Genomic DNA, 121,896 nt, shown 5'->3' with positions numbered 1-121,896 from the left:
CTCCACATGTCCACGCTGCCATGAACCTTGGAAGAAACCGATAAGCTCAAGGACTGGCCCACCTTCTGTTCTACATAGTTGTGAAGGGCTGGTACTGCCGTTTTAGAAAATAAATTTCGGCTTGGAACTCTCCACCTCAGTTCAGCACAAGCCACTCTGAAGGGTGCAGAGTCCACGACTTGGAAAGTGAGGGACTGCAGTACCAACAACTTGGACAGGAGCATGGTCAGCTTCTGCACCTTAGGATGGCTGGATGTATACAGTTGTCTCTTTGTAATGCCTCTTTCAACCCCATCTGAGACAAGTTTCTCCCAGGCCACTGGATGGTGACTCTGCATGTGTTGACGCAGGGCCGTAGTGACAACTTTAGCTCACTGGCCACGCTTCATTTCTGCCTGCAGATTCTACATATACACACGCTAGGCTCCTCTGGTGTCAACACTCTGCACTGAGTGACTACTAACGCTGCTGCTCCTGTGCCACTGCTTACTTGGACATGCGAAGCGGGTTTTGTACCCCACGGCCTTTTGGCTCCCATCCTCGCACTGCTGCTACCCTGCTGACTCACGGCCACAGTAGCGACTTGCTGCCTGCTTCTTTGCCTGACGTGCAAGCTGAAACCCCTGCTTCACCCAGCTCCCAAGTGCAATCGGCTACATCATCAACTCAACAATTTGTGCTTCGCTGTCACTGCTATTCTCCTCAACGGTCTCAGTATGCACAGCCTGACTACTTGCAAGTGCAACATAACCTCCCATGCCACTCTCCACATCTCTACTTTCCCGCCTACTGCACGAAGCTGCGGATGTCTGCCCCACCTCTTCACTGCCAAACAGCTACTGACTGTCCTCAAAGAACTTGTCCTCGCTGTATAGTGGCTCTGAGCCAAGACCACCTAGTAGATCTCTGCCTGAGGGAAATTAACAGGACAGAGGCTGGTTGAGAACAGGTGAGGGCGCTGACCTGCTCCTGGGCCATGCCAACTAAGGGTTGTATCTGACAAACCCACAGACTCTTGGCTGGGGTTGTCAGATGTCATTTGGGAGGAAGTGGATGACCTAGTCAACCAATCGAGAACCTTAGGGTTGTTGATCAACACAGTGACGCTAGATGACACCGGCAGTTCTGGCCTCTCATAGTCACCCCTTCTGCGACGTCCCCTTACAGTGGTGCGACCTGTGCCTGCTCCACCTGCCACCTCTCTGTCTGACATAGTGGTTAATCAACTATGTTGATTTGACACAGATTTCTTGATCTCTACTTTAGCAACAAAAAAGAATTGAAATTTGGGGAATACAGAACCCCAAAAACTGACACCCACGACTTTAAGAAAATATCACTCCAGCAACTATGTGGATTTGACACGGATTTCTTGATATCAACTTTAGCAACAAAAAAGAATTGAAATTCGGGAAATACAGAACCCCAAAAACTCACACCCACGAACTTTGAGAAAATATCACTCCAGCAACTATGTGGATTTGACACAGATTTCTTGATATCAACTTTAGCAACAAAAAATAATTGAAATTTGGGGTATACAGATCCCCCAAAACAAACACCCTGGACTTTGAGCAAAAATTACTCAACACCCTGGACATTGCAAATGGCCTTTTGTTTTTATAGGCTGTGACATCACATAAGCCTGCCGGTCGCTGATTGGCTTACATGTCAGCACATGTGATCAAGGGTGTTCCGTTCTCCTTCCCAGAGTTCTCTGCCCCATGTAAAACGTTGTGCTCGTGGCCATTTTGCTAATAAAGGGAAAGAAAATGTGTTCCCACAAATCACCGTAAACTTCGGCAGAACCAAAGTTTTCCTGAAATTGTAAACAAATTCCACTTTGTTAGAATCAATTCGCCCATCTCTAAATGTAATATAACAGTTAGTTCGGTTAGGTGTATTGAAGTGGAGGTGTATTTAAGGACGGAGCCTTTTTTGTTTATTTTTCGCTCCCCACCTTCAAAAATCTATAACTTTTTCATTTCTTCGTGTACAGAGTTGTATGAGGGCTTCTTGATGCTTAACAAATGCAGTGAATTACCTGGGATTGCCGCTCCCCGTGACGTCATCGAGGGGTGGCGATCCGTCTCCATGGTAGCCTCGGGTCTTCCGAAGACCCGAGACTATTTCGTTTTAACCCCTTCATTACATTACATTGAAATGAATGAGGAGGAAAATCCCCATATACTGCCATACTGTAGTATATGATAGGATCGAACAGACAACCTAGGGTTAAAGTACCCTAGTACCCTAGGGAGTCTGAAAAATAGTAAAAATTAAAATTAAAAAAAAAAATTGTAATAAAAAAACCTAAAATTTCAAATCACCCCCGTTTCCCTAGAACTGACATAAATATAAATAAACAGTAAAAATCATAAACACATTAGGTATCAACGCGTCCAAAAATGCCCAATCTATCAAAATATGATAAGGGTTTTTCAATGCGTTTAACCCCGTAACGGAAAATAGCGCCCAAAGTCAAAAATGCCACTTTTTTGCCAAGTGATCAAAAGGTTGTACAGTCCTAAAAATGATATCATTGAAAATATTATCAAATTTCGCAAAAAATGACACCACTCACAGCTCCGTACACCAAAGTATAAAAAAGTTATTAGCGCCAGAAGTTGGCAAAATCAAAAAAATAATTTTTGTACAGGAGGTTTTAATTTTTGTAAATGTATGAAAACATTATAAAACCTATACAAATTTGGTATCCCCTTAATCGTACCGACCCAAAGAATAAAGTATTTTCTCAAAAAGAATACTTGGCACTCCTTGTTCGTTTTCATTTGAACATGATAAATTTTTTTATTTATTACAAGTGGAGGTTTAGAATGGCAATCCAATTCAAAAATGCAACGTTTCGGTCTACGCAGAGACCTTCATCAGGCACGGATTGCATGGTATATTGAGAAAGAGACAGGTGGATAGATGTGTGGTGCTATGACCGCTACAGCGCTGGGGAGTGTAGCAGCGGACACATCCGCTCAGGATGCAATCCGTGCCTGATGAAGGTCTCTGCGTAGACCGAAACGTTGCATTTTTGAATTGGATTGCCATTCTAAACCTCCACTTGTAATAAATAAAAAAATTTATCATGTTCAAATGAAAACGAACAAGGAGTGCCAAGTATTCTTTTTGAGAAAATTGTCGATGGTTTAGTAGCCTACTCGAGCACCTGAAAAACTACTCTCCTAGAGTGTATTATCTCTACACAAAGAATAAAGTAGACATGTCATTTGGGGCGCTCAGTGAAAGACGTAATATCCAAGCCCACAAGAAAATGGCGCGAATGCGTTTTTTCAACATTTTCACTGCATTTGGAATTTTTTTCACGCTTCCGAGTACATGGCATGGAATATTTAATACCATCACTATGAAGTGCAATTTGTTACGCAGAAAACAAGCCATCACACAGCTCTTTACGTGTAAAAATAAAAAAGTTATAGATTTTTGAAGGTGGGGAGTGAAAAATGGACATTAACCGGTTAAATAGATTCAAAAAACATTTTTAAACATTTAGTTTTTCTAATGCTAATAACTTTTTCATACTTCGGTGCAAGGAGCTGTGTGAGGTATCATTTTGTTGTGAGATGAACTGATGTTTCTATCGCTGACATTTTGAGGACTGTACAATCTTTGATTACATTTTGTTAATTTTCTTATATATTGCAAAATGGCGAAAAAAAGGTGAATTTCATTATTTCTTTTTTTTTAGTTACGGAGTTCAACGTCGGGAATAACTGTTTTTATACTAGATCAGACATTTTGGGAAACAGTGATACCTAACATGTTTCTGATTTTAATTGTTTATTTATTTTTATACAAGTTATAGGAAAAAGGAGATGATTTTATTTTTTTAGGTTTTATTAATTTTTGAAAAAAAATTTTGGTTTACCATTTTCAAATTCCTTGGTCTGATTGATCCTAATATATAATGCCATACACGCTAACAGCATGCAACTTTAACTCTTTATTAACCAATTCTATGTACCCCAGCTTTCTGTTACTTTATCTGGAAAATGCTTCTCTGCAGTCCCACTGACTTTAGGCTTTCTATGTAAAATGCGGCTGATGGCTGGTTCAAGCAGCATTATTTTTATTTATTAAATTATTTTTATTCCATTCCCTTATAAAAATGGCTGGACCATTATACATGTTTCATATGACTCTGTAATGTCTTATTTTATTTGCATATGTTCCCCAGAATCTGTAAAGTGCTATGTAATTTGATGGTGCTATATAAATAAAGATTATTATTATTATTAATATATTATTATACTATAGTTTGGCTGTATGTGTGTATTTTTTACATAACTACACATTACATATAGTAACAGATTTGCATAAACGAGACAGCCTCAGGCCTTTTAAGGACCCAAGGCTGTCATGGCTACAGATAGTCGGTCCCCAATGGCGTCATGGGGAGCAAGGATCAAAGCAATCGCAAGCTGCCATCGAAATGTGGCAGCAATCTAACGTTTAACATCCTTATGCAGCAAACCCCTTGTTTTTTATGAAGAGGGCTCACTCTTCATATTTTTTAATGCTCCATGATGTATATATATATATGCTACTGTTAAATCCCTTTATTAAAATAACAAACTATTTTCTGTTATTGCTGCTTCAAGTATTTCTGCTGAAACTCTGAAGGTTGTCATTTTTAAATATTTTGGGGGCACAAGATGACAACAGTCAATCTCCATCTAAGCAGTCACATGTTTTTAATGCCATATTGGCTGCACCGGAGCATTACAGGCACAGTGATTAATACAAGCAGTTAAGCGTGAAATGGTTCATCTGTATTTATTTATTCATTCATTCATCCATCCGTGTATCATGATTTAAAGCTCAATGAATATGATATAATACTTTTTTTTTCTAAAGAGCAAATACATCTAATATGATTCAATCTTAACCTGGGAATATAGTTACAGTATACCAATAGTTGTTTTTAGTGAGGGTTTAATTCCTCCCCTCCTCCAGCTTTGTCATGTAGGCTTCATGTTCAGGGAAGTATTTTGCAATTTCCAGTGGGTTGGAGAGATGGTAACGGCATCATTACACTGGAAACAGCTGCTAGTACAAAAGCTTCATTAGAGCATCAGGAAAACCAATATGCTGTCTGATAAGTCACATGTACATAGAAGTACAGTGTGAGTACATAGATAAGCAGGTGAAGAGACTTTTGGTAAGTAGAATGATTTTTCAGCTTTTCCGTAAAGATAAAATTGATGAATACATTAATTAAACTATGGGAAAGTATTTGTAATTATACGCACCCTTATGGCATGAAGTTAAATAGATCCCATTCTAAAGACCACATACATGCATTAGTTTAGTGTGAATCTTATAGAGGGTAACTGTAGGTTTCTACATAAATGTGATGTACCAAGTGTGACAACTACCAGTTGGTTATAAGGTACTCCAAATTATTGAAGATAACATCGTCTCATCATTAAATCTGTGAAAAAAAAATGTAAACTCTTGCACAGACGTACACATAACAGTCATTTCTATATTGAAAATTACTAGTAGATTCTACAAATAGGAAGCAGGGAATCGGTCTAGTACTGTCTAGAATTAGAAGTTTGCTGATTAGAAGTATGCTTAGTTGGAAACGTGTTCCCTTTGTCATACGTATTGTGGTTTCACACTTTTTCATTCTGCTTTTTAATATGTATTTGGTTAAAAATCCTCTGTGTCTAGTTGTTATATAGGAATTTATATATATTTGTTTGTCTGGTTTTACAATGTTTTTTTTGCAACTGCTGGATTTGAGCAAAATGCTCTCAGTATATGTGTCTTGATTTGTCTCAATTTGTCAATGAAATCGCAGGGTTTTTTTTACCTCAATTGTTGCCAATTTTTTTGGCACTTCAAAGGCATCTTTTTTCTTGGCTGATGTATGGGGTGTCAGGCCAGTTTTATTCATTTTTTTAAATCTTCAACTTTTCTGTCTTATTCCTTTTTGCAGAAACCATCATTCATTAACTTCCAGTACAAAAAAAGCTTGTACTAGCAATGCACATGTGCAAAGTGCTCATAACTGTACTGTAGCATAGCAATAAATTATGTTAATGAACCAGAAGGGCTATGGGCTTGTTATAGTAACCCTCTGTGCTCTGGCTTCACAAGCTGTTGTTTCACTGTACAACAGCATGTTTCAGTCTCCCCTGCACTTCTGTAATCTAGGCAGCAGTAATCCGTGAGTTCACAGTGGGAGGGGTGAGTGCTCCTTCACAATGCAACAGCATGGAGGGGCTCTGGTAACATGCCCATAGCCTTTCTGGTTTATTATTTTATAATTTAAAAAATTGATGTTAAAATGAAGGAGGCTATGGATAACAAATAAAAGAAGATTACCGCAATCACAGCCCCTGGTTTATCATTCTTTATTTTGATGGTAAATTTTCTTATATTATTGGAAAAAAAGGGGGTCATTTACCCTATTTTTCGCAGTATAAGACACTTCTTACTATAGGACGCACCCCAGATTTAGGCTTCCAAACAAGAAAAAATATATTTTCTAACAATTAAAATATCCTCGTTGGTCACACTAAAGCACAGCACACATAGATCTGCTCCTTCCATACAGTTACACACACAGCGCTGCATCATCCATACAGTTACACACACAGCTCTGCATCATCCATACAGTTACACACACGGCATTGCATCAGCCATACATTTACACACTGTCATGGGTGACCCGTGTCCCGCTGTGCTGCCAGGTCCATACTCACCTCACCTGGCTCCGGGCTCCACGTCGATCCCGTCCGGGTCCCACGCCGGCTAACTCCGAGGACACGCTCCTGCTTCCTGCTGAGGCCGCATGCTCCCGATGCTAGGGCGGGAAACTGGCTCTTCAGGAATTTAAAGGGCCAGCCATCCGAGGTCCTGCCAGACATCCAAGCTCCTGTCAGCCATCCGAGGTCCTGCCAGCCATCCGAAGTCCTGCCTGCCATCCGAGATCCTGCCTGCCATCCGAGGTCCTGCCTTCCCGTGGTTCTGCCTACCCGTGGTCCTGCCTTCCCGTGGTCCCCGTGTCCCTACCTTGGCTGCCATCGCGGGCCTAGTCGCACCCGCGGAGCGACCTGGTGACTCCCCGCAGCAAGACCATCCTGCTTTGCGGCAGGCTCTGGCGAAGACCAGGAGTTCACTTAGACTCCGCTCCCGGGTTGCGGCTAGTATTGTTATCCCTCGTGGTGGTCCAGGGAGTCCACTGACTATTCCCCTGAGATTGTGACACACACACAGGTCTGCATCATCCATACATTTATACACACAGCTCTGCATCATCCATACAGTTACAGAGACAGCCCTGCATCATCCATACAGTTACACACACAGCTCTGCATCATCCATACAGTTTCACACACAGCTCTGCATCATCCATACAGTAACACACACAGCTCTGCATCATCCGTACAGTTACACACACAGCACTGCATCATCCATACAGTTAAACACACAGCCCTGCATCATCCATACAGTTACACACACAGCTCTGCATCATCCATACAGTAACACACACAGCTCTGCATCATCCGTACAGTTACACACACAGCACTGCATCATCCATACAGTTACACACACAGCTCTGCATCATCCATACATTAATACACACAGCTCTGCATCATCCATACAGTTACACGGACAGCTCTGCATCATCCATACAGTTACACACACAGCTCTGCATCATCCATACAGTAACACACACAGCTCTGATTCATCCATACAGTTACACACACAGCTCAGCTATACACACAGACCCCCACCACACACACTTCCCCCCTTCCCCTATTTCCCATGTCCCCATTCTCCGCAGTATGTGGTGATGTGAGAAGCATGTGATCAGTCACACAGGTCCTGTAGGACACCCGGGAGAGAGTAGAGCATTGTGGAGACTCTCCTCTCTGGGAGATCGGGTGCAGCTCTATAACAGGGCATCCCCCGATCTCCATTACAGCGGTCAGGAGGGTCTGGCAGTGCTGGATCCTCCTGACCTTCGGTCTATAAGACGCAGGCACTTTTTAGCAAGATTTTTAGCAGGCACTTTTTAGCAAGATTTTTAGCAAGGGCGTCTTATAGTCCAAAAAATACGGTATCTTATATCTGATTGTTTTGGCTGTCTTTTTTCCATTAGTTTCTGTGGTCATTTATCATTCTCATTGTTTCCTTGTTTTAAATGTTTAAAACTCTCTTCCATTTTCTAAGTTTTCCTTAAAGAGCATCTACCACCAGGATGAAAGACTATATGCAAATGAGTCTGAGGGGCTCCAGGCTCCATTAACACCTGAAACCTAGAGCCCCTGAGGCTCATTTGCATACAGTGCTTCATCCTGGTGGTAGATACCCTTTAAGTATGGTTTCGTCTGGAGATTTTATGCAATTTTCAAATTGCAAATTTTATACAATTTGAAAAGATAAATATCATTTGTGACATTTAGAACATCTGAAATAGAAGATAAATGTGTCTTACTAATGATAAACAAATGTCCGTTAGACTTCAGTGTACATTTTTAAAAAGTCCCCAAAAAGTCACAAAAGTTGTAATGCACCAAAAAAGAAAGATAAAAAGGAAGCAAAATAAAGATAAATCACCCCCAAAGTGTATCATATCTCATGACAAATAAAATGACTGTTGAAACTGGAATACTCCTAAAAGTGTACACAAAAATATCTGGCAATGATGAGTAATAACAAACCATGTGGTTATATTAATCCTCCGATACTTTTTTCTTTTTGTATACAGATCAGTACACAAATTTATAGGAAAAAACTGATTTAAAACAATAGATACCACGTAGGAACAGTTAGTTTGCTGAACTGCTTTTCTCACTATGACTATTTGTGCCATCTCAGTTCTTTTAATGGTCCTACGTTTACAGGTCCTCAATCTGCGACATGTTTAATGAACTTTGTAACAAAATTAATTTATAGGTTTATATTTCGGATGGTGTTGATTGTTTTTATGATAAATTCTTAGATTATTGTTGATGTCAATAATTCTGATTATATTTTGTCTAGATTTAACCTGTATTCTCTGTTTTCAGTTGAACAGACCACTTATTATTATTTTTAGTATTATTAGTTGTACATTAGTTGGTCTCTAAATGTGTGACCTACTGTATCATTGAGATACTTTCTCCAATTCAAAATGACAACTCATATAGTAGAATGGCACAACTATAAAGGTAAAATTTTACAGCACTAACATGTCTTTCTAAGCTATTTAGGGACTTTAATATTTATACCAATATAACTCAAGATATAGAACCAAAAAAAAACCAAAAAAAATCTAAGATATAGGAGTCTGAAGCATCACTCCACCTCCATCCTGACTCATCTTTGCCTGAGACGAGTCAGGCAATGGCAACGGATGACACACAGTAATTTCAGATACCCATATACTGTGCTTTATAGAACGGAGAACAAAGTTCTTAGTTTCAGATTAAAGATGAAAGATCATGACCTTTCAAATCATATTTCACAATCAGGCTTGTGTTTCTGTGAGCTTCTGTAAACCTGAGATAAAGGGAGTTAAAGACATATAAGGTTGGTGGATCTTTATCGGCAAGTTGTATTCCTAACTATAACCCAATCTCTCCATACCTCCAGCACATTTATTTTGCTGAAAAACTAATATACAAATATATCCGGTAAGCGGAAAATTGTATAAAACTTCACAAAAATATGTTATAAATATGCACAGTGTAAACCAGGGCCTGACCTAACAGCTTTGGGGCAGCTGGATTCCCCAGGTACCTGAGTGGCTGACTTTTGCAAGACCTAGTGCTGACTCGGTCACAGTTGCTTGGTCCAGGGGGACCAGGCCTTGTCCACACCAGGCAGGTGCCAACAGGCAGATAGCAAAAAGAGGGAGAAGCTGCGGTATGGTGGAAGTAGTTTTCCCTGAGGCACTCCCGGTGTATGCATGTGTAAGGGATCCCCGGATAGATGGTAGAGGGGAGGCATCCAGGTATCACACAGTGTTTGCGCGTGTAAGGGATTCCTGGATAGACAGTAAAGGGGCGGTAGCCAGGTATCACACATAGACAAGATAATGAGATCAACTCACAGTTCCTTTATTCTAGAACAGAAACACAGCAAAGGCAACAGGCCAAGGTAACAGTCCAATCTGTCCAAGTCCAAGGTAATTGATTGGACAATATCTGGCAAATGATCAGTTTAGGGAATTTTGAAGTCTGAAGCTGCTTTAATAGCAATCCTAGGCAGGCTCTGTTAGGTATCAGACCTGAAGGAGGCATGATTTCTGCGGGCTGTGTGTCTGGAGAGCATTCACAGACACTGCTCTAATCAATGGATCTCCAAACTGCTATCGAACTTTCGAGCCACAGGGAGTTTAATATAAACTTCTCCTGGAATGGGAGTCAAGGGGCCCACCAGGAACCTTGTGACAGGATTGGATTTACAACAATCAAACACTTGGCAGAAATCATACAGCTGCATTACCAGTTATAGACAGTAGATGGCGCACAGTAGAGGTGATGAGGCTGTATGGGACACATGCAATCTAATAGGAGCAAATAATAATAATTCTTTATTTATATAGCGCCTACAGATTACGCAGCGCTGCACAAAGCAAACCAAATCAGTCCCTATCCCCATGGGGCTCACATTCTAAACAACCTACCAGTATGTTTTGGAATGTGGGAGGAAACTGGAGTACCCAGAGGAAACCCACACAGACACGGAGAGAACATACAAACTCTTTGCAGATGATGACCTGGGTGGGACTCGAACCCAGGACTCCAGAGCTGCAAGGCAGAAGTGCCACCGTGCTGCCCTACTCAGCCACGGTGCTGCCCTACAATATTTCGTATTGGCAGGGCCATTACAATTGTGCTTATGCCCAATCTGTAGTCTCACCACTGGCTTCTTTGCAGCTTTGCACATGCGCACTAGCACCTTCTGCAGTGCCGGCTGCGATGCGCAGCTCTGAATAGGTATGAGTGTATGCAGAGCCGCATATTTGCAGACCTCCGAAGAAGCCGGGGGCGAAACTACAGCTTGCGCACAAGCAAGGCCAGGAGTGCAAAAAGCGAGGGACAGCACAGGCTACTGCAAAGTGGAGTAGTGTTTACTCCCACAGCCAGGACAAGCTACTCCATGCCCCAATAGCCTCTCCCAATAATTTGCATAAAGTTGATTTTAGCTTTGACGATATAAAAGGATTAGAGAAGAGTACTTTAGGGCTGATGACGGAACTACCTTAAAGTAGATTCCTGATGGTAGGTTTCCTTTAATCCAAATCGGATAGACAGTTTTATGAAGTGAGAAATGAAATGGCCTGGCTCACTCCAAAAATGAACATTGGATTTTGAGATATTATAAAGACAGTAAACTGATGTTACTGCAGTGATTAGTGCCCCATCACTGTCTAGTTCAGTCTGCCTTTTTCTCATTTAAAGAGAATCTGTCACCAGGAACCTCCTTTTCACTAAAGACAGGTTACAGAAGCCCATTATAGCTGCATTGCAAATATGCCTTTCTGCCATTTCTAAGCATTTGCATTACAATATAATTGTGTGTTATAACTTCCTTTTCACCCTACCAGAATCCTCTGTGTAGTCCCAAGGGTTGGGCTTTGGTCTGGATGCATTTAAAAAAACAACATGTTACAACATGGACAGCCCTTGACCCCCACCTTTTTGCTCCTGTACAGTTCCTCCCTCTCCCACTGACTTCAGCTCACCAGGCTATGACAGAAGAGAGGAGCTACACAGGACCAGGAGGTGGGGGCTAAGAGCTGAGCAGTCTGCAGCACTCGTGTTGTTTTTGAAATGTATCCAAACCAAAGCCAAACCCCTGGGACTACAAAGAAGATTCTGTCAGGGTGCAAGGTAAGTTATCACGCACAATTATATTGTAATGCAAATGCTTAAAGAAGGCAGAATAGCATATTTGCAGCTGCAGTTTTAATGGGCTTCTTTAACCTGTCTTTAGTGAAAATTAGGACCCTAGTGACAGGTTCCCTTTAACTCAGCTCCTGTTCATTCTTCACTTTGGGCTCTTTCATATTGGCGTTGATGTTCAGCTTCAGTTGCGCATCTGTTGCATTTTGTCTCCATTGCGTCTCTGTTTTTCATCCATTTTGTCTCTGTGATGCATCCGTTTTGTCTCTGTGTCGGCAAAAAAACAGAAGATTTAACATTGCTTTGAAAACATCACAACTGGTATTTCAGCCTTCAGTGAAAATAAAAACAGATTTTTTTGTGTACCCATGGACTTCTATAGCCTTGAGTGATCCATATCGGTAAAATATCGGTAAAAAAGTTATGTTTCATAACTTTTTTCACAGACAACGGATCTGTGAAAATCAAAAATACACAACATAAAAAACAAGGCCAATGTGAATGAGCCTTTCTGTTGTGTGATGTAATGTGAGTTGCAGTCCCATTTTGCCCTATTAAGAGGAGTTCAGGAGAGATAAGTGAAAATACATTTTAGCAATACAGAATGAAACAGGAAAAAGATGCTGAATATAGATATATACAGATATATGCTGTAACTAAGTTTCTTCCATTAATCAAGAAAATAATTTCTTTTCAACTCTTTATCATAGTATGTGACCTTTTGGTTATAGACACGTGATGTAGATTTAGTGTGCTGCAGAATACAGTGCTTCCCCATATCAAATTCTCTTTCTAATTATCATTGTCCTTTTCAACAACAAATGTGCCTCAATGTGTTTACATTGCATGAACATCAAAATTAGTCTGTGTCAGCTCTGTGTATACCCAATGTATGCGTACAATTGCATGAACATTGCATGAAATTTGCGCTGATTTAAACCATGTTTATGTAAATGCTATGTGAAAGCCCTATCTGAACGCAAAGTTAACCTGCATTCACACACTTTTCATTTACATACAAGATAGGGTCTGTAGGTTTGTTCTTAAGTTGAATTTGTATGTAAGTTGGAACTGTATATTTCAGTGATGGCGAACCTTTTAGAGATTGAGTGCCCAAACTAAAGCAATGACCCGCTTATTTATCGCAAAGTGCCAACGCAGAAATGTAATTTGTGATTTATACTCCCTTCTCTGTCACAGTTTTCATTGATACCAGCACCTGAGGACACCAATAAAGCCAAAAATAGTCCCAGGTAGAGCTGTCACTTTAAAATACCTCTGTGCACAGCAAGTCCTGGGCTGTCTGGGACTGCAGGAAGATACCTGGAGTCCTCTCTGAGAATTGCCTGAGTGCCCACAGAAAGGGCTCTGAGTGCCACCTCTGGCACCAGTGCCATAGGTTCGCCATCACTGGTATATTTTATCATTGTAATCCCAGACAGAAATTTTTTTGGTCTCTGTGACTTTAAAAATGTTAGGTTGTCATAAGAATCAAGATTAACAATAAAGCTTCAATACAGACACCTGTGATAACTGTTATAGCTGTTTATTGTAGTCTAGGGCTAAAGTACAATAAATTATCAATATCCAGTGGTCTGCTTGTAACTAGGGGTCGTATGTAAGTCGAGTGTTCTTAAGTAGGGGACCGCCTGTACTTTGCTTTAACATGAGATTGATTTAAACAATGTTTATATAAATGTTTATATAATGTTTATATATAGTAACATGTACTTGAGCTTCATACCACATTCACGAAATATGCATACGCAATATCCAGACGCAATATTAGCCTGCATTCACACTCTTTTCAACTACATCACATTTATGCTGTGTAAACATCACATTAATGTAAATGATGTTTATGTAAATTCTTTTTTATCAAGCTGTTTATACCGTTTTTACATAAAGGCTTGTATGAACCCAACATAAGCCTGCATTCAAACATTTTTCATTTATAATGTAATAACATCAAATTACTCCTTGGCATACAATGACGTTCCCCAACCTCATGGTGTGGCAGAGAGTATATGAAGAGAGTTCATGGTAGAGCATAATGCAGTGAACACCCACCTCTAACACCTGCAATCGGTGCTAGCAATGATCGACAGTGTAAACCATTTCAATTTTAACCATATCAATTCAAACCATTTACAGACTTACAAGATAGGTCGTTTAGGTTTGTTTGTAAGTTGAATTTGTAAGTGAGAACTGGTATATTATATTATAATTTTTGCACCAGACAAAATTTCTTTTTGTCCCAGTGACAATTGGATTAAAATTTTTTTCTACTCTCATGGGAACAGGGATTAACAATAAAACTTAATTGCAGAAACCCTACAGCTGATCATTGCAACCTGAGAGATTTATGGGAAATTATTTTCACATAGGGAAATTTTTAGTATAAAATGTAATTGTAGAAATATCTATAAGTGGCAGATTAATTTCATTAAATGTGAATGCTGAGATAAGAATTGGGTTTTGGAAAGAAAGGACTTTTTGATGTCCATACCATTTTATGTTCTCATTAGAGATGAGCGAGCACTAAAATGCTCGAGTGCTTGTTATTCGAGTTGCACTTTTTCCGACGCTCGAATGCTCGTTTTGAATAACGAACCCAATTGAAGTCAATGGGAGACTCGAGCATTTTTCAAGGGGACCAAGGCTCTGCACAGGGAAGCTTGGCCAAAAACTTGGAAACCTCAGAAAATGATGGAAACACCACAGAAATGGACAGGAAACAGCAGGGGCAGCATGCATGGATGCCTCTGAGGCTGCCTAATCGCACCATTATGCCAAAATTATGGGCAACAACACGGCGATGACAGAGTGACCGAGTGAGGCGAGATAGCATCTAAAACACCCAATAATTGACCCTGACACTATAAGGGACATGCGGAAGCAGTGGCAGCAGCGGCAGGCTAGAGAGTGGCATGGCGACGTACCCCAAATGTACTCAGGCTTCAAACCAATTTTAAAAATTCCTTTTGGTGAGGATAATGTGTAGCACTGTACGTATCAGTATTTGGCCTGGTTATGGCGGCAGAGAGGAACCAAAGGAGGTGAGCAAGAAGCGCTGAAATGATTTCCTATGTGAACAAAAGGTTGACGGTATATTTAGTTGATAACACAGGATGGCGGCGACAGAGTGACCAAGTTCCATAACGTAACTGGTGAAACACCCGAAAAATGAGCCTGACACAGCTCGTTTGCTAAGGGGACAACATGTGGAGGCAGCTATGGAGACAACTTTTGGAGGCAGCTGTGGAGACGACATGTGGAGGCTGCTATGGAGACAACGTGTTGGTGGTGGCAGCTATGGAGACAACTTTTGGAGGCAGCTATGGAGACGACATGTGGAGGCTGCTATGGAGACAATGTGTTGGTGGTGGCAGCTATGGAGACAACGTGTGGAGGCAGCTATGGTGACGGCATGTGGAGACTGCTATGGAGACAACGTGTGGAGGCAACTATGGAGACGGCGTGTGGAGACTGCTATGGAGACGGCGTCTGGAGGCTGCTATGGAGACAACGTGTGGAGGCAACTATCGAGACGACGTGTGGAGGCATGTGGGGGGGGGGGACGCGCACTCAGTCATACAGCTTTGCATCCATTGTCAAAATGAGTGACCCATATAAAACATCATAAAATCACAGCCGGTAAAACACCCGAAAATGTAGCCTGACACAGCTCATTGCTAAGGGGACGACGCGTGATTCAACATTTCACAAATGTTCAACATTTTCCAAATAAAAGTCTATTTTATAGACAAAAGAGAAATATAAACTGTAAATTTTTTTTGGTTATTTTAGTTTTTTTTTGGATTTATAGAAGAACAAACGTGCAGAAGAAATCAGACAGCAACCTCAGAAGATGATTGCTATGGCTAGTTTCTAACCAACACAGACAATTTTTTTAAAATGTCCCGGTATTGATGTGAACAAAAGATTGTATTTGATTATGCCACACGTGACTTACAGTACGCTTCACCGGCAGAGAGAATGTGGATTGGGATTTCTGGAGACTAGCTTGCTAAACAGTAGCAGTCACAACCGTTCAACTACAGTAGACAAAATTTGATTGCTATAACGGAGATTTCCCACCCCAAAAAAAATTAAACGAGAAAATGTATTTGACAAATGTTTTTTGTGTATGTGGGCACGCTCAAAAGTCGGTTTCGGAAGTGAATCACAATTTTAATAACACTTTCTAGCAAACATAGATAAAATAGATAAAACAATAACAATAATCCTTAATATGATAGCAGATGCTCAATCTTATTAGGTAAAAACACTGTAGAATCCTTACAGATGGGTATCTATCACACCATGTATACAAGGGCGATCTAATTACTAAATGTGTAATAAAGGTGGAATATGTCCACACTTCTATAGTGTAAAAGTATATATCAGATTGTGTATTTTTACCTGCTTCTATTAGGCATATAACAAAGTTACATACAGAAGACAAATAGAAATTGCATGCATAAAATGTAAGTAAAAAAATAATAAAATAAAAATAAACAGTAAAAAGTCCAAAATTGTATTCCTAAAAAACAAAAAAGTCCAAAATTGAAAGTCCTAAAAGTCAAAAATCCAAAATCAGTGTCGAAGTTTAACTTTCTATAGTAGATTGATATCCAGGAGGTTTTATTGTTTAGTCAGGATGCAGGGCCCTACACCTGTGAAGACTCATATACGCTTTTGCCTTTGTATAAAATTAAACAGAAATGTATGCACTCACGGTTGGTTGGCAACAGTAGTTCTAGGCGTCCCTAGAGTTATGTTGCTATTCTCGATATATTGGAGTAGTGGAAGTCCAAATGTCCGCGTATGTTGTAGTCCGCGGCTATCCACATGTGATGGAGTTTGTGGACGCCGTTCTGAAGCGTGGTCACAAAGCGTTGCGGGATGTCAGTTCACACACATCCGTTGTGCCGCATAGCTTCTCGTCCTCCTAGTTCAGACCGGGCGACTATAATGTGTCGCAGATAATGCGACTGAGATGTATCGCAGGTGGTGCCGTACTCATCAAATGAATGTAATCGTGCTCGTCACTGAATGCGAACATGCAAGTCAAGGCTCCAGGTGGTATGTTTGGGTTTGCAAGCTTCTTCAAATTTTTTCAAACTTTTTCAGGTGAGTGTCTCTTCTTTCCTTTTGTGGGAAGGAATGTGCAATTCCGTATGAGTCTTGTAACTGGTAGCTAGACGCGTTTCGAAGCGTGATGCTTCTTCCTCAGTAGCTTTATAATGGTGTAGTACTACCTGAAAAAGAATTGAAACAGACTTCAAGTCTATTGATCCAGGTCAGGTCTTCTTAATTTAACCCGATCCGTAAAAATCCAAACCAGACAACTTCAAGCCCGGAAGGGGTATTTAACAAAATGTACCAACAAGGAGGTTTCATTATAAAGCTACTGAGGAAGAAGCATCACGCTTCGAAACGCGTCTAGCTACCAGTTACAAGACTCATACGGAATTGCACATTCCTTCCCACAAAAGGAAAGAAGAGACACTCACCTGAAAAAGTTTGAAAAAATTTGAAGAAGCTTGCAAACCCAAACATACCACCTGGAGCCTTGACTTGCATGTTCGCATTCAGTGACGAGCACGATTACATTCATTTGATGAGTACGGCACCACCTGCGATACATCTCAGTCGCATTATCTGCGACACATTATAGTCGCCCGGTCTGAACTAGGAGGACGAGAAGCTATGCGGCACAACGGATGTGTGTGAACTGACATCCCGCAACGCTTTGTGACCACGCTTCAGAACGGCGTCCACAAACTCCATCACATGTGGATAGCCGCGGACTACAACATACGCGGACATTTGGACTTCCACTACTCCAATATATCGAGAATAGCAACATAACTCTAGGGACGCCTAGAACTACTGTTGCCAACCAACCGTGAGTGCATACATTTCTGTTTAATTTTATACAAAGGCAAAAGCGTATATGAGTCTTCACAGGTGTAGGGCCCTGCATCCTGACTAAACAATAAAACCTCCTGGATATCAATCTACTATAGAAAGTTAAACTTCGACACTGATTTTGGATTTTTGACTTTTAGGACTTTCAATTTTGGACTTTTTTGTTTTTTAGGACTACAATTTTGGACTTTTTACTGTTTATTTTTATTTTATTATTTTTTTACTTACATTTTATGCATGCAATTTCTATTTGTCTTCTGTATGTAACTTTGTTATATGCCTAATAGAAGCAGGTAAAAATACACAATCTGATATATACTTTTACACTATAGAAGTGTGGACATATTCCACCTTTATTACACATTTAGTAATTAGATCGCCCTTGTATACATGGTGTGATAGATACCCATCTGTAAGGATTCTACAGTGTTTTTACCTAATAAGATTGAGCATCTGCTATCATATTAAGGATTATTGTTATTGTTTTATCTATTTTATCTATGTTTGCTAGAAAGTGTTATTAAAATTGTGATTCACTTCCGAAACCGACTTTTGAGCGTGCCCACATACACAAAAAACATTTGTCAAACTTTTTCATTGGGCCTTTTTGGTGTTAAGACCCATTGTGGCTGCACCCAAAACCGGTTAAACAGAGACCAATAAGTGCCACTAAACCCACTGTATAGAGAAAATGTATTTATTTATTTTTTTTTCCGTTTTTATAACTTTTTTTTTTTTTTTTTTTAAATTTCTTTATGAACAAAACACGCAGAAAAAAATCAGAAAGCAAACTAAAATGCGGATTGCTGTATGTCCTGGTACTAATGTGAACAAAAAATCGTATTATATTATGCCACATGTGGCGTACAGTACGCTTCACCGGCAGAGAGAATGTGGATTGGGATTTCTGGAGACTAGCTTGCTAAACAGTAGCAGGCAGACTAAGCTAGATGAAATTGCATTTGCACCACTGACAGCAAACAAAATGATTTTGTGCTATGACTTTCACTTTCACTTTTGAAAAAAAAAAAATTCGTCAGATTGTGCCTAATTCAATTAAACCCCCAATAAATTGTCCCACTTAGCTGTTTGAAATGGATATGTGTCACTAAGAGCCAAAAATAATGTTCGCAAGTCTCCCTGCAAATTCGTCACAATGTGGCAGTAGCTGCACTACTAGTGCCAGCAATCCCAGCCACAAGCAAATAAAAAATAAATTAAATTGTAGCCCTTACAAGGGCTGTTGGGTTCTTGCAGAGAATGAACCGAGCACCGCGGGCTGTATATTCCAGGGTCACCTGATCAGGCCAGCCAACCACTGCCATCGACATGTAAGTGCACCACGTGATGCTGGGTGTACTGCAGAGTCTCCTGGCTTGTGATTGTCTCTGTTTCTGGCCGCCAAAAATAAAAACGTCAGGAGATGCCATTTTCTCGAGCTGGTGAAATATTCGTCCGAGCACCCAGCATCAAACTCGGACGAGTATGTTCGCTCATCTCTAGTTCTCATCCATTAGGATCCACACCTGAATATAAAACTGCTTCAGAAAACCTCAATGTGGGAACACAGCCTGACAGTGATGGTTCCGTGTTTAGAGCCAGTTAGGTTTCTCACTTTACTTATCAGAGCTAAATAAAATGTAGAAAACTTAAGTAATTATTGGATATACCACACTGATGGGGATATAAAATGGCCTAGGACAGTGGTGGCGAACCTATGGCACGGGTGCCAGAGGTGGCACTCAGAGCCCATTCTATGGGCACCCAGGCCTTCACCCCAACATAGAGTTTGCCAGCTAGGACTCAAGGCTTTCTCCTGTGATCCAATACAGCCCAGGACGTGCCAAGCTCAGCGCTATTTTAAAGCAACATCCTTGGCTGCCAGGACTACAGGAGGAGCGAGAAGGTATGGATAGAGATGGATTGTCATTGGAGCTCCTGCTCTGGGGACCCTGATTCTTCCTCTTCAGGGGTCCCTGGAGGGAAGCTACAATCCTCCATCATCTTTCTATTGTATTGGTGAACTCAGGACCCCAATACGATTAAAACCTGTGATGCAGCAGGAATCAATAAATTACTGCTTAAATTGTCACGCTGGCACTTTGCGACATACAAGTAGATTTTGGTTGTAGCTTGGGCTCTCTGTCTCCAAAAGGTTTGCCATCACTGGCCTAGGACAAAGTATACCTTGGGTACAATCAGGGCACCCTTACACATAATACTATCTGTACCCCTATCCCCACCCTCCTCACATGGTGTGGTCCCTGTTCTCTATCCTCCTCATTCTGTGCCCTTCTGTCCTCCATCCTACTCCTCCTGTAGCCACCTACCCTATATCCTCCTACTGTATCTCCCGTCCTCCATCCTCCTCCTGTAGTCTCCTGTCCTCCATCCTCCTCCTGTATCTCCTGTCCTCTATCCTCCTCCTGTAGCCTCCTGTCCTCCATCCTCCTCCTGTAGCCTCCTGTCCTCCAGCCTCCTCCTGTACCCTCTTGTCCTTCAGTAGTCTCCTGTTCTCTATCCTCCTCCTGTATCCCCCTGTCCTCCAGCCCCCTCCTGTAGTCTCCTGTCCTCCAGCCTCCTCCTGTAGCCTCCTGTCCTCCATCCTCCTCCTGTAGTCTCCTGTCCTCCAGCCTCCTCCTGTATTTCCTGTCCTCCATCCTTCTCCTGTCCTCCATCCTCCTCCTATAGCCTCCTGTCCTCTATCCTCCTCCGTAGCCTCCTGTCCTCTATCCTCCTCCTGTAGTCTCCTGTCCTCCAGCCTCCTCCTGTAGCTCCTGTCCTCCATCCTTCTCCTGTCTTCCATCCTCCTCCTGTAGCCTCCTGTCCTCTATCCTCCTCCGTAGCCTCCTGTCCTCTATCCTCCTCCTGTAGTCTCCTGTCCTCCAGCCTCCTCCTGTAGTCTCCTGTCCTCTATCCTCCTCCTGTGGCCTCCTGTCCGCCAGCCTCCTGTCCTTGTTCTTTTTAGTGGTCTTGTTTTAGAGTGCATAACATTTTTTTATCACTTTTTTGAGCATTTTTTTAAAAAGGTATTAAAAATTATCTTTTTTTTTTGGAAAGTTTTTTGCGCTTTTTTCTCCGGCGTTTACCGTGCAGGTCCAGTAACGATTCTTTTTTTACAGATTGTTACATACCAAATATGTGTATGTGTGTTGGGGGGGGTTGTGTTTTTGTGTGTTTTATACTTTATTAAGTGTTTTTATGGGAAAGTGACATTTTAGGGGCTTATATTTTCATGTATTTATTTTTTATTTATTCTAATGTGTAAACTTTAGTGTTTTTACTTTTTCATACTTGAACTTGAACCAGTGATGTTCTGATCGCTGGTTCAAGTCCAATACACTGCTCTACAATACTTCTTCATTGTAGAGCAGTGTAAACTGTCTTCCAGGGAGATTGTGTAGCCCCAGGGCACTTGGCAGTCCTCGGGGCTGCCCAGAAGAGGAACACCCTTACACGCCGTGATCATGCATGACCGCAGCGTGTAAGGGGTTACAGCGCGGTGTCAGCTGTGATAGACAGCTGCCAGCCCGTCTATCTCCTGTTCTCTATCCTCCTCCTGTATCCCCCTGTCCTCCAGCCCCCTCCTGTAGTCTCCTGTCCTCCAGCCTCCTCCTGTAGCCTCCTGTCCTCCATCCTCCTCCTGTAGTCTCCTGTCCTCCAGCCTCCTCCTGTAGCTCCTGTCCTCCATCCTTCTCCTGTCCTCCATCCTCCTCCTATAGCCTCCTGTCCTCTATCCTCCTCCGTAGCCTCCTGTCCTCTATCCTCCTCCTGTAGTCTCCTGTCCTCCAGCCTCCTCCTGTAGCTCCTGTCCTCCATCCTTCTCCTGTCTTCCATCCTCCTCCTGTAGCCTCCTGTCCTCTATCCTCCTCCGTAGCCTCCTGTCCTCTATCCTCCTCCTGTAGTCTCCTGTCCTCCAGCCTCCTCCTGTAGTCTCCTGTCCTCTATCCTCCTCCTGTGGCCTCCTGTCCGCCAGCCTCCTGTCCTCCAGCCTCCTCCTGTAGCTTATTTTTTGCGAGAAGAGTTGTTCTTTTTAGTGGTCTTGTTTTAGAGTGCATAACATTTTTTTATCACTTTTTTGAGCATTTTTTTAAAAAGGTATTAAAAATTATCTTTTTTTTGGAAAGTTTTTTGCGCTTTTTTCTCCGGCGTTTACCGTGCAGGTCCAGTAACGATTCTTTTTTTACAGATTGTTACATACCAAATATGTGTATGTGTGTTGGGGGGGGGTTGTGTTTTTGTGTCTTTTATACTTTATTAAGTGTTTTTATGGGAAAGTGACATTTTAGGGGCTTATATTTTCATGTATTTATTTTTTATTTATTCTAATGTGTAAACTTTAGTGTTTTTACTTTTTCATACTTGAACTTGAACCAGTGATGTTCTGATCGCTGGTTCAAGTCCAATACACTGCTCTACAATACTTCTTCATTGTAGAGCAGTGTAAACTGTCTTCCAGGGAGATTGTGTAGCCCCAGGGCACTTGGCAGTCCTCGGGGCTGCCCAGAAGAGGAACACCCTTACACGCCGTGATCATGCATGACCGCAGCGTGTAAGGGGTTACAGCGCGGTGTCAGCTGTGATAGACAGCTGCCAGCCGCAGCTTCTGGTGCCGGCTCTGTTCGTGAGCCGGTGCCAGAAGCGGGACGCTATACTACATCCCAGTGCGCTAGGTATCTAGCCACAGGGACGTGGTATAACGTCCAGGTGCCCCTAGCGGTTAATAGCTCACTGATGGCTATATCCCCCTTGGTGTGGAGAAGGGAAAAATAATCGCAATGTCTGGCGGTTCACAAGATTTCAGGGCTTGTACGTCACAAAGCTGCCATACAAGCCCTGATAGATGTGTCCTGTCACACAGCACACACAGCTACAGGTTAGTGTGGGGGTCAGGCTGTGTCCTACCTCATCCCTGCTGTGCAGATTCTCCTAATGGACATCTGTAGCCTCTGGAGGGGGGACACATCACACAGGCTGCCCCCCTCCACCTCCACAGCTTCAGGAGCAGAGGGTCTCCGGGTCACACAGCAGCCGCTCTCCAGGAGACCCTCCTGAAGATTCCTCCTCAGACATTGTGGCAGCTCACACAGGAGGGGCCGTGCTGTGCTCTGCGGTGCTGGGAGCTCACGATCTCCAGGTGACACTTCCCCCCCTGTTGATTCCTCCCCACACATCCCGCGGCAGCTCACACAGGGGGAGGGGCGGCCCGGGGGAGGAGAGGGGGCCGTGCTGTGCTGTGAGCTCAGACTTCACAGCCTCCGCGCTGCCCCTGTGTCTCTGCAGCCGATGTGTCCCGGGACCAGGAGACGGGACTCAGTCTCTTGGCCAGGGACAATGCAGAGAAAACCGTGACAACCTCTTAACCTCCCGGGGCGGCGGGACACAGCTAAAAAAACGTAAAAGTCCCGCCGAAACCGGGACGGTTGGGAGGTATGTACATATAGAATAACAGTGGACTCAAGAACTACAACTCCCAGCAGTTGAATTTGATGCTGAAAGTTGTAGTACTTTGACTGTATTAAGTGTTGCTGTAGAATAAGGAGTGATGTCACGCGTAACGCGCGGACTCTGTTTAGAAATGGAATCAAAGCGCACGGGGGCAGAATGCGCTTCTATGCAAACACATGTGATGGATAACCCGCACGCGGTGTCTTGTATTGTCCAAATGCAGGGGCTAGAGGAAGTGTTACATGTGACCGCAGCCTCAGTATTACCAGCATACCCCGCGTTACGTGTGACCACAGCCTCAGTATTACCAGCATATCCCTTGTTGCGTGTGACTGCAGCCTCAATATTACCAGCATACCCCGCGTTACGTGTGACCGCAGCCTCAGTATTACCAGTATACCCCGCGTTACGTGTGACCGCAGCCTCAGTATTACCAGCATAACCCACGTTACATGTGACCGCAGCCTCAGTATTACCAGCATACCCCGTGTTACGTGTGACCACAGCCTCAGTATTACGGACATACCCCACGTTACGCGTGACCGCAGCCTCAGTATTATGGGCATACCCCGCGTTACGTGTGACCGCAGCCATAGTATTACGGGCATACCCTACGTTACGTGTGACCGCAGCCTCATTATTATGGGCATATCCCGCGTTACGTGTGACCGCAGCCTCAGTATTACCAGCATAGCCCGCGTTATGTGTGACCCCAGCATCAGTATTACCAGCATAGCCCACGTTACGTGTGACCCCAGCCTCAGTATTACCAGCAGACCCCGCGTTACGTGTGACCGCAGCCTCAGTATTACCAGCATACCCCGTGTTACATGTGACTGCAGCCTCAGTATTACCGGCAGACCCCGTGTTACATGTGACCGCAGCCTCAGTATTACCAGCATACCCTGTGTTACGTGTGACCGCAGCCTCAGTATTACCAGTATACCCTGCGTTACGTGTGACCCCAGCCTCAGTATTACCAGCAGACCCCGCGTTACGTGTGACCCCAGCCTCAGTATTACCAGCAGACCCCGCGTTACGTGTGACCGCAGCCTCAGTATTACCAGCATACCCCACGTTACATGTGACTGCAGCCTCAGTATTACCAGCAGACCCCGTGTTACATGTGACCGCAGCCTCAGTATTACCAGCATACCCTGTGTTACGTGTGACCGCAGCCTTAGTATTACCAGCAGACCCCACGTTACGTGTGACCGCAGCCTCAGTATTACCAGCATACCCCGCGTTACGTGTGACCGCAGCCTCAGTATTACCAGCATACCCCGTGTTACGTGTGACTGCAGCCTCAGTATTACCAGCATACCCCGCGTTACATGTGACCTCAGCCTCAGTATTACCAGCATACCCCGCGTTACGTGTGACCGCAGCCTCAGTATTACCAGCATAGCCCACGTTACGTGTGACCGCAGCCTCAGTATTACCAACATAGCCCACGTTACGTGTGACCGCAGCCTCAGTATTGCCAGCATACACCGCGTTAGGTGTGACCGCAGCCTCAGTATTACCAGCATACCCCGCGTTACGTGTGACCGCAGCCTCAGTATTACCAGAATACCCCGCGTTACGTGTGACCGCAGCCTCAGTATTACCAGCATAGCCCACGTTCTGTGTGACCCCAGCCTCAGTATTACTAGCATAGCCCGTGTTATGTGTGACTGCAGCCTCATTATTACCCCCCACCCCCACCCGTCATGGTGTCCAAATTGCAGTTTCATCACCATTTCAATGCACTGAAATCGCTGAAAACGTCAGCTTCTCCAGCTTCAAACATCAAAGTTTCAAAAAGTAAGAGGTGTGTGAAAGTTGTAAAACAGAGCCTGTAATAAAAATAATGCAACTTTCTTTGTCATTTATACCACATTTGGATTTTTTCTCCAGCATCCTAGTGCACTGCACAGAATATTAACCCTTAAAGGGTTAAAGGCCAGACCATTTTCATTTTTGATTTTCCACTTTTACCTCCCCGTCTTTATAAATCCATAACTGTGTTATTTCCATGTACAGAGCTGTATGAGGCTTGTTTTCTGCATAACAAATTGTCCTTCCTAGTGATGGTATTTAATATTCTATTCCACGGACTGGAAAGCGGGAAAAAATCCCAATGCGGTAAAATTGACCAAAAAAACGTACTTGTGCCATTTTCTTGTGGGCTACGTATGTACGGCTTTCACTGTATGCTCCAAATCATACCTCCCCTTAATTCCTTAGGTAAGTGTGATCACGAGGACATCAAATTCATTAAGATTTTATTCAGTTTTTATATAAAAAATGAAAACCTTTGGTACAAAGAAAAAATGTCTTAAAGGGGTTTTCCCACAAAGACAAGTTAGGCCCTATCCACAGGCAGATAACAAACGTCAGGCCCCATTCACACGTTGCAGTTCTTGATCTGTTTTAAATAAAATCGCAACAAGGAGGGGCTCATTTCAGAACAAAAGTGTTTCAGTAGAACCTCACATGTGTTCTGGCAAAGCCCCTCCCTTTTGCGGTTTCCATTGCAGTTAAAACTCATCAAAAAACAAAAAGTGTGCATGGGGCCTGAGGCTGCGGTCACACGTACCACTAGGCGTCCGTTCATAACGCGACGCTAGCACACAGGGGGAGGTCCTCGGCCTGAACGCAAATGCGTTTCCAGTGAAACGCATGCGATTGATAAGCTGATCGCATGCGTTTCTCTGGAAACGCATGTGCGTTCGGGCCGAGGAACATTCCCTGTGCGCTAGCGTCGCGTTATGAACGGACGCCTAGTGGTACGTGTGACCACGGCCTGAGGCTTGTTTTCTGCAGCATTGTTGTACACGTCCTAATTCACTTCTATGGGCTCATGCAAATGGATGTGAATTTCACAACCCTGTTTATGAGCCGACTGCCTGAGCTGCAAATGACAGAGCAGGTCCTAACCATGTTTGCGGTTCAGGCTATTATTATGTACTTACATCCCGATGACAAGCAACCCTCAAACAACATGCCATGTGACCATTGTTTGCATCCCAAGAACTGCACAAGTATAGTGTGCAGAAAGCCTGAGGCTGCGTTCACACATTATGTTTTTTTTTTTGTTGTAGAAACTTAAAGTTTGTGTGCTGAATGGCAAAAAGACATGCATTCAAATGGAAGAGGAACAGATCGTCTTTCCAAAGCGTTGAATATGCAACAAAAAACGCAATGTGTGAACATGGCCACAGGCTGCATTCACACCTTGCATTTCCAGCACGTTCAGAAACGCAATGAAAATATACATGGGGGCAGCTCACACGTAGCCATGAAGCAGCAGCTGGTGGGCCCCCAGAATTAATTTCACTGGTGGGCCCTTGGCACCCCAGTCCGACCCTGTATATATATACAGGGTCGGACTGGGGTGCCAAGGGCTCTTCAATATATATTGCTCTTATATTGCAATATATATTGCTCTTCAATAATAAAGTGAGTTGCCACATTATTTAGTACACATGCACCTCCATTATCCTTGTATTGTCAATGGTACTAGTCTGTAAAGAACGTTGGTACAATTGATTTATATTTTAGTCACCAGTGGATTAGTGCTCAAGCTTTTCTTGGTGCTGTGGCTGGGGCTTTCAAGCTCTGATGGAGGCCCTTACACTGTTTGGTAAATCTGGCACAAATTGTGGCAGTGCAGACTTTATCGGAACTGACTTTAAAAATTCCCTTCATGATAAGACTACTAAGACACTTCCTACTTTAAATTTTTATTTGATGCATTGTCTTTGGCAAGGTGTGGAATGCTGGATCTCAGTGGAGATTTTCCTGTTTTGTATTAACTGGAAATGTATGTGAAATGCGCAATTAACTAATCTGATTTGTATTTATCAAGGCTGTAGTGACTGGATCATACTGAAAACGTGTAAAGGGACTGGAGCTCAGTGACCATAATAATTTGATTATTGTTACTGAAACTTTAATACACACATAGAGGTGAGTATTTTATCTGAAAGTCCTATCTTATCTTGGTCCGTGTGTTTCTTTTTTCTTCAGTCATTTGGCAATCTGCATTGCTTTTTATTCTACTTCTTACATGCTCTCTTCCATCCATGTAATCAAATAAAAATAGCTTCTAGTCTTTTTCCGTCAGTAGGTTTACACTCAGTGCTTCTTACAAGAATATGTAAAAATACAATATTCTTGTTACGTGTCTACAGTGTGTAGTAATTAGATGGCCATGTAATAAGATTATATGTAAAGGCTTTTACATTTACATTTTCTTTATTTTTTGACATACAATCATATCTGCCATTGCTACATCTTGGAGAAAAGAATAATGTTGTTTAACTACTCTAATTGTAAAGAACCCTTTCTTATTTAAATTTAATATACTTCAGTACTACTGTCCACTTTACAATGTTTTTTTTTACCTACCAGGGAAAATTTGATGAAGATCACAGGTTTCTTACATAATTAATGGTGTCAACAAATTAAAGAGATGAAAAAGAAGCAAGGATTGCTGTGGATGCTGCTGATTCTCTTTGTAGTAGAAGGTAAGCCAGTGTATGGTGTGTGGTAGTGGCGTAACTAGATTCCTCTGGGGCCCAGGGCAAAATTCCTAGCGGGGCCCCCACCCAATGGTTACCATCATTATTTCAACAAAGAGACAACAAATAATGTCATTGTAATAATAACCAACTTACAGTGCCTGATATTTGCAGTGATTTATATTAGGGGTATTGAAAAGTACCATGCAAAGGACAATATCACCAAAATAATACTGCTACACGATTACTACAGAAAGACTGAAAAATACCATCACCAAATATATCTGCAGTATATCCAAAGATCAGTACACCACAGTACAGTGACATTATCTCATGGTTAATGCCCCCTTTTTAGTAAGTGCTCCCTTATAAATGCCCTATCATCACCATTTTTTTTTTAGCAGTTGACGTTGTTCCCACAGATTTGGATCCTGGAAACCTCTAAGTAAATCTCACTGTTTAACCTTGGAAAGTTCTATTTCTAGTTCTAAGATGTTATATTTTCTCTTGTAAAGCCTGTCTCAGCAATGTGTTTTCTTTCTGAAAATGTGATCATCTGTACAGTTGCTGCAAAGGCGTACCATTTCATCATATGGAATATTTTTGATTACATGGGTGGGATGGCCAGCAGAATCTTTCCTATATGGATTAACCTTAATTCTGAATAATTATCTATATTGCCCTATTCTTAATGCTCCCAATTTATAATGCTCCCTTTATATTGCCCCATTCATAATGCCCCTAATATATTGCCCCATTCATAATGCCCACTCTATATTACCCCCAATATATTCCCCCATTCAGAATGTAATGATGTATACAAATTGTCTAACTCATTAACACAATTTCATCAGCCATCCACAAAATGGGAGGAATAAGAGCCCGACATTTATCGCCTGTAAAAAGGCTTCATCAGGGGTAGTAATATAGGAAAAGATATCTACCTTTTATACTCATGGCAGCCCTGGCATGCAATGGCAAAAGAGGAGGGAGCGTGCACCACAACCCACACGTCAGCTGTATAAACATAATTCCCACAAGACAATTCATGCCCGAAAAAATTGCGGAGGACATCCAGCAAAGCTTTCCTATAAAGGTAGAATGTTACCAAGTGAATGTGAAAATGTTGTATCCAAGTGAAAAATAATAAAGTGAAACATAAATAAAGATGAACCAGTTGCCCTTGTGAAGGAACGCTATTAATTCAATTAATAAATAAATATTATTATAAATAAATTGATATATTAATTATCCCCAGTAATGTCATGTACATGATACGCTTGACGCAATTCTGCTCGATGTTGTAGCTGTACAAGTGTGTTCCAGCCTGCATATCCCGAATTTCACAATGGAGGAATGGCCTGTGATATCATTGCACAAAAAGAGTGAATATATGTGATTATATTGCCTTTAAAAACACCTGTTTTGTCTGGAAATTTATTTATATAAAGAAAGAATTTTGCAACTTACCAACATATAAATAGCGCTTCATTTATTTATGAAGATATTGTCAGGGTTTGGAGACCCAAAGTTGATAGGGCTTTGGGACTGGCGAAGTATAATATTGTGGTAATGTCATATGACCAGGGTGACATCATTGCAGTTCCTTTAGCCTTGTGACATTAGTTAACTGTACACCAAGCATATATCTCATGAAATGGCAGAATATTATCCCACATAATACAGTAGCCTGCATAGAGAAGAGTAGAAGTCCATGCAAGCTGCTGTGATTTTATTATGTGTTCAGATATGTGTATGGGGTAATGTTAAGAACCTTTGATGATGTCAACCTGGTCAAATGACATTAGGCCATGCCCCTCGATGCACTCTATAGATTCCTAGATACCGAAAAAGTTTATAACCCTGATTTCATGGGGATGTGAGGGAAACAAATTTTAGCTTTAAGAAGGCGGTCATATCGTTACTAGTGTTCTACAGAAACCTGCCACTGGCTGTATTTGTGATAAGTGTGTTGACAGGTTCCCTTTAAAAAGAGTGACTGGTTCATCTTCATTTATCTACTTTTCGCTTGGATACAACAGTATGAACTTTTCACATTCACTTGTTAAATTTCAACTTACTTGGAAAGCATTGCAGGCTGTCTTCCGCAATTTTGATATGCATGAATTGTCTCATGGGAATTATGTTTACACAGCTGACATGTGGGTTGTGACATACTTACGGTCTTATGGCCGGAGTGTGCTCACTCCCATCTCTTTTGTCATTGCACCCCAGGGCTGCCACAAGTATAAAAGGTAGATATCTTTTGCTATATTATTACCCCTGATGAAGCCTATTTTATAGGTGATACTCGTCGGCCTCTCATTCCCCCCAATATGTGGACGCAGGGTGACAAACTTGTGGTAATGAGTTTGAGACAACATCATTTTCCCTTGCTATTTTTTCTGCCTCAATCTTACTGCAATCACTTACCTCATCTTATTATTGTATCAGTATTTATATATGTAGTAGCCAGTTCTGTTATTGTACTATTGTATATTTATGCAATATTTTTTGTCTATCACATTTTGCCACCAGTCTGTTTTCCACAGAATGGTCAGTTATTCATATCCCTAGGAGGTTGTTATGTTGTTATGTCCTGGAAGCCTTTCTTGAGAATAATATTATCACGGGATATGGGAATAAAACATTTGTTTAATTCTTTTAGGTTGGACCTAAAAGAACCTGTGTCTCTTTCCAACCTTACTATGATAGTCTTAAGTAAGCTATTATCATCTCTTTTCACAGGTGTCCATTCCTGTCGCATTACTGTAGCTTCTTCAGTCATTCAATTTGGTTCCCCTCTATCCGCATCTTGTGACTGCCCTCACTTAAGGAGTAGCAAATCTGTAGTGGTTTGGAAACTAGATAAAGATTTTGTCCCATGTAATCAAACCTCTGATGTTCAGATGAGTACATGTCCACTCTATTTTCCAAACTTCAACAAAACCACAGGAGTGCTCCAGTGCTATGTAAGAAGAAATGATGTACTTCAGCTCGTGGACCAAACAAACATTAAAGCTGGTTGTAAGTTTAATTCTCTTTTGTGTGTAAAGAGCAGAGGGCCACTATAAGGAGTGCAGAAATAGTGCATTAAATAAAGGTCACCATTGATGGTGTCTATAATCAATGCACAGTATTGCAGAATTAAACTCAATTTGACAAATGTCTCCCTTTTTATAATGTTTTCAAGGAAAATTAAAGTTGAAAAAAGCTAAACATTTCAATAGAAAACCTTTAGATGGATAAACCAGGGTCGAGGTGCTGGCAGCACGTGCAAACAGGAAAATTTGGAATGAATGAACCAGCAAATCCACTGGAGTTAAAATGTATGAATCCTTTATTAATTCCATCTTCCTAAAACCAGCATGTTTTAAGAAGATGGAATTAATAACGGATTCATACATTTTAACTTCAGTGGATTTAGTGGTTCATTTTTTCTAAACATTTAAATGGTTATGCTATGCTCACATCGTTGGTGTCATTTAATGAACACCAATGTTACCTGGTGGATGACAATATTGAACTCCACTGTTTTAGACAATGTGACACAACTTGCTGACCTAGTAGCATAACATAGAAAGTGGCATTCACAACATAAGTCATAAAAATTGACCATGAAGTATGTACCTTCATAATGACTTAAGAGTTTACTTACTGATTAGAATAAGTAGCAATTTATAAAGCCTCAGATATCTATCGCATTGTAGTAGTTTTCTGGACTTTAGCTTCAACCTCCATTAGATGTTCAATATAAATAGTATGTCCCCAATAAAAAGGCTTCAGTAGCAAATTATCCACTGGATCCACAAACAGAGCAAATTCCCAGTGTTAGCCACTGTATGGGTTTCAATCTGCAACAACAAAGGAATATATAGTTCAGTTGCAACAAAAAACACACAACTTCTTGTGGTTTTGGCCACAGTAATATCATAGTGTTAAACACAACATTTGATCTTTTTTTATAGATCCTCCATCTCCAGCAACCAACATCAGCTGTTTAATGTTCATTTCACAGAACATTGTCAACTGCACATGGCAGCTACAAAGAGATTCACTCTTGGAGGAAAATGTCACACTGTCAGCTTTCAGGTAAGAAATCATATGTAAAGAAGAAGTGAAGCTCTCTATTTGTAAGTGTCCACAATTATAAGTTACTGTAACTTTCTATTGCAGGTCCAAGGATGAATGTGAAACTCCTTCAAGTGCTGAATACATATGTAATCCCCCAAAGGGCATACATTTTTGTATTATTCAGCGTAAATATTTTAATAATTTTGATGACTTGGCAGTTCGAGTGACAGTGCAAAACAAGATTGGATCTGCTCCCTCATCCCTACTTTGTCTGAAACCGTTATTTGAAGGTACACTTTTCTGTTTTTCGACACTGTCTTAGTATTTTATTAGAGGTTAAAGTAGTTGTCAACCTAATGCAAAAATTTCCTTTAATGCAATAATGTGTAAGCTAAATTTTAAATATACATATTCTAGTCCTGTGTTTAAGCACCATCAGTCCCAGTTCAATCTCAGGCCTCAGTGGCAACCTCTTCACAAAGTAACCTCAATAGCACTCTTCCGTGCACAGCTCACCAATCTGGCTTTTCCCTGAGTTGAGTTTCCCTTGAGCAGCTTCAGAGTCATTGAGAAACATTTGGCCAAAGCAATTTGGAGGGAACCTATCAGGTGGTTTGTTCTAACTAAAAAGGACTGGAATCTGCAGCATGAACTAAGCATTCTCTAACTGAAAAGTTAATTTATGAATTTTTAAAAACTTAGGTTTCACATAGAAATTTACATTAAAGGGTTTTTCCAAGAATTTCAGAAGAATGATATTAATTTTCTCAAAAAAAGACACACTGATCAAATTACAGATCTTAATAACAAGAAGGGCATTTCTAATGTAGCGAGACAGTTTCATGAAAAGCATTATGGGAAAACGGAAGGTCTAGAAGTTTTTGCAATAGAACAAATACATATAAACTTGGGGCAGAAAAAAGCTATTTCAGCCATATATTATCCCCAAACTCATATACCTATACCAGACAGTTCAGATTTGGCAACCCAACTCTTTCTTTAACAAAATGCAGAAATCCTTTTCACTATTTTTATGGAAGAGCAAAAAACCCTGAAGCCAGTCCGAGCCAGTCTCCTAAACTTGAAACACTTCACTTGCCTCACTTGAAGTTTTATATTGGAAGTATCAGAGTTTAATTGTCCTGTTTGCTGGATCAACAAACAAGTGTGGAATACGACTAAAAAAAAAGTTTACAGGGCCAAAAATGTAAGTGGTCATGAGACCTAACAGTGGTCTCAGTATTCCCCTATTAGCATAACATGAAACAAGTGGCTGGCCAGTATTGTCAGCGGAACAACAGAAGCAATATCTGGTCAAACAGTCTAAGCAATAATCATGTCTTCTGAGCCATGATTGACATCTTGATGTCAGCCTGATACGCCCTGGGGCATCAAAGGGTATGCCATATCTTGTTTGATTTACCCTAATAACTACATGAATAGTTGTAGCCTCTCTCCTTCCAAGTGACAAGTTAAGGTAAATGTGTATATGCAACTTAAGGTTTAGTTGCATCATACTGACGGCCAGTACTTTATACTGCAAATGCTGAAACCAGGTAAGAGAAGCACAACTGCTGCCAAGACCCAGTTGAAAAAATTTCCTCAAATGGGGACCAGCCTGTTTTACCACTGGATGCCTCTCAGGAATCAACCTTTTGTGAATGTGGCCCTTGTACTACAGCATTCTGACCTACAGTAGAATTTTCTGAAGTAGTTGTATATTTGCATTTCAGTGAAAGTTGATCCCATAATAATTGATGATGCAGTACCTCATAATGACTGTGTTAGGTTACAATGGACATATGGAAAAAAGGCAAACTTCTTAACAGCCATGAGATGTCAGCTTCACTACAAAATGGCTACAGAAATTGAATGGACAAAGGTAAGTCTTCTATTTTGTCTAAGGTACTGGTGTACATATCTCAATCTTTAATTCAGCAGGGCAACTCATTCCTTATCAATTCTACAGTACTTCCAGGATCATATCTTGTGCAGAGCCATAAAAATTAATGGAGTGGTGGTCACTAGTACAACAAAGCTCCAGTGTGGTTCTCAGTCCCAAGCAAACTTACCCCCCTGTAAAGTGGATAAGGGATAAGTTACATTAATGGGAAAGTCTCTTTAACCACAATGTGAAAGGCTGCCTTTTGGGCCATAATTGGGGGATACAAATCAATAAAAATTGCCTGGTGCCGCACCTTCTATCCTATGAGCTGTCCACAACGGTCCTAGATGGATCCAGCAAACATCCACTATTAGATAGTCCAGTAGAAGAAAAATTCTTTTAATGACCGGAGCTCAAATAACAAAATGACGATCCGTGCACGATTCCTCCTTGCTTGTTGACACACAAGCAAGGAGGAATCGTGCACGGATCGTCATTTTGTTATTTGAGCTCCGGTCATTAAAAGAATTTTTCTTCTACTGGGATACAAATCAGTTGCCATGACAGCCAATAACCTCTCCATCACTCCCAGGCATTTCATCCAATAATTCTTATTACAGGATGTAATAGGAAACCAGTAAACTTATAATTTATATTGCATTATTGTATTATATTGTTTAAGCAATCCGACATCCTAAAGCAGTGGTGGCGAACCTATGGCACGGGTGCCAGAGGTGGCACTCAGAGCCCTCTATATGGGCACTCTTGCCATCACCCCAGGGCAGACTTCGCCAGACAGGACTCAAGGCCTCTTGCAGTGCCAGGCAGCCCAGGACTCTAAAAGGAAGCTACAATGATAATCCAAACTTCTTCTCCTTCTTTCTACTGTATTTATGTCCTCAGGTGCCTATACAATTTAATCCTGTGAAAGAGCAGAGAGTAATAAGTTACTGCTTAAATTGTCGCATTGGCACTTTCCGAAAAATATGTGGGTTTTGGTTGTAGTTTGGGCACTCGGTGTCTTAAAGGTTTGCCATCACTGTCCTAAAGGGTTTAAAAAAAGCACCAATCACAGGTGTTAACCTTTTAAGTGCCAATGTCGAACCCAACCGCATCACTTGAACGAAAATATGAGTGATCCAAAAGGCAAAGAGGTGTGCAAGAAACCCAAAATTTCATTCAAAGTAATACATTTTATTGAAATGTAATTAGACAATGAAAACAAAAATATTAAAAACACACACATTGCACATACAGTAGGGGTCCAAAACCTCCATCAAGGTTGGAACACCACAATTCCTATATGTCACCAACTTCATATCCGATTAAGTATGACAACACATACCAAAATATAGTGGGACACATTTACTTACAGGGTCACCGGAGTTCACTGAAAGTGCAACCTGTGGCTATTCACTAAGATCGTGCACCAGAAATCATGAATGTGTCGTTTCCCCCGCTCAGGTCCGACAGAGTTCACCATATTTTTTGTGGTGCATTATAAACAAAGGGTTGCAAAACAATTTGAAATACTGCTATCAGTCCGAATCAGTCAGACCGTCCGACGGCACACCCCCTAATTTGTGTCGCATGGAAGCCAGTACAGCTGTGCCACAAAAAGGTCACATGCGCCACAATCCCGGCGCACACACTTCTTAAATACAAGTGCAAGTCGTTTTAGCCCAGAAAAAGCTGTACAGTCCGACAAAAATGTACGCCGTGACCCTTAATAAATGAGTCTCAGTATCTTTAAAGATATTGGTCTTATCCCATATATAAATGTTCAGAAGTTGAAAAAACATCACATTGGCTATGAATGCTGACCCCATGATGTCAATGGCTGACTGCAATCAGTTTCCAAGACATTTGGAAGTCTCGTGTTATTACTGGCTGAGAACATTTAGCATTAAAATATATAACCGAACATTCACCATTACAATATACTGCGATACAGTACATTTTATTAGCTAGAAGACCCCTAATGTTCAAATACCATAAAAAAAATGTTGCCATGTTGCCACACGATCAAAAAGTCATACAGTTCTCAAAATGATATTAATGAAAACATCAGATTGTCCAGCTGACATTTTGGAGGGTTTAAAAAGTCCTGCTATAGTTATATTTACTTATAGTTTTAGTATAAAACAGATTAACCTTAGGTTTTATTTAAGATAAAACAGATAAAAATATAAAATTACTTGTAATATTATAGTAAATGAATCTTTTAACCATATGACTTGGCTTTAGCCTATAGAGATACCAGTTGATGTGAAAACAGCGGATCAGTGTGGATTGTTGGCTGCTACAAAGTATGATTTCCAGGTTCGCTGTATCCGTAAATTCCTAACTGGACAGTGGAGTGAATGGGGACCAACAAGGAGTATGATTACTGCCGAATTAGGTATGTTTTCTCATTTAAAAGTAGAAATAGATGTATGTCAATCAAATGATTGCTACTAGTCATTACCGTTAACAATGTAAAGATTTGGGAATCATGAAAAATAAAATTCTAAGCATGGAGAGTATCACTAAATGCTATCACTGGGAATTAGAGTATATTTTTGTGCTATAAGCTGCAAATTGGTGCGAAATTGCTGCCGGTTAGTCACAGTAAAATCACCAGTTGCTAATCTGCAGCAGATTACAATCCCAATTTATTGGACGGTATTGATATTAAAATCGCTTCATATACCAAAAAAAACCTCACAGGGGAAAATTATTGCCGCTTTGTATTTCATATTCCGTTTCGCATTGGGGAGAATAATTCAACCTTCCCAATACCTTGGTACAATTCTGGCCCAGGTCCATTGCAAAATCGCAACTAAAAGACGAAACCAGTACCGTATATACTCGTGTATAAGCCGAGTTTTTCAGCACAAAAAATGTGCTGAAAAACGTCCCCTCGGCTTATACACGAGTCAATACTCGTGTCAGGCAACTAAAATTGACTAAAAAAATAATAAACTTATATACTCACCCTCCGGTGGCCCCGATGCGCAGCGCTGCTCCCCCGATGTCATCGCGGCTCCTCTTCTGGCTTCCCGGCTGTTCTTCCTTCAGCGTGCTGGGCGCCGCCATGCTCTTCTCGCGGGCGGCGCCTAGTATGACGTCAGCAGCGGCGCGTCATACTAGGCGCCGCCCGCGAGAAGAACAAGACGGCGCCCAGCAAGCTGAAGCAAGAATAGGAGCCGCGATGACATCGGGGGAGCAGCGCTGCGCATCGGGACGCACGGTGAGTATATAACTTTATTTTTTTATTCTGCTGGGGGCACGACTGTATACTACTGGGGGCACGGCTGTGCTGTATACTACTGGGGGCACGGCTGTGCTGTATACTACTGGGGGCAGGCTGTGCTGTATACTACTGGGGGCAGGCTGTGCTGTATACTACTGGGGGCAGGCTGTGCTGTATACTACTGGGGGCAGGCTGTGCTGTATACTACTGGGGGCAGGCTGTGCTGTATACTACTGGGGGCAGGCTGTGCTGTATACTACAGCGGGCAGGCTGTGCTGTATACTACTGGGGGCAGGCTGTGCTGTATACTACAGCGGGCAGGCTGTGCTGTATACTACAGCGGGCAGGCTGTGCTGTATACTACAGCGGGCAGGCTGTGCTGTATACTACTGGGGGCAGGCTGTGCTGTATACTACTGGGGGCTGGCTGGGCTGTATACTACTGGGGGCTGGCTGGGCTGTATACTACTGGGGGCTGGCTGGGCTGTATACTACTGGGGGCTGGCTGGGCTGTATACTACAGGGGGCTGGCTGGGCTGTATACTACTGGGGGCTGGCTGGGCTGTATACTACTGGGGGCTGGCTGGGCTGTATACTACTGGGGGCTGGCTGGGCTGTATACTACTGGGGGCTGGCTGGGCTGTATACTACTGGGGGCTGTGCTGTACTGTATACTACTGGGGGCTGGCTGGGCTGTATACTACTGGGGGCTGGCTGGGCTGTATACTACTGGGGGCTGGCTGGGCTGTATACTGGGGGGTCTGTGACCAATGCATTTCCCACCCTCGGCTTATACTCGAGTCAATAGGTTTTCCCAGTTTTTTGTGGTAAAATTAGGGGTCTCGGCTTATACTCGGGTCGGCTTATACTCGAGTATATACGGTAATTATTCTCTGTTTTTTATTGTTGTAATGGGAATCACTGCAGAACACACCTGGCCTAAGGCTCCATTCAACCGACAGTAATTTTTGCCGTGATTTGCCCATCTCTGACTTCTATGGCACCGAGTACAACCAGGCCCAGGTTGTAGCCGAAAAGGTTAATAAATTGTGCACTGTTTTGTCAGAGGCCTTGTTCCAAAGCTACAAAATGTACAGAGAATGGCTCCTAAAGCTTTTTATAAACCAAAGCAAGATAAGGGGAAGAAAACAGGCCGACGGACAACTATCTCTAATAAAATATCAAGGAGAAGCTGGCAGGCAAGCAAACAGGTTACATAAAAATTAACTTTGAATCATGACATTTGGCTGGACAATGCTCAGCAACGACCCCCCCCGCTAATAGTAAAATGGCCGTTTGATCCTTGCCATTCACAGTAACATGAAGCCTTTGATATTTATCATAAGACACTTAAAATATGTTTTCTTTCTAAATATTATTCTAATTCTAGCTCCAGCTGAGAAATTAGAGAGTTGGTGGAGGACATTGGAATCCACACAAAACGGTTCATTGAAAATACAGCTAATGTGGAAGGTACGCTTACATGTGCATGAACTATTTTGTGGCTGAGGGTTTTACAAATGCAAGGGCTAAAATATTAAAAGGAATAATTTGGACTATAAGGTCACCTGCACACGGTCTGGACAACACACAGATTTACCATACAGAATTTAGCACAGAAAATCCACATTATAATACAGAGCAGCTTATTCAATGGGATTTATACACATTTCCACCCCATACTCCATTAAGAGATTTGGTATCCGCAACATGGATTCACCTGCTTAAAACCTCCTCTCCTAATTCTGCAGCAGTAACAGATATTAACAGATACCAGTTGCAGATAAACAGTTATGGAAATATGCTGCATGAATTGCACAGTCAGTCTGCATCATTTTTGTGGGAAATTAGTTACGACTAGAGATGAGCGAGCATACTCGTCCGAGCTTGATGCTCGTTCGAGTATTAGCGTACTCAAAACGGCTCGTTGCTTGGACGAGTATTTCGCCTGCTCGCAAACGAGCTTTCACTTAAGGAAACACAGTGAAGAACACTGAAGAATACAGTGAACACAGTGAACACAGGATCATTTAAGGATCATTAACGATCATTTAAGTGAAGAACACAGTGAACACAGTGAAGAACACATTGCAGATGTTTCTGTACATCTGCTAACTTATCAGAAGACATTAGCGCAGAACAGTGTTCTTCAGAATAGTATGTGAAGAACAATATGTGTGAAGAACACATTGCAGATGTTTTCATACATCTGCTAAGTTAGCAAATGTATGGAAACATCTGCAATGTGTTCTTCACACATACTGGGGCATATTTATCGAGCTGTCTGAAAGTCAGAATATTTCTAGTTCCCCATGGCAACCAATCACAGCTCAGCTTTCATTTAAACAGTGCTCATGAATATTTTAAAGGGGAGCTGTGATTGGTTGCCATGGGCAATTAGAAATATTCTGACTTTCAGACAGCTTGATAAATCTGCCCCATTGTTCTTCACATACTATTGTGAAGAACACCGTTCTGCACACATGTCTTCTGATAAGTTAGCAGATGTATGGAAACATCTGCAATGTGTTCTTCACACATATTGAAAAATGCTCGAATCTCCCATTGACTTCAATGGGGTTCGTTATTCGAAACAAGTACTCGAACATCGGAAAAAGTTTTACTCGAGTAATGAGCACTCAAGCATTTTAGTGCTCACTCATCTCTAGTTACGACAAAAAGATTGGTTTAATCTATTTTCAAATTTTTGTCCTGCATAGAATACCCCTATCACCATGTCCCTTAACCCCTTCCCGACGTGTGCCGTACTAGTACGGCGCGCGCCGGGTCCCGGTGCATGGAGAGGGCTCGCGGGCCGAGCCCTCTCCATAGCCGGTAAGTCTTTGCTGCAATTTCTCCGCGATCGCCGCCGGCAATGCTGCCGGCGGCTTCAAAGAGATGGCGCCGCATTGGGCGCCGCCATCTTGTTGTGGATCGCTGCTCCCCGATGACGTCACGGGGAGTGGCGATCCGTCGCCATGGTAACCTCAGGTGTTCTGAACACCCGAGGCTACTTCATTTTAACCCATGTATTACAATGTGCTAATTGCACATAGTAATGCATGGGGAGTAAAATCCACATATACTGCCATACTGTAGTATGGCAGTATATGATAGGATCGATCAGACTACCTAGGGTTAGAGTACCCTAGGGAGTCTGAAAAATAGTAAAAGTAAAAATTAAAAAAAGTTTAAAAAAAAAAATTATAATAAAAAAACCTAAAAATTCAAATCACCCCCCTTTCCCTAGAACTGATATAAAAATAAATAAACAGTAAAAATCATAAACACATTAGGTATCGCCGCGTCCAAAAATGCCTGATCTATCAAAATATGATAATGTTTTTTCACTATGTTTAACCCCGTAACGGAAAATAGCGTCCAAAGTCGAAAATAGCATTTTTTTGCCATTTTGAAAAATATAAAAAAATTAATAAAAAGTGATCAAAAGGTCGCACAGTCCCAAAAATTATAGTAATGAAAACGGCATCAAAATTCGCCAAAAATGACACTATCCACAGCTCTGTACACCAAAGTATGAAAAAGTTATTGTCCCCAGAAGATGGCAAAATAAAAAAAAAATATTTTGTACAGGAGGTTTTAATTTTTTTAAATGTATGAAAACATTATAAAACCTATACAAATTTGGTATCCACGTGATCGTACCGACCCAAAGAATAAAGTAGACATGTCATTTGGGACGCAGAGTGAAAGCTGTAAAATCCAAGCCCACAAGAAAACGTCACAAATGTGTTTTTTCACCATTTTCACTGCATTTGGAATTTTTTTCCCGCTTCCCAGTACACGCCATAGAATATTAAATACCGTCACTATGAAGTGCAATTTGTTACGCAGAAAATAAGCCATAACACAGCTCTTTATGTGGAAAAATAAAAAAGTTATAGATTTTTGAAGTTGGTGAGTGAAAAATGGAAGTGAAAAAACTAAAAAAGGCCAAGTCGTTAAAGGGTTAATCTGGAAAACCTCACTTTTACAGAATTACTATTTAATAAACATATATGTAATTTGAAATGTATTCAATAACAACAAGTTTTAGGCCTGAATAAGGTATTTTTCAATTAGCATTTGAATCTGCTTTTCTATTTCTTTGCAAGAGCACTTTGCAAGTAGAGGGGTTATTTGCAGTGGGATAAAAGCAGCTTTAAAGCTAGACAATATCCCAAGTAAATACTGCATGTAACATATTTCACATTACATATGGTCAGTCACCATGTTTTAGATGTTATATACCATTAGTGTGTCATCTGTCGTACATATCTCCAGCTCCATTCAAATATAATTTCCAATGGATGAACCATAAGGCATATTTGTTGAAGAAATAGTCTCCTATTCTCCCGCATGAGCTCTTGCATCAACAGAAATCCCTAAATTATATATTTAGAGGTAGTCGTCATGTTTTACCATTACTATGTAGTTTCAGTAAGATATAATTGCTACCTCTTAATATATGAGGTTGAGGAGATTGTGCCATGATGCCAGGAGGGTAGACAAGGCAGAAATGTCTTGGCTGACCTATGACCAGAGTATCTTTCTGGTTATTGGTGACAATTCTGGCCATGCATGATGAACACAGGTGAGACACAGAGACAAATTGACTGAGGGAAACATAGGTCAGAAGACATGGTGAATTCCCTAAAGTGGGTTAGGGTGATCCCAGGACTTGATTGCAACTGGGCTGTTCTGGAAATTGAGGAGGTAGTTCCCCAAGATTAACATGTTAGTTGTATAGATTACAGCCATTGGAGCGATGTTTTTGTAATTAATTACATGAGTTGCATTGCATTTTTTATTATTCTATTTGTTTACATTTGACGATCTCCAAATTTAATATCATAACATCATAAATATTCTAGTCTCTCTTATTGACCGGGTGGCATGTGACCACTAGAGCATGATACCTCCCTGATGGGAAATATATCAGTGGTAAAAAAGATCACTGCAATGCCACTGATTGGCTTTAGAAGTCACAAGCCACCCAGGATTGTCATAGTAGCTACAGCACTGGATTACCAAAGTAAAGTTATAATACCCTTGGACTATTATATTACAGTATCTTATTATGTAATCTAAATTGGTGCTTTACATCTGAACTATATTCTTGGAATAATAATATGCAAGTTTTGGTTGAAATGAGAAGCTTTTATTAAAGTGCATTAATTTTCTACAGAAACTGGAAAAAAACAAGGCCAATGCAGATCATGTGTGGTACATTGTGAAGAGTTCTTCTGATCTACATGAGACAAACAACATTTTATGCAACACAACCAATCTCAATTGTACCATTGTCTTGCACAAAGCAATGAAAAGTGTCTTCATATGGACGTGTAATAATGCTGGAGTGTCTCCAGTAAAAGAAATTACCTTCCCTGCCAGAATAGGTTAGTTATAGTCAAGAATTGGTTTATTATACATTAACATAATTCTACATTTTATTTATATTTTCTAAATGTGCTGGTTTGTTTTGCCAATAATTTACTGTATTTAGCTTTTATGTTTTTATGAGCATACTGATCTACCATTACCACTTTACATTGCTGGTAGTGGTTGCAAAGCATTTTTATGGGTTATAAAATGGGTCCATAAATGAGGAAGACAATTGTAAGTATGTAAGACAAATAAATACAATTGATTCTGAGACTGGCACAGGTCTCAGAAATGCTCTGTGGGGATATTTCACCTCCCAGGGCCTTGCAGGGTAGATAGGAGGTTCCTGTGGCAGAGGCTCTCTACCTTCAAGTGGGTTTCTGCCTTGGTAGGGACAGATCAGGGTAAGTTCGCCCCTTCTCTCTGTTCTGTCAGCCTGAACAGGGGTATTTCTTTTGTGAACAGTATTCCAGTTGTGAGTTTTCCTAACAGCATTACTGAGGAGAGGCTGCTGGGGATTTCATTACTGAAGAGAGGATGTGGAGCATTTAATTATTGAGAGGAGGCTGCTGGGGATTTCATTATTGAAGGGAGGCTGCTAGGGATTTCATTACTGAGGGTAGGCTGCTGGCCATTTAATTAGTGCAAGGATGCTGCTGGACATTTAGTGAGGGGCAGCTACATGATATTTAATCAATAAGGGGAAGCTGATGGACAGTTAATTGGTGCAGGGATGCTGCTGGTCATTTAATTAACGGAGGCTGCTGGATATTTCATTAGAGAGGGGAGGCTGTTGCTGGACATTTCATTGCTAAGGGGAGGTTGATGAACATTTCATAAATGAGAGAAGGCTGCTGCTGGACATAGCATTAATAAGGGGAGGCTGTAGGACAGTACATATACAGGGAACATTTCAAGTGTAATGTGCAGGATGGTGAATGCAGCAAGAGTTTAGGTATACGGGACCTAATCCAAAGTTCTCACCAGAGCCCACTGGTTTCTTGTAACACTACTGCTCTTATATGCATCATGGTAGTCAGTAATAGTCTAAAAAGATTTGATTATACAATTAATTAGTTTTACTAATATGATAAATTCATAGATTGTAGCAGAAAATATAACCTTAGCATTATGTTTGCCTTTACAGGAACACCAGTATCTAAAATGCTAGTGTCTTCCAATAATGATACAAGCTTGCAAGTAATGTGGGATCCACCATCTTCAGCTGAAGGTTACCTGTTGGAGTGGTATAAACGTACAGAATTACCTGACTGTGAAATGAATTGGAAAACTGAACAAAAAGGAAGCATGAGCTCAATTCTGCAAGGTAAACTACAGTAGTGTAGACCTCATCTCTTTTATTATTTAGTCCCCATATAAACAAGGACATATCTCATATATGTCCTGCATTCTAGGAGCCATAACTTTAGATCCCTGGCACCTAGAATCTCATATGAATTTAAAATTGTGTTTCTAGATACCAGGGATCCATAAATATTCAGATTTAAAGTGACAATTTTGGGTGCAATTTTTTTACATACAGTATATAAATCAATGCCCTTTAACAGTTATATCTCCAGTTCCTGGCACCTAGAAACAAAATCCTAATTTGATATGAAAGAGGAGATTTTCAGAAAAATTCTGTATCAGGGATCCAATGTTATAGCCCTTTGAAGTGTCTCCCCCCTCTGGCTTCTTAGCCAGCAAGGAGAAGGAGCTGGGTACACAGAAGAGCTTTACACAGCACACAGAAATTTGACCTTATCTGTAGTTAATTATTTTTAAGGGATAACATGAAATATTGTTCATTTTATTAACCCTCACCTAACTAGAACAATCAGAGTACACTTTCTCTCTGTCATATAGTTAGTGATATTTTTTTACGTAATGTAGGGAGAGGATGAATATTAGATTCTTCACCTAATGTGGCTATATATTAAAGGGAACCTATTACTAAGTAGGTCATCTTTTCATGCTTACAGGTTCCCATAGCCTCTGGCATATTGATTAGAAATGCTTTTGTTGTGCATTTGAATAATTCCACTGCTTCTTAGTTGTGTCTTTAATATTATTTGCCTCCCTGTCAGCAGCATGTGGTGGGTCCTTGGATTGGAGGGTAGTTAAAACTGCACAAATCATCTTCTCCTCAATGCCTCCTTTCCACTTTATTTTCCTCCCCCTCCATCAGCCACTGAAATGCACTTTTTCCCCACTTACGTCTGCTCACTGCCACAAGCCATTTTCATTTGAACTGTCCCCCCCCCCCCCCCGTTCTCTGGGACACACCCCACACTATTGACAGTAAGCCCAGTAATGTTAAAGAAACAATTAAAAAGCTGTGATATTATTCAGATGCATAAAAAGGCATTGATATAAACATGTCAGAGGCTATTGGAACCTATCATCATATATCACAAAAATGTCCTTCATGATGACAGGACACTGTGACCCAGAACTTGTTCAAAAAGTTGCATGGAACAGTACACACATTCCTGAATAAAGTTTTTATTTCACACAATCCCTCCATTATACCTGAGTTCCTACTCAAATTCTTATGAGCTGCAGAGGGTTCCATTATTGTGCTGCTAATACCCATCTAAAAGTGACCTTTGTTATCTTATTAGTTGGGTTTAAAGATACAGGCGGTCCCCTACTTAAGGACACCTGACTTACAGACAACCCATAGTTACAGACAAACCCCTCTGACCTCTGGTGAAGCTTTCTGAATAATTTACTATAATCCTAGATTGCAATGATCAGCTGTAAGGTGTCTGTAATGAAGCTTTATTGATAATCCTTGGTCCCATTACAGCAAAAATGTTTAAAGTCCAATTGTCACTGGGGCCAAAAAATTTTTTCTGGATTAACAATTATAAAATATACAGTTTCGACTTACATACAAATTCAACTTAAGAACAAACCTCCGGACCCTATCTTGTACGTAACCCGGGGACTGCCTGTATATAGTTTTTTATTTCAGTTATCATTGTGTAAGAGAGTGTACAATAATACCCAATTTGCATACATACAGGATATTTTCTAACTTTATTTAAAGTCTTGCGACTTTACACCAATAAACTAGGGTAGGGTATGAAATATCCTTTCTAGCTATGCCTCTTTAAAGGACATCTACCACCACATTTAGCGGTGGTAGACTGTCACCAAAGCAATGCTCGTTACCTTAGGGGTTAAGGGCCAGTGTTTCTCCCATCCTTATACAGGTCCGCTACACAGAATAAAGTACTTTATAAAAATATGATAATGAGCCGAAAGAGCTTGGGCCTTCAGCAGCCGAGTACCTCCTGGCTCTGTATGATGATAAAATATGTACACCTTTCATCTTCATCTTTCTGGCCGGCTGCAAGTGCTGCAGACAGCCGGTGATGTCAAATCTTTGATAGCGCGTGAGCAGTACTCCTTGTGCAGCCTGCCAAGCAGCGCTTGTGGCCGGCCTGAATAATGATTATAAAGGAGGTGTGTATATTTTATCATCATACGGAACCAGGAGGAGCTCGTCCCCGATACACTTCTATGGCCTCGCGGCGCCGTACGTGAGCGGTATATGTCCTAACTTTTCTCCGAATACAGCGCTATGTATTCCTATGGAGAGGGGCGGGGGTGAGCTGCGCTCATCCCCTGCTCCTCTCCCCGGCGCTGATGTATATCACAGTACTACGGTACGGCGGGCATACATTGTGTAAATGTGGCCTAAATATGACTGTAACGGCTTGTATCTCGGGTTCTGTAGCTCACAATCGGATAGATTAGATCACTATATTTAAATATGAAGTTATTATATTGGTTCTAGGGTCTATATAACTAGAGATAGCCTGTCTGAATTGACGCTACTCCTCCAGCCTTTAATAGTGACTGATCTAAGCTAATAAATTACTTCTCTGCTCATTTGAGTATGGCTTTGGAGGAGGTTTCTCTTGTAGGTAAATGGGTGATATTTCACACAAAATCGTATTTCATATCCAACCTGAGGGTGCTCGTAGTTAAGTGAGGTAAATGTTGGTAACATTGACATTTTAATGAAAGTCAGGCTACTAGGGAATAAGAAATATCTTTAGCTATCATATATATTGGTTGTATGGTTGTAAATGGTTACTAAGAGTAATCACTAGTGATAGTTCTCCTCCTGTTATTGGGGAAATTCCCAGGCAAACACCTTGTCTGACTTTTAGTTCAAATATATATTGGCACTGTGCTGGTGCCAGAGAATAAAACAAAGCACATGGGTGGCATGCAATACATAAATTCTGTATCTGTTTTTAGTAAAAAAAAAAATCTTGTACATTAAAAGATTTTTTTTCTTTTTCTCTATTTCATGTGAAGCTGGTAGCAGAGCAGAGAGGTTGTCATGTTGCTTTCATTGGAAGTTACAATCTATCGGCTCATCCCTAGACTAGATTAGTTTTATGACATGATGATTATGACATGGCAGCTGTTGTGGTGACCTAATTGGTGACATATTAGTTGCCACACTGTGTTTTCTCATATGAGAAATTATTACTTAGACATTGTGCATTTTGCATTTAATTATTCTCAAAATGCCACGATAATCATTACTAGCAAACTCTTATTTTTCTTTTTCAGACATTGAACCCTTCCAAAGGTACAGTGTAAGATTGTATCCATTATATCAAGACTGTATAGGCATGGCCAGAGAGACTGACGCATACTCTAAAGAAGGAGGTAATCAATTCATTTATAAGATCACATTTCTTTCATAAAATATGGATAATATATATGCAAATGTTTTGATATTATAAATTTCATGTAAACCCGTTCAGAAATGTGAGTTTACAGGAATTTATAAATTACAAAAGTGATTATCCCATTTACAGAAGTACTTTCTGTAGTAAACCAGAAATGAAAGTACCTACCGTAAGTTGATTACTGTATATTTTAGCCATCCACATAGTCAAAAAGTGGCTTTAAGATTATTAAAACATGAGCTGTAGCCTATCCTATTTATAAAATCTCATTTACATGATCAATAATATGCAGTGTGTGTGATAAACTATAACCATGCTATAAGGAAGGCCTATCATTTATATTTTATGCTTTCTTTTGAAGCACCAGACTATTCTCCAGAAATTCGATTGTTAACTGTCAGCAAATCGCAAGCTGTGGTGCAATGGGACCCAATTCCTGTGCAAAAAAGCAATGGATTCATTACCAACTACACTGTTTTTTGGACTGACACAAGTGGAAAAGAGAACAGTAAGCGTTTCACTGCATTTTCCTCCCACAGCATGGAAACACGTGCCTTGGTGGTAAATTTGAAATGGTGTTATAAGTCTGTCATAATCACACATCTGCAGTCCCAAAATGTAGGGTTCATTTCATCAAAGATCTATTTGGATATATCCTCCAGTTATTTCCCAGTTTTCATTTTCATATAACAAATTTGATCATGGTGTAGACCATTGCACACCTATTCTGACTTAAACCCTTAAAGGGAACCTGTCACCAGGGACCTCATATTTCACTAAAGACAGATTGTAAAAGCCCATGACACCAGCAGTGCAAATATGCCTTTCTGCCTTTTCTAAGCATTTGCATTACAATATAAGTGTGTGTTATAACTTACCTTGCTCCCTGACAAAATCCTGGGATAGTCACAGGGGCTGGACTTTGGTTTGGATGCATTTCAAAAAACAACATGTGGCTTGTCTGTGTTACCCACTCCTCAGAGCTTGGCCCCCACCTTTGTGCTCCTGTCTAGCTCCACCTCCTGCTTCTTCTCAGAGGTCACAGCCTGGTCAGCCTGACATCAGTGAGGGAGGAACAGAGCTGTACAGGAGCACAAACATGGAGACAGCCTGCAGCTCAGACAAGTCACATGCTGTTTTTTGAAATGCATCCAAACCAAAGTCCAGCCTCTGTGACTACCCCAGGATTTTGTCGGGATGTAACGAAGAGTAAGTTATAACACACAATTATATTGTAATGCAAATGTTTAGAAAAGGCAGAAAGGCATATTTGCACTGCAGGTGTCATGGGCTTTTACAATCTGTCTTTAGTGAAAAATGAGGTCCCTGGTGACAGGTTCCCTTTAATGACCAAGAGCAAAAAATCTATGTCTAGGTCGGCATCTAGTTTGTGCACCTGGACGTACATTTTCATCCAGAACTACGTTCACTGTGACAACTTTCAATTATGACAGCAGTGTGGGTGCCCGGATGTATGCAGCAGTCGGTCTCCTGCGATAGCCATGATCCCAGCTGTTTAATCCTTTAAACCCACACCTGTTAGGGGGTGGCAACGATCGTCTCTAGGGCAGCCCTCTGCAGCAGCACAATGATAGATTGGACCTGTCAATGTGCGTGTCAGCCTATGCATCTTCATCAACTGACTCTGTGATACACTGCCATACAACAGTATGGCAGTGTATTACTTTCAACAAGCAATCAAATGAATCAAATTAAAAAAAAAGTCCCCTAAAGTGAACACCGTGCTCATCCAACCAAATAAAAAAAGCAATAAAAAGTAATCAGAATGTCGCATTTAAACCACAATGATTCGAATAAAAAATTAAATCTCATTCTGCAAAAAATAAGCCCTAGTACAGGTCAAACAACAAAAAATCTAGATGTTACGCCACAAAAACAAGTGATTTTTCTCTTCAAATGCATTTTTTTTTCTGCAAAATTGTTCAAACATAAAAAAGCTATACAAATGGGATACCGCTGTAATCGTTCTGACCACAGAAAATAAATAACAATATATATGCTGTAAGGTGTATAAAAGAAAAAATAAAAGTAAAAATTCAGTATCAGAATAGAATTTATTTTTGATTTCCTGCTAAAAAAGTTAATAAAATATTATCTATGGGCCAAAATAGTGTTACTATAGTTTCCATGCCAAATGGGGTCACGATTTAGGGGTTTCTCTTGTTCTGGTATTTTATAGGCTCAGCAAATGCCATTAGCACCTGAAATTTGTTTCAGCAAAATTTGGCCTCCAAAAGTGTGATGGCGCTCCTTCCCTTCTGCATTCTGTTATGGGCTCATGATGTGGTTTACATCCACATGTGGGATTTTCCCATACCCGAAAGAAATTGCCAAACAAAATATGAGATGTGTTTTCTCATTAGATCCTGCATGAACATGTACATTTTAGAGCTTAATAAACATTTTATTGTGAAAAATTAAAAATTCCATTTATAACTTCCATTTTTTTTAAATTATGGTACATGTTTGATGCTTAACTCCTTTACGACCAGGCCCTTTTTTGTTTTTTCATTTCCATTTTTTACTCCCCACCATCAAAAATCTATAACGTTCTTATTTTTACACATAAAGAGCTGTGTAACGGCATGTTTCTGCGTAACAAATTGCACTTCACAGTAACGATATTCAATATTCCATGCTGTGTACTAGGAAGCGGGGAAAAAAATTCTGTTAAATTGGTGAAAAACAGCATTTGCGCTGTTTTCTTGTGGGCTTGGATTTTAAGAATTTCACTGTGCGCCCTCACCATGCACCCGCAGCCACGTCATGGGTCGGTAAAGGGTTAAACGGTTAACAAGCTTAACAAGGACTGTTCTGAATAGTTTGAGGACAGGACAGGCAGTACGGGATCGGAGTGAGGAACGGAATCGAGGTCACAACGGGAAATCAGGCTTTCTCTCAGCCATAGAGCACAAAGATCCAGCAGGGGACAAAGGAGGGGGCTGGGAATTTATCAGGGAAGGCGGCCGGTTAGCAGCAATTATCAGCGCGCTGGGACTTTAAATCTTACAGGGCTGGCGCGCGCACGCCCTGGGAGGGGGGTGCGCGCATGACGAGCCGCAGAAGATGCCACTGGAACCTGGCGAGGTGAGACAGGCAGCGGGCGCAGCACGCCACACAGAGGTACACGGGGGCACCCGTGACATATCCCTGGCCACCTTCCTTCTAAAATCAACTTTGCTAATAAGCCAGAAGGGCTACCCAAGCCCCTCTCTAATCTAAATTTACAGGCTGTTACAGTGTCTCACCCCTTCCTCCCTGCTCCCAGAGCACTTGTGCAGTGAGCACTTCAAAGTGAGTTTTGCCTTTAACAAATTGCTGTTCAAGCCCAGATATGCACAGATATCCAGTGGGCTGGTGAGCTGAAGGGGCCACTTCCTGGGAAGCTATCCAGTGATAATGGTATGAACATTGTGTGAGGTGTTCACATTCACAGGTCCCAACCTCCAGCTTTGCTCTGCCCCACTCCATAATTGCCCTGGATTTCTGTGTCCTCGGACCTCCTAAGCATCTGGCTCCTGCAGAGATAATGGCTGAGTGATATGTACTGGCTTCTGCCAGAAGCAGGCGATTAAACGAACCCAAAGCAAAATATGTAAACATAAAGATAGTTATATTCTTTATTGAAATTGAGTTCTAAAAATAATAACAGACAAACACATAATTAATAAGTCACACTAAATATGAAAAACAGATGGTAGCAAAGGACATAGACTCAGCACCAAGACTGGCAATGAACAAACGCTAGGTGTCAGTGTTGTACCTAGTCAAATGATATGCAACAACTACATGTCAATGGTCTGCAAATGGGGGAGCTAGGAAAACCTGGGCAGAGGAGCAAATCCTAAATGAACTATCCAAAATAGAGATAAATGTAATCCTATCAAAGCAGGGGCGTAACTAGGAGAGGCTGGGCCCCATAGAAGATTTCTTCATGGGGCCCCCCTTCCCCCCCAAAAATATATACATATTTAGGTAGCATTCACATAAACGTGTGCGCACCCGGCTATAACGTGGCAGGTACATGTCTGGCACGCTGGAGAGGTGATAACGGGCCACCGTCCCTTCTCCATAGAGAATAGAGCCACATGGTCGTTCTTACAGCCATAGATACGCTCTCTTTCTTTTGCGGCCACAGCTCGAAACAGTAAGTACTCGTTGTGCTCGCCGTACCGAGCCCCTATGAGGGAAGTATATACGGCAGCAAATTTGCAGCCAGATATACGACCCTCACACGTTCTTTCTACACTCATATATACACACCTTTATATACTTATATGCACACAGAAATTTCTACACTCATATACTCGCACCTACTGTATACAAGTATACACACACATTTATGCACTCTGTTACAGTGTATATACAAACTCATAAAGTATATACACACATACTGTATAAAAAATCACACATACTGCATACACATTATATATTATATATATATATATATATATATTAAACACACATACAGTATATACTGACCATATATACACGTACATGCAGTATAAAAACGCCATATACACACATGCGGCATATACATACAGAATATACACACATGCAGCATGTACACACACATACGGGAAATACACAGACACATTCAGTATATAGAGCATATACATACATACCATATACACAGCATATGCAAAAACACACATACATCATATATGTACATATACAGGCAGTCCCCGGGTTACATACAAGATAGGGTCGGTAGGTTTGTTCTTAAGTTGAATTTGTATGTAAGTCGGAACTTTATATTTTATCATTGTAATCCCAGCCAGAACTTTTTTGGTCTCTGTGGCAATTGGATTTTAAAAATGTTGGGTTGTCATATTAACACTAAAGCTTCATTACAGACACCTGTGATAACTGTTTCAGCTGATCATTGTAGCCTAGGACTAAAGAACAATAAATTACCAATATCCAGAGGTCCGTTTGTAACTAGGGGTCGTATGTAAGTCGAGTGTTCTTAAGTAGGGGACTGCCTGTATTTAAATGTGCACATATATATGTTTATATAAAAATGTGTGTGTAGAAATACAGTAGATGCATATAAACACATATACACAGTATATACTCAAGGAAAATACAAACAACACACACAATATATAATCACGAATACAGGCAGCACTCCAAGACGTCCAGTATTAGGTGAAAAAAATGTTCTTCTTTATTCCATGTTTGAAAAAGGCTCCTAGCGAGCCGAAATGTCGATGTACTTTGTTGTACTTTTTAATGCTTTTGGAATGATTTGAAGAACCTAGAATATAAGACATTTTCAGTTGTTTCACACTTTTTTGTTAAGTATATAATTCCTATGTTAATTCAAAGTTTTGATGCCTTCAGAGTGAATCTACAATTTTTATAGTCATGAAAATACAGAAAACTCTTTGAATGAGAAGTTGTGGTTGTGTCTAAACTTTTGGTCTGTACTATATATATCTACATATTGTGGGTTATTGTTCCTTGTGGAAATGTATAAAATTTAATACTAATATTTTACATTGTTTTAGGCTCAACTGTAAATGGCTCAACAGCAACATATAACATCACAGACTTGATCCCATCAACCACATATCAAGTGTTTCTTATGAGTTCATCATCTGGAGGAAGTGTGAATGGGACTGCACTGATGCTTCATACTGCTAATTTAGGTAAGTAAGATGTTGAAAGAATTTGCACCCTTGACTACTACGATTATCCTACAATTTAGAAAGAGACAGATCTGACCTCATGCTCCTATCCATGCTTCTATTCGGTAATTGTTCAGCGAATGTGTTGCAGAAGAAATTGTATTATTCATATAATGTGTTTACATTATTCATTTATCCACTATCCAGATAATGAAGACATCAATATGTTGCTCCTGATTTTCCTTCTATTTGGATTATTTATTATTGTTTCCATGATAACCTGCATCCTAAAACATGACAGGTAAATCCAGGAATTTATAAAACAATAATTTTAAGAAGTTATTTGATCTGTTTTGTCTGCACACTAGTGTTAGTGATATTTGTTTTAAGGGAATGTAATAATTTTAAAGTTTTATTAACAGTTAAATCATACAATACTAAAAACGCTCTATTTAAAGTTTACTTCTGTTTTTTTGTGTGTCCTGTAAGCTTACTAAATATGGTATCTCTTGCTTTCTTTTACAATAACAGGGTTAAAAGTCGGTTCTGGCCTGTTGTCCCAGATCCTGCCAACAGTCAAATGGGAAAGTTGACCGCCTTCTTAAAAGAGGTGAGATCATCAATTTTGTTCCAGTACTTTACAAATAAATGTTAAAGCGGTATTCCAGGAATCAGCATAATTCAAATACAAATGAGTCAGTAAAATATAAGCAAATATGTAATTAGTTGTTATTCAAATTGTGCTCCCCTTAGCAGAAAATTGCTGTTGACATACACTGTATTGGAGAATTAAAATGCTACTGATCCTTTAATCAGTCCGTTGGCGACCATCTTGGTTATAATTTTACCTACTTTAGAGAGGCTATAAAATTTTGTGAATCATAAAATCAAACTATTTAAGCTCCATTTTATACCTAATGACATTGAGTTTTGTTATATTCATTTATTTATATCATTATGGGTTTATGTATCAAATGTTCATAATCCCGGAATACCCCTTTAAATCTTCACGATACAGTAATTATTAAACACAATACTATAAAAGTTCCAATCTTCAGTGTGGGTATGCAGTCTTCAACATTTTGTAGCGGGGTCAGTTTTAATGTGACAAAGTCCAGAGACACAGACAGGCTTGACGGCAGAAATGCGGTTTCCTTGCGGCTTTTATTGGCAGCCAAAACAATGCAGCTTTACAGGCAAGTAAAATAAAACAAAGCGGGGAAACAAAAACGGGCTCGTCTGAGCACTACCTGTACATCAGCAGGTCCCTCTCTAGCAAAGCAGCGTACTCACAGCGGCTAGTGACACACGGCTGGCAAGCCTTCCAGAGCAATGTCTCTCACACAGAGCTCCAGCCCAGTATGCAGCTCTGGGATAAAACCCCTTCTCCCAGCTGCACTTGGTAATTAGGGCTGTGTAGTCTCTGATCAGTGCATTAACCCTTTACCCCAGGTATGGAAGTAACCTGAAAGGAATATATACACCATCTATTACCTTTCCAGCCACTGTCCTACATACCCTCCCCCTCTGCTCAGACCTGTGGGGAGGAGCACTTTGTGCCCCTAGAGAGTGGACACGGGACAACGCATCAGCATTACCTTGCTTAGACCCTGGGCGGTGTTCTACATAGAACTTATAGTCCTGCAAGGCTAAAAACCACCTGGTTACCCTGGCATTTTTCCCTTTATTCTGAGCCATCCATTTTAAGGGAGAATGATCCATCACCAACCTGAACTGTCTCCCTAGTAGGTAATATCTTAGGGACTCAATGGCCCACTTAAGCGCAAGACATTCCCTCTCAATGATGGCATAATTCTTTTCTGCAGAAGACAATTTCCTACTCAGATAAACAACAGGATGTTCTTCTCCATTGACTATCTGGGAGAGGACAGCTCCCAAGCCGACATTAGAGGCATCTGCCTGGACCACAAATTCTTCTCTGAAATTTGGGGCTATCAACACTGGCCTTTTGCACAACATCTCCTTTAACTGTTGGAACGCTTTGTCTGCCTTCTCATCCCACTTGACCATAGCAGATTTTGACCCTTTGGTAAGGTCTGTGAGGGGTGCTGCAATTGTGGCAAAGTTTGGCACAAACCTTCTATAATACCCGGCTATTCCTAAAAAAGCCTTTACCTGCTTTTTTGAAACAGGTTTAGGCCAATTTCTTATAGCCTCAACCTTATCCATTTGGGGCTTAATGACACCTCGCCCAATGGTATATCCCAAATATCTGGCTTCCTCCAGGGCTATGGCACATTTTTTTGGGTTAGCTGTCAAGCCCGCCTCTCGAATTGAGTTTAACACCCTTTGGACCTTTTTTAAATGCGACTCCCAGTCTGGGCTAAAAACAACCACATCGTCCAAATATGCAGACGCATACTCCTTGTGAGGCTGTAAAATAAGGTCCATCAATCTTTGAAATGTAGCCGGCGCACCATGCAGGCCAAAGGGGAGAACTACATATTGGAAATGACCATCAGGCGTGGAAAATGCTGTTTTCTCCTTCGCCGCTTTAGCCTTTGGTCAGATCCAAAGTAGTAATGTATCTTGCCGGACCTAATCTTTCAATCAATTCGTCTACTCGTGGCATAGGATAGGCGTCAAATTTTGAAACTTCATTTAACTTTCTAAAGTCATTGCAGAACCTAAGACTGCCATCAGGATTGGGAATCAGAACTATGGGGCTTGACCAACCACTGTTAGACTTCTCTATAACCCCCAGAGACAACATTTTTCCCACCTCCTCTGAAATAGTCTGTCTTTGAGCCTCTGGTACCCTATAAGGTCTCAACTGTACCTTTTGGCCTGGCTCTGTCACTGTGTCGTGCTGTATGACATTGGTCCGCCCTGGCAGGTCAGAAAAAGCCTCTCTATTTCTCTGTAGGAACTCCTTGACCTCTTGTACCTGTACTGCAGACAAGGCTTCTGATATGTGGACTGCTGGTAGTTCATGACTAGGTGAATCTCTAGGCCAACTTCCAGCAGTCAGCACCTCTCTGTCTTTCCAAGGCTTGAGCAAGTTCACATGGTAAATTTGGAGTGGCTTTCTTTTCCCTGGTTGATACACCCTATAGTTTACCTCACTTAGTTTTTCCCGAATCTCATAGGGGCCTTGCCACTTTGCCAAAAATTTGCTTTCAACTGTCGGCACAAGCACTAACACACGGTCACCGGGTTGAAAGGACCTGACTTTTGCAGACTTATTGTACACCCTAGCTTGAGCTTCTTGAGCCTGCAACATGTGCTCTTTCACAATGGGCATTATGGCGGCCATCCTTTCCTGCATTTCACTCACATGTTCAATAAGGCTACGGTGTGGTGTGCGTTCCTGTTCCCAGGTATCCTTGGCTATATCCAATAGCCCCCTGGGGTGTCTACCGTATAACAATTCAAATGGGGAAAACCCTGTGGATGCCTGTGGCACCTCCCTTATAGAGAACATCAAGTAGGGCAAAAGGCGGTCCCAGTTTTTCCCATCTTTGTCAATTACCTTCCGGAGCATCCCCTTTAAGGTTCTATTAAACCTTTCAACCAGACCGTCTGTCTGTGGGTGATATACAGACGTACGTAATTGGGCAATATTTAGGAGATGACACAGCTCTTTGGTGACCTTTGACATAAACGGTGTCCCTTGGTCGGTTAGTATCTCTTTAGGGATCCCCGTTCGAGTGAACATTTGGAATAGTTCCCTTGCTATTGCTTTTGAAGGTGTTTCTGAGAGGGATGGCCTCGGGATAGCGTGTGGCATAGTCAAGTACGACCAAAATATGCTGGTGCCCCCTGGCAGACTTAGGAAGGGGCCCAACCAAATCCATAGCTATGCGCTCAAAGGGTATTTCAATTATGGGTAGTGGGATCAGCGGACTACGGAAGTGTGGTCTAGGGGTGTGTATTTGACACTCTGGGCAAGACTGGCAGAAGTCCTCTATTGCCTTATAGATACCGGGCCAAAAGAACCTCCGCTCTATACGTTCCCTGGTCTTTTCTGCCCCCAGGTGCCCACCCAGTACATGTGAATGGCCCAGCTCCAATACCAAGCGTATGTGGGACTGTGGTACCACAAGTTGCTCCACAACCTCAGAGTCGGTTTTCTTAACTCTATACAGCAAATCATTATTTACCATAAAATGTGGATACACCAACTCTCTACCTGGTTCTTGGGAAACACCATTGATCACCTTTACATTCTTCCAGGCATTAGCTAGGTTGGGGTCCCTCAACTGTTCTGTACCAAAGTTTCCCTTTGCAATTTGTAGGGCAGAGAACTCAGTCTCAGGCGAAGTTTCCTCTGAGTCTCCAGCGAGGACCTCTAAAGGAAAGTTCTCCATTTCCCTTGGTGCTTCTGTTACCGTGTTTGAAAGTTTACACAGATTTTTCACATTTTGATTTGACCTACACACCTTAGCTTGCTTATTTTCCCACAGGTTCCAAAACAGAGGAAAATCACACCCCAGTATGACTTGGTGCATCAAGTCTTTAACCACGCCCACTTCATGCCTCACTGACCCACATGGAGTCTCCAGTTTCACAAAGGCTGTGGGATAGTCTTTTGAATCACCATGTATACACACCACTCCCATCCAGCGGGTCTGAACTTGGTCAGGGTCGACCAGGCTGGCATGCAACAAAGTCACTAGACTTCCCGAGTCCAGCAGGGCCATTACATGACGCCCTCCAATTTGACTGGGCACACTTGCCGCTCACTTACAATGTCTTTTTGGGCAGCATATGAGGGCCTTGCAAAATAAGACCTGCGCCTGCCCAAATCGCAGTCCATGGGTTCAGTTAGTTCTGGACAACTTGCAGCAACATGTCCTAAACCACGCCAGCAAACTATCTGTGCCCGAGCACCAGGCACCGTTTCCCTTCGGGGATTTGATAGTCTTTTGGCTTGGCCCTCTGAGGGGACACCACCCTCTTTAACAGACAGTCTCATCCCTTTAACAATAGGAACAGTCTTACCACTGGATGGTTTTCTTTTGTTCCCAGGGTTACGCACATCCTGCAGGTACTCTTCTGTAGTGGTGAACCTCTCAACTGCAGAAACCAAATCATCAATGCTTTTAGGATTCGTATATCCAAGGCCACGCTGCATCCTCACTGGTAGGGCGCGGATAAAACAATCAGAGACCACACGGTCCACAATCTGGTCTGTGGAGAGGGCTTCCGGCTGCAACCACTTGTTGGTGAGATTGTAGAGGTCATACATCTGAGACCGTACAGGCTTTTCAGGATCATATTCCCAGTTGTAGACACGCTGGGCTCGGACAGCCAAGGTAACCCCTAGCCTAGCCAGGATTTCCCCTTTCAGCTTTGCATAAACTTTTGCATCCTGCACTCGCAGGTCAAAGTAGGCTTTTTGGGGTTCTCCTGACAAAAATGGGGCCAACACATCCGCCCACTGGTCCTGGGGTAGACTCTCTCTCTCGGCAATCCTTTCAAAGGTACCCAGATACGCCTCAATGTCATCTTCCGGAGTCATCTTTCTTAGAGTCTTTTGCACCAAATGGCGTGGCATAGACTGCAATGCTGAAGCTGTCACTTGTCTCTCAGCCAAGACTTGTAACTGCTGCTGGAGGGACTGGTTCAGCTGCTGTTGCTCTCTCACCGATGTCTGGTGTATCTTTACTGCTTCCTCATGCACTTGTCGCTGCAGAGCGTTTGCCTGTTGGAGGTTGATGTTGGATTGCACCAGCTGCTTTATAAGCTCCTCCATGTTTAGTCAGGCCTTTGTCTGTAGCAACCGTCCCTTTAAGAGTACTGTCTCTTTAAGAAACTGCCCGCACCCTCCACCAAGATGTAGCGGGGTCAGTTTTAATGTGACAAAGTCCAGAGACACACATAGAGAACATGGCACACACCAAACTGGTTTTCTTTAATTTTTTTATTTTTAGCGTTTTCAATGTATAATTCACACAGTGGAGCCTTCACCGTAGAAATTGAACAAAAGTTATATAATTCTATACAGATCAGAGGTAATATACGACGTTTCGGTCATCACGACCTTTGTCAAGCATGATCTGGCAATGTCTGCAGTAGTAGGTAGGAGAGTGGTGAGGCAGCCTCACCACTCTCCTACCTACTACTGCAGACATTGCCAGATCATGCTTGACAAAGGTCGTGATGACCGAAACGTCGTATATTACCTCTGATCTGTATAGAATTATATAACTTTTGTTCAATTTCTACGGTGAAGCCTCCACTGTGTGAATTATACATTGAAAACGCTAAAAATAAAAAAATTAAAGAAAACCAGTTTGGTGTGTGCCATGTTCTCTATGTGGATTATGGATGGACTGAGAATCCTACATTGAGCACCACCCATACATGGTGTGCGGTCACTATTGTTTCTACGTGTAAAGTCCAGAGACACAGACAGGCTTGACGGCAGAAATGCGGTTTCCTTGCGGCTTTTATTGGCAGCCAAAACAATGCAGCTTTACAGGCAAGTAAAATAAAACAAAGCGGGGAAACAAAAACGGGCTCGTCTGAGCACTACCTGTACATCAGCAGGTCCCTCTCTAGCAAAGCAGCGTACTCACAGCGGCTAGTGACACACGGCTGGCAAGCCTTCCAGAGCAATGTCTCTCACACAGAGCTCCAGCCCAGTATGCAGCCCTGGGATAAAACCCCTTCTCCCAGCTGCACTTGGTAATTAGGGCTGTGTAGTCTCTGATCAGTGCATTAACCCTTTACCCCAGGTATGGAAGTAACCTGAAAGGAATATATACACCATCTATTACCTTTCCAGCCACTGTCCTACAATTTATATTAAAAAATATGATCCTTCCAAATCTGATTTGAATTAATCTCTCAATTTTCACTACTGTTTTTTTTAACTTTTGAAAAACTCTTCAGAAAGTAAACTCTGCAATTGCTACTGGAGTCCCAATGTTATGCAACTTCATACGGCTTTTGTATTCAGGGAGCATTCAGAAAGCTCCTTTGAGAAAATCGCCAGTGGAGTCAATAAGAACCATGAATTGTTCCTAATACCCCACCCCCCACTTTCGTGCAACGTCCATGCCAAGTGGAGCGTGGAGGGGCAAGAAGGGGGGCGTGCCCAGCAAAAGAGTGGGCCAGTGCGGGGCAGGACGCACAACCTATAGCCTTCTCCAGGAACAGGCACAGGGTATAGCACATTTTGTGCCTCATGATAGATCTCTTACACATCTAGGATGGGCGGGGGGAACATCTTGTTTACATTCAAATTGTAGATATGTTTCAAGTAACTAATGTTTTTTTTTTGTAGACACCCAAGATGACTTTTAAAACCTGTGACATTTCTCAAATTATCACAAGTGAACTCAACATAATGGAAGGGTGTCAAATGAAGAATGCACCCTTGGGAAATAAAATCAATGATACCCTTTTTGATGATTATGGACATGCATACAATAAACAAATTTCACCTGAAGAAGATCCAAATAAGTCAAGGTATTATGTCAACGTTGACACTGTCCAGTATGCCAAGGTGATCACAGGGGGTTACCGTGAACAGAGTCCTCCAACTTCAGTCTATGTGAGATCTGACTCCACACAACCTCTTATCTGTGATGTATCACCCAGCCCCCAGAATTATGAGAACACATGGTTTCATTTCAATAACCATGAAGACAGTGTATTTATGGTAGAGGGTGAAAATATGCAGGACTTTCCTCTTCTAAATGCTTTGCAGCTCCACCAGGATTGAGGTTCATTCAACTTGCTTCATAAACCAGGGACATATTTGGTAATATACTTGATATGCACACAACCAGCTGCATTTTTCCCAAATCATATAAAGTAAGAACTGTTTTACACCACAGCATGGACAAGCATTTTCTCAGTTATTCTAACATTAAGGTTCACACCTTCTAACTAATGAACTAAAGTTCATATTATTGTATAAAAGTGGCCACATTAAATGAAGGACAATCTAATGTATATGCAGATGTTCTGATTCTCCTGTGTCAGCAGATGTCAAGGGAAAGAAGGGGCTTAGATGCTGGATTTTAACATGGTGAGGTATCTGATTAGGATACCATGCACACTTGTGTGCATATGTATGGGGGAGTCAAAAGCAAACAGTGTTGCTTGTTAAGTTGCTTGTTCAGCATGTGGAATAATAATTGATGACATCATCAATTTTCCAAAAAAATATATTTCTAAGGCTGCTTTCACACAATAGTGTGTAGCGCATAGAGCGCATAGAGATGAGTTTCCACCTCAAAGCCTGCACACCTGCACAGGATGGGAGTCCTTCTATTATACAGAAATATGATGCAAGGACTTCCCGTCCAGTAGAACGGTAGTTCTGCCAAATGAATTCCAGCCTCTAGATATGCAAAGCTGGTACAGACATTCATAAACAGACTTGATGGTGCCATTGCAGCTAAAGGTGATCCTACAAAGTATTGAGGGGCGAAATACATATCATATCACACTTTTATTTTTTTAAATTGCGAGAGCATGTATGATTTTCTTTACACTGTACAAATCCTTGATACTCTGTATCTATGTGTATCCCATAAATATCAGTAAAAATTAAAGGAAATCTACCATCATAATCTAGCATGATACACTAGGAACACATATTCATAGATCCAGACACTGTGACAGTGGTAATCTTCTTATATTTGTTATCTATGGCTTCCTTCCTTCTAAATACACTTTTGGAATTATGAGCCCCTCAGTGCTGCAGCTTCACAGGCTGTTACAATGAACAGAACATATCTCACCTTCTCCCTGCTCTTTCCATCCTTCATCTGCCTGTGTAATCTAACAGCAGCCGAAAGTGTTGGGGGACGGGAGAGCTGCCCTGCTCATTGGAAGAACCCTTCTGGCTAATTAGCATAATTTTAAAAGTAGATGGTACCTGGTGGATGGTAGATTTTCTTTAAAGCTTGTGGCTGTAACAATCAAACCTTAGAACTTAGGAACCAAGAGGTCTGAATCCTTTTTGCAACCCTGCATATGTATGAATATGTTTGGATATGTTCAGTCTTCTGCACAATAAATGCGAACAGTGCGTAATTCCTATGGATTACATTGTTTCATCTTTATCAACCCTTTGTATTATTGTCAACAGCTTGTCCTAGTTCTATTGTGCACTTTATTCCTTTATAATATCTGTATTGCCTATAAGTTAAATAAGTGATATTCGTAGTAGTAGTTGTTATGTTGTAAGTAATTTTACAGTAAGTGTTTTTTTTTTACATTTTATATTGCATTTCAAATCTACTGTATAAGCTAAAGTATATATCACTAATATGAATGTGAAGTATATTTACAGAAATAAAATTATTTGGGTTATATGAGAAATCTTTTTAATTTTAGTTGTTTAATGTAATTTATTTTATTGTAAATCAGACCTTGTTGTTGTTCAACTGCCAAATATGTTTAATTTAAAAGGATAACGTTGAAAGGGATGCAAACTTATATATTGCATTAGTGTCAGGATTCAGGGTTAGTGGACCCACTGTACCACTGCGGACGATGACATAAGCTGACACCTGGGAGCGGCATATAAGTGGCACCTGGTTTTGGCCAGACCCCACTGCAAAGCAGGGTGGACTTGCTGCGTCATTCTACCACCAAGTCTCTCCATAGGCATGACTTTGTACGCGGTGGTGGCCAAGGTGAAGTACAGAGTCATGAGGCAGAATAGTGGTCGAGACAGCGCGGCAGCGCAGGATCAACGTCAGAGGCTGAGCTGGAGGCTAGGCCAGGGAGCAAAGGAATATAGTCAGAAACAGAACCTGGTTCACAAAGGGAATTCAGTAAACAATCGCTAGGCATAGGGAACAAGCTTTTTCTCAGGCACAAGGCACAAAGATCCGGCGGGGCATGATGGAAGAGGCTGGCTATTTATTAGATGGCTAGGTGCCAATTAGTGGTGTGCTGGCCCTTTCAATCTCGAGAAGCCGATGAACATGTGCCCTAGGATGCGAGGACATGAGCGCTGGATCATGGAAGACAGTGCTGGATCGAGGACAGGTGAGTGAGTGGGCACAGAGATGCACATGGTGCGCCTGCGACCCTAGAGGAGGGTATATATCATTCATGTGTGGTTTTGTGTATAAAAACATTTAAAAAAACACACTAAATCCATGGCAAGATTTTTCTCTAAAGGTAGTATTTTTGGCATATAGGGCTTCTACACATATTTTGGAATTGCCCCAGTCTGAACATTTTTGAAACACTGTCAGATGGATTATTGCTCTGGTCTTCATAATCCCCCTGTCCAATTCCCCATACCATTAGATCATTATACTGCACTTCCAAAATACTAGAAGGGGGGTGTCCTAAAGGGGTCCCCACATATGGACTTTTCTGTGCAGAGGGTGTATTACTCTTTTAATACTCTTTTGAATGCTCGGGTGAAGATGCTGATCAGCTATCTCCTGTCTATATATCTGTCATGTATTTGTCTAGTTATCTATCTCCTATAATTTGTCTATTTCCTGTATTTATATCTATCTTTTGTATATTTATATATCTTCTATTTATGTATTTGCCTATCTATCTCCTTTCTATTATGTATCATAGAAGTTTGAAGAAAACGTGCAGCACTCCGTTTGTGGTAAAAAATGCATGTGGTCCTTTTATTCCATCACATATAACAATAGCGACATTTCGGCTCAAGAAAGCCTTTTTCGACTTTTTCTTGAGCCGAAACATCGCTATTGTTATATGTGATGGAATAAAAGGACCACATGCATTTTTTACCACAAACGGAGTGCTGCACGTTTTCTTCAAACTTCTATTTGTAGGACTTAAGGCCCAGTCCTATGTTGCCTGCACCCACCTGTTCAAGACGTCTTGTGTGCTGCTTGTATTTTCCTATCGTAATATGTATCATATCTATCTCCTATCTAGCTATCAATCCAACTATGAATCAAACTTTGATCTCTCTTCTACTGTATCTATATATCTCTCATATCTATCTATATTCTATCATCTATCTATCTATACTGAATATAATCTACTTTATATTTTTGTATCTAAAAATCTATGTAAAAATCTATATCATATTTTATTTTTATCTACTATCATCAATCTACCTATCATCTATCTCCTATAAAATTCCCTACTGTCCCATATTGCAGATACTTACCATGCTACTGTGTGTAAACTACAATGTGTTATTATTGTGCAGAGCTAAAGTGAGCATCTTATCGAATGTGACTGTTAATAGTTTTTTTTTATGGTCCCATTTTAAGTTTTGCCCAGGGCCCATTTAGTCTAAAACCGGCCCTGACAATATTTATATCAATGGAGCATTTGATTTCTATGGAAGGCTTTAGAAACTAGTCCTTTTACAGGCCCCTCAGGAATGGATAGACATTTGTTATTCCTCTCTCTTCTTTGGTTGTGAAAAGCTATGCATACTATTCATCTACGCAATAGTGGATGTAGTGAGTACTATATAAATAGAAAAACTACACATTTAAAAAGAGTAAGAGTAGTGGCCATATGCAGACTTGTCTTTTCTATCAGTTATATAGCAATGTCATGTGCCATGATTAAGGATGGCTAGTTCGTCCGAAACGCATCAGCGTTTTTTTTCCCTGCTGTGGATTTTAATACGTGCCTCAATAAAGAATTTTCAGTGAACTAGAAATACCACTGCCCCTATTGTAACCTACACGAGAACTGACCAATAGTGTCATTCAGGTTCCATAACAATGTTTAGCTGACATCAATTGTGGCTACATCTTACTCAAAAGAGTAAAAACTAGATGATCTGAAAAAAAAATGCATTTGCAATACAGTATCTATTGTTTTATGTATGTGTGTGTATAGATACTTACCTTTTAGGAGTAATTTATTAAAAGTTAACTTTTAGGGGATATTTCTCATACACCGGCGCATGATAGCCCCGCCGCTGCATTTTCGCAGTGATACATCAAGAGGCTTCAGCAGAGCAGCCGGAGTATCAGGGCCAGGAGGAGGCGGGATCAGCAACTGCTACCTCCTTACATGATGTCTGCACTAGTCATGTGAGGAGGTAGCTCTGCCCCTTAGCTGGCCCCGCCCCCTCCGTGAGTTCGTTGGAGCCCGGGAGAAGAAATTACTTACGTGGAAGAAAGAGGGAAGGTAAGAAACATTTTTTTTAATACCAGGGTAGAGAAGGGAGCTACAATGTGAAATGTACAGAATGGAAGGCCATTATAAGTTGGTGATACATCGCTAAGTGGGGGAACAAAAGGGAACATTGTAAGGGACCACCAGCAAAAGGCACGTGGGGGGTGTAGAGCAAAATGAAAGTAAAGTAATTGGGAGGTGTGGGTTAACCTGTAGTCAACATTCACTATTATGCAACACCATAGATCCTAATGGTCCAGGATTCTGTGGTTTGTCACCACTGTCCGACCGTCCAGGTCTTCCCTCACTGCCCCGCTTTGTCCCGCCTCTTCCTGGTCCATTATAGCTGTGCAGTGGAGGCATCGAAGCTAGCGGGAGGCTGGATCAGTTCCCTGCTACCTCCTCACGTATCTGCTTCTCTTTAGCAGACATGTCACATTCAGACCCCCAGCAGAAGAGGAAGCAAGACTACTGTAGGGAGAGGAGGGAAGATAAGTTATAAGTAACAGTAAGAGGAGGATGAAGGAACCCAGGCTACAAGAAGAGGAGGATGGAGGACAAGGAGCCACAGTCAGAGGAGGATGGAGGACAGCGGGTAACAGAATAAGGAGGAGGGAGGACAGGGGGCCAGAGCAAGAGGAAGATGGAGGACAGGGGCCACTGTAGGAGGAGAATGGAGGAAGCTGGCCACAGTAAGAGGAGGATGGTGGACAGAGGCCACAATATGAGGAATATTTAAGACAGAGGCCACAATATGAGGAGGATGGAGACAGGAGGCCAAACTATGAGGATGATGGAGGACAGGAGGCCACAGTATGAGGAGGATAGAGAATAGGGGACCACAATATGACTACAACCCCTTCATTGTGTAGTTTAATGAAATCTCTCTGCTCCTCTCATACTTCTTTCAAGCATGTTTTGTCTGAAGCATTGAAAGGCAGCACAAAGATTCCTCATTCTGTGGCAGTCCACAACAGGGATGAGGGAGGGGCCCAGGAAGATGCTGCAACAGGAAGAGCAGAGCTGAGAAGTGTGCAACTTCCAAATGGTTCCTGACTGTCTCATGCAACACTCTAGCTTCCTCCTCCATTGAATTCATCTATAAATTTAAAGTTTGAACTGCTGCTACAGTGGTTTTACTAGATGAGCAGGGGGCCTGCTGTCTACAAGAGGTACATACCATCTTATTGTATATATTTATGATAAATCTAGCAAAAACTGCCAGAAATTCAAAAATAAAAGCAAAGGTTCCATCTTAACCCTGTCTTGTATTCCACAAATTCCGCCCTTTACACCATTTCCCCCACTAGGACACTTCCAATCCAAGTGGGCGTGAAGGGGGCATGCCTGGCACCAGAGTGTGTTGGTGTGGAGCGTTTCTGCCCCGCGCCTGTGCAGTACCTATTGCCGGCACCAGGAGGGACAATTCTAAGCCTGGCAGGACCTTGTGCAGAACTGCCCTACTACTAGAAAAATAGCAGCTGTTTTGATTAAATTGGGTTAATATTTCTAAAGAGCTTCACACAGGCGTAACCAGTGCCTATAATGTAGACCATATAATTGCTTAATAGCACTGCTCTGGAAGCTGTGATATCTCCCTTCCTGCCCACATCGCCTTCAGGTTTTATAGATGACTATGATGCTAGGACTCATAGGGGCACATTTACTTACATTGCCGCAGGAGTTCACTAAAAGTGTATTGCCCATCTGTAATGCAGTGTGCAGTGATTCACTAAGATTGGGCGCCAGAAATCATGAATTTGTTGCTTCCCCGCTCAGGTCTGACAGAGTTCACCATCTTTTTTGTTGCTGGGAGATTGTCCTGCGCTTCTCCTCACTCCCCCCGGTTTTTCCCCCCTCATCTTGGTCCTGTACATTAGAGCTGCAGAGCAGCCGAAGAATCGGAACCAGGAGGAAGTGATATCAACCCCTGCTACCTTCTCACATGATGTCATCTGAGTTAGTCAGAGTATCTGCTGTGGGGGAGCACGGGAAGGTAAGTCACAGGTTTTCTTTTTTGGTTATTAACCACAGGGGGCCACAGGAAGAGGAGGATAGAGTACAAGGGACCAAAGAAGGAGGCGGAAGGAGAGGGGGTCACATGAGGATGATGGAGCACAGGAGGCCTCAGGAGGTGGCTGAAGGGAAGGAGGCTACAGGAGGAGGCTGGAAAACACGGGGCCACAGGAGGAGGCTGGAGGACAGAAGGGGACACTAGGGGCTGGTGGAAAGGAGGCCATAGGAGGAGGCTGGAGGACAGGAGGAGGATAGAGGACACAAGGCTAAAGGAGGAGGCTGAAGGACAAGAGACCATGGGAGGAGGCTGGAAAACAGGGGGCCACAGGAGGAGGCTGGAGGACAGAAGAGGACACTAGAGGCTGGTGGAAAGGAGACCATATGAGGAGGCTGGAGGACAGGAGGAGGATAGAGGACACAAGGCCAAAGTAGGAGGCTGGAGGACAAGAGACCATGGGAGGAGGCTGGAAAAAAGGGGGCCACAGAAGGAGGCTGGAGGACAGAAGAGGACACTAGGGGCTGGTGGAAAGGAGGCCATAGGAGGAGGCTGGAGGACAGGAGGAGGATAGAGGACACAAGGCCAAAGGAGGAGGCTGGAGGAAAGGAGGAGGCTGCAAGGCCAGGGTGCCACAGGAGGCTTGAGAACAAGAGGCCACAGGAGGAGGCTGGAGGACAGGGGGCCACATGAGGAGGACAGGAGGCTACAGGAGGAGGCTTAAGCACAAGAGGCCACAGGAGGAGACTGGAGGACAGGGGGGCACATGAGGAGGACAGGAGGAGGCTGGAGGACAGGAGGCTACAGGATGAGGCTGGAGTACATAAGGAGGCTGGAAGACAGGAGACCACAAGAGGAGGCTGGATGAGGAGGAGGCCACAGGTAGAGCATCCTGGAGGACAGGAGGACATAATATGAGAGATGATTGAGGACAGGACAGGAGGATAAAATAAAGAAGGATTTTAGATGTTGCAGAGTTGCATTAGGGGGGTATTATATGGGTCAATAGGGGGGTTGGTAACAGTAATGGGGCGTTATACTATGTGGGGGCCATTCCGGTTGATATTGAAGTATGCTTGTGGGTGGGACAATAGGCTTGGTTTAGAAAAAGGCGAAGGGGCTTTTTGTCCTTCTTTCTCTCACCCAAAAGTTGTGAGGTATCCATGAGATCCATATAAAACACAATGACACACTCCAGCTCTGCTGTATCTCAGTTATAACACACACAGAGGGAGATTTATCACTGCTTATCACTCTGGTCAGAGGCTAGAGGAAGCGCTGCCCAGCGCGAAACGGCCCGTCGCCTTGCTGCATGTCGGCGTCCTGTACCACCTGTGTTGTCTACAATAAACTTTGAAGCGTTCCTGGTGAGTGCCGCGATTTTCTTTTGTATACCTACCTGAGACTATCTTGCCTCTTTGCTGAGCACCACCTGCAGCTTCACATTACTGCAACGAATGCCACACATAACTCCAGCTGAACTGTGGTCCAATTGCGCATGGAATCACGAGGTGAATGATAGTAGTGCCGGAGCCACTTTCTTCTTCTTTGGTGACGCACCTGATATGATCACATGACTTATGACGTTGTCCATATACAGTATATGGAGTGTTGGATTTATCACATTGCTTGAAAAAGCATCCTGAATAGGGTCTGAAACGTTGCACTTGGGCTAATAAAGCTCCCATCCGTTTGTTCACATCCAATTTGGAGTGCAGTCTCTTTTTTCTGTCGACTATTAAGATTGCGAATACGCTACCTCCACACCATGTGGGCTTTGGGGGGGAAGGCAGTGGCGGTTGCTACGGGGCCCGGGAGCTTCAGGGGCCCGGGCAGTGGCACAATCACAATGTCTGCAGACTGCGCTGCATTTCCGTACCCGGTCTGAACGCCGCCCGGGCCCTGCTATACGGCGCATTAAGGTAAAGATCAATCCCATGGCCCGCCCCCTCATTATCCCGCCCGCCCCAGAGTTTCTAACCCGTCCCGCCCCTCCCCGCTGCTCCTGCAGCCGCCCACTACGCTGCTCCCACGGCTGCCCGGCCGGTACGGCCTGACCGTTCTCAATGCTGTTACCGCGGGTGCCCGGCAGGCATGCTGCTCCCGCGGCCGCCCGGCCGTTACCTCGGTCCCGCTGCCGCCCAGCCGGTACACTGGTCCGGGAGCTGCCCACCGGTCCTCCTCACTGTTTCCGCAGCTGCCTGCCCGCCACAATGGTACCCTGGTCCCGCGCCCGGCACACTGCTCCCGCAGCTGCCCATCCGCCCTCCACACTGCTCCTGTGGCTGCCTGCCCTGCATAATGTACTCACGGCCGGTCCCAAGGCCACACGGCCAGCACACTCCCGCAGTGTGCCACCCACCCTCCACACCCCCTGCTCCCATGGCCGCCCGGCCGGCATGATATTCTCACGGCGGTCCGGCCGGCACACTGGTCCGGGAGCTGTCCGCCAGCACTCAATGCTGCTCCCGCGGCTCACCGCCCTCAATGCTGCTCCCGCGGCCGCCCATCCGGCACCCTGGTCCCGCGGCCGCCCTTCCTTCACACTGCTTCCTCGGCCGCCATGTTGCTGCCGTGGCTGCCCGGCCGGCACAATTCCTAGGCTCGCAGGATGCCTAACCGACCCACCCCACTACACATCAGCCGGTCTGCAAGAAATGTAAGTCCCTAAATATGTGCGTATAGTTAATGATTGTATGCTATATATGTGTATGTGTGTGTATATGCTGTGTGTGTGTGTATGCTGTGTGTGTGTGTGTATATGCTGTGTGTGTATATGCTGTGTGTGTGTATATGGTGTGTGTGTGTATATGGTGTGTGTGTGTGTATATATGGTGTGTGTGTGTGTGTATATGGTGTGTGTGTGTGTGTGTGTGTATATGGTGTGTGTGTATGGTGTGTGTGTGTGTGTGTATGGTGTGTGTGTGTGTATGGTGTGTGTGTATGCTGTGTGTGTGTTTATATGGTGTGTGTGTATATGCTGTGTGTGTGTATATGCTGTGTGTGTGTATATGGTGTGCGTGTGTGTATATGGTGTGCGTGTGTTTATATGGTGTGCGTGTGTTTATATGGTGTGCGTGTGTTTATATGGTGTGCGTATGTTTATATGGTGTGTGTGTGTTTATATGGTGTGTGTGTATATGCTGTGTGTGTGTATATGTTGTTTGTGTGTGTATATGCTGCATATACTGAATGTGTGATTATATGCTGTATGCATTTTGTGTGTGTATATACTGTATATATACACAGTATGTGTGTATATAAACAGTATGCATGCAACTTTGATGCATATATACTGTATGTATGTACAGGGAGTTTGTATATACTGTATGTATTAGTGTATAAATGTATATATGAGTATATAAATGTGTGCATATGAGTGTATACATATGTATGTATGGACGAGTGTATAAAAGTGAGTGTAGAATGTTATGTTGTGTATTTAAGTGTGTAAATGTTAGTGATTGTATAAACGTGTGTGTATGTATGAATATTTTTAAGGGGGGCCCAATGCAAAAATCTGCTATGGGGCCCTGCTTCTCCTAGTTACGCCACTGGGGGAAGGGCGTAGTGGGGCACGACGGACGGTAGAGGGGGCGGGTGTGTTCTTTCCACCTTTGTCTTTTTGAGAAACCAGTGGACTATTGTTAGCTGGACCTATGATACGCTGATGCAGGAGCGCCGGCGTACAATAAATCTCCCCCACTGAGTCAGCTCTGCTATATCTTAGCTATCACACACACACAGTCAGCCCTGCTATACATCCTTCACCTGCTATAAAGATCTTATCTGTAGTTTGTACAGTAAGTCTTTGCATGCTGCTTCCCAGCAGAAAGTGTCTGTGTGTAGGCTGGTCTTGTAATGCAGGGGGAAAGGACTGGATGCAGAGAGCACACTGCATTGTGCAGACAGAAGAAGCTATTCATGATAAGAATCTGCCCTTCTCATTAGTGAGATTTACGGTCCCAGGGCAACCAAAATTGTGTACACCAGGACTGATAGAAACAGGTTGAACTTATATCTGTGAAATGCTGTATTTTTTTTTAATAGTGAATTAGAGAATGCGTTTTGTTATCCTGAGTATATATATAAGAATCTTGTTTTCATTGCTATAACCCTTTGAGGGCTATGTTTTACTATGCTTGCAGGTGGGGCAATGGACATGATTTACAAAAAAGAGGACAGACTTTTTGTCCCTTTCTCTCTAGCCCAAAAGCTGGGAGGCATCTGCATCATGTGAAAGGGGAGTTTGTCAAAAGTATCTGAGAGCAAAACTGCTTTAACTTAGCACATGGCAACCAATCACAGCTCAGATAGCGCTTTATAAAATTAAAGCTGAGCTCTGATTGGTTGACATGAGCAAATAGAACAGTTCTTCTTTCAGTTTTGATTAATAGGGTCCAATGAGTTTTCCCTTTGTGGTTTTACGACCTTTACATTATGGAAAACTGCGTATCCATTACTGCCCAGACCTATGTATATGTATGTTAGAAACATTGCGGACCAGAAGACGCTTTCCAGTAATCCTTGACCTGCAAGTTAACGCTGCATATGTATGCATTGCCCTAAGTGAGCAGCGAGCAATGTATAAGATTTTCCAGACTCCGCCTCTTCCGTATCAGCGCTCGATTGCTCCAGCCTTGACAACATGTCTGCGCCCTTGTGAGTCCTGTCAGTGACCGGCGGCTAGAGATGTTTGCGCTACGGACGGCGGTGTTGGATGTCTTGGGCCGGGCTGTCAGGTCAGGGCCCAGCCTGGTGTCAGCGGGAAGACAAGCAGCCGGGTGTCAGACATGCTTCGGCGAGACGAGGACGCTGGCGGCAAGTGAGTGTAATCCTAATATAACAGTGTGTGCCACACACGGCTTCAGCTTGGGAGTTCTCTCGTATCGGACATGAAATAGACACGTGACATTGGGAATTCAGTATATATCCCCTAGCTTCCAATGTAATTCTGTAATCATTCCTTAGCTCCCTATATAATATTGCATTCACATGTGATTTTTGACCATTGCTGAATTAAATTCAAAATTTCTGAATTATTTCCAAAGTGTTAAAGAAGGCAGTAAATGCATAAATAAAATGTTCAGCGTTTAGTTGAGTCTGGTCCTGGAGTGTGGACGTCCCATCATTTGTGGTCTGATTATTACTGTGACCTGCTCACAAATGTCATGTGAAGGACCCTATAGCCTGTGGCTGCTATTGTCATGTGACCACAGATGGGATGTCATCACTTCAGCACCAGGTGAGTAATGATCTTAGATGGTACTTTCACACATTGTCATACAAACATTGTTGGAAAAAGTGAACTGTATAAACATCTTTCCGTTAGGGATTTATGAACCAAAGCAAATAAATTTCAAGTCACTTATTAATGAGGTTCATGGTGAAAATATCAACCTTTGCAATACAAAGGCTGAGCTCTGCCCTCTTGCCGCAACAAAACTGCATTCGTTACACATTGTATTCATTATAACCCTATGTAGAGGGGTAATATAAATAGGAAAATAACAAAGAAAAACTAGTGGCATTAAATGAGAGAATAGCTATAATACTTTATTAATATATTAAAAAGTCAAGAGGTAACAACTTTATAAATATTTTTGCATATGAGAAGGGAACAGAAATAATGGAGAGATGCAAAAATAAGGTAAATGAGCGCCAATATAATAATTTATGCTTAAAAAAAAATAGCTTAATGAAGTCAATAAAAGTATATAGCAGGAAGACTTTGTATGTATGAACAATACTGGAGACCCTTGCCTTATAGTGGGGGGGTTCGGTGGATTTCCAGGTCTGGGTCCCGTCACTACAATTTCTCCTCAGGATGTGCCTCCTGAAGAGTTTTTTTTTTTTCAAGCTTTATTTAATGTATTGGTTCCCCTGGTTTTGCACATACATTTACTTAGTATTCCATTGACCTGTAGTGGTTTTGGTCTTATTTTTGTATCTGTCCATTCTTTTTTGTTCTCTTCTCTTGTGCATAAATATTTTGAAGGTGCTATTTTGTCTTGGGAAATATTTATATTTGTTAATCTTGTTCATTTTGGGTCTTGTATAGTCAATTAAGTTAAACCGTTTTGGACCATGTTTTTAGTCCACAGTGAGCAGACAATTTTCACTTAGTTTCTGACGCCTGCCAGATTACCGTACCTCTGGGGTAAATCCTGCAGCTATTCTGTAACATGTACAGTTACCTTTAATTATTGTTACAACATTTACGGCCTTTATTAATTAGTCAATGATCCCTTTAAAGCGTTTCTCTTTTGTTGCAGGGGCAAGTCTCGTACATGTGTCTAGGATGTATGCCACAGTAAAATCTGAAGGTGAGTGTTATAAGAGATGTCTGTGTCCTATGCGCTGTAAGGGTATTATAGGACTCAATTTCAAACCACTCTGACGATAACAAAAAAATCATGAATTTTCAGAAACTGTTTTGCATTTGGCTTACCTTAGCCTAAAAAGAAAACAATTGTTCTACACACACATAAATCTCAGGAAGATGGGTATGGATTCAGCATTATGTCAAGTGTAAAGTATTTGGGTGATTTTCCCATTCTGATGTAGTGATTTGTCAGTTGATTGAGTTCACTCCATTTGATTCTACAGTGGGGATGGTGTAAGTTCCCCTGGACATAGATGGGACACAAGTCGAGTGCATAGGATCTTCTAGGCAATAGTGTCACAATTTGTCAAGATGCAGTATATTGGATTTTGTACAGTAGAATAACCTCTGTATTGATAATGACCTAAGGCTTCTTTTAATTTGTCTTTTCAGCAGGGCCGAGCCAGCTGGATGACTTGCCCCCTACAATGTTTAAGAAGGAGTATCTTGGAATAAAAAGTGCTGAAGAGTAAGATATCCGATGTCCTTGTTCTTAAGTACAGCTTTTGATACTGTTTCTTTCACTAGCCAAATCTAGAAATCAGCCAAAGAGGGACACTTTTATTTTTTTTATTTTTTTTTTAGTTTCACGGTTGCAATGTCAGACATTCATCTAATGGTTGAGACTTCCTGACATCCAGCATAACATGACCTGACTGCGGATAGGATGACTGATAAGTACTGACTATTCGCTACGTTGAAACCGCGAATGGCTCATTAAATCAGTTATGGTTTCTGAATAGACCTGTACTGGACAGTAAATCCATCTGACACGTAGACCTAACTGCTACTGTACTTTCTGTGCAGGTATCTTTTGTACAGACAAAAGCTCTCCTAAATTATACATGCGCAGGGATACTGGAAAGCCACATGTCTTTGTGGCAGTGAACCTTCATACCTGTAGCACTGGCAAGAAACGGCGGTGTACTATATTCTAAGTGGCTGCACTGACTTGAAGAATAGATTTGTATTTAAAGTAAAGAAAAGTTGTTGTTTCTATTCTCTACCCCCCCTTCCACTCAGTAAACAAATGTGTATATGAAAAGGGCAAATGTAAGTCTCTATTCACGCAGCGGATGCTTACATGGAAAATATCTTTGACTCATAGGTACCTTTTATACCAAGGAAGGCCAGTGTCAATTCATTGGTCTTTGGAGCAGGGATTATTACTGCATGCAGTATTGCTTAGAATAATGCTATTCCATACAGAGCTGTCTAGTAAAAATGTATACTGCTTAAGTGTTATGGAAAATGGATGCTGCTCATTCCCATGAGTTAAATGAATGTATTTGCAGTTTCCTGACTACAAAGAGAATTCTTCCCCTTTTAGGACGGCGGCACACGTGGCGTTTTTTGAAAATGCATCTGTTTTTGAGCCATTTTAATTAAGATAATTGGTAAAACCGGTCAAAAAAGCATGTATTTTTCAAAAACCCATGCGTTTTTTAACAGACTGCTTAAAGCGGCCCAAAAACGGGTTCAAATGCCACGTGTGCCACCGGCCTTATAGTGCTACAGTGGTTTGGGAGAGAGAAGGCATGCATATCTATGATTTACATCCCATTGCCTAAGTTTTTTTTAATTTAATGATTTATGGTGGTTTTTCCCCCCAGGGTCAATGATGTTGTGAAACGGTTATTGTCTCTGGATATGGCAAATCAGGTCAGTATTGCTCTCAGTAACCCTTGAGTGTAATTCACAAAAGGAGATTTAAATTGATTTAATGAAGGAGATTTTATTGCTACTAACATTAATCACTTAAATGAACCCACACAAAAGAAAAACTTCATTAAAAAACTGATTAAAATCCTCAATGGTGCGTTTAACCATTCCATTTTTTAGATGCAGTTTTTGATGTCCAAACCGGGAGTGGGGTGAAAAAAAGAGGGGAAGTAGCTTCTCACCCATTATGATCCACACCTGCTTTCAGCTTCAAAAACTGCATTTGAAAAACAATTTTTGAACGCACCCTAAATGGTTCTTTTCCACAAGAATTGTCTTCAGAGAGTCGCATGTGCCTCTCATTCATGAGGAGGGGGACAGGGTAGCTTGACCCTGTACTGCTGCTACCCACCTTCATGACTGGAACAGAGGAGAAGTCTGTTTTAGAAGAATGTTGGTTTTAATCCAATAGATAGACACTTAGTGTATAAAGACGTCTAAAATGTAATTTATTATTTTATACAAAAGATTATAGGAATTTTAAATCAAGACAAGTGTTTCATTTTCATCACAGTTGCACATACCCTTTAAAACTGAAACTCTTGTTGCATACAATTTTCATGCACTGCAAGGATGGTTATTACAAGTGTGTGCGGCACATGAACCTCTAAAGTTTGTGTGGAAAGTAAGAAGTTGGTTTTTGTGCAGTTTGGATAGAACATTTCCTTTATTGCACTTAATATTTTGTAGGCTGATAAACTGAAGATTAAAATTCAGCAGCTTGTGGATAAAGTGAGGAGAGATCCTGATGACAGAACATCTACTGAAGTCCATAGTAAGTGTATAGTACTAACCTGGTATTTGTGGTCAGATGTGAAATGGAAGTTATATGGGCCGATAACAATAGAAACAACCTGTCATAGGAATAGCCGTGCCCATGTTATAAGTATAAAAATGATACAGCTCCATGTGTGCTTTCTTGTTCACTACACTGAGGTGTAACTTCACTATACTTCCGGATGAACCTACTTAGACTGAGAGATAGTAGTTCCACTGGACAAATTTCTTGGAACTATAGTTTAAAATTCCATAACTTTATTGATTTCAGCTAACCCCTTAGTGACCAAGCTCATTTGCGCCTTGATGACTAAGGCCTATTTTTTCAAAACCAGCAAGTGTCACTTTATCCGGTTATAACTTTAGAAGACTTTATCTTACCCAATTGTTTTTGAGTTTATTTTTCCGTGACATTTTGTACTTCAAGTTGGTGGGAAATTATAGTTGATCTATTTAGCATTTATTTCTGAAAAAAAGTGAATTTGGTAAACATTTTGAAAAAATTTGTTATTTTCAAACTGATTAACTAATTTTGGTATTAACCCCTTAACGCCGAAGCCACTTTTCACCTTCCTGCCACGGCCCATTTTTTCAAATCTGCCCTGTGTCACTATAAATGGTTATAACTTTGAAACGCTTTAACATAGCCAAGTGATTAACCAAATGTCTACTTTATGTGGACATGGTTTTTTATGCATACTCTTATTTTTCTAGGATGTTAGGGGCCTTTGAACGTTAGGTGCGATTTTTCACATTTTCATAAAAACCGCAAAATCCTGCTATTGAGGGACCTGCTCAGGTTTCAAATCACTTTGAGAGGCCTAAATAAAAGTAAAACCCCTTAAATTACCCCATTATAGAAATTACACCCCTCAATGTACATAAAACAACTTTTTATGAAGTTTGTTAACCCTTTAATTGTTTTACAGGGGTTAAAACAAAATCGGATACAATTTTGAAAGTACATGCAAATTTTCAGTGGATAAAATACCAAAACGCTCCACAAAATTTGATACCCAATACCTCCCTCGTATAACAATACCCCATATGTGGTGGTGATTGCTGTATGGGCACACACCAGGGCATCGAAGGGAAGCTGCGCCATTCAGAGCAGATTATGCATTGTCACTTTTTATTGGCTATACAATCTTTATTTTTTTGGCAATTAGGACATATAAGGGCTTATTTTTTGCGACCTGAGATGCACTTTACAAATACTTCATTTTAGTGGGTCATTAGCTTATTGATGAGATTTTTATTAACTCTTGAATGAAAAAGAAAATTGTCAATTTTGGTTTCCTTTCTTTTTGCATTTTTTGGGGGTCGTACACCATACACTAAAAATACTATACAAGCAGTCCCCGGGTTACGTACAAGATAGGGTCACTGCTGATCACTACAGTCTGGGACTATAGTAAAGCATTCAGAAAGCGTCACCAGAGGTCAGAGGGGTCTGTCTGTAACTATGGGTTGTCTGTAAGTCAGGTGTCCTTAAGTAGGGGACTACCTGTATTATCTTTATTCTATAGGTCACTACGATTACGGTGATACCTCATTTATATAGCTTTTCATTTATTTTTACAATTTTACTGGAAAAAAACTAATATAGAGGGAAATCTCATTTGTTTTTGCATCGCCATCTTCTCGGAGACATAACTTTTAATATTTTTGTTTTTGACAGAGCTAGTGTAGGGCTTATTTTTTACGTGTTGAGTTGTCCTTTCAATTGATACCATTTTGGCACACAACTTTTTTTGATCACTTTTTAGAACATTTTTGTGCAGAGATTTTATGAAAAATTAGCATTTTTGGTGAGTTTTTTGGGTTTTGTTTTTACGGCGTTCACCGAGCGGGCCCAATAATGTTTCCGAGTTATTGTATTGAGGGACCATTTCATTTCTATAGCAGTTTTGGAAGATCTGTTAATAGAAACAACTCGCATATCACCAGTTTTATTAACTTAACCCCTCAAACTATTCAAAACTGCAGGTAGGAAGCTTGTTAACCCTTTCTGTATTTTATAAAACTGCAAACAAAATGAAGGTTTGATTTGGAATTCACTAATATTTATCATTTATATATTTAGCTGCAAAATTTACCCACATAAACTAAATAAAAGTAGAAAATGCATCTAGGAATATATTGCGCTTTTTTTTTTTCAGAGTTAGAGGACCCCCCCATATGTGGATATAACCCACTGTCAGGGCACATGTAGAAGCGCGGAAGGGAAGGAGCACAATTGAGCTTTTGTAGTGCAGGATAGTTTTCAGGTGCCATTACGTTTGTAGAGCCCCTGCATTCACACGTGGCATTTTGGTTGCGTTTCGAAACTCAATAGGCTCCATCTGTGATCGCACGTTGAGGTAAGATTGTTTCGCGTTCAGTTCATGTGTTGGAAACACAATGTAACCAAAATATGTTATCACGAGTGGAGCCTTTGGATTGAGTTTCCAAACGCAACTAAAATGCCACGTGTGAATGTTGCCTCAGGTACCACAAACTTTATCACAGAGAATTTTTAAACTTTTTATTATGTGGTATAGGAGGCATTTTACCCCCTAACCACTGATTACTTTCTGTTTATTGCTTCCCACTTTCAAAAATCAATAACTTTTTTATTTTTCTGTGTACAGAGCTTTATGATGGCTTATTTTCTGCGTAATAAATTGTGCTTCCTAGCGATGGTATTTTATATTCCATGCCGTGTACTGGGAAGTTGAAATACAATTCAAAATGCGGTAATATTGACAAGAAACTGCATTTGCGCCATATTCTTGTGGGCTCTGTTTTTACGTCTTTCACTATAAACTCCATATAGCATCTCTAATATATTCTTTGGTTCACTACAAATCTATGTAGGTTTTATTAGGTGTTAATAGATTTTAATGAAAAATTAAAACCTTTTGTACCAAAAAAATTATTACTTTTACCATATTCTGACTCCAATAAATTTTTCATACTAAGAGTACAGAGTTGGCTAAGGTCTAATTTTTTCCATGATGAGCTGACATTTTCATTGCTACCATTTTGGGGACTGTGCATCAGTTTTTATTGGATTTTTATGTCTTGTGAAAGGGCAAAAAAAGTGGCGATTTGAGTGCATTTTTCTGTTACGGGGTCGCCGCCGTGAATAAGCGTTTCTATATTTTTATAGATTGAGAATTTTGAGGTGATACCTAATATGTTGTTTTTTTTTTTTTCTTTTTTTTTTTTTTTCTTATTTATTGTTTTATATGTGTTAGGGGCTTCAGGAAATTTTAATGTATTTCATTTTTATTCCTTTTTTTAAATGTATTTTTACAATACTATCATATGAACTAGTGATCATGTGATAGCTAGTTCATACTAATGCACTGCATTAACCATATATTGTAATGCAGTAGCAGTGTCAGCCTATGCATCTGCGTCGGCAGTAGGCAGCTACTCGGTCTTGCCAGCCCGGCTATTAGGATGCAATCACGGGGTGTAGGGAGGAGAGTGAAGGAACCCCCTCCCTCTGCAGGTACGTAGATCCCACAACATTGACAGCTGGGGCACTGCTCTTGCCTACATGGGGCCCTGAAGACCTTAGCTTAGGCCAACAGAGAAACCCGTCGGCCTAGCCTAAGGCACCTTAATCCGAAATCCGTATTTACCTTTGAAGATATATGATTTGGTACACCAAACAACATAAGTCTGTTAAAGGACTATGGAGAGGGCTCACGGGCTGCACCTTCTTCATAGTAGGCGGATGTTTACTAGAATATGCTGGCACAATCACTTTAACCCTTTGACTGCCGCTGGCAGCAACCACAAGCCGGTGGCACGTGGGCACCACCATATTTTCTTTGAGTGTTGCTTGGGAGTTTTGTCATCAGGGAGCAATGATCAGCTGTCGTGAAAGCCTAAAGTCTTTATAATATATGCTTGTAGCTGATCACATGAAATGACAGCATGCTGTGATTTCATGTGATCCAATTCTGATAAATACGTGGGGTTTATTCTATGTGGTCTGGGTCGCGGTGTTAATATGTAGCCACATTAGAAACAATGTTCCTTACCATTACCTCCATTACGTAAAAACGATTGCTCAATATATGACATCCCGAGAAAAAGCGTTCTCTCTTATTGTTTTGATGAGAAGAGGGTTAATAACATGGAAATAAGCCCCTATGATTGCTTTCAAAAATGTAGCTAAAGTCAATATCTACTTTTTTTCTTTGAGCTGTGAAAATCTTGCATGCTGCTTGTAAAGAAGTTTGAGGGTGACACACTTCAGAAGGCTATAACTTTTGAACCCTGGCATCTAGAATCTCTTGGTACCAGCAAAGCATAGTTAAGAATCCAGGACTTGTATCTTATATGTCCTTGGCCATAGAGGTAGGAAACTTTGAGGACATATTTGGCAGGGAAAGGGTTAATATCAAATTCTCAGCAAGGAGAAAAGTTTCATCCCTTTCATGTGTACTTTATTACAATACTGTCATAAGAACATGACTGGATTCATGCAAATTCCTTGTTTATTCTTGTTGTGAAATATACATTTCAACATGTGACTTTAACAGAATTAAATTTAGTGGGTTAGTGAAATCTGGATGTTAGGATGATGAATGCTGTTCCTTTTCTTTAAATTAATTTCCTCAGATCGTAAAAAAAATAAATAATTTCTTTGAATACACCAATGCACTGAAATTAATTCCCTATTTTATGCTTAATTGTTGTGTTTTTATACTGTTTTATACAGTTGCTGCTTTAACGGCTAGAATCCAAAACATTAAAGAACATCTACAAAATAATCCAAAGGTGAGCCATTGTAATGTCTACTCTTGGACTATGTTCACACGCTGCATTTGAAGAAGCTTGGCCCAATTACATATGCATTTACACAAAAAATGCTTGCTATCAGGAACCAGGACGAGCAGAAGCATGTGTACACGTGCTCATAGAAGAAGCAGAGTAGTCACACAGCAGTAAGCTCCTATCGGTCATTGTAGGTAACTTGTACATTGTATGCTATTATCCTAGAACTGTACTCAAAAAGGAAATATTAAAACTGTATATTATATGAAATAAATTGGAACATAATCATGAATAAGACCTGAAAACTTCTTGAGATAAGAAAGGCTTTTACTTTCATTTTATATCATCATACTTCCTTTTTTTTTTCCCCATGTGCTGCACTTTTTTTTTTTTTTTCCTTAGGATAAAGCAAACAAGAGGCGGATGCTTATGTCAATAGATCGCAGAAAGAAGATGTTAAAATTCCTGCGCCGCACTCGCTATGATGCATATGAACACGTATGCACCCAGCTTGGCATTGAATATACCTTCCCTCCAGAATACTACAGACGAGCAACTAAAAGATGGATAGCAAAGAAGGCTTTCTGCTTGCAGGTCTGCATTTTCTCACCTCTCTAAATTTATTATATGCAACTCTGTGTTTGTATATTTTGCCATGTTAAATGTTTTTTAAAGGGGCTGTCCAGTGGTTTAAATGCATGACTGCATACCTCAACAGTGCCAGACCTGAGCATGATTTGTGCTTCCAGTTAGACGCTGTACAGTTTGATCCTACAGTAATACTCACTTCTTTCAGATTGTGCGTCCAACTTTTCTCAGTGAAAATAGTTAGATCTGATTTAGGTCAGATTGTGTTCAGACTTTTGCAGGGGAGTGGGGGGGAGTGCAGTAGGGTGACAGTCTGTTTACCTCAAACCTAAATGTTATGAAATATAGAAACATAGAGGCGCCGGGTTTGGCCTGGTTCATCAATGCATCAGTTTCTCTTACTTCCCCCTAGCCTTATCTTGAACACCTCCGTAGTCCTGGTCGACTCCAGCCCTTTCTTAATGTTTCCTCCATTTTTAGATAAAGAATCATTGAAATTCAATGTGCATGTATGACCAATATGTCATTTAGGGACAGTTATGATCTATCCCAACCCAAAGCTAAATACATATTTGGATTCGGGATAGCCAGTTGATCGCATACCTGTCTCAATTGGTTTTGGCATTCTTGGACTGAGAGATATAAATATATTTGCAATGGGAGCATAGTAAGTGGGTCATGTCTCAGGATTCTTCCAGGTCCAATGAGACCAGGACCCTGACCCCATGACTTTCCCTGGAGAAGCTAGAACTCCAAGGTTCTGGATCTGATTCAAGGTAGGGGGTTCCTAGGGACCTCCTATTGATGTGAAGGGGTGTTTCTGCACCTATTATATTTAGAGCACCCCTTTGTGTCCATTGTCATTGCTTGGGGGTACTTTTTACCATGACCAAGCCCTATAGGATCTTCAAGTGTGAACTAACCTTTCCTATTATGCCCACACAAGGTAACTGAATCATGAATTGCTTTACGCATAGCCATATGCTTGTACTCTTTTAAACTATGTGTATGATATATATGTGTGTGTACTGTTTGTCAAGTGTGCCCTTAAGGCGATTAAAATATAAATATAAAATTTAGCCTGTGTTCCTCTTTTATCTTGATTTACAAATCCCCACGTCCATATTTGAATATATATATATATATATATATATATATATATATAATTAATATATCAACTCTAGCACGATATAATCCTGTTATGGACCGGGCTTATATGTAATGAGAGTTGGTGGCAGTCTACGGTTCAGGTTGTGAGCTAGTGTAGTGCCATACCGGAGGTTGTGTGGACAGCTCTAACTCACTTCCGGTGCCTTCCAGAACCTGTGCGTTAAGGGAGTGTCTATAAAAACAATATTGACCTTGACTGAACATTCACACTAAATCTTATTGAGCCTTTTTAATGGTAATATTTTTTTTTTGTTTATGAACAGGTTTATCAGCAATCTAAGAAACTCAAGGAGAACGAACTCTCCCAAAAGAAGAAGCACATACCTAAGGCCAATCCTCCTCTTTATGTTTTTCCCAAGCCAACAAATTGAGTTTGGAATTGCTTGCTGCTGTCTATATTTTAGATAAACCATGCAACAATTTTTTGGGGGGAAGAAGGGGGGCTGTTGGCTGTATCCGCATATTGTACTGTTGTTTGAAAACTTCACAATAAATTTTGTGTATTTTTTTTGCTGGTTAATGGTTTGTTACAATTAATAAAAAAAAAAAAAGCAGTAATAGTAGTTTATTTGTGTTGATACATATAAATTCTTTGCCTGTCTACTTTACTTTCTTACCGTAACAGTCTTTTGTTGATATAAGCAGATAAGAAAACTAATTAGTAACCGTAGACTCTCACCTTTTGAAAGTACAAATTGTAAAGGACAATTTCTGATCTTTTTAATAGGTCTAGAACTAACCCCAAGTTACTGACCCACTAAGCACGCAAGTTCTAGTATATGTGAAAGAAAATTACGTGTCTAAACTTTAGCAAATTAAGAAACTGTAAAAGGTGGTGTGCATGTGTTTCCAGCCGCCTAGGCATTAACAAAAATGCATACAACAAAGACAAAAATCGCCTTACCCAAATGCTTGAACAGCTGAAGGCAGTCTTTGCACAGAACAGCATAAAGCTGAGCCGTGGTCAGAATGAATCCAATACAAAAAACAGATCCAGCTAAGTATAGTTCAGAAAAAGAGGAATTATAGGTTAAAAACATCTTCTTTATTTCATAGGAATAAAAACATCAGGTATGCAAGAAATAAATTCTGAAGAGTTTCAAATCAAAAAAGATTCCTAGTCGTAGCATATAAAGAATGTTTGACACATGTTTAAATAGAACCACTGAAACCGGAAGACTTGGTATCCCATGGAGAATATATGATCAAAAAGTATCAATTTTGATCTTAAGGAAATACTATAAAAAATTACTACTGTACATTGCCAAATATTACATTATGTATTTGCACATTTAAAACTACCATGTAAAGTAATACATTTAGTCCCAGAAGACTCATCACAATATTGGTTAGGGGCTATTATTTTGCCCAAAGATTGGGGGGGGGGGGTTTGGGTTAAATCTACACCCCTGCTACAATAGGGGCAGATGGTTTAGATAATTCTTTTTATTTCCTCACTGTAAGGTATATGCAGTTACAATAGTATATATACAAAAAGTCCTCCAGCTCACCTGGATCATGCGGCAACTTAGTCCGCTAGCACGGATCCACCCTGCTGCTGGGCGATGTAGTCCACAAAAAAGAAATTTCCTGATTAAGAGCACTTGTATGTGCTAGAAACGCGTTGACGATTATACCATGCCACCTGTATTTTATCTGATGGATGCCCTGATAATCAAATAAAGGTGATTTTAATCTGCACCTAGCTGGATCCGGAAATTTCTTTTTTGTGATATGCAGTTACAATAGCTATTTTATTACCCCTTTATTAAAATGTATTTAATGCCCTATCTCAGTGATGGCGAACCTTTTGGAGACAGAGTGCCCAAACTACAACCAAAACCCACTTGTATGTCGCAAAGTGCCAACATGACAATTTAAGCAGTAACTTATTGATCCCTGCTGTATCACAGGTTTTAAACATATTGGTGTCCTGAATTTGCCTATACAACAGAAAGATGATGGAGAAATTTGGATTCTAGCTTCCCTCCAGGGCCCCCTGAAGAGGAAAAAACAGAGCAGGAGCTCAAATTCCAATCCATCTCTCCACACCTTCTCACTCCTCCTGCAGTCCTGGCAGCCAAGGATGTGGCTTTAAAATAGCGCTGAACATGGCACGTCCTGGGCTGTCTTGGACCACAGGAGGAAGTCTTGAGTCATAGCTGGCAAACTCTGTGTTGGTGTGAAGGCCTGGGTGCCCACATAAAAGGCTCTGAATGCCATCTCTGGCATACAGCATGCCGACCTATTGATTTCTATGGGTCTATTCACAGAGGATGTCAGTCATTCATTCAGCTGAATGCCAATTCCATCAACTGCCGCCGTTTGACAATTTTTTATGTGCAGATAGCCTCCGGCTACAGTCCTAATTAGTAGGAAGATTGCTGGATACATGATAAGCTATATAGATACATACCATATATAATCGAGCAAAAGCCGCCATTTTCAGCACAATTTTTTGCATAGATGTGCATCGCCGGCCTGGCCCGGGAACCTAAAGACCTGCTACGGGGAGAAGAAGACGCCGGGCGGGCACTGTGCTGTGAACATAACGTTAAGGGGACACTCTGCTATAGACATTACGCTAATGGGAGAACTCTGCTGTGGACATTTTATTGATGAGGGGAAACTACTGGAGTCAATACGTTTCCCAGATTTTTTTTGTGGTAAAATACCTCAGCTTATGCTTGAGTATATACAGTATTATAAAATTTGATATATGGGGTTATTTATTATTAGATTGGATTCTCAGGACAGTTCTGTCACTGTTTAAGGAGCTCTGTCGGTTAGTGCTTTTATGCTCCAGTGGCAAGAATTGTGCGACTTTTTGACATAAAAAAGTTGCAAAAAAACTGATTTCATGTCAAAAGGCAAATTTTATGTAAAAAAAAGCCAAGCAAAACCAATGACAAATAACCCCATGTATTGCATTGTCCTGTTTCATATTGTAACAAATTGTGCAAAAGAAAATTGAAAAATCCAACACCATTTTTCCTCCCATTTATCATAGTAGCCAAATTTTTCCATAGAGGTTCGGTGGTGAAGTTGCCAAAACAGCCACATACACAGCAAGATTTAAAATCATAGGACCGAAATTCTATTCAAACTGTTCACATGAAGAAAGCAGAACTGGTCAAGAGATGAATTCATGTAAATGAAGTAATCAAGTGTTGCCTTAACACATTCCTTTTCTAATTTCCTCTTGTTCAGTAGTTAAATTGACTACTCCTTTTGTGGGCCATCCATTCATACCATCACTTTAGAGCAGCACGTCTTATAAAGAAGGTAAGTTTCTGCTCTTTCTTCTGCATGCTACACTCATTATAGAGCTAACAACTGATGTCTTTCCGCAGCTACAATGTCACTGATTACCCAGCAACCTGGACATGCCCAACCGGGAATGATGTCTCCTTCGGGAGAGTGGAGCAGCAAACTGTGTGATTGTTGTGCCGACTGTGGCCTTTGTAAGTAAACCTAATTGTGCATACTCTATACTGTATTTTCATTGTGTGTCTTACTGCTATAGAGATACATGCATGTAAGATGAGCAGGTACATACAAGGTAACAGCAGCTATTCTTCATTGAACACTGTATTCTTCCCACTTCTTTATAGTTAGCTCCATAAATTGTAACTTAAAGGGCACCTACCACCACGATTCTACCTATAAAGGTAGAACGGGTGGTATGTGGATGAATGGGACGTAAGGATAGCCCTTGTTTGGGCTAATCCTCACGTCCCGGCTATACTTTTGTAAACTTTAATGCCTGTATATGCTAATTTTTTTAAGCGGTTACTGGGGCGTGGAGTAGCCGGACATGAGGCTACTAGTCGCGGCTACTCCACGAAGCTGTGCACCCTCGTCCGAGTACCCACATGCGCAGAACGCAGGGTATTCAGACGAGGGCGCGCAGCTACGGGGAGCTGCGCACCGAAGATTACATGGTAGGCGGAGGAACGAGGCCACTGGGGCGTGTAGTAGCCGTGACTAGTAGCCTCATGTCCGGCTACTCCACGCCCCAGTAGCCGCTTAAAAAAATTAGCATATACAGGCATTAAAGTTTACAAAAGGATAGCCGGGACGTGAGGATTAGCCCAAAAAAGGGCTATCCTCACATCCTATTCATCCACCTACCACCCGTTCTACCTATATAGGTAGAATCGTGGTGGTAGGTGCCCTTTAAGGAACTAAATCTGCACAGCCTTGAGAAAAGAGGTGCAAGAACTGACATAACTAAAACCCTTAAATATGCTATTTGAATAAGACTGGTTCGGGAAGGCAGTGTTAAAATAAGGAAAAACACACAATAGAAAAATGTATTTTAATAAAACTGATGCAAAAAATATTTTAATATTTTAGGATTGGAATAAATACATGAGATGTGACTGGAAAATCTACAGTAAATGAATCAATTATTCTATCTTTCTTTAAAGAACCATTCAGAATTTTGCATAGTTTGGGCATATTTACCACTGAGGATGCACAGCATGATAATAACTAGGAATAAATACATTCCACATCTTCAAAGAGAAAGAATAAACCAACTCTAATCATATGATGTATGACTACAATAAGTTGCAAATCAGTAGTCATTTTAGCTGTCTCATTGTGTAATCTATAGACAGAATGGTACACAATTAGAGAAGATTCCATTTTTGCTCCTTGAATACTAAAGAGTCCAATGTGTGGTCCTATTGGGTGAATGACGGCCTTTCCTATAGGACTGTCAATTCCTGAGTAGGACCACCCAGCAGATTCCTAAAATATATTGGTCTGATCAGCTATCCTGCTTTATATTCTGCCACAGCACTGCATGTTTAAGATGACTGTGGATTTTTTTTTTTTATGCAACAGATTTGGTTATTTTCCATGTGATTCCTAGATCATTCATCTATTTTTACACTTACAGGTCTTTTTGCACTCTGCTTTCCATCATGCTTTGGCTGCTACTTAGCCAACAAATATGGGGAACACTGCCTATTGCCCTGTGTTCCAGGTGGAATGACTGCAATGCGTACACACATGCGACTTACTTATGGCATCAGAGTAAGTATTGATTCTGTGCAAGTACAAAATAATTATAGTAATTATATATTAAATGTATAAGAAAATTTCTGCATAGTATAAAATAAGCCAGAAATGGTCAACCTTTCTTAATATTTTCTTCTTGTGGCGTCTGAGTTGGTTGAAAAAAACTGTAGTCAAAAGAAACATTTGGTCAACAATATCAGATCTAGTTTTTGTCTGCTAAACTTCTAAATGAGAAAGATAGAGGCCGTCATTTGTCCCATGCAGTAAACTTTGTACAATGGAAGCCTATGGGTAATGACATAGGAAAGCTCTATCTGTTAAGAAAGAGGTGTTGTCTGGCTAGGCTGTTCCCCTGGACCTACAGTGGGTATGGAAAGATTTTTCCCTCTTTGTTTCATTGCAGCCAATAAGTAAGATCAATACAGTAAATTTTTCTCATTAATGTACACTCTGCACCCCATCTTGACAGAAAAAAGAGAGATTTTTTTTAATTTATTATTCAGACCCTTTTCTCATTATTGAGTGTGCCATTCTTCCTTGCAGATTCTCTCTTGTTCCCTCAGGTTGGACTGTGAATATTGGAGGACAACCATTTTCAAGTCTTTCCAGAGATGCTCAATTGTGTTTAGGTCAGGGCTCTGGCTGGGCCAATCAGAAATGGTCACAGAGTTGTTCTGAAGCTACTGCTTTGTTATTTTAGTTGTGTGCTCAGGGTCATGAGGGCTCATTTACTAAGGGTCCGTGGACCGCGATTCTGTCGGGTTACCCGAATATTTCCAATTTGCTCTGAATTGCCCCGGGTTTTTAGCGCATGTGATCGGATTGTGGCGCATCGGCGCTGCTTGCTTGCGTAAAAAAATGGGGGAGCGTGCCGTTGGACAAACCGACGGATTCGGACAAACCGTGGAGTTTAAAAATGAAATTGTGTCGCAAGATCAAGCACTCACATGCACCAGGAAGAAGAAGGTGAACTCCGGCGGATCTCAGCATGCAAGCGACACCTGCAGGAAATTGGCAGACCCCAATCCTCGTCGGACAAAGCACCGTGTGATTGCGACAGGACCGGGTAAGTAAATCTGCCCCATTGTCTTGTTGGAAGAGGATTTCATCCAGGATATCTCTGTACTTAGCCACATTCATCTTTCCTTCAATTGCAACCAGTCATCCTGTCCCTGTTGCTGAAAAACACCCCATAGTATGATGCTGCCATGTGTCACTGTTGGGATTGTATTTGGCAGGTAATGAGCAGTGTCTGGTTTTCTCCACACATACTGCTTAATATTAATAAAAATGTTGAATCTTCGCCTCATCAGACTATAGAATCTTATTGGGAGTCTTTCATGTGATTTTTGAAAAATGTATGTGGCTTTCATATGTCTTGCACTGAGGAGAGGCTATTCCAGAAAACAAATCCAAAGAGGCACTTGAATACATGAACAGGTGACAAAATTACAATGTATAACAGTGCCCAGCCTAAATTAGGGCTAATAATCTTACCGTATGGTCACCTAAATGAGTTGACAGAGCTGCTTTCTAAAATAAAAACCTTACACAATATTTAACAGACAGTTTGTGGTAATATGTCAAAATCCAAGGGTCTAGCAGTTTAACTGCCCTCATCTTGCGAATACAATGGTATGGCAATGTATCCTGTCATTTTTTTATATATCCGTTATATATCAATGCAACACCATGATATCATATTTTCTTTTGCAGTTAGGGTGCATTTTTTTTATAAACTTCACTTAAAAACTTTGAAAAGTCGAACAATGCAGAGTAAACCATGACTGTAGGCTTATTGTCTTTCATGTGCACCACATTCTTAAAGACATTGTTATCATTTTGGACCCAAAAAAAGGACACAAACCTACAGAGAACCTGTCATCAGAAAGGTCATATTCACCTGAAGACTGGTTCCAATAGCATATGGCATGTTAATTTAAAAAATTCCATTGTCACCAAAATTAATAAATCCAGTACTTTTAAATGGATTAGTTGACACTACCTGGCTCCCTGACAGTAGCGTGTGATGAATCTCGGGGGTAGAGGATCTTTGTTCTACCGCACCCCTCGTCTTCTCATCAATCCTTTCCTCAGCCTCTCTCCTGCTGCCTGCTACTGAGTAGAGGAGGAGGGCACAAGAAAATTGCCATAGGTTATTGGAACCTGTCTGTAGGTAAAAATGAATCCCCTGATGACAAGTTCCTTCTAAATAAGACCTAGAAGTATTCATTAACTTTTTAGGGTACTGTATGCAATGATGGCCTGATGATGTTATTCTGTGGATGGTGTGAGATGTGCAGAATGGCTCGGGAAATAAAACGTCAGCATTAAACTGCAAGGTTGGTCTCAAATTTAATATTTTACATTCTGGCAAGTGAATCTGAATCTCTAATTGTCATTAGTGCTAAATATTCTAATTTTATTTGGGTTCATCTCCAGTGACTGACCCTCAGTGATATAAAAGTAGATATAATTATAGTATCTTTGAAGGAGACAACTTGGTCCAATATACTGTACACAATATTATGATTCATTATCATAATTAATACAAGCCAAGTTTACTAGAGCAACTATTTCTTAGCTCTTCCATATGTTGGCAAAGTTTCCATTTGACTAAACTGCCACTTGTAGAATGTGATTCTTAAAATATTCTTACACAATTTTTTTGTGTGTATTTTACATAGGTTGATACAACATCCCATGACATCAGAAACAACCTGCGGCTTACTGTTAAATGTGTTTCTTCAGAATATAAAATTTCAACGTGTATGACAATAAATTACTTTATTTCTTTCTGTTGTGTTCTATTCTTTCATATATGATTTATTCACTATATAGCACTATTCCATGGTAAAGGGAATAATGATATTTTCTTCTATACTGCTGATACCTCTCATGATTTACAGAATGTGGGACAGTGAATCCCCCTATGTGTTGCAGCATGGTAACCGTGGTAAGGTCCTGAAATGGGATTTCCCGCTGTTCATCCCTTGTATACCATTTAATGATCATAAAATGCAGGTACAGTCTCTATTTTGGGACTTTAGAAATTGAGGGTGCATGTACAATTCCAGTTTTTCAGATGCAGTTTCCCGTCCAAAACAAATTATGATCCACACCTGCTTTTGGCTTCTAAAACTGCATCTGAAAAACTGAACTTTTGAATGCATCATGAGGGTGCGTTCACACATTCAGTTTTTTATATGCAGTTTTCAAAGCCAAAAGCAAGTGTGGATCATAATAAGTGACCACAAAGCACTGAGAGAAGCTACTATTCAGAAGAACACTTCAAGGGGAACCTGCTAAAGGAAGGTCATTTTTACATGACGACAGGTTCCAATAGCCTACTGCATGTTGTATTGCATCTGAATAATTTTTTAATTGTTTCTTGGTTGGGGCTGTTCAAATAAGAACAGATTGCGGCAGTGACCTGACTTAAACAGGGGAAGAGAAATGGGATTGAGGAGAAGTTCATTTGAACACACTGCTGGCAGGGAGCCAGGCAATGTTAAAGGAACAGGTAAAAAAATGTGGAATTATTAAGATGCACGACAAAGGCATTTTTTTAAACAGAGGCTATTGGAAACGGTCATTATATAAAATTACCTTTCTGATGACAGGTTCCCTTTAAAGCATTTACTGTGTATCCTTATAAATTAGTTGCATTTCATGTGTCTAAAATCCAAATCTACACTAGCAAAGAACAGGTGCAGACTATAGCTATAATTCATGCCACTTTATGCCATAAATTATAGTAATTTGGTCTGTAACAATATGTAGAGTCCAGCTAGAAACCTTAGCCCCTGCTAGTCGAGACATAGAGGCCAAAAGCAATGAGCTGGAAAGCCATCAGTGATCCACAGACTAGAGATAGAGAGGAGACACGGACACAGTTGTTTCATAAGGTTTATTTACAGCCATAAGCTTGGCGCCATTTTACGTCAGCAGAAAGGAGCAAGTCCCTTTAAGAGCCGCAGCATTAGCAAGGTACTCTGTGATTGGCTGAGCCCGGAACCTAGCAACGGAGTCGCGGCGTCTGAGGCCTGAAACACCAGGGAGCTCTGACAAGCGATCGCGGAGAATCGGTGACCGGAGCCTCCTCCATTAGCAGGAGAGCCCGGAGACGCCTTCTGCAATAAGCCCCTGCTGCTCCTCCGGTGACTGCCGCGCCACCCGGCCATGTCTCTCCGCACTTTGCCGCTCCTCTTCATCAACCTTGGAGGGGAGATGCTGTATATTCTGGACCAGCGGCTCCGAGCTCAGAACATCCCCCCGGATAAAGCCAAGAAGGGTGAGTGGCTCCAGAAAGATGGCTGCTCCTTCATTTATGTTATGGTCACACGACTGTCTCTACTTGGGCTGCAGACTTTTACTGGAGCACTGATGAACCACCACTGCACATGATATATTTCTTATATTAGGTTTATAAATGAAGGCTGTACAGAAACTGGTTCCTTCGGGCGACAAAGACAGTTGTTTATCAGTCCGGGGACACAAGGAATATTTACTGTGGGTTATCCACACGTGCCACCAGGGGCGTGACTTTAGGGAGTGCAGAGCTTTGCGGTCGCACCCGGGCCCAAGAGGTTTAGGGGGCCCTTATGGTGTCACTTTCCCATATGAGAAGACTATTACTATAAACCAGTGATGGCGAACCTTTTAGAGACTGAGTGCCCAAACTACAACAAAGAGCCGCTTATTTATCGCAAAGTGCCAACACAGAAATGTAATTTGTGATTTATACTCCCTTCTCTGTCACAGCTTTCATTGATACAAGCACCTGAGGACACCAATAAAGCAGAAAATAGTCCCACGTACAGCTGTCACTTTATAATAGCTCTGTGCACAGCAAGTCCTGGGCTGTCTGGGACTGCAGGAAGATACCTGGAGTCATCTCTGGTGATGGCCTGGGTGCCCACAGAAAGGGCTCCGAGTGCCACCTCTGGCACCAGTGCCATAGGTTAGCCATCACTGCTATAAACCATACATTATATTTGGGGGCCTGGCACAGACTTTGCACTGGGGCCCATCAGCTTCTAGTTACACCACTGTATGCCACTCTATCTGATGCCGGATCAAGCTTCAGAAATGCACAAGCCAAGTTCTCATCCTTCTGTACAAAGTGTGAAAGGGCTGAAACGGACAAGCATGTCCATGAATCGTGGAATGTGTGCTGGCCAAAATCCAAGGACTGACCACGGTGCAGAGGACAGGACTCTGTCCTTATCATATATAATACAAGAAGTCCCTTCTTCACAGCAAAACAGCAGCGCCGACACTGTATCATGATTTACAGGGAAGCTGGGAGTCCTGTGCATTAAAGGAAACCTACCACTTGAAGTGGCAGGTTTCAGATGGAAATACCGGGCACCAGCTCAGGGTGAGCTGGTGCCAGAGCTGATTTTTGTTAGTGTTTTAAACCGCTGTATTGCGATTTAAAACACTTTTTAAACTTTATAGCCGGCGCAGGGAGGTACGCGCTCGGCCCTTACCATGCGCGCGGCTCTCCTTCACTTCCTATATAGCTGCGCACACGGTCGCGCGCATGGTAAGCGCCGAGCGCGTACCTGCCTGCGCCGGCTATAAAGTTTAAAAAGTGTTTTAAATCGCAATACAGCGGTTTAAAACACTAACAAAAATCAGCTCTGGCACCAGCTCACCCTGAGCTGGTGCTCGGTATTTCCATCTGAAACCTGCCACTTCAAGTGGTAGGTTTCCTTTAAATCTCTGATTTATGGACCGACCATGCTTCAGTCCCAAGTGTAAATCACAAAACGAAAGCACAGAACAGATGCTTTACTGCTCCTGTCTAATGGACACAACACCTGAATATCATGCGCTTTGTTGAATGAATTTCATGAAAAATTGAAAATGTCACCTATATTCCAACCATCTTAAACTCCCCACATACTGATATTTGTAGAGAAAGTTGCAGCAATCTCTGGGTTGGTCTACAGTGATAGTGAATAAAGTGCCTACCTGCGGAGCCCTCCTCCTTCACATGGCTCTATGCTGGTCTCTAGATATCAAAAATACTAAATTGTATTGCTAAGTAGCTCTAAACAGGTATAGTTTCTTTTTATGTACCTGCTTTTCTTCACAGATACATATATCTAAAAATGATTCTGTCTCCATCTTTTCACCTGCCGTTTTCTTTTCTCTGACCCTCCCCCACATAGATGACTGGACAGATCAGGAAAGAAAAAGAGGTACGGGGTGCTGTAGACAAGATGGCTCCTATTAGCTTATTGCTTATGGCTGTAGCTCTACTTTCCATTGCTTTCTTCCCAGTATAACTAGTAAAATGAGTGCAGTGTGATGGGACTATAGTTCCTCCTTTTACAATACGTTATCTATCAATGCTCCGTCACTCCCCCCTGCTTCCAGTTCTCGCGTTTACACATGTGCAGTGAGTCCCTGTGAGAGGTGATGGCATGAAGCCGGCAGTGTTTCCACAATAGATGCCACCCATGCTGCCAGCTTCGAGGAAAGGAGTCGTCTGTGGGGCGGCGCATGCGCAGTTATTCCCGGCGAGCTTTGGAAGTCGTCATTCCGGCATCTAGTGCACAAGAGCGAGAATTGGAGCCCGGGGGAGTGGCAGCCTGTGAAGAAAGAGGACTGCCTGGACAACCCCCTATTGAATAAGCCAGATTGCTGGTCCATCGATTAGAACTATAAATATGTTATATTAGTGAAGTTTGATTAAAGCCAGGGATATGAAATGGACTGCTTTAGAAAGGGGCTGGGGAGTAGATTTAGTAGGTATATTTGGATGGGGGCACGAAGTCATGGTGACAGGTCCTCTTTAAGGCTACCTGTGGAATAAAGGGCAGAAAACAACAGGCCCGTGGTGTGAGCTCAACTTATGCTCCAAGGCACAGGCACAGACAATTGCTATGTAATTTGTGGCTCGGACAGTCAGTTCCACGTGGGGCCACTACTGTGTGTACAAGCCCTTAGAAATACCCCGGGACGTGCTCTATCTGTTGAAATAATGTCTAGAACACTCTAAAAACTACTTTTGAGTGCATGAGGCTTAAATGTAATGTTAACAGATCCTAGATTATATGAGACGGTAAAGTAGAAAAGTGCGAACTCATAAACAATCATGGCTTCTCTAGTAGATAACACGTTCTTTTGAGCATTTATTTATTTCTTGGCAATAAATGTCCTTAGTGAGGAGAATCCCTCTAAACTGAATCACTTTAATATTGTTTTGGATATGGGAGCTAGTTTTATGTGGTACAAACTTTATGTACTAGGAAGCTGGAGAAAAAAATCCAAGTGGGTTGAATGGCCAGGAAATTGCAATCCCCCCCCCCCCTCCACCTTTTGAACACTTTGCACCATTTTTTTTTTTTTTTTTTTTACCAGCCTTGTAAAATTTACTGTAGACTGTGCCATTGACTGAGAAAAAGGAAAAAAGGGGCGGTCAATGGCTCACCTTCTCGTTGGCTCGTGTTTTGGGAGTGCCTCTGGACCAAGACGATTGCACAGATTCTGAAGAGTAAAATTCACTCCGACACCGAGGGACGTGCAATATCAATTCTTTATTGGTTGCCAAAATCCAGCAGCATACAGTAAAAACATCCATGCGATAACACCTTGCTTCGTGAGAGGAAATGGCCTACGCGTTTCAGGTGCAGTGTGCACCCTTAATCACATGCGTGTTCTTAATGTACAGTGGCTAGCATACAGTCTCCATAGAAGTGTGTAGTGGGTGGCACCATAGTGTGAGCACACGCGTATGCTGACTGTACCGTGCCGTCACCACAAAAAAATATAGAGTGAAAAATATAGAGTATGTTTTATCTTGCACTACATCCCTCCGCCTCTTCAGCCAAACGTCTGCTACACCCGCACCTGGCCCGGGCGTACCACATGTGAGGGTGCAGTCACATGTTGCACTTAAAACTGCATCACATCAGCTTTTAGGTGCAGTTTTATCAATTGAACAGGTGAAAAACATGAACTGAACAGGTGAATGACATCTGTGGAGCAGGTTTCCCCTTCAAAATCAAATTCACTCGTTCAGTTCAGGTCTTTCAATTGTTCAATTGACAAAACTGCACCTAAAACCCCCTCAAAGCTGATCCTCCGTTTGATTACCACAAAGCTCCTATAAATAAACCAAGTAGCCAAAACCATGTACTAACTCTGCAAAGTTGAGATAGTCGGGCCACCAAAATTTGTCTTTTTTTGTTTTAATTTCCCACATTGCAAAAGCCACATCTTTTTTTTATTATTTCTCCATTTACAGAGCTTAACAAGGGCTCGTTATTTGTGGGCACCTTGTGCTTCAAAGTGACATCATTTTGTATTTTGGGCAGTGTGCTTAGAAGCTAGAAAAAGATCCACTTGTTGTGATAGAAAGCCTCTTATATGGGACCCCCAAAGACATCATTAGGGTGCTGCAGTCTGATTTGGTTGTGGCTCCTGACAGGTTACCTGCCTGGCATTAAAAACATTTCTCTGATTGTTACAATGACTTTGTGTGACTATAATAAAATGTCTACTTTATGTATGCACTTGTATGGCAATGTGATAACAGTAGTTCACTTGAAAGTATTCTTGTAAGAGAAATTTAGCTTAAGTGACTAATAGACTTTTCATAATGTTTGTATTACAGTCATGAATGATATCATCACAACCATGTTTAACAAGAAGTTTATGGAGGAGTTATTTAAACCACAGGAACTGTACTCCAAAAAGGCCCTAAGGACTGTATTTGACCGCCTTGCCCATGCATCTATTATGAGACTTAACCAAGCAAGCATGGACAAGGTAGGCATTGGGTATGGGAATGTTTGTCAGCTCATATTTGCTGACTGACCCTGACAACAATGTACTGGTCAGCTCTGCTATGATGTTCTTCCTTTTATTCAAACAGTTATATGACCTGATGACTATGGCTTTCAAGTACCAAGTTCTGTTGTGCCCTCGCCCCAAAGACATCTTGTTAGTTACGTTTAACCACATGGATGCCATCAAAGACTTCATCCGGGACTCTCCAAGCATTTTAAATCAAGTTGATGAGACTTTCCGGCAACTTATTGATGTAAGATAGAGTATGTCATTGAGTGCATAGAAAGAAATTTTTTTTTTGGGGGGGAGGGGTTAGACATTCTATATTCCTAAAAGAAAATTGAAAAATACATATCTAAAATAAAATTTAGATTTAAAAAAGTTCAAATAAGGTCCTACGTTTCCAAAAATTGTATTATAGGGGTATTCCAGGAATATGAACGTCTGATACAAAAACCCATGATGATATAAATAAATGAATATAACAAAATTCAATGTCATTAGTCACAAAATGGAGCTTATATAGTTTTATTTTATTTTTCACAAAATTTTATGGCCTCTCTAAAGTATGCAGAATTATCACCAAGATGGCCGCCACTGGAAACTACATAAAAAAAAACGAAAAGTAGTTGCAAAACTGTTGAATAATGAATTTATATTCCTGGATTGTACCTTCTCAAAGTGCATTGGGTTAAGTCCTCACGATCGTATCAATGCTGTGGTAATCAACCAGTATCCTGCTGCAGCTTTGTCCTGCTGCATCTTAAAGGGGTTTTCCCACAACAGAAAATTCTCACATCTGAATTCCCTAGTGATGGGGAACACCTTAATTACTGCTGTTTTAGCTCCTATGACTCTCTAGACTGCTCAGTGTAAAATCCCAGGGTGTGGGCTGGGCCACTCTAAGCAGACAAATTACTGTATTATCCAATGTGGTTACATTAGGTACAAGGTGTATAAGCACTTTTATCTGTACTAACACACTGACACATAGAGAGAGAGAGATTAGACAGATGCCTTTTACACATAGGCTGACAAAACAGGCTGCAGACTGTTACACTGTGAGCTCTACTACATCTCCCAGATACGTGCCTGCATCCCCCTTCCCAGCTTTTCTCTGCTCACAATCTCCTGGCAGGAAGTGATCTCTGAGCTCCATGCAGAGGGTGTTCCTTCAGGTTCAGAGCAAAAAGACACAGAAATCTCAGCTCCAGGCTGTCTGACAGGAATCCAAGATGGCCACTCGACCCTAAGAGAAGTTACATGGTTGTGTCTAGGGGCAACTGAAATTGTATACCCCAGGACTGATAGAGACAGATTGGACTTATATCTGTGAAATGCTGCATTTTTGTTAATAACAATGAATAAGAGAGTGTTATTTAGTTATCCTGAGTACATATAAGAAACTTGTCTTTGTGGGAATCCCCCTTTAATGCAGTGAGCTAAGAGCACAGAAGTATGAGGACACTTTTTTGTGCACTTGCAGAAGCCACAATCTTGCAGTCACAAGAAATGGCGCATAATTTATATTGTGTTTCTGTTTCAGATGTATAACTGTCTTCCCGCTGGTGAGTTTCAGCTTATTAGGCAGACTTTGCTGATCTTCTTCCAGGACATGCATATAAGGGTGAGTGTTATATTTGTACACCATAATGTAGATTTCCATATTGTAATGTATTGTATTGTATCAATACAATATTTGGACTAACATAAGTGTATTTGTATAATGTGCTTATCTCCAGACCCGTTTAGGTGATTTATCTCTTTGTTGTTGTTTTTTTTTTAGGTTTCTATTTTCTTAAAAGACAAAGTTCAAAATTCCAATGGGCGTTTTGTTCTGCCAACATCTGGCCCTGTTCCTTGGGGCACTGAGGTGCCTGGACTTATTAGGTGAGCACTGATATTTTCTATGATATGGCTAATTCTTGCTTGGCAAATCTGCATCTGGTCCTTCTTTTCCCACAAATTAGTGGTTGACAATGTGATGTGTAGGATCCTTTCTGGCTCATAGAGGAAGATCCAAAGGAATATACCAATGATATTGAAGCACTCTGATAGGGTACATGGATATGGGTTATTATTGTAAGACAAAATATGACCATTTTATATGTTGTAAATTGTTGCTCTCCACACTATTTGTTTACTTGTCTCTGTGACTCTAGAATATTCAGCTTTAAGGGAGAGGAGGTGAAAAGAGTAGAGTTTCAGAATGGTGGAAATTATGCCAGTCCACTACGGGAAGGATCTTATGATCTTTTTGGTGACCGGGTTCTGAAGCTGGGAACAAATATGTAAGTATAGCAACTATGTAGCTTGAATTGAACTAGTAATCCATAGAATACATAAAAGCTCCTTGCACACAATGTTTGCTACACCCAGGGACATGCCTAGGATACATTCGGGTGGAGAAGGGCGGGGGAGCGCTGCTCACCCATCCGCTCTCCATAGGGAGGAGTGAAGCCTGTCACTGGTACGTACAGGAAAAGATACAGCAAGTGCTATCTTTTTCCCGTTGATGGTACTCTACAGTGGGCAATACGTCCATTCATATTGATGGACTTTTTGCCCATTGGAAGGAATGAGGCTCTATACTACCCGTACTAGAACGGTACGGTGCAGGTAGCATACAGCCCAAATTTTCCGGTCGTGTGCAAGGAGCCTAACCGATAATGTTAAAATTTCCATAAAAACACTTATGTTATCCCATGGGAAATGTATTGACAGGTACAGTGTAAGCCGCTCTGTGGAGACTCACATGTCTGGTACCTTAAAAAGTTCAGCAGCACACACCAAGGTAACATAATTTACTAATATTATGACTGATAATAGTAGCCCTAAACAAAAAAAAACAAACTATTAATAATTGATGAATTGCTAGTATTATTAATTAGTTATTTATAGAGCACTAATAATTCCATGTTTTCATACTTCTAAATGAATGAGACCTTTGAGGGGCTACTAAATATGATCTTTGCAGACCTTTAAAGAGATGTAATCAGAAAATGCCATAGTGTTTGAGTTCTGTAGTTGTTTGCATGTAGCTTTATCTTTATTTGGTCTTTATTAGGAGAATGTAGTACCAAATCCTCTGGCTAAAGAAGAACTGAATCTTCTTGCTCAGCTACTGGGTGGCTTGGAGCTTAAGAAGCCCTCTACTACAGACCACAGCTTCCGACTGAACCTATTCACGAATGACGAGGAAGAAGAGTGAGTGGGGACTGTAACCTTTTATTTACTTTAGGTAGCTTAAAGGAGGAGAAATCTGTACTGGGCAATCTTTGGTAATTGTAACATATGAATGGATCAGTTACATTTATACATGAAAAGAGACATGTCACATGTCCCAGGCCACATATTTCCTTATAGTTAAAGTGTCTTTCTTCGAGGGCACACCATTCCCGGTTTTGCTCAGCTTCACATGGGTTCATCGTACTGCCTGATTGGGAGAAGTTAGATGTGTACCACATCTGGTGACCTCGCCCAGGGTTCCGATTAGATGTTCATTTTCATATAAATAAAAACTATGATGATATTTTCTTTCCAAGAAATTTGCATAAGGAATTTTTAGATATCGGTCAAGGAAAGGGTTCTTCACAGAGTAGTTAAACTATGGAATACCCTAACACGAAAGATAGTAATTGTAGAACATATGGTAGCATGTCCAAACTAGATCCTCCAACAATGTGAGGTTTTTTTTTTGTTCAACTTTACCAACTTATTTAGTTAACTATGTATTGGGCCTTCTCAGACCGTGGAAATCCAAAAAATAATGACAATCGTTGCTCAGGAATGGTAGCAAATTCCGACTAAACCAGAATCCTTGGAGTTGCAGCTATTAGGGGATGCAAAGAGTTGGGGCTGTTAGTGGTCACCCTCTTTAATTTGTAAACCTTCTCTTAAGCTTCATGACAAGTTACCATGCTTGTAATATAGACAACATCAAACAAATCTTATTAGCCAGATAATCATTGTGAGAAGGCATTTGGTCAACTAGTTTTTGAATGATTTTGAAAGTCCTTACCTGCTGGGCCACTGAAAACAATTTTGGTTTCTTCAGCTTAAAGGGGTTTTCCCACGAATCAAATCCTATCCTATCCTGTGGATAGGGCCTAACTTGCTTATCAGTGGGGTTCTCAGTGCTGAGACTCCCACAGATTGCGAAAATGCAGCGCTTGGCAAATTCCGTCAGCTCCTTAGAGATTAATAGAGCAGAACGATCAGTGCTGATCAGCACGGAGACCCCCACAGATCAGCAAGTTAGGCCCATGGATAGGCCTTAGCTTTAGTTTGTGGGAAAACCCCTTTAAGTCCACAGCACACGATTCTGGCTGTGATAAATAGGGACTCGGGGAGGGAGGCCTTATACTACTCAAATCCCCCACTTCCCCCCAGCTTTAGCTTAATTGTCCTAATTGAGCTAGCTAGTTTGCTTACGATCGATCCAGGACTCCAGGAGGGGCAGCTTCAAAAGATCCCTGCAGCCGATTAGTCTTCATGGATCTCCTCCCATTTTCAAACAGGAGACAGAGTAATAAAAACTCTTAAACCAATACGTTGATTGGGGACATCACAGCTCAAGGGCAACTACATTCTTGGATTTCTTCTCGTCGGGAAATCACACTGGCCCCATTCCCGGGGCTCTAGCATCTTTGGATCCAGAGATATAAATATCTCTGGATAGGTACATACCAAACCTGACCCATTTGCTATCAATGCGATGCAGGGATTCGCCTGGATCCAATGATGCTAGAACGCTGCCCCATACGACTTCTCCAGGGTTCTTGACTTAATACCAGTTAGGAGGGATCCATGACCCCTCCTGGGGGTGGACTGAGGTGTGTCTGCACCTGATATAATCAGACCCCTATGAATCCCCATTGTCTTTGCCTGGGAACCCATTATACCAAGAAGTGCAGAGGAAGATCTTAAGGTGTGGACTATCAGGTTCTATTGGGCCCACACACAAGGTGACTAACTTGCTGAACTGCTGGTACTTGTAGTGCTACCTTTTGTATTTTGTACTCTGTTTAACTGTATACATCTCTACTGCATATATTGTTTTATTCACAAATCCAAGCGTCTGTGTCTCTGTCATATACATGCTACCGGGTTGGTTCCTCACCTTGTATAGTCCCGTTATGGACCCGGCTTATATTAAAGGAGAACTGGTGGCATCTTATTTGTTTTGATATGGTTCTGTTTCACTGAGACTAGTTAAAGGGGCCTTCTAGCCATTCAGGGTTGTGATTTATTGTTGTGCCATATCCGGAAGTTGTGTGGACAACTTTAAATAACTTCCTGCACCTCTCAGAACTTGTGCGTTCTCGGAGTGTCTAAAAAGAATAATTAAGTGACCTTGCGTACCCTTCAGGGGTCCGAAACAACATCATGGTTTCCTTCACATTGGCATTCTGCCTACATTGCAGACTACCTGATCTGATTCAATGGGGGACATTTATTAGTGCTTCTACGCCAGTAGTACCAAGGAAAGCTATAGATATGAAAGGATCTGTTCATAATTATGAAACCTTATGCACAATTCCTGTCACTTTTAAGCACCACTGTAATATTGTGACATTGTTAATCACACATTTTTTCTTGTGTTTTTCTATAACAAGGCAAGCAGCTCTTACAAGGCCAGAGGAACTTTCTTATAAAGTTATCAACATTCAAGCTAGTGAAGTAAGTAAAGTACCAATTTTATATCAGTTAATGATCCTACATCGTAATCATTGGGGCACATTTAATAAGGTCCTTGCGACAATTTTCTGGCGGACTTTGCACATATATTTAAGAAGGGTCTACCCCACGTTTGTGTCGCAGGTGACCCTTTTGTGCTGCGGCTGAACTAATGAAACGAACTGTAATGAAAGGTTATACAATTTTCCAATATACTTTATGTATCAATTCATCATGATATTCTAGGTCTCTGTTTGCTTTCTTTCTTTACAAAGCTTCTCTTTTTACTTCTAGTGATAGAGATCTGTCCATTGTGATGTGATGGACAAGAAGGTGCACAAACCGTTCTTATCAGAGAGAGTAATCAGAGCTGTGTGATAATAACGGCTCGTGCACCTGCACCTCCTTCACATCACCATGGACAGATTTCTATCCACTGGAAGTAAACATAAAAACTTTTTATAGCAGGACAGCAAGCAGAGATTTTGAAAAATGTGCAGAATTGATACAGAAAGTATATTGGAAAATTCCATAACTTTCATTACACAAACCATATTGATATTTTCAGAAAGTAGATAACCCCTTTAAAGGTGCCCCGAAAAAAGTGCATGGTGTTGGAGCAGACTGAGTAGCATCCATTTTGTTATGCAAAAAGGGTCATTCTGCAGATTGCAAATATTGGCAAGCATTTCTCTTAATTTCTTTTCACAAGTGTCATATTATAATACACACCACAAAGGTTATAGGGAAACCTGCTAAATTAGGGACAATTTCATCATTAAGGTGATCCTAGATCCATCATGATACAGTCTCCATTCTTAAAATAAAGTCAAATTTTGAAAGCCTGTAGATCATGACATAATGTAACATGTCCATAAAGTCAGCAGATTCCCATGCCAGCTTTTCCCATGTATTTTACTTGCATATGTCCCCAAGATCTGTAAAGAGCTACAGAATATGATGGAGCTATATCAATGATAATTTATTATTATTATGGTAAGGAACAAACTTTCCTTTTAACATCCGTAGCATCTCAATGTCCTTTCAGTGAGGCACATTGGGGTACGTTTACTTACAAGGTCACTCGAGTTTACTGAAAGTGCATTGTCTGTGTATAATAATGTGTGCGTCGATTCACTAAGATTGTGCACCAGAAATCATGAATGTCTTGCTTCCTGCACTGGTCCAACAGAGTTCACCATCTTTTTTTGTGGTGCACCTTTAACATGGGGCATGCAACACAATTTGAAAGTTAAATATGATTCTCAGTCCGAATCAGTCGGACCGCCCTACACCACACACCTTAATTTGTCGCATGGAAGCCAGCGCAGCTGCGCCACAAAAGGGTTGCGTGCGACACGATTGTAGCGTAGACACTTCTTAAATACCCGTGGAAGCCATTTTAGCCATGAAAAACATGCACAGTGCGACTTGAGTGCTGTGCCCCATTATGTTCAGTATGTGTTTTAAAGGGAACTTGTCATCAGGATCACACATTTTCACCTAATGACAGGGGAACCTTTCTGCTTTTAACATTACTGCTTCCACTCACTTTTAAAAGTAGATAAAACTATACTTGGCTCCCTCTCAGCAATCTGGATCGAATCGTCGGGGTGTCCAAGTTTGTGTCATTATCATTATCTCCTCACTGCTCTCACAGATCTTGGTCATGCAAACATGATCTGACAGAAATTATAAAAACACAACATGCAGCACACTTCCATACCACAGGAGCTAACACCACAGTCCGAGACCGATCCAACAAGTCCCACTTTAAACAATAAAGCAAGGAGTATAAAAAACTCCCAATGATTCCAATACGGCTGTTGTTCAAAATTCCTTCAAAGATCTTCAATTATATACTACCGATGAGGAAAGTTTAGCAACAAGATGTCACTATTCAGAACGTCCTTAAGGTGCAGTTTTCTCCTTAAACTCACTCAACAGTGTAGTAGCAAAAACTAAAAGAGAAAGTAGGCACCAAATCGCATAGTACGTTCTTAAAGCCTTGGATTTTACTCTTGTGAGTATAACTTTTAAGAATATGTTTAAAATGCGCATAAAACAGTATACAAAACGGGACGCCAGCTCCACTCGCTCGCCCGACCCTGGGTTTTGAGTGAGTTTAAGGAGAAAACTGCACCTTAAGGACGTTCTGAATAGTGACCTACATCTTGTTGCAAAACTTTCCTCATCGGTAGAATATAATTGAAGATCTTTGAAGGAATTTTGAACAACAGCCGTATTGGAATCATTGGGAGCTCCGGTAAGAGTTTCTTTTTTTATACTCCTTGCTTTATGATCTGACAGAGATTTGCTTGCAGCAATGTTAATTAATGAAAGTATTCATGTTAATTTTAAAAGCAGATTGGGAAATAGTATTAAAAAGGCTGTAATAACCCGTCATTAGGTAAAAATGTGTGATCCTGATGACAGGTAGAATATATGTTAGGCTGCATTCTTCTCCCAGAAGAAGTTCGAGAATCAAATGGCAACAGGCTGCACTCCGGTATTCACGGGCTGTATACACATTCTTTATCTTCTAGGACGAGGAAAGAAACAAAGAACTTACTCGAATAATGGGCGAGTTTCGGTCTGAAGACACCCATGTGCAGAGCTCCAGCAAGGGGGAGGATCTTCTAGCTCTAATGGATGGACTGTGAAAATAGTATTTATGTGTATTTATATGTATGTCTAAGGATATAGTTTATATGGATACAAGATGCTTGTTCTCTCTTGTAATTTATCAATATGAGGTCTTTACTAGATTCCTTCACATGTAATGTGTTTATTGGAAGATACATTTTAGGTTTTTTTTACAAAGGTTAGTCTACCTGTATAAATGCAATTTCCATCATAATAATGCCCATCATGTTATCCCAGCTCTCCGTTATCCATTTGCCATGTTACTTGATTCCAGTATAGTAAAGATAATAAGGCAGCTTTCAGGGCAGTGAATTGAGGTAGATAATGTGGTTTTAATAATCCATGTAAGTGACAAATGGATATGCATTTGTGAACCAAAGACCGGTTAATGCTATGACCTGGATATTTCTAGTGTGAACGAATGTGTATATATGATGAAAGGTCACTATTAGTTGAAATGATTTTATCCCTCTGGTGACTGATTATGAGGGTTGTTCCTTTAAGATCTGCCATTTAAATCTGATGGTGGTGCCCTTTTAGAGAAAAGGAAACTGCATCAGTTGCAATCTTGTGTGGACAGAGTATAAAGATCATTTCAACCCTTTACAGTTTTATTGCTGTTTTTAGCTCCTATCATTCCTTAGGCTGGTCAGTGCAAAATCCCAGGGTGTGGGCAGGGACTATCTAAGCAGACACATTATCCATCTAGTTTTGTGGGGTGACAATGTGGTTAGATTATCATGATACAGATTTATATACACTTTCATTTAGCTTCTGAACATTGTACTAGTATCGGACATATAGAAAGAGAGGTGAGATAGATGCCTTTTACACACAATGACAGTCAGATCTGCTATTCATAGATCTGCTGTTCCTTCCTCTCCCTATCCCTGGATAAAGAACTTATCTGTCTGTAGCTTTACACTCCTCACACAGTTGTCGGCAGGATGTCAGTGTCTGTTTGTCAGTGTGAGCTCAGCCCTCGATTGCAGGGGGCGGGACTAGAGTGCACCCATGTGATTGCATCCTAAACATTGAGATAATCCTCTTTTTCTTTTCTTGAAAGTATCGTATTGCACTCAAAATTCTGCTATCTGTGCAATACACATATCTAAATGTAGAAATGTAGCGTGTATATTTTATAGATATATATTTATTAGCTGTAGATCCTGGCATTGCCCGGATGATTGTAGCAAAATCGGTTAACAAAAAAATATTTTATATCTATCTCTCCCTGTCTGTCTCTCTCACTCTCTCTGCCTAACTCTCATTCTCCTTGCTTGTCTCTCTGGTTCTATCCCTATCCACATACCATATGGGAAAAAGCATAAGAGGAACAAAAAAATCCAATGTGGCTAACTAGCCTGTAAGGGAAGCAATAAGCGAGAAAGATAAGGCATTTAAAGGAAACCTACCAGTTGAAGTGGTGGGTGTAAGAAGGAAATACCGAGCACCAGCTCAGGGTGAGCTGGTGCCGGAGCTTATTTTTGTTAGTGTTTTAAACTTTAAAGCCGAAGCTGCTTCGGCGGACGGAGGTACGCGCTCGGCAGACCATGTGCGCGGCTACATAGGAAGTGAAGGAGAGCCGAGCGCGTACCTCCGTGCGCCGAAGCAGCTTTGGCTATAAAGTTTAAAAAGTGTTTTAAACCGTGATAACAAAAATAAGCTCCGGCACCAGCTCACCCTGAGCTGGTGCTCAGTATTTCCTTCTTACACCTACCACTTCAAGTGGTAGGTTTCCTTTAAGGTGCTAAAACGCGAAGGTAGCTATAAGGCATTACAGGATTATAGAGAAAAAAATAAATCCTGTAAAAAGCAGTTAAAGGCCGCAAAAATAGAGACAGAGAAATATTGCCAGGGAAGAGCAAAAATAATCCCAAATTATTTTTCAAGTATATAAAAGATAAGAAACTAAAAACTGAGAGTGTGGGGCCTATTAGGAAAAACATGGGGGTCATGGTGAAAGGAGATGAGGAAAGGGCCAATCTCAACTGTCTTTACCCAGGAAAATCCCCTGGTGGATGACATGATGAGGAATGATGTAAATTCTCTTTGGAAACTCAACAGTTTAACCCAGGAAGAGGTACGGCACTGCCTCACAACCACTAAGATGGATAAATCACCGGGGCCAGATGGCATACACCCCCGGGTTCTACATGAACTATGTACGGTGATAGACAGACCACTATTTTTTAATATTTGAAGATTCGCTGAGGACTGGTTATGTTCCACAGGACTGGCGCATAGCAAATGTGGTACCAATATACAAAAAAGGATCAAAAAGCGATCCTGGAAACTACAGACCTGTGAGTCTAACTTCTGTGGTGGGGAAAATATCTGAGGGGTTTGTTATCCTGAAGCTATCCTGGAGTATCTCACTGTACATAACCTTATAACCCAGCGTCAGAATGGGTTTATGAGAGATCGGTCCTGTCGGACTATTCTGATTGGCTTCTACTAGGAAGTAAGTTCCAGACTGGATCTGGGGGATGCTGTGAATGTTGTATATCTGGACTTTTCAAAGGCATTTGACACTGTGCTGCATAAAAGGTTGGTATATAAAATGAGACTTCTGGGAATAGGAGAAAATCTGTGTATTTGGGTAAGTAATTGGCTTAGTGAAAACAGGGTCGTCATTAATGGCACATTCTCAGAGTGGGTCGACGTTACCAGTGGAGTGCCACAGGGGTACATACTTACATACACACAGCTTTATATGAGATATATATATATATATATATATAATATATATTACAGTATATCTGTATCTTATTCTGACAGCCTATGCTTATTGCAAGAAGTATAATTTATTAATAAATAATTATTTAGAAAGGACTTCTTTTTAATATTTTTATTGCTTGTAGTGGGTTTACACAGTCAAATATTCAATGTTTTCAGATGATACTAAGCTGTGTAAAGTAATTAATACTGAGATCGATAGTTTAGCATTACAGAGGGATTTGTGGAAGCTTGAGGAGTGGGCAGAGAAATGGTTGATGAGGTTTAATGTATAATAATTATATGTATAATGTATATAATTATGTTCTAAACAGTCAATTGCTTGGTAAAACTGGAGCTGAAAAGGACTTGGGGGTATTGGTGGATGGTAAACTTAATTTTAGTGACCAGAGCCAGGCGGCTGCTTCTAAAGCAAATAAAATCATGCGATGTATCAAGATAGGAATAGATTCTCATGATAAAGACATAGTTTTGTCATGTCTACAAATCCCTGGTCAGACCACACATGGAATATTTTTACAGTTTTGGGCACCAGTGTATAAAAAGGACATAGTAGAACTGGAACAGGTGCAGAGGAGAGCAACCAAGATTATTAGGGGAATGGAGGACTAGAATACAATGACAGATTAAACTTAAAACTTGGGATTATTCAGTTTTAAAAAAAAGATGACTGAGGGGGGACCTAATTGTACAAATACCGGAACGGACAGTACAAGGATCTCTCCAAAGATCTTTTTATACCTAGGCCTGTGAACAGGACAAGGGGGCATCCTCTACGCCAGTGATGGTGAACCTTTTAGAGATCGAGTGCCCAAAATAAGATCCAAAACACACTGGGGCACATTTACTTACCCGGTCCAGTCGCGATCCAGCGGCGCGTTCTCTGCACTGGATTCGGGTCCGGCCGGGATTTAATAAGGTAGTTCCTCCGCCGTCCACCAGGTGGCGCTGCTGCGCTGAAAAGCATTTTAACGCGCCGGAATTCACCGAGGCCGTCTGAGTGAAGGTAAGCGGGTCCCGAGCGACACATTTTCGGTTCTTAAATGCGGCGGTTTTTCCGAATACGTCGGGTTTTCGTTCGGCCACGCCCCCCGATTTCCGTCGCGCGCATGCCGGCGCCGATGCGCCACAATCCGATCGCGTGCGCCAAAATCCCGGGGCAATTCAGGTACAATCGGCGCAAATCGGAAATATTCGGGTAACACGTCGGGAAAACGCGAATCAGGCCCTTAGTAAATGACCCCCACTATCTTTTTCCAAAGTGCAAACACAGCAATTTAGGCAATAACAAATTTATTGCTACCAGAATCTTTGAGCTCCAATACGACCCTGTCCACACCTTCTCACTCTTCAGACAGGACCAAGCAGCACAGGATGGGTCACTTTAAAATAGCAGGGCACTACTTAGACTGCCTGAGACTGCAGGAAGGTGCCATGTCTGGATAACTGTGTCCTGGGAGACCGCCCTTGTGCCGACAGAAAGGTCTCTGAGTGCCATCTCTGGCACCAGTGCCATAGGTTTGCCACCACTGCTCTACACCTAGAGGAGAGGTGCTTCTACCATCAACATAGACAAAGGTTCTTTACTGTAAGAGCAGTGAGACTATGGAACTCTCTGCAACAGGAGGTTGTTATGGTGATCTATATGTACATATTCAAGAGGGGCCTGGATGCCTTTCTGGAGAGAAAAAATATCACGGATTATGGGGATAAAACAATTATTTAATTCTTAAAGGTTGGACTTGATGGACTTTTGTCTTTTTCCGGATATATATATATATATATATATATATATATATATATATATATATATAATATGACACTCACCGGCCACTTTATTAGGTACACCTGTCCAACTGCTCGTTAACACTTAATTTCTAATCAGCCAATCACATGGCGGCAACTCAGTGCATTTGAGCATGTAGACAAGGTCAAGACAATCGCCTGCAGTTCAAACCGAGCCTCAGTATGGGGAAGAAAGGTGATTTAAGTGCCTTTGAACGTGGCATGGTTGTTGGTGCCAGAAGGGCTGGTCTGAGTATTTCAGAAACTGCTGATCTACTGGGATTTTCACGCACAACCATCTCTAGGGTTTACAGAGAATGGTCCGAAAAAGAAAAAACATCCAGTGAGCGGCAGTTCAGTTGGCGGAAATGCCTTGTTGATGCCAGAGGTCAGAGGAGAATGGGCAGACTGGTTCGAGCTGATAGAAAGGCGACTCAAATCGCCTCCTGTTACAACCAAGGTAGGCAGAAGAGCATCTCTGAATGCACAGTACGTTGAACTTTGAGGCAGATGGGCTACAGCAGCAGAAGACCACACCGGGTGCCACTCCTTTCAGCTAAGAACAGGAAACTGAGGCTACAATTTGCACAAGCTCATCGAAATTGGACAGTAGAAGATTGGAAAAACGTTGCTTGGTCTGATGAGTCTCGATTTCTGCTGCGACATTCGGATGGTAGGGTCAGAATTTGGTGTCAACAACATGAAAGCATGGATCCATCCTGTCTTTTATCAACGGTTCAGGCTGGTGGTGGTGGTGTCATGGTGTGGGGAATATTTTCTTGGCACTCTTTGGGCCCCTTGGTACCAATTGAGCATCATTGCAACGCCACAGCCTACCTGAGTATTGTTGCTGACCATGTCCATCCCTTTATGACCACAATGTACCCAACATCTGATGGCTACTTTCAGCAGGATAATGCGCCATGTCATAAAGCTGGAATCATCTCAGACTGGTTTCTTGAACATGACAATGAGTTCACTGTACTCAAATGGCCTCCACAGTCACCATATCTCACTCCAATAGAGCAACTTTGGGATGTGGTGGAACGGGAGATTCGCATCATGGATGTGCAGCCGACAAATCTGCGGCAACTGTGTGATGCCATCATGTCAATATGGACCAAAATCTCTGAGGAATGCTTCCAGCACCTTGTTGAATCTATGCCACAAAGAATTGAGGCAGTTCTGAAGGCAAAAGGGGGTCCAACCCATTACTAGCATGGTGTACCTAATAAAGTGGCTGGTGAGTGTGTGTGTGTAATATATATATACATACATACTATCCGTCTTACCTCACACATAAACTATATTAATCTCATTGCCTCAAATTAACCCCTAGGCGCACCAGGACGTTATAGTACGTCCCCGGGGCTAGATGCTTAGCGCACGGGGACGTTCTATAACGTCCTGCTTCTGCCACCGGCTCACGAACGGAGCCGGTACCAGAAACAGCGGCTGTCAGCTGTCTAGTACAGCTGACAGCCTGCGCTAACACCCGCGATCGGAGCCGGCTCCGATCGCGGGTGTTAACCCCTTACACGCCGCGGTCAGACATGACCGCGGCGTGTAAGGGTGTTTGCGCTGTGGATCGGATCCCCCGTGCCGCTTACCGGGGGATCCGATCCACTTCTGGGCAGCTCCGAGGACTGGCATGTGCCCCGGAGCTGCCCGGTTTCCATGGCAGTCAGACCCCTTCCGGGTCTGACTGTAAACTGTCTGAGCATGCGCAAGCTTGCTCAGACAGTTTACACTGCTCTACAATAAAATAGTATTGTAGAGCAGTGTATTGAACTTAAACCAGTGATCAGAGCATCACTGGTTCAAGTATGTATAAGTAAAAAAAATGCAAAAACACTTAACACTACACATTATAATAAATAAAAAATAAATACATAAAAATATAAGCCCCTAAAATGTCACTTTCCCATAAAAACACTTAATAAAGTATAAAAAACACAAAAACACAAAAAACCCCGCATATTTGGTATTGCCGCGTCCGTAACAATCTGTATAATAAAACAGAATCGTTACTGGACCCGCACGGTACACGCCGTAGAAAAAAAAACGCAAAAACGTTCCGAAAAAAGATAATTTTTAATTAATACCCTATAAAAAAATGCTCTAAAAAGTAATTTAAAAAATGTTATGCACTCCAAAATAAGCCCACTAAAAAGAACAACTCTTCTCGCAAAAAATAAGCCCCTAACTAGATTTGTCAGCCAAAAAATAAAAAAGTTATGCATATGAAAAGATGATGATGCTAAAATGAACAAGATTTTCTCCAAATTGGTTTTTATTCAGTACAATTGAATAAAATACACAAAACCCCCACATATTTGGTATCCCTGCGTCCGTAACAATCTGCATAATAAAACAGAATCGTTATTAGATCCGCAAAGTTAACCCCGTAAAAAACAAAACAAAAAAAAGCTCCAGAAAAAAGATAATTTTCAATTAATACCCTATAAAAATGCTCTAAAAAGGGATTTAAAAAATGTTATGCACTCTAAAATAAGACCACTAAAAAGAACAATCCTTCTCGCAAAAAATAAGCCCTTAAACAGATTTGTGAGGCGAAAAATAAAAAAGTTATGCATATGAAAGACGGTGATGCTAAAAGTAACAACATTTTTGCCAAATTACTTTTTATGCACTAAAAATGGGAAAAAAATAAAAAATCTATATAAATGAGGTCTTTTTGTAATCGTGGCGACCCATAGAATAAAAATAATATACTATTTTTATGGTATGGTAAACAGACAAAAAAAAAAACCCATAAAAATCTTCCTGAAAAGTGATGATTTTCATTTCCTCCACCAACAAAGAGTTAATAAAATCTCACCAATTAGCCTATAGATGCCCCCAAATTACGTACCAGAAAAGTGCATCTCATGTGGCAAAAGAAATAAGCCCCTATAGGTCCACATTAAAAAAAGAAAAAAATTATAGCCTGTACAATGTGACATAGCAAATCTGATCTGGATGGCGCCTCCTTCCCTTCTATGCCCGGCCGTGCGCCCATACAGCAGGTTACCAGCACATATGGGGGATCCGTGTACTCGGGAGAAATTGAGTAACAAACTTTGTGGAGCCTTTATTCATTTAATCCATTGTAAATGTTTAATTTTCCACCCAAAATGAGTGTATTGTGAAAAAATATTACAATTTGCAGTCTGCACCTCCATTTTGTTTTAACCCCTATAAAACACGTAAAGCGTTAACAAACTTCTTAAAAGTGGTTTTTCATACGTTGAGGGGTGTAGTTTCCACAATGGGGTATTTTACGAGTCCCACTATTATTTAGGCCTCTCAGTGTCAATTAGAAGTTGAGCAGGTCCATCTAAATACAGGTTTTGGTGATTTTACAAAAAATTTGAAAAATGATACCTAAATTCTGAGCCTCATAACATTCTAGTAAAATATGTGGAATCTTAAAAAACCATGCCAACATAAAGCAGACATTTGGGAAATGTAAGTTATGAATTTATTTGGGAGCTATGACTATCTGCATCAAAAGTAGAGAATTTAGAACGTTGAAAATAAAGAATTTTTCCAAATTTTTGCCAAATTTAGTTTTTTTTCATAACTAAATACAAAAGATATCATCCAAATTTTTAAACTAATTTGAAGTACAATGTGTCATGAGAAAACAATCTCAAAATCCCCTGGATATCTCATAGCGTTCCAAAACTATAACCACTTATAGTGACACAGGCCAGATTTGAAGAATGGGGCCGCGTCCTTAAGGCCAAAATAGGCTGTGTCCCCTAGGGGTTAATGACCTGTGGCGAAACGGCAACCAATCACAGCCCTGCTTCTAACTGCCACAGCAGCAGCAGACAATGGCTCCTGTATATGTTGCTTAATAAGTGGATTTTGGAAAGTGCAGGGTGAAAATTTTGTTTCAAAACGAGTCACGGAGAGTGGCTGTGCAAAATTTGTTGATTGTAAACGCGTTGGTGCAGATTCCTATAGCAGGCAGAATACATACACACAGCTTTATATAACATCACATGATTAGGACAGAAGCTGTTCACTGGTATGACATCACATGATCAGGACAGGAGCCATGCACTGGTATAACATCACATGATCAGGACAGGACCTGTGCACTGGTATGACATCACATGATTAGAACAGGAGCCGTGCACTGGCATGACATCACATGATCCGGACAGGGGCTGTGCACTGGTATGACATCACATGATCAGGACAGGAGCCGTACACTGGTATGACATCACATGATCAGGACAGGAGCCATGCACTGGTATGACATCACAAGATCAGGACACTACTCTGGCATTAATGCACAGTGACTGTTCGGAGCCGTGCACTGGTATAACATCACATGATCAGGACAGGAGCCGTGCACTGGTATGACATCACATGATTAGGACAGGGGCTGTGCACTGGTATGACATCACATGATACGGACAGGAGCTGTGCACTGGTATGACATCACATGATTAGGACAGGAGCCGTGCACTGGTATGACATCACATGATTAGGACAGGGGCTGTGCACTGGTATGACATCACATGATCCGGACAGGAGCCGTTCACTAGTATAACATCACATGATCAGGACAAGAGCCGTGCACTGGTATGACATCACATGATTAGAACAGGAGCCGTGCACTGGTATGACATCATATGATCAGGACAGGAGCCGTGCACTGGTATGGCATCACCTGATCAGGACAGGACCTGTGCACTGGTATGACATCACATGATTAGGACAGGAGCCGTGCACTGGTATGACATCACATGATCAGGACAGGGGCTGTGCACTGGTATGGCATCACCTGATCAGGACAGGACCTGTGCACTGGTATGACATCACATGATTAGAACAGGAGCCGTGCACTGGTATGACATCACATGATCAGGACAGGAGCCGTGCACTGGTATGACATCACATGATCAGGACAGGAGCCGTACACTGGTATGACATCACATGATCAGGACAGGAGCCGTGCACTTGAATGACATCACATGATCAGGACAGGAGCCGTGCACTGGTATGACATCACATGATTAGGACAGGGGCTGTGCACTGGTATAACATCACATGATCAGGCAGGGCCGGATTAAGGTTGGTGGGGGCCCCTGGGCGCAAAATATGGTGGAGGCCCCCACTCAGTGCAGCGTGCATACACGTCCTCCTGCTCACTATCCACTATCCCTGCAGTAACACTGCTACATACAGCCACCTCGCCCCCAGTAATACAGCCGCCTCGTCCCCAGTAACACAGCTACATACAGCCGCCTCGCCCCCAGTAACACAGCTACATACAGCCGCCTTGCCCCCAGTAACACAGCTACATACAGCCGCCTTGCCTCCAGTAACACAGCTACATACAGCCGCATCGTCCCCAGTAACACAGCTACATACAGCCGCCTTGCCCCTAGTAACACAGCTACATACAGCCGCCTTGCCCCCAGTAACACAGCTACATACAGCCGCCTCGTCCCCAGTAACACAGCTACATACAGCCGCCTCGCCCCCAGTAACACAGCTACATACAGCCGCCTTGCCCCCAGTAACACAGCTACATACAGCCGCCTCGTCCCCAGTAACACAGCTACATACAGCCGCATCACCCCCAGTAACACAGCTACATACAGCCGTCTCGCTCCCAGTAACACAGCTACATACAGCTGCCTTGCCCCCAGTAACACAGCTACATACAGCCGACTGGTCCCCTGTAACACAGCTACATACAGCCGCCTCACCCCCAGTAACACAGCTACATACAGCCGCCTCACCCCCAGTAACACAGCTACATACAGCCACTTCACCCCCAGTAACACAGCTACATACAGCCGCCTCACCCCCAGTAACACAGCTACATACAGCCGCCTTGCCCTCAGTAACACAGCTACATACAGCCGTCTCGCTCCCAGTAACACAGCTACATACAGCCGTCTCGCTCCCAGTAACACAGCTACATACAGCTGCCTCACCCCCAGTAACACAGCTACATACAGCCGACTGGTCCCCTGTAACACAGCTACATACAGCCGCCTCACCCCCAGTAACACAGCTACATACAGCCGCCTCATCCCCAGTAACACAGCTACATACAGCAGCCTCACCCCCAGTAACACAGCTACATACAGCCGCCTGGCCCCCAGTAACACAGCTACATACAGCCGCCTTGCCCCCAGTAACACAGCTACATACAGCCGCCTTGCCTCCAGTAACACAGCTACATACAGCCGCATCGTCCCCAGTAACACAGCTACATACAGCCGCCTTGCCCCCAGTAACACAGCTACATACAGCCGCCTTGCCCCCAGTAACACAGCTACATACAGCCGCCTCGTCCCCAGTAACACAGCTACATACAGCCGCCTCGCCCCCAGTAACACAGCTACATACAGCCGCCTTGCCCCCAGTAACACAGCTACATACAGCCGCCTCGTCCCCAGTAACACAGCTACATACAGCCGCATCACCCCCAGTAACACAGCTACATACAGCCGTCTCGCTCCCAGTAACACAGCTACATACAGCCGCCTTGCCTCCAGTAACACAGCTACATACAGCCGCATCGTCCCCAGTAACACAGCTACATACAGCCGCCTTGCCCCCAGTAACACAGCTACATACAGCCGCCTTGCCCCCAGTAACACAGCTACATACAGCCGCCTCGTCCCCAGTAACACAGCTACATACAGCCGCCTCGCCCCCAGTAACACAGCTACATACAGCCGCCTTGCCCCCAGTAACACAGCTACATACAGCCGCCTCGTCCCCAGTAACACAGCTACATACAGCCGCATCACCCCCAGTAACACAGCTACATACAGCCGTCTCGCTCCCAGTAACACAGCTACATACAGCTGCCTTGCCCCCAGTAACACAGCTACATACAGCCGACTGGTCCCCTGTAACACAGCTACATACTGCCGCCTCACCCCCAGTAACACAGCTACATACAGCCGCCTCACCCCCAGTAACACAGCTACATACAGCCACTTCACCCCCAGTAACACAGCTACATACAGCCACTTCACCCCCAGTAACACAGCTACATACAGCCGCCTCGCACCCAGTAACACAGCTACATACAGCCGCCTCGCCCCCAGTAACACAGCTACATACAGCCGCCTCATCCCCAGTAACACAGCTGCATACAGCCGCCTCACCCCCAGTAACACAGCTACATACAGCCGCCTCATCCCCAGTAACACAGCTACATACAGCAGCCTCATCCCCAGTAGTGAATGTAGCCTAACACTGATAGAATTCTCAGGGGTGAGCTGTGTATATAAATAGTAACTTACACCTACAAACTAATATATAAAGTGACCTTGTGTGTCACAAAGAGACATGTTATTTGTGGTGATAAACAGTAGTGAACTGAACATATAAGCACTTGGAGATGGGAGTGGTCAGCGCTCCTAACTCCTCCCCCTCCGTAGAGAGCTGGTTTACATACCGAAAAACGGGCAAGTATAGGGCCCGGTTTATCTTTTGCTTGGCTTAAAGGGCACCTACCACCACAAATCTACCTATAAAGGTAGATTGGGTGGTAGGTGGATCATTGGGACGTGAGGATAGCCCTTTTAAGGGCTAATCCTCACGTCCCTGCACTTTTTTGAGAACTTTAATTTGATATTTATTCAAATGTACTTATGTGGCTACCGGGGCGTGGAGTAGCCGCTTATGAGATTACACGAGGCGGCTACTCCACGCCCCGGTAGCCACTTTACTCCTCCTACTCACCCATCTTCGGCGCGCAGCTCCGCGTAGCTGCGCGCCCTCGTCCGGCGAGCCTGCCGTCTGCGCATGCGCAGAAGAGCAGGCCCGCGCCTGTTTCGGAGTTGTGACCGCGCAGGCGCGGGCCTGCTCTTCTGCGCATGCGCAGACGGCAGGCTCGCCGGACGAGGGCGCGCAGCTACGCGGAGCTGCGCGCCGAAGATGGGTGAGTAGGAGGAGTAAAGTGGCTACCGGGGCGTGGAGTAGCCGCCTCGTGTAATCTCATAAGCGGCTACTCCACGCCCCGGTAGCCACATAAGTACATTTGAATAAATATCAAATTAAAGTTCTCAAAAAAGTGCAGGGACGTGAGGATTAGCCCTTAAAAGGGCTATCCTCACGTCCCAATGATCCACCTACCACCCAATCTACCTTTATAGGTAGATTTGTGGTGGTAGGTTCCCTTTAAACCCACTGCAGTGGGAAATATGGCCATTCAAATGAATGACTGTGATGACTTCCCATTAAAGTCAATGAGGCCATGTGCTAGATGTGAGAACAAAAACGGCTAGCACACGGCCAAGATATACAGTTTTGTGTGGGTGTAGCCTTAATGAGACTGTAGTGAAGTAGCTTTAATATAATGACTGTGCTACTCAGGGCCTGATTAAGGCAGGTCAGTGCCCCCACTGAATGAAGCCCATACAGGGGTACACATTACTATTCTAAAATATCATTAATCTAAACTTTTTCCTACTTATATGTTGGCCTAGTTGCTGGCTTAGCTTTCCCAGCATCAGTACTAACTACTAGTCGCCAGGCATGGCTAGAAATCTCTACAGACCTCATGTTGGCTGAAGGCTAGTGTCCCCTATGGCCATGAGGCTGTTGTAAACCATATGGCTAAATGTTTTAATAGGTAAGATAGGAGCTTTCATAATTAAAATAAAAAAATATATTGAAAAAAATTAATCACTTTGATAAATCTCCCCCAGAGTGTCTGACAACAGGGTACAATCTGGCTGGAGGTAGGGGTATAGTCACTGAAAAAATAGAAACATCTAAAAGATAACCTTTACTATATTCTTTAAAATTAGCTTTCAACTAAACAAATATGTAGTGTCCTGGTAAACATTTGAGGCCTTTCGTGAACCAAAACTCACACTACTCACTCCACACTTATGACACAAGACATAACACTCATATAGAAATTATGACCCTCTGGTCAAACAAATAATTGTTACCCACTGGCCATACGTGTTTCGGTGTTCAGGTATATCGGCTTCTCAGGCTCTCACCATGGAAGAAAAAGGGACCAAATATGGTCCTCACAATACATTTGAAAATACAGACTCAGAGTATATAATACAAAGAACACCATGTAAAAATACAATCCACCGTCGAGATTGATTAGGCCACTGCTTATACTCAACCAGTTAATATATTGCATGTACCCACTAGAGCACAAAGATAACAACAGGGTATAGTAGAGTATAGAGTGCCAAGACAACCATATAAGCTGATACAGTAAAGGAGCATAGGTACTGCCGATATTGAGCATAAGAAAACACCTATACTTAGCTAAATGAATGCACAGCATAAGGGGGGTAACATGTGAGATCGATGGTCACATCACAAAAAGACTGACTTACTATCAGATCCATGGTTAGTTGGTAGTGGTGGAGGTAGATTAATTAGTTGCCATGACATGTTATGTAAAATTCCCTATTACACCCTGTGGGAAGCTGTTGAATTATTAGCCATCAAAACCAAGGTCACATGTCTACAACACTGTAAAGGTAAAGTGTTTAAAGTGGATAATACACTGTAAGGGAAATTTAAAGATCATATCATGAGACATATTGCTGCATTTTGCATACATAGGTTTACATTAGAACCAAATAATGTTTAGATTCTGTCATCAAGAAAATTAACCAATCAAATCTTTGTTATTTTTCAATATTTAAAAAACAACAGTGAAAACCAACCAATCAGATGTGTGTTTTTTTCTGAAGATGTTACAGAATCAGCCAATTAGAATCAGCCAATTCATCTTTAAAAAAAAAAGTGCCAGTTAGCAGCAACCAATCAGAGGCTTCCTTTAGAGGAGGATGACAGTTGGGAGATGACAGTTGGAAGGTTACTGTGGCTGCAGGAGGAAGACATCAGACCAGGTCCCACAGCAGGAATCTCAGCACAAGACTCCAGGGAGCAGCAAGGACGTCCCAGGAAGAAGATTTACCAGGAACATGACAGGAGATGGAGGATGAAGTGATGATAGGTGAGCGAGCAGACATGTGTGTGATAGGAGTCATCAGCAGATGGTGGGGACCTCACATCATGTACAGTACAGTAATTGGTAGCACATTATATAGCAGTGGGCACCTCATAGGATAGCAAGGGACAAGAGGGACAACATGAAACACTAGTCACTAATGTATATTTTATTAGTGGCCGGACAATGTACTGCATTAGACAGGAAAACTGCTCAGAGAGTGTTAACATTTGTGTAAAGTAAATATGTTTATACAACATGAGTCTGCTTTATCCCAATCTGAGGAGAGGTGAAATAAGATAAGATAAGGGGTTTCTGGGAGTATCGTCCCAGATTCTTTGGTTTTAGAAATGGAAATAGTGACAGTTGTGAATTCACTAAGCATTCATGTCACAGAGCGGCCATAGAAAGCTGCACATATACACAAGGGCTGGAAATTATCGCATAATGCCTTGTACATTGCATTGTATTGTATTCTATCTTGTATTGTATTATGTGTACTGTAATGTTTGCATCAAAATATAAAAATTATAAAATGGGTGTGGTCAAGGCTGCGCAAAAATGAGCACTTAGCCATGTATATGCTTAGCATTGTATTATGTAAACTGTCCATGTGATTTATGTCAGCTCCTTTCCCATTTTATAATGTGTTCATCACTTGTTTTATCTTCTGTAATTCAATAAAGAATGTTTTTGTCATGTCATGTGTAATTTGTGGTTTAGAGCCTCTATTTGGCCTAATGCACAGATGTGAATTAAGACAACTAATAGGAGGTGTGAAGTGACACTGTGATAATGGGATAAATCTATTGTAGTGGAAGACTATCTAGTCTATTTAGTAACTTGTGTCATTCCTAGACAGTATTAGTAAATTTTCTCCATTATATCTAGTCTCTTTCTTATAGTTTCTCTTTTTCATTATTTATTACTATGGCTTTGAGCCATTGCCTTATTAGCATTTGCCTTTATGTTTTATCATATATTAATATTTCAGTTATTTGTTTATACTCATGCTTTTTAATCTATGGAGTTGAAAATATGATTAGCATTTTTGTGAGATTCTTAGAATATAGTTTTATCAAATTATGAGAGCCACAACAGGTTTGCCTCTTTACATGGCTCTCAAAACTAAACTGTTCACACGACCATATGGGGATGTATGTCTGGCTGCAAGCTTGCAGCCATATGTACATCCCTCATAGAAAGCAATGGCTGCACGGAGCCACACGTGCTGCGCCGTACCGCTCCGTACAAGGGGAAAACATAGGACATGTCCTATTTTTTCCCGTGTTATGGGCCGTGCATACATTTCCTTTGTATTTCTAATGCCACTCACCCATAGGGGGAGATTTACCAGTGTTTATTATGTTGGTATATTCTCTGTAATTTCCTTTGTATTTCTAATCCCACTCACCATAGAGCAGTGGTTCTCAACCTTTCTAATGCTGTGACCTCACAATACAGTTCCTCATGCTGTGGTGACCCCAAACCATGCAACTCGCAGTAAAAACACAGTAAAATTTCGGCTCCGATGGCTTTAGGCGACCCCCGGTTTTGGTCGTTCGACCCCCGCTGGGGTCCCGACCCACAGGTTGAGAACCCCTGCCATAGGGGGAGATTTATCAGTGTTTATTATGATGGTATATTTCCTGTAATTTCCTTTGTATTTCTAATCCCACTCACCCATAGGGGGAGATTTATCAGTGTTTATTCTGATGGTATATTTACTGTAATTTCCTTTGTATTTCTAATGCCACTCACCCATAGGGGGAGATTTATCAGTGTTTATTATGATGGTATATTTCCTGTAATTTCCTTTATATTTCTAATGCCACTCACCCATAGGGGGAGATTTATCAGTATTTATTATGATGGTATATTTCCTGTAATTTCCTTTATATTTCTAATGCCACTCACCCATAGGGGGAGATTTATCAGTGTTTATTCTGATGGTATATTTACTGTAATTTCCTTTATATTTCTAATGCCACTCACCCATAGGGGGAGATTTATCAGTGTTTATTCTGATGGTATATTTACTGTAATTTCCTTTATATTTCTAATGCCACTCACCCATAGGGGAGATTTATCAGAGTTTATTATGATGGTATATTAACTGTAATTTCCTTTGTATTTCTAATGCCACTCACCCATAGGGGGAGATTTATCAGTGTTTCTACCCAAGTGTTTCTACGCAAGTAGAAGCAATGAAATAAAAGCAAATTCTTGTTTACTGCAAGAAATTGGAATTAATGATGCGACTACGCCACCTCTACCTTATGTGGGCATGGATGGGACGTCCTGCCCCGGACCCGCACACTTTCTAAATACCATACAATAACATTTAGAGTTTAATGTTTTCAGGTATTTACTCAAAGCTATGCTAACACAATTATGCCTGTGAGCTCTCGCCATACACCCACCGCTGCTCCAGGACATAATAGCCCACGAAGCCCGCAAAGGGGTTTAGTGGCTGTTATCTTTTTGTTGATCTACTAGTTAACAACCAATGACACCCTGAGGCTGCTTTCACTTTATATTGTGCTTTTTTAAAATTGCAAACTTATCAGTAAAAAACGCATCATATAACACGTGTTTTAAGTAACACAAGCAAGCAAGTTGGTTTGAAGTATATACGGCCGATATACGCCCCCCATAGACGGCAATGGGCGTGCGGCGCCCTACGGGAGCGGTACTGCGGCACCGTACCGCTCCGTATCCCGTGAAAAAATAGGACATGTCCTATTTTTTCACGGCGCCGAGCGCCATGTATCCCTATGGAGAGCGGCGGGGGTGAGCAGCTCTCTCCCCCTCCTCCTCTCCCCGCATGGTGCCATGCTACGGTACAGCGGGCAACGTTAGTGTCAATCATTATTACCAGCGCCCCATGCCTGCTACTGCCTTATCTCTGCTGTAGAAAGCACGTGGCTGTGGAAGGACTACGCGGTGTGGGAATGGAGCACTGCAGTAAGTTAAGTGGTTTATTGTCTG

General features: G+C 41.7%; 3 protein-coding genes and 1 long non-coding RNA gene across 6 annotated transcripts; all 4 read left to right on the top strand.

The window, feature by feature from the left end:
- Positions 1-5,033: 5,033 nt before the first annotated feature.
- Positions 5,034-61,745, top strand: CSF3R (colony stimulating factor 3 receptor). Its single transcript, XM_072136799.1, has 17 exons — positions 5,034-5,194; positions 27,124-27,224; positions 27,669-27,784; positions 30,527-30,805; positions 31,747-31,870; positions 31,955-32,142; positions 33,586-33,734; positions 35,985-36,138; positions 38,362-38,444; positions 42,160-42,370; positions 43,504-43,683; positions 46,956-47,054; positions 47,439-47,585; positions 52,612-52,752; positions 52,939-53,032; positions 53,263-53,341; positions 59,987-61,745. Exons 3-17 carry the CDS (start codon positions 27,730-27,732, stop codon positions 60,425-60,427), a joined length of 2,424 nt encoding a protein of 807 aa, XP_071992900.1. The 5' UTR covers positions 5,034-5,194; positions 27,124-27,224; positions 27,669-27,729; the 3' UTR covers positions 60,428-61,745.
- Positions 61,746-71,398: 9,653 nt separating this feature from the next.
- On the top strand, positions 71,399-82,743 carry MRPS15 (mitochondrial ribosomal protein S15). Of its 2 annotated transcripts, none has more exons than XM_072136798.1 (8): positions 71,399-71,639; positions 73,090-73,140; positions 73,596-73,668; positions 74,813-74,861; positions 75,612-75,696; positions 80,422-80,480; positions 80,880-81,071; positions 82,499-82,743. In XM_072136798.1, the coding sequence occupies exons 1-8, from the start codon at positions 71,507-71,509 to the stop codon at positions 82,604-82,606; spliced, it is 750 nt and encodes a 249-aa protein (XP_071992899.1). In that variant the 5' UTR covers positions 71,399-71,506; the 3' UTR covers positions 82,607-82,743. The 2 variants fall into 2 exon arrangements, with proteins under 2 accessions (XP_071992899.1, XP_071992898.1); XM_072136797.1 differs by having other exon boundaries at positions 71,402-71,639; positions 73,593-73,668.
- A 2,646-nt stretch (positions 82,744-85,389) lies between these two features.
- On the top strand, positions 85,390-90,064 carry LOC140116621 (uncharacterized). Its single transcript, XR_011852860.1, has 5 exons — positions 85,390-85,520; positions 85,589-85,699; positions 87,145-87,281; positions 89,511-89,608; positions 89,954-90,064. It is a non-coding gene; the product is annotated as an uncharacterized lncRNA (long non-coding RNA).
- A 1,186-nt stretch (positions 90,065-91,250) lies between these two features.
- Positions 91,251-104,529, top strand: OSCP1 (organic solute carrier partner 1). Of its 2 annotated transcripts, XM_072136795.1 has the most exons (11): positions 91,251-91,560; positions 93,449-93,478; positions 95,899-96,053; positions 96,160-96,327; positions 97,621-97,701; positions 97,861-97,964; positions 98,237-98,365; positions 98,799-98,868; positions 99,142-99,281; positions 101,693-101,756; positions 104,300-104,529. In XM_072136795.1, the coding sequence occupies exons 1-11, from the start codon at positions 91,449-91,451 to the stop codon at positions 104,414-104,416; spliced, it is 1,170 nt and encodes a 389-aa protein (XP_071992896.1). In that variant the 5' UTR covers positions 91,251-91,448; the 3' UTR covers positions 104,417-104,529. The 2 variants fall into 2 exon arrangements, with proteins under 2 accessions (XP_071992896.1, XP_071992897.1); XM_072136796.1 differs by lacking the exon at positions 93,449-93,478 and having other exon boundaries at positions 91,253-91,560.
- The last annotated feature ends 17,367 nt before the right edge of the window (positions 104,530-121,896 follow it).

The sequence above is a fragment of the Engystomops pustulosus genome, chromosome 2 (genome assembly GCF_040894005.1).
Source record: "Engystomops pustulosus chromosome 2, aEngPut4.maternal, whole genome shotgun sequence".
Classification (NCBI taxonomy): Eukaryota; Metazoa; Chordata; class Amphibia; order Anura; family Leptodactylidae; genus Engystomops; species Engystomops pustulosus.
The sequence above is the reverse complement of the archived record's forward strand: the minus strand, read 5'-3'. Positions and strand labels throughout refer to the sequence as shown.

Bases quoted from the DNA above. Each gene is read 5' to 3' on its own strand.
- CSF3R (XM_072136799.1), top strand. From the start codon at position 27,730: ATGAAAAAGAAGCAAGGATTGCTGTGGATGCTGCTGATTCTCTTTGTA. The intron at 27,785-30,526 runs GTAAGCCAGTGT...CTCTTTTCACAG, and splicing joins GATTCTCTTTGTAGTAGAAG to GTGTCCATTCCTGTCGCATT. The intron at 47,055-47,438 runs GTAATCAATTCA...TTTCTTTTGAAG, and splicing joins CGCATACTCTAAAGAAGGAG to CACCAGACTATTCTCCAGAA.
- MRPS15 (XM_072136797.1), top strand. From the start codon at position 71,507: ATGTTTGCGCTACGGACGGCGGTGTTGGATGTCTTGGGCCGGGCTGTC. The intron at 74,862-75,611 runs GTCAGTATTGCT...AATATTTTGTAG, and splicing joins CTCTGGATATGGCAAATCAG to GCTGATAAACTGAAGATTAA. The intron at 80,481-80,879 runs GTGAGCCATTGT...TTTTTTCCTTAG, and splicing joins ATCTACAAAATAATCCAAAG to GATAAAGCAAACAAGAGGCG.
- OSCP1 (XM_072136795.1), top strand. From the start codon at position 91,449: ATGTCTCTCCGCACTTTGCCGCTCCTCTTCATCAACCTTGGAGGGGAG. The intron at 96,054-96,159 runs GTAGGCATTGGG...TTATTCAAACAG, and splicing joins ACCAAGCAAGCATGGACAAG to TTATATGACCTGATGACTAT. The intron at 99,282-101,692 runs GTGAGTGGGGAC...TTCTATAACAAG, and splicing joins ACGAATGACGAGGAAGAAGA to GCAAGCAGCTCTTACAAGGC.